The sequence below is a fragment of the Homalodisca vitripennis genome, chromosome 1 (assembly GCF_021130785.1).
Source record: "Homalodisca vitripennis isolate AUS2020 chromosome 1, UT_GWSS_2.1, whole genome shotgun sequence".
NCBI classification, from domain to species: domain Eukaryota; kingdom Metazoa; phylum Arthropoda; class Insecta; order Hemiptera; family Cicadellidae; genus Homalodisca; species Homalodisca vitripennis.
The window spans coordinates 153,705,166-153,837,920 of record NC_060207.1 but is presented as its reverse complement, the minus strand read 5'-3'; the positions used below and the strand labels follow the sequence as shown (position 1 = coordinate 153,837,920).

The following is a 132,755-nucleotide window of genomic DNA, read 5'->3' as shown; positions in this document are numbered from 1 at the left end:
TACGATATATATATATATATATATATATATATACAGGGTGTACATAGAAAACTGATAGTTCATTCAAAAAGTAGATGTTTAGGTGTAGTTTTGATGTACCAAATATTGTTGATTTATCTGTTATAGTTTAGAAAATATTATACCAGTGCAGGACTTTATGTACACCCTGTATATATACACACACACACACACCCACTCTTCATCAGGACAAGGCAAACTTAACTATGGCACTGGAAACATCTTAGGCCGAAAGATAACAAGAGTCAGAAGTAGATGCTTTTTGATTTTGTTGAGATTAATACATATATAGCTTCTTTTTTTTGAGGCAATAAGGTAAACTAAACTGTGGCACCATAAGTGGATTTAAACAGCCGGTAGTAGGCACCTTTTAACTGAAGTATTTTTCCTAGTCCTATGTATGTGTATATTCTTTCTTCATTGGCACAAGACAAACTCTACTATGGTACTGGAAATATCTCAGACTGGAAGTATATAACAAGGTGTATAAGTAAACGCTTAGTAAGTTTCCGAGACATTTTTATTTGTATTTTATTTATCAGGGCAATAGAGTACTTGACAGTGGCATTAGAAATATAATAAATTTTAACCAGAAATGCTCCTACACGTGCAAAATATAATATGAGTTAAGTTAAATTCTGATGAACCATGAACTATTAACCATGAACACTGAAATAATATCTATCTAATATATACATACGTTTTCAAAATTTAAAGGACCCCATCATATAACATCATAAGTGCTTTTTAAAAAATGGTGTATGAAGCTGCAGGTACCAGCTAGTACTAAATTAGTACAATGTAATTTAAGTATTTTTTAATTGTGTATTTTGATTTAAATATGTGACTTTTTATATTATATTAACTGATTGTATTGACAATACTACCTGTTTTGTTAGCTTTGCTAATTTATAAAATGTTATGTTGCAATAAAGAATCAATTGATTAATTCAGTGAGAAGAATTTGGAATGAAGTTTAAGTCTAGGACAAGTCCTAAGAATTGACATAGTTAGTCAATATTTTGTGGATGGGAATCATCCATAATAGCTTTCACCTTGTCTGGTGACATTCTTGTACACCATTAGCACTTGCGGTATGTTCCAAATAAGAGATTTAGTATTGGCAAAATTTACATTTGTCTACATTTTGATGAAGGTTATTTTGACGTAAATTGTCTAATATCTTAATCAAGTTGTTTTACACTCTAAAAATGTAGTCTCTCATAAAAAAATGTCATCAAAATAAGCAATGGTTCCTGGAAGATCTTGAATAAATTGATCTATGAACTTATGAAACTCATTAGGTGCTATCTTTATTCCAAAAGAATATACGAGATAACTCAGTAATATGTCCATTGATGTGTAGAAATAGCTTGAACCTAAGGCACTTTCTTCATCAACCTTAAGATATAAGAATGTTTTATGTACATTGAAAGTGCAGAAGTATCTTCCAAAAAGCATTTTGTGGAATACATTTTGGGCAACTTTGGATTCAGAATGACCTTAATATCAGCAAAAATCCTGACCTGACCATTAGGCTTAGATATGACGGAATTTGGGTGTTTCCCACTAAAATCAATGAATGTTTTCTATGATGCCTTTTCCCTCCCTGTAAGTAAATAAGGCTAGGTCAAAGTGCATAAAGTCTGGCTTATCCTGATATAGCTGTAGAGAAACAACATGACCTTGTACATATCACACCTTGTCTTGGAAATTTTAAGCTTGTGGATCCAGTCTCTTCAAAGTATAGTAATTTGTTTTATCTTGACTATATATCCTCTTCACAATTACGTCTTTGTCAATACTTTTGCAATTCCTATAGGTTTAAACTGGTGATGTGTAAATGAACGTAAACGTACATTAATCTTAAGAATAGATGGTTTAATATTAAGGATGTTGCCGTCATTACATTAATTATGCTCAGTCTGCTACCACTGGCACATTCAAACACACGAGTCGTCCCATTTACAAAATTTAACATGATTCTGTCACCTTTTGAGGTTTTTTTTAAAACGTCAAACTCTGAATTTGAACCAACTTGATTGACTTGCATTTCGTCTAAACAATGTTCATCATTGTAGAATGTAAGCTGTTGATCACTGTTGTCTTGGTCCTCTTCGAGTAAGTGAACTTGGCTTGAGCTGCCATCGATAAACAGACCTGAATGTGTCCTTTCGTGTTACAAATTGACATACAACTTTATTACTTGTTCTACAATAATAAGAAGTATGTGAGCTACCTCCACAATGTAGAAACAATCCATGTAAACCTAATTTTTCGAGGTGCAATTTTCTATCTTTGGTTTTACCCTTCTTACACTTAAGTAGTTTGCGATTTGGTTCTTTCCCCTTGGTACCGGAGACGGGTTAATTTTATTAACAGAATCCTCATTAATATAATTTTGATAAACTTCCCTGTTTTCCATTTTCAAAGCTTGAATAAACAATGTGATCTCTACACATTTTTTAACGTTATGGTCCCCTTTTGAATTATTTTCTCACAGATTTCTGTCTCCAAAATACTTCCAACAACCATAAACATAAAAGTGGATTTACTACAGATAGAGAGAATTTAGAATCCCCAAAATACGACATGAACTCTGATGTTTTTGCCAATGTAAGAACAAGAAAATATATTACAGTTTACTTCAAGTTAAAATAAAAATTACAACTGAATAAAAATTTTTTCCCCAGAATATTTTCTTGGGGCAAAGCTGATTTATTTTTAGAAGATTGATTAAAATATCATAATTTTGTAAGTCAAGATGTGCTGGGACAGTAAGGTTTGAAAGAAGGTCAATGTGTTTAGGTGAGGCAGTTGGTTAACAGCATGACCCATGTATGCTGTGAGTCATTCCTAGTTACACCTTTCATTTTTAAATAATCTTCAAATCTTTGAATATTATTTTCAAGTGTGTCACAGTTCTCATTAAAAGGGAAGAAATTAGAGGGCTGAGCCTTTAGGATTGATGGTACTGACCTGTTTTCATTTGTTATGGTATTTATTGGTAACCTTTACAATAATTTATTCAATGTTGAAATAAAATAAAATATTTCCAACATTTTCACTTGTTGCCACTGTGTTGTACTTAATTAGTTAGTTATAAATTTAATAGGAAAAACAGTACAATTACTTCTTTATACTTGAATGTTTATAAAACTAACAATAAATAATAAAAAAAAACATTCCTTTGGTGCAAATAAAACAGAGTATTTATTAACATATTGAAATTGGAAATACAACATTATCCCTGTAGTAGCCACACAAACTCTAGAATGATAGTAATTGCTGGATGTGGTGTGTCAAAGATCACTTCTGTTTTTACCAACATTTGAATGTTTCATATCAAGAAATGCATAAAAAATGCAATGACTTCAGTCATTTTACTGTGTAAATAATGCTTCAATTTTGGACCAGTTCACTAGGCTCCAGAAAGTTTGATTTTCAATTGAATTATAAAATAATATTAATACTAAGATAATTAAAATTGCTCCATGTGACCCTAAATTAATTTTTAATACTATTTAAACTGATGACATATCAGTGCCTGTGTCTACTGTTCGGTTCACAACTGTATTTGGAAACAGACCAGGCCAATGTTTAATTTTCTAGTTTAAGAGACTTCTCTTCAAGGGGCTCAATATTTGTTTACATTTTGTCTCTTATGTCTACAAATATTATATTTTCAACATAGATATTTTTTTACTACAAACCAAACACAAAGAGTACACACTCCACTCATTAAATACAAAGCACTTACAATAAACTTTTCTATTTTTGGAAAAAAAAGGCAACTGAACTAAATGTTACATACACAAACAAACCAAAATAATTTACTCCTGGATCTAGCTCGAACCGTGGCAAGCACATGCCTATGGGCAACCAAAGTGAGAGGGGAGCCTCTCCACAGTCACATAGTACAGTTTTGTCATACGTAATGACAGTCACTTCTTCAAATGAAGTGCACAATGAAACTGGAGCAGACTATACTCATTTGAGACGTGAGAGGGGTAAGCTTAGTGGGAGGTGGGGGTCATGTTGCAGACTGCCACCTCCCCTCTCCAGGCTTCACACTCACAATATGTGGGAGCAGGAATTCGTCACCTAACCTAGTGCTCTGACAAACATTAAAATACGACATTAGCACTACGTTCTTTCCTTTTTTTATGGCTGTGAGCCCAATTTCTCTCTGTTTTGTGGTGAACCATTTGTTTGTTAAAAATAGTGCGAGAAACTAAATCCATGGTTTTGATACCACTGGTTTAAATTATTCACATTACTCTATGTACTAATAATTAAGCACCTTTTTTGAATATTAAATTTTTGTATTAATGCATCTTCCCATACCTACCAATCACAATAGTTAGCTTCCTTTCATCTTCTAAATTTTAAGGCTCATGGACATGAAAAGAAGAGAGGTTGTGTGCATGAAGAAGAATCAATATTAGTAAATGAATAAGCATTTATTTTCACAACAGTTTATAAAAATATAGAAAATAATGCAAGACAAATCATAACGTACAAAACACACATTTGTGCATAGCAAAATAACGAATAATACAATATAACATTAACGATTAACATACATATTGTGATTAAAGCAGAGTCACAAATATCAAATTGTGAAGTGGAGTAAAACAGTTCTATGTACATAAGTAAAAACAGTGACAAAAAATAGGATCAAAGGAGATAAGCTCTGAATTTGTTTTCATTTTCATAAAGCTATAACATATCAAAAGCGATATGACTTCTGATAATATATATATATAGTAGCCTATACTTAATATACTGACATACATTAAGAAATGATTCACTTAATGCTGTCTTCTTATTTATTAGTACTAAGACATTTGCACTCATAATCAACTTGCTAATCTTGTTGTAGATAAAACATACCTAAATCTTTTTTAGAAACCAAAACCCTAAAAATTTGAAACTAAACTTTACTACTTTAAATAATTTTATTTCCTAATTCCCATAGCCCTAACTATCATATACAACAAAATTACACATATAATTATAATTATAAAAATTCAAATTTCAGTTTTAATAGCATAAAGCCTATGAAAGAAATAGCATAAGACCTCTAGAATGGAAGTTGAAACATAGATGTTCTTCATGGGATCAAGAGCTTAAATTCAGAAGGAATCAGGCATTACCAAATTAACTCTTTAACCTTAACCCCTCATTGTTATTTGTGGTTATATAGAAACACAGACTTACGACCCATTACATGATTTGACGTCCATACAACACTGGTGATACCTACTGTCATGTGGCAAATTCTTGAATTATTTCAACTAAGAAACAAAAAATAACTTTCAGTTTAACATTTAAAAATAACGGCTACATGTGAAAGAATTCCTATAACGACTGAGCGTGAAGGGATATTGTTTTTCATTTTGGATGTTTTATTTTTCTGAATATGAACAATAATCAACTAGCTTTTCTGCTAGCTGACTGCTCAGACATTCATTCACTTCAAATTCAATTTTTCTTTTTGACTCAAATGTTAGAATAAGTGTAAAAGAAAAAGATGTGTTTCTTACTGGAATGAAAAAGATAATCACAACTCCGTTTAGTTTTTAAACCAAAATTTGTTGGAATAATTCATAACATAATGAATCAATGTACAAATTATATATAATCCAAGTTATCCTAGATTTATTTCAAGTTTATGCGCTGTGTAAAATATGTGGTACAAAATTTTTCACTCAAATTTGGTTTAGATACAGTGTGACATAATCAACAATTTCATGGTGTATTAATTTGTTTTATCTGTGTGTGTGTTCATTTATTTATAATAATATTATTACATAGAAAAAGCACACATTTATAGGGAGTGGCGTTCTCATAATGAACTTTTTCTCCTATTGCTAATATTGACTAATAGCTCAGGTGTCTAAAATCTTCCATCATTAGTCCATTTAGAAGACCTTAACACTTCAAAACAGGTTCCACAAAAAGAAATGTAACACCACAGTTCTAGACTAGCCCAAGTTGACTGTAAGTAGACATTACGATCAAAACATGCAAAGGAAAAACATTGCAATATTCAAAATGTCAATATTATAACAAGAACATCAGCAAAGATATTTGAGAGAAATAGTAAGGCTCAGTTTCCCTGCATGCATGTATGTAAAATTATTTCCTGTATGAAGATAAAAATGTTTATTAAATGAATTTCCTGGTAAAGTGTTTAATAATAACACACTACACCAAATTTACAATAAAATAATGATTAGCTCATTGAAAACGTGAATCTGATTATCTAGTTTTGACAGATGGGTTTTCTAACTACTCACATACTTGATGTACTTACAGCACAGACAAAGCCCTAAATTTCAACCATCAATTATTTTGAATTTGGTTACTTCCTTTAAAACTTTACTGCACCAACATCCAGTCATTTGACCATTATTATGGTCTATATTCACTGCTACTATAAGTGGTAATGAAAGGGTTGTATGACAACGCTAATCAGCTGTAATATAAATAGTTAACCCTTACCTTACAGTACTAACATTAATCCAGAGCTGTTAATGCCTTTAAACAGGGCTCCAACAATTTAAATACATTTTTCTTTTAAAGTTTGTTTTAAATGATAAAAGGTTTGTGAAAGTGCTAGTATTTTATCAGACATTTGCTGTTCAGTGATTAAAAAATTGTATCCTTGAATATGGCAAATTCTGTTACCTTAATAAACCAAAATCAAACCATATTTTTAACATATAGTTAACCCATACAATATAATATCTAATAATAATTAGTGCCAAATACAGCAAAAACTCTCTTCTTTTTAATATTTTTCTAAGAAATCATTTTGTTATAGGTGGGAACTGTTCATTAAATTTTTCTATATGAGCAATTTTTGAATAAAAACTTTATTCTTTTCTACAAAAATATTGATATTTTTAAGAATGTAAGAGAAAGATCTATAAATAGTGACAACTGAATCAAAACCACAGATGCATCAAAGACCTTGATATGCATAAAAAACAAGAACTTGATATCTTAGGTATGAGAGAACCACAATGTGTTTGAAACTCAAGTGAACGTGAGTTGCTAGTATCACCAGCAATACAAACAAAATAGCTGGGACTATTAAATGTCCCTACTTTATATAGAAAATGTTATCAGAATCAGGGTACATATCAAAGTTATGAATCTCAAAACACCAATTTGTAGATTTTCCTTAATTAAATAACATTACATATCGTCAATATTATTTCTAAATTCAACTTGAGATAACAAAAAGCCAAATGCAGGAAAGTTTAAAATAATAATTAAACTATCAATAACAAAAAAATTATTTCATTAATAATTGATGAACAAAGATATGGAACAAACTGTCTTTTATGAGTATGTAAGCAAATGTAACAATTATGAATACAGTAGCACACAGCCTGAACAGCCTTTAGATACCAAAAAGCTTTGAAATTCGTAAAATTGTATTTATTCTCTGGTAAACATCTTCTGCAACTTGTTTATTTTAGATCATATTTGTACACTTATTCTAAGATATAAAGATAGGCTTTGTCCAAACAAATGGCACATTTGTAAACAGATTTTATTTTAATTGACTGGATACCAGCTGATTTTTAAGACATAATATCAATAAAAATACTGGCCATTCAAGAGCCAACGTGTCTAATAAAAGTGTTTTCAGAAAATTTTCTTCGATTTATTAAAGATACATTTCAAAAATTGGTCGCAATATAGCGACTGAATCCGTTAAGGCAATAAAGTGAACCGTATATGAAAATCAGTCAGAGCATTAGGATGTATTAATTTAGAAAATGGTAATATGTGTACATAGCATCTTACAGATAAATAAAGTTATTAATACAAAAAGGATAGTCTTAACTAAAAATCTCAAATAAGAATAAACTTCCCCTAATATTTTTAATGTTTCTACTTAGTTTCTACACAAAACTATGCTAGCTACTACATTACTCTTATTTTGACTACAATCAATGGCATTAAATATTAGATTTTATTATCTTCAATATAAAATAACTATTTTAATTTGTCTTTGTACTAAAATTGATCTATCAAGATTTTCTAAAAAATAGTAACAAAAAACAACACATATGCTATAAACTCAGAATAAATATCAACTACAGTTAGCTAAAAGCTAAGTTTTAAATAGTCACTGTTACCAAGTGGTTGTAAAGTCCCTTCAGTTTTAAAAATTTAATGAATTTACATTATCAACCCCCTAGAAATAATATTCTATGAGGTTCTTTGTATTTTGAAATGGTGTACTTTCTCCCTGTAAAATGATAGGGGAGGGGGGAGAAGAACAAGCAAATTAAAAAAACTTCTAGAATATAACTACTTAATTTAAATCTCTTGGTAAGACAAACAACAACAATAAAAACATGAAGTGTTTTATAATTCATAAAATATTATTTAAGAAGAGGAGAGCAACTCAAAATTCTTCCAAACTTTTAATAGAATTACTTTTTAAGAGATAACTTAAAACGAAAGTTAATAAACAATTCCAAAAACCGGGATTTCAACCAGCAGATAATTCTGACCACTCTGCCTACTGGTTAAACTTGAAAGATTAAATTGCCGTAATTTTTTTAAGAATGCTGTTGGTCTTGTCTTATCAAGAAGAAACAAGACCAGGTGGATTATTTCTATTAACATTCAGGGTTGTATTATATAATACAATCTAAAACGTTTTAATTGTTCTTTTGTCTTTACTCCATTGTGCTAGTCTTTATAAATTCATATTATTGGTATTGTACGTCTTTGTCCCATCAATTACATCATGAGATTACTCATTTTATGTTAGGAGAGAGAGTTATCTTTGAATCTATGTAAAACAACTGGGGTTGATGTCATCACCAATCCTTAAATAAAACAATTTCATACATCCATAATTTAAGAGAAAGAAGGGGCTTCAAAACCATTATGTATACTATTCTATTTTAGACATTACAAATGTTTTGTAACCCTAATTGGCCTTGTCATGGAAACATTCCATGACATCTATCCTGGGCTCACATTTTCATCACGGAACTATTCCGTGACCAGTACAGTGCCACCTACATATTTTTAAAACTTGTTTTTCATCACTATGTTATAAACTACTAAGTCAATGAGTAAAGTCAGAAATGTATCTGATATTTGAAAAATATTTGAAGCTGATTGAATAAATATAATATACTTTTATATTATGTAAACACCAGACAAAATATTTTATGGTGTAATGTTTTCTATTGATATTAGATTGAATTGTTGTGACGTGTATTATGAAACCTTAGGTTATATTTGGATGTCTTTGATCAGCCCATTGTTGTAAAAAGTCTGACTTCATTACTTTAAACAGCTGTGCTTTATGTTTAGTATTATTACAACAATTCAGTATTAAAGTGACATTGTGATAGTGAACATCGCTGGACCTTCAAATCAGATAGTTTTTAATGAAAATTATAGATTGTTACATTACATTAGGATAAACAATGTCAGTGATTGTGATTAGGTAGACGAGGGCAAAAATGCAGTCATGAATTGTTTTTGTATTTACAAAGCAAAGAATTAACCATGTCTAAAAATATTTCAATTTATTTACTATCAGAGTCAATTTTATGATAATCCAAAAATATATAACAATTTCTTACATATAACTAGTGGTGCTGAGTGTGAAAATAAGCCAATGGGCAAATTTATTGTTGTATCATATTGGCATAAGAATGGTAACCATGAGTCATTCAAATCTACTTTACTACAATGTAATATAGAAGTGGTAAATAAATAATAATAATAATGGTAATGTACAGACTGTGAGTTACATGAAAACTGGAGGTGCACTGGAGGTTTTACTTTTTACTACGCAGGAGTGCTCATATAAAAAATAATACTTTAAATGTTGCCCAGCTACAGTGGGCAGAATGTAAACAACAATTATTAAATAAATACCTTTACTTGTACAAACACAGATGAGACAATAATGCAAATTTCTATTATTGTAATAATTGCCTCAATTTAATACATGATACATCACGGATAGTAGAAAGTCAAATATTATTAAAATGCAGGTGTAGGAAAAATTACTCTTATGGGCAAAAGTAATCTTTCTATTCTTGCTACATAAATTTTTACCCAAAACACAAACAATTATAACATAACCAAAATAAATAAGATTAACTGTTTGAAGTGCCACCATAAAGTATCAAAAATATGGTACTTTTCTGTACACTTATAAATTATGCTCCAAAACATAACTAACGCATGAAATAAACTATTTAAAGTGTAAATAATTCATTTAAAACTAAATTAATTTTACTTATAAAAAATATAATTAGAATTATGTGTTTAAAAACACTTCATATTTCAGCTCATCATGCGATTTCAGTAAATTCATAGAGTTAGATAAGTCGTGATTTATCCACATAATGGAGGTCTTTTGGATAGACTACGTAAAAGGTATGTTTTTAGATAGAATGATTAAAACGTTTAAGTCTACGAGCTGTGAGGCAATTTGAATTGTATAAGCACAGAAGTTAGTTTTTCTTGAAATGAAGAGAGCAATTTCTCCTACAAAAGAAATCGATCATCAACGGTAGTTTGGTATCGGTTTAAGAGTGCTGATGACCGGGCGGTCTTAAGACATCAGACTGGGACTGAGTTAGAGATACTGCGCTTCAAATCCTGTCTGTGATTGTAGCACATTTTATCAGTACCATTGACCTAGTAGTGTATCGACTCCCCCATATTCTGTTTTATAAGATCCTCGCACAGGCCTGCAACCTATTAGGACAGACAGAATAAAGCTTAAAAGGGGATCAGCCTCTAAACTAAATACAAATCATGTGGCAATTTTCATTCTCTTTTTTTAGTTATCTGGAGGCGACATAACTATCATTTTATGTGTCTGATGGTTAGTTTCAAAAATTTCAGGCTAAGAAATATATGATATAATTTGGTATATTTAATTCTTTTGATAACCTATAATTTCTCGACATCCGTCAAAATTAGCACAGCTAATAATCAATTTCTTACTCAGGAGAAAATGCTCTATCGGCTTCAAGAAAAACCATAATGTGTTTATACAATGTAAGTTGGCTCTCAGCTCCTGGACTGATAGATCTGAGAGCAAAGGACGTCACTCCATATTATTCTAAGCTTGTTGACATATCATAGTTCTTCCTTCCATTTTATAATGCTCTCAAATAGATATCCAACATACCTCAATACAGTTTGTAACAAAATAAAGATGAGCTGTTTTACTTTACTGAAATTAATCTTTAACCAATCTCCGACCATATTCACAGAACCTTAGGTAACAGAGGGCCTATTAGATGTGCTGTAACTTAACATTCAACACTTCATATCCAGACATGTAAAAGAATCAGAACAATAATGGAGAGTGTGGTAGATACGAGGCATGGCTACAAAATTAACCAGACTAGTAATGGCAAAGCTATGAACGAATGCAATAAGGCTGAATATCATACAGCCGGTACAAGAGCAAAGGGCTATTCGAAAGTAAGCTCTAATTACAGTGCATGGAGGAATGAAACAGAAATTCTCCATTTAAGTAGGTAAACAAGATTTAAAAGGAAACAAAACAATAATATAAACAAACTGAATTTAACTGCATCAGATATATATATATATCAAGAACATATATATATATATATATATATATATAAACCTTAAAGTGTGTTACAACACAGGAAGTAAATAGAAGTGATGGAATGAGAATGGAAGTTATATCACTAGCTTTTACTTGAAAAGAGTGATCAAATATTGCAGACCTGTGCTGAGGTGTTTGTTAAAATATATACAATGCACAAAGGTAAGAAACATTTTATTTTATTTATTTACAACTTTTCATATATGAAAAGTTGTATTATTTTAGGATAAAACAAAATAATTATTTTTGTTTTGTGACATAAATGAAGTACTACTTGCTGATGTTATGGTAAAAGCCACTAAAAAACTTTAAAATGTACTGTAAAATTCTTTAAAATCTCAGAACAATTATCCAGAACAAAAAGTATTGGATTTTGAATCCAGAAATCTCTTATAATGGTTGGCCACAAATTGCTGCATGAACAAAAAGGGAAGGGTTACTTTATAGTTTAAAATTGAAGATTTTCCCTCAGTACTCTGATATATCACCTCATTATTTCACATATTTCCTTCAAAGAAAAAAGGGTTAAGTTCAGAAATCTTTGAAGCTGATGAAGGATTAAAGGAGTGTTTCGACAACAAATTATACATTCACAAAAATTCTACTTTAAGGCTCCTGAAAACTCATTTTTAATATAACAAGCGGACTATCAATATAAAGTGGAGTATGAATATGCAGCAAAATAGCTCAGGGTATAAGTTGTATATTAAAAAAAAAAACTCTTAATATGATGGCATCTCTATAACTAGATGTAATGTACTATCTATACTGTACTCACATATTAAATCAATTATTAATTCACTAAACGAACTTTTATTAAAACTTTTTTAGCAGTATTATAAAAATCCCAACAGTAGAATGTTTTTAAAAATTTGAAAAATTTTTGCTCTTTTATTATTAGCCAGAGTGGAATTATATTGTCAACCATAATTTTATATATTCATCTTAAGTTTAACATGTGAAGCGGTTTTTTACAGCCAGTGACTGTAGAGTACTATTGTAGAGAAAGAAATGTAGCTTTAATCTATTATATTACATTTTGCTTCAAAATCTGCTATTTTAATAAACCTGCATAGACAATGATTGCAGTAAAGAAAATACACACTTCTAAATTTATATTCTTTAAATGGTTTTATTGTGAATCTGTTGCTAATCTAAATCATTACGTTGAGCACTGTTGAATAAAAAGTATGAAAACACACTGAATACTGAGTATTAAAAAAAAAAAACAGTTTGGACATAGTTATTCCAACCCAACATTTATAAATACAATGTTATACTTTTGTTAAATGTATGACATGGTTTGGGCGCTGTTTTAAACCCAATTCTAGGGAATCACCTTAGATAGTATTTATCAAAATTAATTTTGTAGCAAACAAAGTTACTAAACTATCTAAAATATAACATGTATGCTATAGAAAATTGTGTTGATAAATAAACATGAATATAAAATGTTAATTAAATAAAACTTAATAATTAACACAACCTAATATTTACATTGACTAGAATAAATATGATTTGAAGTTGCTACACTGATTTATATTTTTTAAATGCTGCTGGTTAACCAGTTGGCCACAACGTAAAAATATGACACAATAAGGTTGCTATCGTAAAGTTATGCTATTACTTAGAATAAAGAAATTTCTCCAAATTGGCTAGATGTCCACATTGCCAGAGAAGTATTGAAATAAAAATCTTAGGATGTTTAACCCTAGAAGTGGCGCGCGCCGTATATACGGCGCATTAGGCCGTCGTCAGACGCCAATGCCGTATATACGGCGCATTAACATGCTTTCATATTACGTAACGTTTGAAGTCGTAAATATTATCCGATCGTGATTAAAACTTATATGGTTTGCACAGAGGAAGAACCAAACTTCTCTAATATCGAGTTTTTAAGTTGTATTGCACTTTTATTTTCCTCTATGTGTTGTGAAATACTGACAGCTGGAATGAAGACAGCTGGTGGCTGGTTGCTATGTTGACGTCGTGTCGTGTCTTTGTGCAGTCACGTAGCGTTTGTTTAACTTGTGTTATTTAGGTTCAGTAGTGATAATATTATATTATTTCAGTGTATTTAGTAACCTTTTTTTCCGTATTAGTGAAAAATTATGTCTTCCACAAACTATAAAAGATCGTTCAAGTGATTTGAGGGAGTTAGTGGGTGAGCCTATGTCAAGTGATTGATGAAGGACAGGATTCTGATTTCGACATTACAAGGGAAGGTAACTTTAGTGATAGCTTATCTGATAGCTCATCAGACGATGATTATGTGCCCAATGCTGATGAAATTGATGAGTGGAACCTTGAAACAACATTTGGAAAATGTGCCGCAAGCTCCATGTAGGCCTAACTCAACTCTAGGCCTAGGCCTGAATCTCCCAAACCTGTTTGACATTTCTGGGCCTAGTTCCAGACCTGATCCCCAAGTTACTGATCCTGTTGACTCTGTATGGGTGTCTGTCTTCCCCCCTGAACCTGTAAAAGAAATACCCTTTTTGGTTAGGGAATCTAATACTGGACCTAGAAATTGTCCTGCAAGAAACTCACCACCAATAATGTACCTGTATCTATTCTTTCACGCAAACAATCTGGAGACTGATATCTCGAGAAACAAATATTTATGCTCAAAATTCTATTGATAAGGCTAGGAATGAAGGCCAAATTGAAAAAGCATAGTAGGGTAAAATAATGGGTACCTGTAACTGTGAGTGAAATAAAAAAATACATTTCTGTAGTGATCAATATGGGGTTATCATTCCGTAACAATATTGTTCATTACTGGGATACCAACTCAAGCCAACATTTACCATTTTTCCAAAAAGTAATGTCTCTCAGACGATTTCAAAATTGATAAATGCAATGCTTCATCTCAATTCTACAGAAAATCCTCAAAAAGGACAACCCGGTCATGGACCCATGGCACAAAGTCAGACCTTACATTGACGAACTTAAACCATAATTTCAAAAAGTACTTTGTACCTTCCCAAAACATTTGTATAGACGAAAGTCTAAATAGGCATGAAAAACAGAATGGTTTATTTACAATATATGCCAAACAAAAGGCACTGCAGATTTGGTTTGAAAAAATTTGAGGTATGTGATAGCAGGACTAGCTACATGATTCATTCTGAATTGTATTGTGGGCATGAATTTTTATCAGACGGCACTGATCCATTGGCACAGAGGGTAGTTATCTACCTTTTAGAACAATCTGATCTACTGGACAAAGGATACCACTTATTTACGGATAACTGGTACACTAAAATTCCCCTAGCAGAAAAACTCTTTGAAAGAAACACATACCTCACAGGAACGATTAGGAAAAATTCTAAAGGACTGTCAAAATCTTTAATCAACAAAAAATTTACAAACCAAAAGAAATTGTTTATTTTAGGAAAAAATGTTTGCCTACTTGTAGGCTTTAGAGAGAAAAAATCTAGTAAGCCAGTCTATTGTTTTGTCTACCGCTGTACATGCAGAGAATTGCAGTTGTGAGGAGTAAAAGAGGTACTGAAGTGGAGAAACCTGTTCTAATTGCCAAATACAATTCCTTTATGGGAGGGTGTTGACGTAAAGGATAAAAGTATCTACCATGCCACCTGCAGTAGACCAACTAGAAGGTATTGGAAGAATATTTTCTCAAACTTCCTTGATATGTCTTTGCATAATGCATATATACTGTACAAAAGTAATAGTGATCAGCCATGTCTCGAAGAGATTTTATAGTCAGCATAATAGAGGAATTGAGTGCAGCTCCTAATGAAACTCAAGGACAGTTACCAATCCCAGGAGCGGGTGGTGATGTAGTCGGTCCAGTGCACGGAACTCACTTTACTCCCCAACAAAAATAATCGGTTGTGTGCTGTGTGTAATGAAAAAACACAAAATAAAGAAAAGGACCAGCTATTTTTGTCCAGGCTGCAACTGCGGGGTCCATCAGAATTGTTACCACCTTCTAGAACACTTCTATAGACCAACAGTAGTTGGTAAGAAGAGGAAGGCAACAACAGCGATTCAGAATAAAACTGTTGGACTACACTTGTAAATATTGTAAATACTGGTAAGTAGTTGTAATAAATATTTTTTTATTTTGTTTCTGAAGTTATTTCTAGACTTTAGAAATTATTAGATGTAGTTTCATGGTCTTGAATACATACAGATTTATTATTTTTTTGCCACTTTCTCTGGACACAAAAAACTGAAATTTGTACAATTTTATGAATTTTCGTAAAAATATGTAAATATATCACGTTTAAGCCATATAAACTATATATTTCTGAAATCAGCATAAAAATTTCGAGTCAAATGGGTATTTTGAAATCTTTGTTTTATAAACTCAAAATTAGGTACAAAACGGAATTTGGAGTAAAAAAATTTTAAAAACCAAAAACTTCACATACTTTTTGAAAAAAAAAAAAAAAAATAATGTTAAATAAAATAAAATTACCAAAAGATGTTTCTCTGTTCTTTTGTGAGAAAAATGATGTATAATATGTTACATTTGGACCATTCGTTGCAGTAAAACCAAGCTTTAGAAAAATACCTTACCGGTTACCCTAAAACACTGTGCCACTACAGTACGTTTGCGCGCCACTTCTAGGGTTAAGATGCATCTATGTTGACTTGCCAAAAGATAGCAATGCAAATTTCAATTTGTCCATATAAAAAAAATTGTATGTCCCTCACTTTGCTAAGAATGAAGCTGTTCTTGAAACTTTATCATAACAAACTATAATTCCATTACTTCCAAGTAAATGTGATAATGATGTGTTTATAAACTCAAGCTATTTATTGAGCTATTGTGTTAGGCTACAAAGTTAACAGAGCAGCTACTATGAAATTTTTCCCAAAACTATCCTGAGATATGTGAAGCTAAAAGATGTGCAACTTAAAGATCTGCTTTTGAATGCAGAAATGTTAACAAACAATATACAATAAATAAATAGATTGATACATTCAATACAACAATCTGACATATGACCTACTTGACATAAACAAAGTTATTAGCCAAAAAGTCATGTTTGTTTTAAATACAAATATCATATGTGAACTTGGAGTATGGTTAATTACTGGTGAAAGAGAGAGAGACAATGTAGTCAAATTGTTAATGTATAACTAAATTTATTTCAAAAATTCCTAAATAATATATGACTTCAAAAAATTAAAACGACTCCCATTTTGCTTTATCAAAAACTTAAATAATATTCATTACAGTTTAGAAAATTGTTTATTGAATTAAAATAACATGAATGCAATCATTTTGTTAAGATTGGCCCCTGCGGTTTTTATATCACACAATTTCACTTACACAATAAAACAAAACCGATAACTATTATAATAACTAAAACACAGTTGAAATCAACAAATCCAATCACTGTTCTACAGCAAGACATTCAGTTTAAAAGATTAAAAACTACAAAGTAAACAAAAACAATTAAAAAATCAATTAATTATGTTTCACAGTTTACAAACGCAGTTCACGCTATTAAAAGTTAAAGACATCTAGTCTTATTAAAGAAAGAGCAAATTTAAAACTTTCTAAAAGCTTCACAATATAATTTAGCATTAGTTCTGAAGCCATTTGATGACATTGCAGGTACGTTGGGGAAAACTTGATATAAATTCCTTACATGCTGACGTCCCCATACTCCCTGTTCCACTTCTCGTAGGTGAGCAGGCTCTGAGGGCTCACACTGCGTCTGATACGCTTCAGCGCCTCCAAGAAATCTTGGAAGGTGATATTTCTCACTCGTAAAGGATCAAGGCTTCGTACTTGCTCAGTATTAAGTTCTGCAATCAAATTCAGTTTTTATGATTGCAACAATAAAAAATTAGTCTTTAGCAAGTTATACAATAAAAGTATTAATTTAAAATTCTGGTCAAGGAGCAAATTGTAATTTTAGTAAATTTGTTACAAGTAACTCATTACTTATTTTATAAATTTACTATTTTACATTAAAATTAAAAAAATGTTACCATGTAAATTGTGACAGGTGAAATTACGACATTTAAATATTCGCGGGGAATTAGCAGACTGTGACGTAAGTAAATCACATGTTATTGGAATTGAGATTTATTTCATTAATAATGGAGAAATATGTTAAACTTTATACGGGAACAAATTCAAATATTTAAAATGAGTTAAACATAACCAAAATTCGTTTTTACAAAAGTACCAAATAAAATTACGCAAAAAAGCCAATTGTGGGATAAAATGACTTGCGTATTGATGACATCAGAAAGCACATGTTGCAAAAATTTAAATAAAAAGCGATAGAAAAATAATAAAAGAAAATAGAAAGACTTAAATTGATCAATTATAGTGAACGTGATAAAATTCGATAATTATGAGAAAAGAATTAAATTATATTCAATCGTGAAGACGCTGATTTGAACGGGAGAGGAGATGAGCATTGTTTGAGCCAATACACAGGGTTTTGGCCAGAGAATCTTTCTTCTGTCTTGAGAGCTGAAGCAGGGAGGACGTGTACTCGTGTAGATCCACCTGGTAGTGATGCAATACGGAATTGTGCAATAGTGCATTAAAAGTTATAACCAGGCGATGGGATATTGATTTAGTGAATAAATTAACAACAAAGCAAAGTGGATACAATTAGTTGTTTGTATCACATCAAAATAAATTGACATCAAAGTAATTTGCTTTGTTTTAATATCATTGACTATCCCATCTGCGAAAAAGTGTGGTAAGTAAAGAAAATAAGCTTTAGCTCAAAGAATATTACATTTCAAAATTTATTAAAATCAAAGTGATTGATGAGAACCCAGTGAACATTTGTGAACTTTATCCTGATATAAATAACCATATTTATCAGAGCCTTCAATACAGTGATATTCAATTTGAACTATCATTTAACCTATTTAAAACCTGAGATAAATATAGACCTAGTGCTAGTGGCATATAACGTGTACTCTCACTAACACTCAGTATACTTCCAACAACACTACAGACAATTTCCACAGCATAAGACACATCGACGTAGGAATTGGAATTTTGATCATTATTTAAACACCGATTTGGAGCGATATGACACAGCCAACATGGGACCACAACACACGTTAAAAAACTGATCGTAAGCAAAATGCTGTCTCTTGTTGATCACAAATTCCAAGACTGACAATACATTACATGTGTAATAACCTAATATTGTACCATAAACAAAATTTTAATAAATAGTTAATTGCTAGAGATTATTTTTACTAAAACGCAAGGTTTCAGAAAAAAATGTATTTACAATTTATTTTTCACCATAAAAAGCCTTTTTTTAATTCTTTTCGAAACTTCAATATTTAATAATAAAAGCCAATTAAAAAAATTCAAAATCATGTGTAATATAACAATAATTACTAAAATGAAACTCAAAATATAAACATAATCTTATGAAGGCAATTTTCAAACATTCTCTACACTGTCTTCATGGACACTCGGAAGTGACTGTCATCACTTTTTTTATTAATGTTATTATCTAAAATAACTTAGAAACATTTTAAATTAATAAAAACGCACAATTATATAACCTAAAAAACGCTCCATTACTCGTTACGACACCGCGATCGCGATCCAACTGAGAAAGTGTTGTATTTTAGTTAGTTGTTTATGTCACCTAACATCATTAACCCTTTCCGGGCCAGGCGGCAATATATTGCCACCATAGATCGCGTCTGAAAAGTGCCAGGCGGCAAAATATTGCCGTCTGTGATATACGCGAAAAGCGCCAGGTGCAATATATAGTATCCTTCATATTCGTCGTTTTCTTAAATAAATACGACGTCAAATGATTAAAGTTTTATGTTTTTTTTTCCCTGGTATATTTGTAGATAATTAATATGAATATCATTTTTATTTTGGAGGTCTATGCATTTTTATTTCGTAATTGTCACGTGACATTACCAGCTGACTCGATCTATTGTTGTTAATTCTTTATGGTTTAGTGTAATCGTACTATTGTATGCTGGATTCTTCTTCATTATTTTATTTTGTGGTTGTAAATATTAGTAGTTTTAGTTGTTACGTGCTCAGCTATAATTGTGTGTAGTAGTTACAATGACTGACAATTTGCGATCTCACGGGAGTGAAATTGTAAGTAGCACATTTGTAAATAGAAAAAGTGTAAATAAATTTCAAATAAAATTGTGTAAATATTTTTTTGGTAAATAGTGTTTTTTAACTGTATTGAAACTGTTTATGGATCCTACAATCATCTGTTTACAGGTACATCCATAACGTGAATATTTATTTTAAGTTTCTTGCAATGTAAGAGTCAGTTGCTTTATAACACTTATAAAATGTTGCGAAGTACAATTATGCGTATTTATACAAAATGTGTCATAACAAATTTATTTATGAGAGAAATAACACAAAATTCTGTATGGTTGTTCCTTTCTAAATGTACAATATAATAAAATAGCTTCCAACAGTAAAATTATTTTTCCTTTTTTAGTTATTTGCAAAAAAATAAAATTCAAAAATAAAAAATTGTTATGTAATCTAATAAAACATTTGTTTAAAATTTAAAATTACTTAAAACTACATCTACATATTTTTTTGTTGATAGTATATATCTATACAAGTAATTTGGTGCAACTTTTAGGTCATTCTCTAATTTTTATGAAAAATTATAAATTTTAATCTAAGAGACTGCAAAATAGCCAATTTTAGCCTGGCACTTTTGATTAGTCACAAGGGGATATGAGATGTGAAAAAACTTTGCAACATCTCATATTTGGTCCTGGCCCTGAAAGGGTTAAATAGTAGAAGTAATAGTTGAAAAGGTTAGTTTAGTTCATGTATTGGCCTTTGGTATGTATATATCAGCCAGTATGGGATAAGTTCTAGAGGTACTACAAATGAAATAGGAATCGTCTCGTCCCGAGACTCCGGCACTCTTCGTGTAGGAACGTCTCATCTCGGAGCGAGACTCAGCACTCAAGAGTGTTTTTACATTGTCTCGTAGAGAGATCGCTGGCACTCAAAGGGTCAATATAAAACCAATTTTAACTGCTATATACATGTGATGTTTTAGTGTGAATTTAACCACAAGAAATTAATGAAACAATGTTTATTTAACACACTTATGAGATGAAATACAAGTGTGTTAGAATATAAAACAAAGTACGTAGACCAGACTATATAAAATTTGTATAACAACAACAAAAATCCATAATAAATTCAAGTGGCCCACCTCGTATCGGTCCTAGGGCTGCATCCTTAGCTAGTCCCGTGAGGTCACTGCCCGAGTAACCATCGGTGAGTGCAGCAAGTGACCGCAACTCACCCATACTCAACGGACTGTCATGGCGGCTCAGAAGTCGTTGCAGCAGCTTAACTCTGGTCTCAGCATCCGGCAATGCCACATAGATTCGCTTTGTAAATCTCCTACAGTGTCAACAGTAAATATTGTGGATCATAAAAGTTCATTTAAACGTGTTACTATACAGTATCAAAGGAGTTATAGAGAAAAATATTCTGGCACGAAAACTAGATCTAAGTTTTTACTGCCAAAAAGTTTCATTTTAATTTTCCTCATAATTAAGAAAGTGTCAATATAAATTTCACTATAATAATAATTAAATATTTTATAATAAAAAATAACGTTTGATGAATTTGAATTGTGATGCCAAATTTTTAAAAAAGAGCAAAAAGTTGACATAGAGTAACCTTCATGCAACAGCCTACTGATTCGAGCAGTTATGATGTCAGAAATAGACACATGTAAAATTTTAATATAATTATATACGTTGTAATAAAATGTAAACATAATTGCTTAATTCACATAAAATAATTTATAAACTTAATGAAAGATATTAAGTTTATATTAAGCTATAAATAACAAATGACAACAATGATAATGAAACTGCTTATGTGACTTAGGTTTCTTCTCTGTTCCGCACCTGGATATACTTTAATCTTTCAATGAACATGTATGAAAATTAGAGGCCATATTGCTATAAATTTTAAGTAATGATTACTAAATACATTTTAAAGCAGACTTTGACTTGTTAAATCACCTAATATAGGAAGGAATAAGTAATTTAAAACTGTAATACGAGGGCTATCCAGAAATTAACAGACGCTTTGAAATACAAAATTAACTAACTGAAATAGGAACATTTTATTATATACATTTAAAAGCTACACTCAGGCTATTTTTTTCAATGTAATCCCCATTCAAATTGACACATTTATCATAATGTGACACAAGTTTTTTGATTCCAGTTTTGTAAGAATCTGCCGCCTGAGATCTTACCACTGATTAACGCCAGCGTAAAGTTCGGCATCACTATCAAAGTGCTGCGTTGCAAGCCAAGTCTTTATCGCTGGAAATAGGTGGTAGTACCTTGGTGCCAGATCTGGGCTATAAGGCCCAGATCTGAACTAGATCTGAGAATCAAACACTTCCCAATCAAAATCATCCAAGACTTGTTGTGTACGATTGGTTGTATGGGGACATGCATTGTCATGGAAAAACAAAATTTTGAGCTCAATTTTCCCCTACGTTTGTTTTGTATTGCTTGCTGTAGCTTCTACAATATTTCACATTACCTCTCTGCATTGATTGTTGATCCTCGTTCAAGGAAACCAACCATAATCACACCCTTAGCATCCCAAAAACAGTTGCCATAATCCTTCTTGCTGACAAAGTTTGGAGACATTTTCTTGGTTTTTTTGGAGAATGTGTGTGCTCCCATTCTATAGGCTGTATTTTTGTTTCACAATTGAAATGCTTTACCCATGTTTTATCACCAGTAACGATACGATTGAGAAGTTCGTTACACTGTTTGTCATATTCATCAAGGAAAGTTAACAATGCAGCAAGTCTTTGTTTTTTGTGATCTTCTGTAAGGATTTTTGGAACCTACCTGGTACAAAATTTGTGGTATCCAAGCTTCCCTGCAAAACAATTTCATGAAGTAAACGTGAAATTTGTGGGAAATGTTCTGAGAGTTCAGTCATTGTGAAACAGCGATTTTCACAAACTTTGTCATTGATTTTCAACAACAAATTTTCAGTCACTAGGTCAGGCCGACCGCTACGACTATCATCATGAACACTGGTGCGGCCATTTTTAAAGTCAATACACCACTGCCTTACTCTGCTTTCACTCATTATTCCATTTCCATAAACTTCACACAGTTGGTGATAGATATCAATTGGTTTATAGCGCCAGCAAAAACCTTATCACTGAACACACTTCACAAGTGGTGGGATTTTCAATGGCAGCACACATTTTAATTAATTACAGTGAGAAAAGAAGAGATACAGACCGTGCGCAACTACAGCTCGATGCGTTCTGAACGCCAGGGTGTTTTGACACCAAGATGGCGGCTGTAGCCCTGCCCACTGCCGCACCATTCAAAAACGTCTGTTACTTTCTGGATAGCTCTCGCATTTAATTAACCCTATTCAGCACAAGGCAGAACATGGAGTAAACAAGACAAACTTCATTGCGAAATGATAATTTCTGAAGAAGTTCAAAATGATGCCACATGATGGCAGTACAAAGCAGAGAGATATAAAGCAGATCACAGTTATTCCTAGTAGCAATTTAGGAATCAACTTCAGGAATGTAATGATTTTTAGATCATTGTCTCAAACACGAAAGTAAACTTAACAAAAAACATTCATAAAAAACAAAACCCTCTCTAACCTCAAAACAGCCTCATCCAGATCATAAGGCCTGTTGGTGGCAGCCATGACTAGCACTCTCTCATCAGGATTGGATGGGAGGCCATCAAATTCTACTAGAAACTCTGTCTTTAGTCTACGAGAAGCTTCGTGTTCACCTTCCCTTCGCTCTGATAAAACAGAGTCCACCTCATCCACAAAGATTATCGAAGGCTGAAAATATTTAATATCAGTACAACAGCTCATTGAATCAATAATCATATGAGAGAACTTTAAAGACAAAGATAAACCACACTTCACAAAGCTACGCAGTGAATTAGCAAAACATCAGCCAATGAGGATGCCGGCCATCTACATACAGTCAGCAGATACAAACAAAATACCTGAAAGAGATTTCAACCTTATTTTTTTATTTTATAATCATACAGCCATGCAATTCCAATTTGAAAAGTAATGTGTACGATATGCACATTTAGTAAAATTGGAAAAGCACAATAACTGAAGATCAAATATGGAATATTCTTAATATCTATATTCAAAAATAGTTTTACCTATTATACACCTGTACTATTTTAGAATAAATAAAAAAATTTGATATGCAAAGAACATGTGTTTCATCAGAATTTTTACTTAACCTGTGTTACATTTCCTTTTAAACTGATTTCAAACTTCACATACACGTGCACATAATGTGAAGATTAGATAAAAAATATCTATTATAAACAGTCACACTATAACAAAACTAATATATACATAAATTTGTGTAAGAGAGAAAACAATCTTACTTTTTGGTAATTATTTTAAAACAAAATTGCAGCATGTACTGTAAATGCATAATGCACATTAGTTACACTAAAATGTCTATGGGACTGTTAAAATAATAGAATTAGATAATAGATTTTAAAATGGTCATCATGATTGGTGGCTTTGTATTTAGTGACTAAAATAGTTGAAGATAACTTATCTTGTATTCAGGATTTCATGCAAAGAATATCATTAGTGACAAAATTTGTATACAATCATAGGAAAGCTAGCAGGATAACAGTTCAATCTTGTGTCCAGGACTTCATGCAAAGAATATCATTTATGATAAAATTGGTGTACAATCCTAGGAACTCTAGCAGGATAACAGTATTATGTACGTCATATTGTAAATTTGTTTCTAATTTATGCGGTAATGAATCGTATTAAACTTTTAAAAATTAAATAGAATTCAAAAGTATCTAAAAAATAATATCAGAAAAATATTGGTTGTTATTCCTTATACCATAAAAAATGAGGAGAATATTTCCTTGTAAATAGACAATTTTAATGTTTCTTGGAGGAAAACTCCACAAGTCAAGAGATTGCTTACTTGCAGCTCCCTGGCGACTGCAAACAACGCACGAACCAGTTTCTCTCCCTCCCCCACATACTTAGAGGTGAGCGAGGCAGCACTGATGCTGAAGAAAGTGGCATTACAGGCTGTAGCAACAGCACGTGCCAGCAGGGTCTTGCCATTCCCAGGTGGGCCGAACAGCAGAAGTCCTCGTGCTGGTGTACGCAAGCCTGTGAACAGCTCAGGTCTCAGCGATGGCAGGATAGCCATCTCTTGCAAAGCCTGCTTGGCAACCTACACATGTACACACTTGTCTATTAAATTTGAATTGCCATGGAAGTCCAAGATTACGATTTGCGTTATTAACCTGGAATGTCCAGCTTTCATAGTCAGAACTATATTAAATACCCCCAAAATTTTTGAAAATTATTGTTTCACTATTACAGAAGTTTCAGAAGATTTTCTCCTAATTTCAAAGGATTTAAATCATGATATTGACAGGGAAAAGCTTGTTTACTACAAATTGTGTGTTAGTTGGGTGTAAACTAGTGACTGAAATCAGAGGTGGCAGATTTTTACAGCGATAGTATTAAAAAACATGTGCTAGGGTATGGGAAGTGCTTAAATTTGGAGATTATGTAGCAAAACAGCTTAAGAATGCACTTTACAAAATAATGTAAATAATAAAAGGAGGTTTTATTTAATTTTAAATTTCAAAATGCATATTCTTTCTAGACTTTCTAGACAGTCCTTATAGAACACAACCCATAGAATGTAAACAGTACATGTTCCCTGATCATGTCAGCTTTTCCACATCTTTCCACATAATAGATTAATATTTCCCTAACTTTAAAACTATAATTTTCTGCTCTGCATTCAAAAATTACTTATTCCAATTAATTATTTCAGACCTTGTTTTGTAATTTGTTGTTGCAATATAATTGAATTATATTTTTTACTACATCAATTGATTTCATTTGGATACTATTTACATTACCTTAGAATTATTTAATAAGAAAGGTATATATATTTTTATTTTCTTAAAAACTTTAATAGTGGCTCCATAAAGAATAAAGCTTCACCTAAAAGATTTATATTCACTAGTCACCCATTTACGTTCAGGAGAAGTTAGAAAAGGACTGGAAATTAAATATTTGAAAAAATTGTTACCTCCTGACCAGCGATGTCCTCCCATTGTACTGGAGAACTGCCTTCCAGCACCTCGTCCAGGACTATCTGGGCCAACTTTGGGTCAACACCTTTGAGAGCTGTAGATTTGCTAGCCGAGGCCCGCAGCTTGGCTGTCATTGGCTTGTGGACTGGTGAACTGCTTGGTCCCATCTACAGACATGAGGGTCATTAAATGCTATCCTTGTCTACTTATGTCAGATGTGATTGTTTTGCAGAAGATATTTGGATGCAAATAAAATGTTTAAAGTACAATAAGCATAATTAATTCTACTATCTTATTTATATTTATACTTTATGGTTGCTATATTAATTTTGTTTAGTAGACTTTTAGAGCTCGTTCCCAGCACACAGGCATATGCCTTTGCTGGGAACATATTTCACTTACAAATATGTACGTGTATAATGCTTACTGTGTGAAATAAAGTTTCTCATTTCTTCTTTCTTTCATTTCTATTTACAACGATGACTTTGCATCTTGGAAGTCGTCATGCAGATCAAGTTTTAACACTCAAAATGGCAATCAACGGATCTTCCATTGTTTTCTATGCGTCTCAACTGGCATCTTCAGATATTCTGTTGATTAGCATCACTCACTCTCATCACTTATTACAGTACTTATGTGGTCAAAAATCCATATAATTTATAATGGATCATTTAAAAACATGATGAATATCTGAATAATGTGATTGTGTGTGTGTGTGTGTCTTTGCTCCTTTATGTTAATTGCGACATCAGTGACAGCTACCGAAAACAGTGTATTAGTCCACGCATTGTAACTAATACTACTTTTATCAGCAGATTTGGTCATTTTCATAATTTCTTTGAAGTAAATGTATTATGTATAGTCATTTATCTTTTTAAATTTTGACCGATATAATTATATTAAAGGGCTAAAAGTATAATACTATGATATTAACTGATGTGTTTAATTTTATATGTTAAAATTTATGTTCCGTGATAAAAAAATTATAATTTTCAAGTCTATTTCCAGTGTATGTACTATACTAGCAATTACCCACGGCTTCGCTCGCAATTTCGTAGGTTTTACGCCTGTATGAGCACTTTTGGTCCGAGTGAATTATATTTCCAATGCCAATGTTGAGTTTGCCTTGTTACCACAATCAAGAAAATACATCAGAGAGAGTTTATTTATGGCCATTTCAATTTACTTCATTCTTAGTATTTTATGTTCCATAGTTGATTTTGCCTTGTTTCCTCATTAACCCATTCACCTACTAATATTTTAACACACAGTTGGGCCAAGGAATTCCATTATTTTTGCCTATTATTTAGGTGTGCAGATATTTAGCTGTAACTTTCTAGTAAATCCTAGTAAATCATTGTTTTGCAAAAAAATATTTTGTAGCAGTGTTTTTCTTGAGCTTACCTACCATGTAAAACTCCCTGCATAAAAAAAAAAAAAAAAAAAAAAAAAAAAAAAAAAAAAAAAAAAAAAAAAAATGTGAATGAAGGTATTACGAGATATAACCTATAACATACCGGTAATAACATAAATTTATTTATAAATAAAATTTTATGTTGCCCACCACCAATATTTTGTTCCCAAAATGAAAACCTGAAATGGAATTATTATTGTGTAGCCTACCTTATTTGTCCTTAGAAGTCACCACACACCAAAAGAGTTTTGTATATTTCATAGTATATTTACACACAATTATATCGTTTTTATATTATATACCCTACCATATTTATATTTATATTCATAAGAATTTATCTACATTGACAAGGCCTACGAAGTCAGTTGCCGATCCGATGTCAGGAGTTGGTCATTCCTCTTCTGAATCGAAAATATCGGAGTTTTCAAACTGTTCCCGTGTCACACGATACCATTCCACATCTGATTGATCACTACCGGTACTGAATTCTTCACTACAATTATTAGAATCGTTCATAAAACGATCTATTTCACTGTCACGTAACCTATTACCAGCCATGTTTACGGACACTAACAACAACAGGTATCATATGGAATAAATCCATCTGTTATTCTTTGCTTACGTCAGTTTAGCCAACTAATGAAAAAAATATTTTTCTAAACAAACAAGTAACCATAGAAACGAAACATAGTTTGATTAGTGCAGCTATCTGTCGAGTTTAAAGTGAACTATTACTGCCGCGGAAGCGCTCCGTCGGAGTATGGCAGGGCCCGCGGCGGAAGCGGCGGAATGGCTCCGTCGAAGTAGGTGAATGGGTTAAGAAAACATAAAGGAACTGTTCAATAAGTATTGAGACTGGTTCAAAAAATCAAAATTTATTGCAGGAATCATTATAATTACTTAATCTTCATAATACATTCCTCCTTCATCGATACACTTAGTTCAGCGTGTCTGCCACTCGTCAAAAGCTTGCTGGAATTCGATTTCCGGAATACTGTTGAGAATTTTGTTGTTGAACCGATGTTCTTTGAGCTCCCTTTTCATTTGTGGAAACAAAAAAATGCCTGGTAAGCTTTAGGGGGGTTGACCAACGTTGCCACCCTGAATTTCTCCAGCAGCTACCACACATAATCGCACCGTGGCACAGCGCATTATCATGGTGAAGTTTCCAATTCTTCACAACGGCTACACGCACATGTGTTACGAGATTTCACAGGTGTGTCAGTACTTGCACATCAAATGCAGCATATACAGTTGTTCCAGTAGGCACGAACTTCTTGTGAAAAAAGCTTACATGTCAAAATGTTTTTTCCTTTGACGTGGGGACCTTTTTTCCTCTACGTGTGGTATTTTGAACTTTGATGTTTTGTTTTTAGGTCGTACTGGAACACCCACGATTAATCACCGGTAATAACGTTGTCAAGAAGATCTTCATCATCCTGGACACAGTCCAAAATTTCCACCTGAACAGTTTTTGTTCTTACTCAGGACTTTCAGCACAAGCTTTGTGCACACTTTCCTCATAGCGAGATCCTCTGTTTCCACGGTGTGGATGGTTCCAACTGAAAAGCCAGTCTCTTCACAAATAATTGCAATGGTTAAACGCCTCTCAGAGTCCAAAACAGTTTTCACTGTGGCCATCTGAGTATCGGTTTGAGCAACATGGTGATCGTCTTTGACGAGCTCCTAGCCTTCCTTGAACATTTTGTGCCACTCAAAAACTCTTGTGCAGCTTGAGGCATTACCCTCATAAGCCTATTAAATGAGTTTAAGGGTCTCGGTCGAGGATTTCCTGATTTTAAAACAAAACTTGACAGCGTAGCATTGCTCGATAGTCCACTCTATGCTGACACGATGTCACCATAAAAAATCACATGTCACAAAAATCTAGCACCTGTCTCAACACATGCAAGTAACTGAATTAAATATTAGTGCGTCTGAGTGGTGGGGGACCCCTTTACTGAGGCCGACCGATCAGACTCCCCTCCACCGCTCTGTTGAGGAAACAACAAACCAGTCCCGATACATATTGAACAAACCCTGTACATACATACACAGATCGGAGAAGCCTACTCAGACAACTAAGTTGGCTTTTATAAAAGTCTTAAAATTTATAGTAAAAGTTAATATTTGCTAAAAATGTACATTTTAAAGTACTTGAAGCAGGACACTAGATGGGATTTTTTGTTACTTTAAAGACCAGTGGGGTGTAGCCCAAACGGATTTTCAAAATAAGAATAGGCCTAAAGAGACCGTAAAAATGTCTATGTAAAATTTCAGTACAATCGGTTGAATGGTTTACACGTGAAAGCAAAACAAACAAAAGCGCTGTCGCATTTATAATATTATTAGGATGATATATTTATTCTACAAAACCATTTAAAATTATATTTTTTTCTAAAATTAGAACAAATTTGAAACATTTTGACTATTTTGGAATTTTATATTTATTTACATAGCTATCTTTTTCAGATATAACACCAACTTCTTTTGTTTTAACAAGAGGGTTTTATAACTTTGACTTACAAGGAAAATTGTTTATATTTTTAGTATTAAGGATTATATTATAAATCAAAATATTATTTAGTTAACTGTGAACAAAATAATACCAAATATATGTAGGTTCACAAAAAATTTAGATTTTTGAACACATTTTGCAAAAACATATCTGCAAACCGCCTATGGCTTACTGGCCAAAAGATTCAGGTATATTTTCATAAGACTACTTTACTGAAACTTGCAGTTACTGAACCACCTGGTTCCTGAAAACTTCTAGAATATAAATTTATTAACTCTGGAACACTCCCTGATTCGAGCTCCTGGCCCCTGGTAGCACCCAACCTCCAGGAGCCTGTAGACGTTAGCAGCGTCAGCCACATAAAGCACTCACTCACAGGTAGCTTAAGGCTGACATTTATGGAGATTCTGCCTTTTGGCAGACCTCCTGTAACTCTCAACCTCTGGTAAGCCTCAGCCTCCAGAAGCTTCCAACCTAAGGGGGTCCCAGCCTATCACAGGTTTCGGCTGCTGGGAACTCCAGGCCTCTGGCAGTTCAAAATTTTATATGTTTTCGGCCTCTGGCAGTTTCCAGCCTCTGACACTATCTGATCTCCGGGAGCTCTCCAACAGATACCAGTCTTAAGAAGACCCATACCACTAACACATTTTAGGGCTGGTGGAGAAAACACCACAGTATATGGAAAAAATAAATAAAAAACTAATAAATGAATATAAAAGTTTAGACACCAACAATTCTTTCAAGAGCGGTCTGTTAGATTTTCTATTGGAAATTAAATAACCATAACGTAAGTGAGTATCTAAATGATAAAGATTTGAAATGAATATTGGACAGTTATATTATATTATAGGCAAATAAAGAAATCATAACCTAAAGGAATCAAAAAGTTCTACTACAAACAATTGCACTACAAAAGGTTACAGCTTACCAAATATATCTAGTTTAAATTTCAATACTCAAATATGTTATTCAAAAAATATTTAAACTAACTCTACTCACAGTAGTTAGTGAAGGAAGTAAATTAAACCAAATGAACATTGCCCATATGACAAACAGAAACAAAGACCATGGCAGTTTTCTTTCAGAAAATTGGTTTTATCTATAGACACCACCAGATGAAGATGCCCAGAGTAGGTCAAACTCTGTGGCAGCTTAAGAAGAATATGTTCCTGACAACATTTTAACTTGTGAAAACAGTCATGGAAAATATTTATCTTTGCATATATAAATAAATAGAAAAACCCTGCCTTTAAAAAGTATATGCCTGTAGGTTTCGTAGAATCTGAAGGCAGTACCAAGTAGGTTTTAAATGAGAAAAATGTAAAACAAGACATACAAAATACATCCTGATTGTCGTTTGTGGTTCCAATTATGTTGCTAGAAATGGAGCAAATGAAGTATTGGAGGTTATACAAAGTATTCTTCACCTTTGTACTGAAAACAAAATGGCTTTAGTAGACTAAACTCAAAGATATGACTTACCGGACTGGTCATGTGTGAATAGAGATAAGAAGAAAACTAATTTCGAACTAAAAATGTAAGTGACTATTATGATAATGTGAAGTTTGTAGAAGCGTGTACAGCTGGGAGACACATGCATAATGTACATTATATGCACTTACATTGAGTTGGAAAGACATGGCAATGAAGATATGGGACAACCTGAGACGTATCACAGGAGAAGCAATGTCACCTCGATCTAGGTCTACCAAAACCAACTAGAAACATGTCGACTCTAAGCCAGTGGAACACTCCATGTCAAAAGAAGAGGGGTTGAATACACAGACTTCACAATAATATAAACAAATACTCTGATAGCAGTACAATATTTTATATAAACATTCAGTGTCAAAAATAAGGTTAATGATTTGGATATATTTTTTTAATGAATTTAAATATAACATAATTTGCCCTAATGAACATTGGCTTGCTCATCTAGAGGTAGATTTCTACTTGCCTAGTGGTTGTAATTTGGCAGTCAATTATTGTAAGAAAAACTTATGACATGGGGGAGTATCTATATGTTAGTGATAGATTTGTTTAAGACTATCTGTATTATGGCAGAGTGTATTAATCTGAAAAGCTTCCTTCTAACTACCTCGCACCCAAATTTTTTGAAATCATTTTATCCCCGGCAGATTTATTAATTGCATAATTTTAATCCTTATTAACTTAAAACACACGCTATACTCAACGCTACAATAAGTCCCTTGGTTTACTTATACTCATAACAGACACAAATCTCTTCAGAAAAGGACTCCCTGTTCTTGCAATCTTTGGAATTTTAACTTACTCTAGAATTTATTCCAGTCACTTTTTGTCGTACCTCTAATGGTTAAGCCACAAAGCGCCTTTAAAGTCAAAACTTTGGTTAAACCCAGAAAATTAAACTAACTATGATCTACTTTTAACTCCCTGACTAACCTAGTCTCTGGACTTAACCTGTCACCGAATTCCGCTTATCCAAATTTGGCCAACATCCCACTTAGCCATAGGCGAGTATTAAGTTTTAATCGTACATGATCAAAGTGATGTGACTGAGTAATTACACATAAATATTCATCATTATGGTTATTTGTAATAATGTTATCAAGACAAATTAGGTTTTTGTTTAAACAATACAGGTTATAAGATCTTAACACTTTCTAAAAAAGAATTATTTTTTTATTTGTATAACCAATGTCCAAATTAATGTCGCCAGTTATATCCAGATTATAATTTTAAAAATTTATTTAACAGATTATTTAGAACATCATTGAACACTTCAATAATTGAATCTGGTGTTCTATAAATTGTGATAACTTAGTTTTATATTTTATTTTTTGTTTAGGAAAACAACTGACGCTACTTCAAACTCCTTATGAAGACTGAAAGTCAATTAATGGTTTTAACGTTTCTTTAGCAACATTTTTATTAAAATCTGTTTTTACGTAAGTTATCTTTTAAGTGAATGTAAGATAAGGACCAATGTAACTGAGAAAAGGTTATAATTATATTCAACAGAATGACTAATTTTCTTCTAGGCCTAAGTTACACTACAGCTTTTTTAGCTACAAAAGCTATTTATTTATTTTTAATCCTTTTGTTAAATCTCATCAGGATAAAACTAGCAGTGAACTGGAATAGAAATTAATATTAACTGTGCTGATATTCAATTTAGAATCCGATGAGCTTTACATACTGCTATTAAATTACGCGGTAAGTTAATAAACTTTAAATTGGACTCATTAATAAATAAATTAGTAGTTCGTAGATTTATTCAAATCGTATTTTACCATATATTTTAGTCTCTTTGCAACAATTGTTTGGCGTTGGAAGTTTTTTAATGTCTTAATGTCAACATAACAACTAATAGCAAAGTATGAATTGATTTTGTAAATTTTGACAGCTTTTAAATTGAAGCTTAAGTAACCTAACCTGAAAATGTTGTAACTAAGGAAAGCCTGCAGAAGCAGGGATAGATCCAGATGATGCGATATTTCAGACAATATATACGTTAATGAAGAGTTAGAACGCAAATTGTTGTAAAACACTACTAGATTAGAGAAGCGTTTTGTTATTATCTATATATATAAAAGAAAGTCGTGTTAGTTACACTATTTATAACTCAAGAACGGCTGAACCGATTTGGCTGAAAATTGGTAGGGAGGTAGCTAAGAACTGGCAGAAGGACATAGGATACTTTTTATCCAGTTCCCGATTCAGGATTCCGCCCCACTGGTCTCTAAAAGTTACAGAAATACCCGTAAGAAATGCATTGCAGCAAACATATGTTATTAAGTGAAAGAGCCTTTTCAAATTTAATCAGCTGTTCTTTGTAAACATATATAATGCGACAAAAGAAATATATGTTTATATAATTTAATTACTATTTTAAATTTCTTTACACTTATAGTTTGAAAGCATAGAGTAAGCTTAAGAGAAACAGCAAATTTTGTTTCAACTGTTTCTGCAATCACTGTTAAACATAGACTTTACTATCCAGGTAATACAATTCAAATTTGACGTAAAAATTCACCTTTAACTGCAATATTTATTAATAATTAATATAAACCATGCTCGTGCTTGATCAGAAGAGCAATGCAGATATCAAAATTACCATCTTACGTTGGCTACAAATATAAAGAATGTTATAAAACCAACCTTTGTTGTTTTTTTTTGACAGAAGTATGGTTCTCAAAACTCCGTGTGTACATATTCTCTCGATCGAGACAACAAAGCAAGCTCAATCATGGCATCGAAGATATAACTAATTTGACCCAGAAGTGATACACGTGCAAAGCCTAAAATAAAAACCATACGCAATTTCGCCTAACATCTGAAGCTCATAATCATTAGACTGTAATAATATGTACCTAAAATATGCCTATTTTCGTTTCAAAATTACATTGAGCGCCATCATTTATTACATTGTATGTGCGCTAATGAATTCCAACTTTTTGACCCCCGTCCACGATGGTCTAATTTAGTTCAATTGTATACAAAAATCATAGAATATTGGAGAAAAATTCCAGTTATTTCACAGGTGCATATTGAGACTGTTTTAAAATTTAAATCTTAAATAGATCATGAGCTTGGAATATCTTTCAGTGACTATCATTTATCTCAGAAGAGTAATAATGACGTTCAAAAGAAATATGCCTCCTATGTCCCAATTTTTCTGTAGGAAATCGTGTGCGAAGCCGTGGGTATCTGGGTATTTGGTTGTAATTGGTATTTTATTGAAAATCAAGAGTTTTCGTTATAAAATACTACGAATTTATTGACGAACTAGCTGTTACCCGCAGCCAATCGCGCATAATTGCTTTTACTAAGTAATATAAGGACTTCGGTTCTAAATATTTGCGTGCGAAGCCGTGGGTAACAGCTAGTCTTCACCATATATAATGTTGTATGTTATTATAGTTTATATTTCTCTTTTAACCTATCCTAACAGATTTTTCATTAACTCCAACTTTTGTTAGTTCAGATCAATTTTTATATAACGTTTTGTTTACGTTTTGATAAAGCTGTAATTCTACTTTGATGCATGTGGAAAAACCCCTAAAAGAAGTAGTTACTTCAAAAAGCTTTTTATAATTTAGATGAATTCTATAATGTTTCATTAGATGATATAATATTTTTTGTGTAATATGTTTATATTATAAAGTACTCTTATATTTTGTTATTCTATTGTTTTTTTAATTGTTAAGTTGATTAAATTTGTTATATTTATTCATTTTAAAATTTGTTAAATTGTTATATTTATATTAAAACACGTTTTATAAACAACAAATTATATTACAATATCAAATGTATACTGAAGTTAAATGTTTATTATTATCTATGTTACTGTGCTAACATTTAAATGGTATATGTTATTTAATGGCAATAAAAATAATGATATGAAATACAATTGAAACTAAATTGAATATTTCCTTCTGTATAAATATTTCCTGGTCAAAAAGGTGTTAGGAGTGTTGTAGAACATTTTATTTTATATTCTTTTCTTGATAAAGTCATCCGTTTTGGAGCTATACTAATCCTTGGAAATGTTTATAAAACAATTCTAAGTAATATTATAAATGCGAAAGATAGTTTGTTTGTCTGTTATGCTTTCATGCATAAACTATTCAACCTATTGTACTTAAATTTTACATGGACATTCTTAGGGTTTTTGGATACAGGCCTTTTCTAATTTTGAAGATACCTCTGGGCTATGCCCTACTGGTAGAGTTGCATTATATCAAATAAGTATGATTAATTGAAAAGCCTGTTAAATGTAATCAACTGTTCTGTATAAACATTGTTTTATGACAGCACAACCATATTTTTAATTCATTTAACCATCCGAGCATCCATCATATTTTGTGAAATGCATACTCGTTTTATGAGTATGAGCAATCACGTTTTTCGTGTTTTTGCCCCGTAAAACTGAATTCTCTTAGCAAGTCAGTTAGAGAGGCGTTCTGTGAAAATATGTTTACAAAATAGTTTTATTTTAAAATCTAGTTATACCTTAAAACACAGTGATAGCCATCTTAGAAGTCCATTTTGACATGGTTTGAATACTCAAAACAGTTCAAGCATGTTTACTCTTTTGTTGATACCCATAATAATAACAATGAAGGGTGGTAGTCTAATGATGTTTACGAGTACAACAGTGTATTAAGTCATAATCTAGCTTCAAATTTAAATACTAAACAACTATACAATGTTAATAATTGACCAATTTATTTCATTTATAAAAACATTGTAATTTTGTGTAATCTGATAATTAATAATAGTCCTGTTATGTTATTAATTAAATTATGGTGCTTGGTGCTACACTTTTCATGTTATTTATGTTTGTTTTGGCTAAACACAGATTTGTGGATTGATATTGCCAAGACATTTTTCATCTCATAAGAAGTCAGAATTATTGAATTCTTAAAGAAAGCTTTAATTATAAGAATGTTTTTTTCATTGAACTTTAATGGATAGCTTGATATTAAGCAACCATCACATTGGTAAAAAACTACAAAACTTTACTACTATTGAAAACTTACAGACAACTGGCGTTTAATGGCTGGAGGTGTATGGGCATGTTTAGTGGGCTGTGGACTAGCAGGACTTGTCTTTGACCCCATCGATCTTGGCAGAGTCTTGCTCTTGGTAAGCACATTAGTTGGCCGCGGACTTCCCACAGTGAATTTGCGCCCCGAAGCTATAACAACTCACATTGTAAGTCCATAAAATACAACAACAAAAGACTGGTTTCAAAATATGGATATTTGTGTATAATTTTTCTTTGCTACATGTAACAATAATTCTACACAGTGGTTCTGTTTTTCAGCGAACACCGAAAATTGATATTATAACTGAAATGAAATGAAATGATTTATTAGCCCAATAGAACATTACAATGTTATAAGGCTCGTCAAGAAATAATAACACTAAATACTAAATAACAATAAAAAAAAAAAAAATACTAACTACAACACAAGTAACATATAGCTAATACTAGGTGGTATGATATTTCACATCTTAATTATTTTCTGGTGAATTCGGACGAAAATCGTCAAAAGTATAAATTTCAGTTTGAAGCATGTATTCTTTAATAGATTATCAGTACCTAAGTAACCTCAAAATTTAGGCTTTGATAGGATACAGGTTTAGGATACAAGGTGTCAGGCTTAGGAAACAAATGTCTTGCTTCAGTCCTGTCACATAATGCCAACTTAAGGAACGCAAGACAAATGGTGTTAATAAACCTGACATTTTACATTAATTTTTGTATTTATGGTTGATTAGATGAATATATTATAAGAACTTTTTAAATTCCAGCCTTCTCTTAAAATACATTATTTTAGTATCCTCTGTGAATACCCACCCATGTGTAGCCTGTTGAGGCAAATAAAATTGCAGACTAAAATGTATTAAAAGTAAGAAGATTGACTGTGGTTAAACTATCAACTTATCAACATGCATTATTTTGTAATGTGAAAATTTCAAACATCATAAGCTAAATACTAAAGCCTATTGCAAATTCAGAGAATGTTTATACAATATTTTCATATAAAAATATGGTGTCTTAATTAGTGAAGTAGATTAGTAAACCAAAGTCATCTTTATAACATGAAATAATTAACTATTATTCTTATCTATTCTTGTAAACTAATAACTTTAAAATCTGTTATACTGGTAGCCTGAAGAAAAAGCAAATAAAAATGAGGGATTGTTGAAGAAACATGAAAAATTGTTCAATTTAGATGAATCTGCAGTTTTCTTAATCCAAAGGAAAATTGGTTTTTGGCAGGTTGAAGGCAAAATATGTGTATACAAAATCTGAGGCTGATGAAAAAGAATGTGTGAGTGTACACGGTGGGGAAATGCTGCTGGATACCTATGCCCAACAATGGTAATTATTAATAACAAAAGAGTACCAGCTGAAGTAACAAACAGCCTTCCAAAGAATTGGGGACTACACATTTCTGACAGTGGGTGGAGCACTTAAGATGTATTTTATTGCTTCATAGCCAATGTATTCCATGAGTGAAAGAACATGTGGTCATCCCATTATTTTGTTTGTTGTTGGTCATATATTACACCTGTTATATGTGTTGAATGAATTTTGTGTAAATAATAGCATCATATTGGTTGTGGTAGCATCATATAGCTATATGATGGTAAAATAGGATGAAGGATTATAGACATTTGCTATCATTATGTATCTTATTTCTAGGCTTACACGGCCAGGGTCATGATAATCATCTAGGTTTTCCAGTTTAAACTGTGTCGAATAATAATTATCAATAAAATATTGAAATATTTATGTCTCGCAGTGGAAAACCATCTTCAGTCAAGAACAGGTTAAACCACAGCCATTGGATTACTACTTTTCATATCTCTTAAAAAACTTATATTAAAACCTTCAAATTAAAAACATACAAGTCTATAATAAACCTGCCAAATTTGTCTTAATTAGAACTAAGTAATCACTCAGATAACCTCATGGATATGTATGCCTCTAAATGTTAACTCCTTTGCTTGACACACATTTGAATAGTAAATGAAAATAGATCAATATATGTGCTTTTATAAAGGGTTCAATAATTGTTAGCTTGAAAATCACTTTGTATGATTATAATTGTAAATTTTCATTTGTTATTCAGAAATAGCAGTGTAGCTGATAAAAATCAACCAAAATTACTATTGTGGGTACCTGACAATACAATTATTTTACTGCAAGTACAACCCCTTGAAGATGGTTGTCGACTATAGGTTGATTGTGGTATTTCCACGGAAGGCTCACACTTCGACTATAGGTCGACCAGATAGTCGCTGGTATTTTTTTTACTTTTTCACAACTAAAAGTAGGCCTAGACCTGGACCATCACCACATAAACCTAATTACAGTATAGGTTGGATTCCATGCAAGGAAAATTATCATATCCAAAAAACACTTCAAATAAACTGTAAAGTGAGTTAAAACATGTCCCTAGTGGTATTCTAGTGTTCTTTTACCTTTATCCATGTAATTTTAGTCTATTGTTTATGTGTGTGAAATAAAGATTACTTTTTACAATTTGATATTTTATTTTTATATTTAACAAATTATTACTTATAAACATAAACAAAATATTTTCAAAGAATGTCTAGGCTCTTTTGAAATGATTAACTTTCCTATGTAAAAACAAAAAACAAAAATTAAAGAAAAAAATATTTAAAACATTTGGTATGCACTAACACAATTGGATGAAGATCATCGATTTTAAATATCAATACTATTGAATACGACATTTGTATTCATAATTAAGCATTTCCATGGTTCTTTGTTTAGACTATTGACGTCATTACCAGCTATTGTTATTTCGTTTATGTAAGAGAAAGCTAGTGAGAATGACAAGAGCAATGGCGATCAATATGCATATATTGGATCAAAATGTTTTTATAAACACTAAGCAGAGTTTTAAATGGTTGCCAGAAAAGGAGTTATCTCCTTTAAATCCGAGGTGTCCAGTTTGTAATGAGGAGATGAAAACCAGGATTAAAGATGGGAATCAGGTAATGTTTCACTGCAAGAAAATCCAGAACAGTTTTTTGTGTCTAAAAACACACTTTTTTAAACATTCAAAGTTTGGCATTGTTAGCATAGTTAAAATCGTGAACTATTTTAGTTGGAAAAAACTAGTTATGACTTTAAAGTAAATGCATGCATTTTAAACAGTATCAGTACAAACAGAAATACAATTTCAGATTAGCCTATTTTGGAAATAAACTCAAAATTAAAATCTTGTGTTTCGTTACTGACTAATGGCGGCAAAAACGTCTTCTTTGTTTAACAAGCAGTCACTTTTATTCTTGAAAATACATAAGATAACTAAATGTTATTGTTTTCTTGTAATTATATTAATTATATATTATATTTTAATTTCTAAATTATATTAATATTTATACATTAACCCTTCCCACACCATAGACGGATATATTAGAATGGTAGACTTTGACCAAAACACCAAATACAGTTATATCCGACATTGTAGATTACGTCTCTTGGAGAGTTTTTTAGTTCACAAAAGGCAGAAAATAAAAACGCTAAGTTAAAAGTTTAATTTTAAGTGAAAACTCACCCAAAAAGTTTAACCTGTTCTTTGCCATGAATAAGTTTTAACTTCATCTTTTCCATTGCGACAACCAATAATCCGATTATGTTGGTGGCCACTTATTATACTGCAGTCAAAAGCTTTAATATAGCACAAAATAGATACAACCTGGGGACAATTGGTGTGATTTTTAATGAACCCTCAAAGGATAACATTAAAAATTTAATTTAAAGTAAAAACTCACCTAAAAAGTTTAGCCTGTCCTTTGCCATGACTAAGTTTTGTTTCATTTTTTCATGTAGTCTCTGAGCTCTTTCCCAAACTTCACCTTTTCCATTACGACAATCAATGGCAATACCTTTCTCCAACTCTGTGATGCCCTTCTTGTAGAGTTCAATAGCCAGTTCCTTGTGACCTAAAATAAATAGATTCTTGCAATTTTTTCAATTAGTCAGCAAAATGATAAACTGTGGATTGTAGAAATTTCTTCATTTTAACATCACTCCTTTTCCTAAAAGCACTTTCATTTGAAAACCTCCTCAACTGAGGCACCACTTATTCATCCCAAATGTTGGCTACAATTATAGAAATAGCCTAATTTTTCCTGACCATATAATTATTCTATAAAATAAACTCATTAGATTTACAAGAACGTTCTACTTCAAAGCAGTAAACATCTCTATCAAACCATTTTAACATTTTATACAACTGTTTATACACTTTTTATAATATAAATGGTAAAAATATTCAAAAAGGATACAAATGAAGAAAAACTGAGACAGAACTGGTGGCTATATATAAATGGGTGTCCATTTTATCGCATATTTGAAAATTAACATATGTCTTCCTCCTTGAGATGAAGATCGAAATTAGTTCAAACTTTAAAAGTTACAAATCAAAATGTCTGGACATAACTGTGAACTTAGGACTATCAAATGCAGATAGACACCAATATATCTGATTAAAACCTCATCCTTACATACTTGGAGATAACATTGTCTGCTGATTGTCTCCATAGGATTTTCTTTTTTTATCTAGAGATGTTTCTACCTAGTCCACAGACTGCTCAGATAGTATTTCGATTGTTTCTGGAGACAAAATACAAATACAAATATTTAACTTACGGAGCTGTTTTGACTTAGTTTTATTAATTTGGTCTTAATATTGTTGAAAACCTCATAAAATGTTTTGAAATATCCGATTTTGAGTCTACCAAATGATCTCTGGAAAATATTTGAATACTGTAGGGCACAAGGAGTTTGAAACTAAAGTAAATATTTAAAGAGGTTTAAAATTGTACAACTCCTTCCAACACTTGAGTGACGGATAATATCAAATCATCAACATTCATGGTTCAACAAATCACTACAACTAATTATATCAAATTATGTTGTATTTCAAATTACAGTATAAAAAGTAAATATGTCATGGTGAATAAAAAATATATGGTGTATAACTTATGTATTTATAAAATATAACAAACAAAAAGTATAAAATGTACTTTCTTTTTACTATTTTTAAGAATAAACGTGTCTGACACAAATAAAACATGTGCATGACCACTGCACTTGCTGCCATTATAAAAATACAGTATTAGTATCAGTAACAGGTAATTCAGTGGTAACATATTACTGGGATACTGTTGTTTTAGTAACAGCTGGACTGAATGATTTGTTCTCACAACAAATTTTTGGTTTTGGGTTGCTCGGTAGCCAGTAGCCGCCCAGGCCATTTTGTGCAAGCAATGAGGCATATATCAGCAATATTACTACACTATGCAATGTTATTACGCGATATTAAGTAGGTTTAGGTTAGGTTATCCTAAATATGTTACTAGTAGTACTAAAATTAAATATAACCTTTACAAGCGCTTATGTGATCTGAGCTTGAATTTGGGTACTATATCGTAGGATATTTTTTCCTTTTTTGCCAGCAGTGTGGGGTTGGCACCACCAAAGCCCGCACTGATGGCCAGAAGCATTTCCAATCAATACTTTCCCAATCTTAGATCATGTCCTAAATCTTACTATGTGATCTGACGTCAGAGAAGTTGGACGATCTGGAACATGATCTGAAGTCTGAATAATACCGATCAGAAATCCCATCAGTGCAGTCTTTAGACTTCTAGCAAATAAGAAAAGCATCCCTCGATATAGTGTCCAAATTCAAGCTCAGATCACGTGAGCGCTTGTTAAGGTTATATTTAACATTTTTTTTATATAATATATACATACCTATAGCCTAATAACTAATAGTATATGAGGAATTCTTAGTGCCCAATAATTTTGTTGTATAGTCAAATTTGAATTAACCCGTTTATAAATTTATTAGTTTATCAGTCTATGTTACATTGTAGTGGGTTAGTTAGACTTTTGTATACTAATATGCTACCACAGTAACAGGTTACAGCAACATAATAACTCAACACGTTATTTTGTAATAGATATTGACAAACAACAGTATTTGCCATTATGTATTATGTAACACTTTTAAGATTGTATTATAGTGAAGCTACCTATAGTTTCATATGTCAAAGAAATATACAGGGTGTGGTAGATAAGTAATGAGACTGGCCGCCGCGCGGCACCCCAGTCGCTCGCAGTGCGGTCTCCACCTGCAGGTCACGTGGTGGGGGATCTGAGCTAACAGTAGAACCGGTTCGCAGTCACGTTGTAACTCTGGCGCAGTGAGGGTCGAGCTTCGCGTATTACGTTGTTTGTGTGCCCGTGACACTTGCGAAAACGCTGAAGATGGATCACTCGATAGAACAGCGGTATGCAATCAAATTTTGCTTTCGCTTGGGCAAAACTGCTTCGGAAACTTTTGCAATGATTACGGAGGCCTACAAAGAGCACGCCCTATCAAGAGCTCAAGTGTTCCAGTGGTTTAATGAATTTAAAAACGGGAGGGAATCCGTTGAAGACATGGAACGATCTGGACACCCTTCAACGAGTCGTGTGGATGAAACGGTGGCCAAAGTAAAAGAACTCATGTACTCCGACCGTCATTTAAGCCTCAAAATGATCGTCGATGAGGTCTCCGTGAATAAATTTACAGTTCACCAAATTGTTACGCAAGATTTGATGATGAGGAAAGTTTGCGCAAAATTGGTTCCCACAGTGCTCCCCGCGAACAAAAGCCTCGTGACCTCCTATTTGACCCGAATTGGAGTTGAAGTTCTGCCACAGCCACCATACAGCCCTGACATGAGTCCTCCTGATTTCTTACAATTTCCGAAAGTAAAAAGATGCCTGAAGGGTCATCGTTTCGACGATATTCCGAACATCCAACGTGCTGTCACGAAGGCACTAACTGGGATAACTCCAACGGACTACAGTGAGGCCTATGAATCTTGGAAAACGCGCTGGCAACGTTGTGTCGACGCTTAAGGCGAGTAATTTGAAGAATATTAACGTTTTGTACAAATCGGATCAATAAATTTGTTTTTATAGACTGAGTCTCATTACTTATCTAACACACCCTGTATGCATTTTAGATTATATAAAATAATACTACCTGCTTTATATTAAGTTTGGGCAGTTACAATTACTTAAAACTCAGTAATAAACAAAAATGTCTGACAGCATTTAAATCGTTATAATGGATGATTTGATATCTGAGTGTTAGACGCTTAATATTATACTGCAGTCTAGGCTTATTCTCCATGTGCATTTTTGTATAACAGTTCATATTAATGGTGACAGTCAAATCAGGTGTCCAATTAGGAAGGTGTCCTATTAGAATAACTCTATTATAAGCCTAACTTTATGTAACAATAAAAATACTGGGCAGAGTACAATAAGCAGAACCGATTTGTATTAACAGACAATATTATTTCGTTGTAACCTTCAATATAAGTCAACCGATACTGATTAATTAATTTAAACAATTAACATTACGCTATCTGTATCAAGTAACCATATTTTTTTTATTCTATAGGCTTAGCATTTTAACTAAAAGTGACAATCTAAATCAAAAAACGGTATCAATTTACAATAACGTGACCATGGAAAGGTATGTTCATTTTTTTTTCCTGAAAATAGTGAAGAAAAAATTCGTCGGCAACGAAAATCAAAGGAGTTACGATTTTTTGAAATCCTCTGAAAACTCCGTTTTTGACAGTACCTCTGGCAATTTTACTGAAATGATGCTGACTAGTACGTTAATCCTGTCAACGATGCCTGCCCGCTGCGCAGTGCTGTGCACTGCTTGCTCTTTTAGAAAAAAAATTAACTCGAGCTTGCAAAAGTCGAATCCCAGATCACGTGATGCCCCTGATCCTTAACCCTCCAAGTGTTGTTCGACAAAATTTTGTCAGTTATTTTCCATCCTTAACGCAATAATGCCCGAAAGGCATCAATATAATACAATAATATACTTTCCCCCCAGTTTATATGCACCTGTAATAATAATACTTGGCTATAAATGCCCAACCCATGAAAAAAGTCCATTTTTCATGGTCACGCTATTGTAAATAAATACCCAATTTTTATACTTTAACAGTTAACATAAACAGTTAACTTTAAAAACTAAACGTAACATTGTCTAAACATAACTGTGTTGAGCATCACACAGACACATCAGAGTGTCGGCCTGTTCGGTCTGAGGGTTATGTACCTTTATTATTTATACTATTTTTTTTGTATTTTTTATCCTATTAGTTTGATCATTATGAATCCCTTATTGTGAGTTTGTATGATTTTGAAGTAATTCCATTTCAAACATAGTACCATTTAAAATTATAGATTTTTGATATTGAATAATATACTAGTTTGATTAGGCCTATTCTACATACATTGAGTAAAATGTTTATACTAAGTGATATAAAAACTGGATATGAGTATAAGCTCAGACTATAATACCTTCATTTTCCTCATCTATTTTTAGTGCTTTAGAAATAAATTCAAAAGCTTTTCTATGATGATCTTTTTGCTTGGCCAGTAAGGGATCTACAGATCCTGCAGAATTTGTATGTCTTGTCTTATGATATGACATCTGGTCAGTATATTCTTCACACAAATGTTCAGCTGGAATTTCAACAATACTTGTAGGTTGCACTTCACTACTAGTTCTGCTATATCTTGTGTGCAAGTTTACAGATCTTAAAATAAACAGCTTAGATGTAGATTTCCATATATAACGGAATATCACATAAAAGAGGTACAAAACAGACCTCAGGATATTGAAAACAAAAATTAAAGGAAAAGAAACAATGTATAAATTTCTTTCATGAACAGATTCTGTAGTAGACGAAGAAGTCACTTTCTCATCAGTAGTCCGAGATTTTTTGTGGCATTTTGAATTGCTTTTGCGGATCATCAGACTTACAACACTTGTCTTTAATCCAAGCCTAGCCTATCACTAGATCCATTATATACTAGGTTAGATTTATTGGTGTATAGTAATGAATCTTTTCAGTTCTCTTTTATTTTTAGGACAGTACAGATTGATTAACACATTAAACTATATTTTCGCGGGGAAACATTCTGAACACAACACATTTGACCCAGTATAACAACACAAGTATATAATATCAAAAATTCCTCTTTTAAAACCATTCCTATTTCCTAGACAATCATAATCACTAATCAGTCATTCCTTCCCTCTTTCCTGTTTCCAATTCCATTCCAAGTTTACACAAGATCTCTGGATCTTGCTTTGAATTTCATTCCTCTATGTTAGACGAGAACAGCTGCAATTGGCAATGCAGCCTGCAAAGTAAATGAAGAAAAAAATGAATGTATATCATTTATACAAAAATACAAAATATACAATCGATATAGGCATTATTGATAGCCATCAGTTTAAATATCAGTACTTGTAATTATCTTTAGTTTTATTCACGTTGGACAGAACAGACTCTGATCTTCAATGCCTTAGAAATAAATTCGAAAGTTTATTATGATGATAGTTTTGCTTAGCCAGTAAGGGATCTACAGATCCTGCAGAATTTGCATGTCTTCTCTTATGAGATGTGAGCCGGGTCAAATTCTCGTGCCCCTTTCGGTTTTCCCGACTCTTTTTTGTTATAGTGTTTTATTTTGTTGTTGGTGTTTGCTCTCGTTGACTCTTCGAGGCTTTGGTGTCGTCTGCGACTGGATCGAGAGAGTAGCGACTTTCACTTCTGTTCAGACCGTTACTAGTGAAGTTTATTTTGTTTTTACCCTTTTATTTAGTTTTGGGTTTTGTTTTGGGTTTTGTTTTGCCCCAAATGTCTGGCTAAACACGGCTGTGTCAACTGACGAGGTTCACGAGCTCCAGCTCCAATGTCCGCCTCTCCCATGATTCTTGGGCCGGGTCCTTACACCGGTGCCATGGCGGGCTACTAAGGTTTTCCTACCTGAGGACATTATTTCTCTGTGATACCCTGCTGTGATATTGTCTCAGTGTGCCTGTTATTTAAGTATTGTTATCCAGTTTGTTATCTAGTTTTAAGTAGTTAAGTTTAGGTTAATTCTATCCTTTCAGGAACCCGCCCTGTGCCACAGGACTCCGGGTGATTTTGGCTTGTCCTGTTTGAAATTTGGCGCTCTAAATTCTATCTAACTTAAATTTATAAAGATTTTTAATTTTATCCATAAGTCTGGGTTGACCACTTATAGTTTTGTTCTCCAGGTGCACCTGAGTAGGCAACCTTTCTGGGTAGTTTTGTCTGCGTTTGTCCCCTTGTTTTTTTTTTTCTTCTTCTCAAATATATATATATATATATATATATATATATATATTATATATATATATTTTCACTATGGCTGGCCATCCACGTTCTTTCTTTGCCTTTCCTTGCTCTCTCTCCGTGAGTCGGGCCCTCGCTCCGCTCCAATGGGAGCACGTTCTTTGTTAAGCTAGCTTGGTACGGGCGAGCGGAAGCGGGGTGTGGCTCAGATGGTAGCAGAGCGTGGTTATGGCTTGCCAAGCGGTTTCCCGGGCTGGGAGCATGTAATGTTGAGTTTTGAGTGTTAGTTATTCCGTGTGTTTTATAGTATTGTATTTGTGCGGGGTTTTACTGGGTTTTTTTTTGCCTCAGGGAAGTAGGAGCTGGGTACTCTTATTGAGCCTCGTCAGTTGGTTGCCTTTTGAGTTGAGACTACTTAAGTTTAGTAAGTTAGATTTTGTTTGTCTTGAAGTTGATATGGCCGTCTCTTTGGTGCCTGAGTATCTCCGGAAGCCGGAGCTGGTTTTTGAGGTCGTGTTCTAGGGGGCAGCAGGCTCGGGAGGACGTAAAGGGGTTGAGAGCTCAGCTCAGGGCCTGTTTGAACTTAGAGAGGACATGGCAGGAATCATTTTGTTTGGAAGATGAATTAGCTAGCTGCAAGACTAGGATAGAAGAATTAGAGGATGACATTGATAGTGGGTCACTGCCTTTAACTGGGTCGGCCAAGGCTCGTTTGGGCTCACCAGATTATTCACTGGTGCGCCAGGGTGCAACTGCTTAATAAGGCTCCTGGACTCACCGCTGATATTGGTGCATGGGCCATTACTACTTCTGAAAAACTACAGTCAGCCCTGGAGAGTCTAGGTGAGGTTAGGTCCGTCAGAGAGAGAGGGGCCTCCTTTCAGGAGCCTCCTACTCTGTCAATTTCGGATTCTCGTATTGCTGAGCTTGGAGGAGCTGCAGGTCCTCAGGGTGTTGCTCCAGGGTGCCGAGATTCGGAATTGGTATCCTCTGCCATTTCTGCTGCAATTGGAGGTTCAAAGTCTTCGGTACATCCTGTGTTCATGGATCATGTAGGTTGTGGGACGGTTGTTGATGGCCATAATGTCTCAGGTCTATTTAGTTCAGCCTTTTGCCAAGTTGTCCCACCCACTCTCACCTATACTTCAGAGCATGCCCAAGGCCGATGGATTGGAGTTAAATCACCTCCTTGCTTTTCTTCAGGAAGCTTTCAAAATTCAGGAGTTTCCTGGGAATGACCGATTTGGTACTTATGGAAATTTTAGCCCCCTTTTGCTTGAGACCACTAAGTGACCGCCTACTTGACTGTCTCAAGCGAAGAGCACCTTTTGATGAGTTTCATGCTCAAGTTATTGAATATTTTATACCTGGTCGTGTCATGGAGCGTTTGCGAGTTGAACGTATTTATCGCCCACAGGCACCGGAGAGACGCTTAGTCAATTTGTCGGCGAGATACGAGGGGTGGCCCAAATACTACGTCTTGACTTAAGCGAAAGGCAACTGGTGGACATTATTCTGGAGGGAATCAACCTGGAGGACCGTTTTCGTTTGGTTTTCTGCACAAGACCCACGTCTTGGGCGGATCTAGACCGTCTCTGCATTGCATCCAGAGGAGTCCAGGATGCGGATTTCCTAAGGGAGAGATTGATGGGACATCTGCCCAGTGAACCTCCTGGAAAGGTTCGGGTTTCAGCAGGGTCAGGGCAGGGGGTGCAACTCCCGCGTGGGCAACCCCCAACTTGTTTTGGTTGTAACCAGAGGGGTCACTTGAGGCGGGATTGTCCTCGGGCACGTGGGAGTTTTGGTTCCTCCTGACTAGTTAATCTTCCGGGACCTGGAACTGGACTCCTTGTTAACTCCGTCACTTCGGCAAGAAAAACCTAATATTGTTAGTAATAATATAGTTGCCGGACTAAAATATGTCTGGTAGCGTGATGTCTGCTAGGGTGAAGAACAGGGGTAATAAAGTCAAATCTTGTAAGGTATCCACCAATAAGGAGACCATTGCTTCCTTGGCTGCATTGGGTGTGAGTGCGGGTTGCTCGGTTTTGCCCACGTGTAGATGTCCTTGTCGGAGATGTGAACCGGAAGGCCCTTGTGGATTCTGGTTCAGCACGCAGCCTGATATCCTTGCGTTTTTTCCAGGAGTTGTCAGCCTCTGGTCTCATCCGACAGGTTGAACCTAGTTCTTTAATTTGCTGGACGGCGTCTCGCTCTCCTTTGCCCATCACTCATGAGGTCCAGTTTAAAATCAAAAACCACCATTTTTCTTGGGTGTGTGGCGGTTTTTTGGTGGCAGGGGAGTTGTGTTTTCCTTTTATCTTGGGGGCTGATTTTATTCGGAGGACTGGCATGATTTTGGACTTGGGCAATGGCCGGTGTTTCTTTCGCTTTTCTCGGCGGGTGTCAATACCTTTTTCGGATGAATATTCTCATGGGGCTGCCGCAGTCCGAAGCGGAGGGAGATAGGGTTTCCATTCCTGATCCGTTGGGGCATCTAACCGTGGAGCAGGCTGAAGCTATAAAGGGGCATTTTTTGCCGCTTCCCAGAAGTACTCACACCAAAACTGGGTGTTACGAAGCTTCTTGAGTACGAGATTCGCCTCACTGATACCCGCCCCGTTCGTTCTCACCCCTACAAACTTGCTCCACCTAAAATGGAAACGCTGAGGAAGCATCATTAATGAACTTCTTAAGAATGGAGTTATCGAACCTTCTTGCTCAGGTTATGCCAGTCCCGCTTTCCTGGTCCCTAAGCCAAATGGTAAGTCCAGAATGGTCCTGGACTATAGAAAGCTTAATTCCCAGATTGAGATTGACTCGGTACCTCTCCCCGATCTACATTCGGCATTTGATTGGTTCGGTAAGGCCAAATTTTTCTCCATATTTGACCTTAACCAGGCTTACCACCAGATACCTTTGAAGCCTGAATCTCGTCCTCTCACTGCGTTCTGTGTTCCCTGGAATTTATATCAGTTTACCCGTGTTCCAATGGGCTTAGCTGTGGGGAGCTCAAACTCTTACCCGACTATTAGACTCTATTTTCCATGACGTCAAGTTTAAATTTGTATTTAACTATTTGGATGATCTTCTTGTATACAGTGAGAGCTTTGAAGAACATTTGACCCATCTGGAGGAAGTTTTATTTAGGTTGCGTGGTGCTGGCCTTACCGTCAACCCGGAAAAGGTGAGTTTCGCCCAAAGTGAGATTTCTTTTCTGGGGTCACCTTATTTCCACCCGGGGCGTCTGCATAGATCCAGCTCGGACCCAGGCGATCAGGGATTTTCCTCCTCCCAAAGATGCAAAGGGAGTTGCACGTTTCGTGGGAATGATAAATTTTTTTACAGGCGTTTCATACCCAATATTGCAGAGTTGGCCGCTCCTCTTAATCTGCTTCGCAAGAAGGGTGCTAAGTTTGAATGGGGGTGAAACACAGCAGACGTCCTTTCAATTGTTGAAAGAAGCTGTTATGCAGCCTCCTGTGTTGGCTATGCCGGATTTTGGTCGAAAATTCGTCTTACAAACTGATGCGTCCTCCTTGGCTATTGCGGCGGTGTTGTCTCAGGAGGTGGATGGCGTCAGGCAGCCAATTGCTTATGCTTCACGCACATTGACACCCTGTGAAAAAAAGAGTTCATCTGTTTATTGAGCTGGAGTGTTTGGCTGTTGTGTTCGGAATAAATTAAATTTCGAAGGTTTTTAGAACATAAAGAGTTTCTCCTTGAAACCGACAACCAGGCACTATCTTGGCTCCTCGCTCATTCCTCGTCAGCTTGGGAAAAATTGGTCGTTGGGTCGTTCAAATATCTTCCCTTAAATTTTACTGTGCAACATGTGCGTGGCACGCAAAATAATCATTGCCGATACGCTTTTCTAGGATGTTACCATACTCCCGGCGACCAACTTCAGGATTTGGAGCCGGTATGTAGGGCTGTGCTGCTTGACTGTCCTCTGGCCTTTTCGGATATCCTCCCTCATCAACTAAATGATCCCGAGCTGGCCAATATTATCTGTGAGCTTTAAGGGAGAGGTGCCCACCCACCGTACTTTCTGTCCCAAGGTACCCTTTGCTGTCGAGCTAGGCAGCGGGGAAAAGCCCAAATTAGTGCTGCCAAGTCTTCTTGTACCGATGGTTTTTCATTATTTCCATACTTCTCCCCGTGGGCGGTCATTTAGGTATACATAAAACCATCGCGAAGATTAGGGACCTCTTCATTTGGAAGGGCATGGATCGGGACATTGCGGCTCGAGTATGGTCATGTCAACTGTCCTCGTTAAGCAAGCCCGCCCAGAACGCTAAGCTGGGTCTGTTGTCATCTGAAGTGGCGGAGAGAGACCTCTGGAGAAGCTTTTCATCGACTACGTTGGGGCTTTCCCTCGTAGCAAGTCAGGTAATAAGTTCCTGCTTGTCTGTGTAGATGCTTTCTCCAAGTTCGTCTGGTTGTTTCCGTTACGAAGCGCCACAGCTCAGCTCACGACTAAGGTGCTCCGTACCAATCTTTTCCAACATTTCGGAATTCCCGCCACTATAGTATCCGATAATGGAACTCAGTTTTTGTCCAATGAATTCAAGAGAATGTGCTTTGGGCACGGTATCCGCCATGTGACGACTTCGCCTTACTACCCACAGCCCTCCCACGCAGAGCGTTTTAACCGTAATCTGCGATCAGCCCTCATCGCTTTCCATGCTAAAAATCACGAGACGTGGGACCAAGAACTCCCTTGGATTCAATTTGCTTTTAACACAGCTGTTCATGAAAGTCACAAGGCGGTGCCCTTCGAGTTGTTGTTTGGGTTTCCACCCAACAACCCTTTGGCTAATATTTGGAGGATTGGGGACCTTCTGCCACCGCCTGGTACTCCTGATGTTGCTAGCACTTGGGCAGCTGCCCGGCGAAATCTTTTCAGGGCTAGGGAATTGCTGAGAGGAAGTATAACAAGGGCGTGTGTCTAACCCTTTCCGGAGAGGGGAACTTGTATATTGTAGAGCTCATCCGACCAGTTCGGCCGGTGGACAAAAGGGCTGCAAAGTTGTCTTATCGGTGGACAGGCCCCCACCGTATCTTTAGGTTTCTGACTCCGGTGACGGCTCTGTTGGGAGATCCCCAAACCGGCAAGGTTTATCGAAAGGCACATATTTCTCATCTAAAGCCTTGCCGGGGTATTCCTTAACTGGGAAGAGCTTCTTGAGTTTCCTTGTTGAAGAGGGGAGTCTCCCTTTTGGGGGGGGGGGGTGTCTGAGCCGGGTCAAATTCTCGTGCCCCTTTCGGTTTTTTCCCGACTCTTTTTTGTTATAGTGTTTTATTTTGTTGTTGGTGTTTGCTCTCGTTGACTCTTCGAGGCTTTGGTGTCGTCTGCGACTGGATCGAGAGAGTAGCGACTTTTCACTTCTGTTCAGACCGTTACTAGTGAAGTTTTATTTTGTTTTTACCCTTTTATTTAGTTTTGGGTTTTGTTTTGGTTTTTGTTTTGCCCCAAAATGTCTGGCTAAACACGGCTGTGTCAACTGACGAGGTTTCACGAGCTCCAGCTCCAATGTCCGCCTCTCCCATGATTCTTGGGCCGGGTCCTTACACCGGTGCCATGGCGGGCTACTAAGGTTTTCCTACCTGAGGACATTATTTCTCTGTGATACCCTGCTGTGATATTGTCTCAGTGTGCCTGTTATTTAAAGTATTGTTATCCAGTTTGTTATCTAGTTTTAAGTAGTTAAGTTTAGGTTAATTCTATCCTTTCAGGAACCCGCCCTGTGCCACAGGACTCCGGGTGATTTTGGCTTGTCCTGTTTGAAATTTGGCGCTCTAAATTCTATCTAACTTAAATTTATAAAGATTTTTAATTTTATCCATAAGTCTGGGTTGACCACTTATAGTTTTGTTCTCCAGGTGCACCTGAGTAGGCAACCCTTCTGGGTAGTTTTGTCTGCGTTTGTCCCCTTGTTTTTTTTTTCTTCTTCTCAAATATATATATATATATATTTTCACTATGGCTGGCCATCCACGTTCTTTCTTTGCCTTTCCTTGCTCTCTCTCCGTGAGTCGGGCCCCGCTCCGCTCCAATGGGAGCACGTTCTTTGTTAAGCTAGCTTGGTACGGGCGAGCGGAAGCGGGGTGTGGCTCAGATGAAATCTGGTCAGTATATTTTTCACACAAATGTTCAGATGGAATTTCAACGATGTATACACATACATCGATACTGTTACAACTATATGGATCTCTAGCTATTGCACCTACATATTGTAAAAACATGTATACCATTAAAATTTTACTTTCCGTGTAAATATAAATATATTATGTTCCTTAAATGAAGGCCATCGGTTTAATCGGTACTTGTATTTGTAATCTTATGTACACTAGAAAATTTGTTCATCAATACCGTTAATACAACATGGATCTTTGACTTATAAATTGTAAATAAATAAGGTAAAAACATATGATCCATAATCTTGTCTATGCGAAGAGGTCCTTATCTGTCGTGTCCGCCGAGGTAGCCATAGGTGATGTTTGTGGGCTTACGTTTGATTTTATTTTTGACGGTAGGAAATGTAACTTAACTGCCTTATACGTAACACATGACAGTGACACTGATCTATTTATTTATTAACGAACTGGAACGGTATTATAGTAGTACAAAAAATAATAGAACATATCTATTTTTTAGGCAAAATACATTTTAACTTACTTGATACTGATATGTATACAAAGCATTACCTTGCCATTTTGACAAAAACTGGTTTTGTGAGTTGTATAAATATTCCCACACGGGTTACAGATGACAGGGACAGTGGCTCGTGTATTTATTGACCATATACCTATTCGTTAATCACGATAACTTCTATAAAATTCGGACAGCTGTCTCACATACAGGCATTACTCATCTCCACAGCACTGCGTTGGTGACACAGTTCAGTGTGTCAGGAGGGAGGGTGCGAAAGACAGATAATGGTTATATAGATCCAAGTATTTTTCAGAATATGTTAAGAAATGAAAGTTTGAATTCGGTCATTTTATAAAATGAAATTGAAACTAGTGCTAAGTGTTTCTAAAATATAGTTGACGAAATTATGCGCAAGGCAAATAAACCAAGTATAAGTAGTTCTCGCCTCACTAAATTAAAACCTTGGATCACTCCTACGTTTGCTAACCAGTCTTCAGTCTGGTAATATCGATGAGCAAGGTATATCGAATCCTAACGTGTAGATATACAAGTATCGATATGAATCGAGCATACAAACAATCACAAACATACCACGACAGTATCGTTGCAGTAACCACGATGACAACGGGTTTTGTTGTAGAGTGAGTGAGAGATGGTCGAGGGGTTATAATTATATGAGTACAGTATTGGGAACTATTTGGCTGTTGTATGCATATAGTAGATCTTGGGATAAACAAGATCAATATATTTTAAAGCGGTTTAAATGTTAATGTGAAAAACTATCTGATCTTAAAATGCCCAAATCAAGAAAAGTCCTTGATATCTCTATACCAGTTCCTTGGGGTGTGATTGCAGGTTAGTAAATTAATTACTTGATAGCTATATGTTATGTCACAGTGACATTGCACATGTCAAGATGCCTAGTAGTAGAACATTTTTAATTTCCTATATGTCAGAATGGATAGTTAACCTCTAAAATGCTATCACATTGTGTATTGGTTATTGTTTACAGATTTACAGTTTATTTGATTTTAGCAGTGTGAAACTGCCACAGATTTCAATAATAAACAAAACTAATCCTCTGACATGAATCCTGGTTCATGAACTACTCCTGAACTACCACTAACCTAGTTCCTGAACTACCACTAACCTAGTACCTGAACCAGTTCAATTAATAAAACTAAATTAATTTTATTATTTGAAAAAAAAGAACAAATACAAAAAAATTTAGAATTTACTTAACAGGCATTTTAAAACCGGTGTTCATGAACAAAGTGGATAATTGTCACATAAACGGCCGGAGCGGCAAAATACGAGTTTCGTGTTATTAACTTATTAGGATCGTCCTACAGAACAAAACAATATGGTTTGACGGGGTGGAAATAAGAAATAACGATGTTCTAGAACATAAAAAATGGAACAACTGTTCAAGCGCGGAGCAATATTTCCATTTTCTACATCGACATCGGGCATCACGTGACCTTTTGTGACCATGATGCAATATGCTAATGACACAACTTTCTGTATCACATTGAAATCACAACACAATTTCAAAATGAAGCCAATCGTTGAGTTGAGCACATGCATTGAGATAAAATCAATTTGATAATTAACAGTTCAAAATTGAATGTCATCAAATGAAATTTTGCCTTGTACCTGTGGTGATGGTAGGTGACATTCTTTGGTACTTTGGGATTATACCGACCACATCAGTATAAAGAACACAAAAATATAAATTTATAGAAACAAACACAATAGAACGAAAAAACAACTCTTTAATTACAAACTTACAAGCATTTTCAGGTATTGTGATCGGTATTGTTGTCGCTGTTATCTTATCTTTCTCGAGAATCCCGATTACGGCAGGCCGGGCAGCATCAAATGATTATTTAAGTGTTTTGCATGGTACATAATTGCCTTTCCATTACAATTCAATTTATATTTATGATCAGCCCCTCTAGAATTTGATATTTTACTGATAGGTACTATCTCTAGGGATGTTTTTCTTTCGTTGACTTTTCTTTCCTTCGGTGCTGCCCCGCGCTGATGGCCGGAGGCACTCGCATTTTGGTTGGCGGAGTGTGATCAAGAATAAAAACAAGTTTTTAGTATTTTTCAATAAAGAGTTTAGTTTTTGTTTGGTAATGTTGTTTTTGTTGAATTTTTGTGTTTGGAGAAATGTAGGGGTAAAACACGGAAGTACAACAAAGCGACGCACCAGCTGAACTTGGCGAGACTCTGCAATCACGTTATCTACTAGACCGCTCGACTTTGACCTCTGTCTGAGGATGGGGAGGGGTTTGCGATAAGACAATTCCTGTTTTATATTGACGAAATATTGTTCTACGCTAATCTAGTAATCAGTAGAAGCTAAATGTAAAATAACGGTTCATGTCTGGGTGTGGTCGGTATAATCCCAAAGTACCAAAAGATTTATTATTACTGCCGTCATCTAAAATCGATTTGTTAACAGTGGCACTAGTGTACGGATCATCATCGGAGTACTATATTAGTAGCGTAAGAAAAGAGTTTGATATATATGAAAAAGGAGCTCTGTTAAAGTCGGAAATATGTAGGCCTATATATATGAAGATGAAGTACAAGGGGCCACAAAACCTCCAACCTGATAAGACTGGAGGATGTGAAATAAAACTTCTAGACAGAGAGAAGTATTTATTTATTTCAACGGCAATCACCAATTTTATACAAAAGTAACAAAAAATAATTATGGACAAGATGTACTAAAGTTTTCTTAGGAGCTAATAAGACAGAGAGTAAATAGTAACATACAACAAGGAGGCATGACCAGCAAACAACACAGGTAACAACTGTACAAGACTGGAAATTGTAAGGCTAGTAAACAATGTATAGCAATAGGACATAGAACATAGAGCCTAATGAGAGCTATTTAAATAAGAAATAACAACAATTAATTAAATACTATAAAGGAAAAACAGTAAATAAACTATATAAAAAGGACTAACATCAGTAAAGAATCTAAGATAACAGTAGGATAAACTAGAGTGGGATTGAGTTAACAGTGTATAGGGCTGCAGTTTTTATAATAACTAAGAAATATATATATATGTATACACATATATATATACTAATAACAATAGAAATATCAGGTAACAATAACAAGAATAGAGATTAGGTAAACCGTGAATAGAGCAACTATTTCAATTGATATAACTAACAGAAAGACTATAAATACCATGACAAATAAATATACAATAAACAACAACGGAAAGAACTTAAAACAGAAACTGAAGAGGAGGCACTGGCACTATAATGAGGGGAGGCGACGGCCCCAGCATTAGGTAACGTCACACAGAGCAATCACCTTCCTTCCCTCTGACCTCTGTCTGAGGATGGGGAGGGTTTGCGATAAGACAATTCCTGTTTTATATTGACGAAATATTGTTCTACTCTAATCTAGTAATCAGTAGAAGCAAAATGTCAAATAACGATTCATGTCTGGGTGTGGTCGGTATAATCCCAAAGTACCATCAATTGTCTTCCTGATGGTATCAAACAACTCAATGATAAAAAAATTAAAAGCTTGTCTGAAACACCACAAGGTGTCAAAGGCGTTTTACTCTATTGAAAAGATGATTTCTTGATAGACCGCTAAGATGGAAATTTTTGAAAACCATAAGCAACAGATTCTTACCTAACCGGGATCACTTCTGGCTGGTTTATACCTTCCAGTTGAACCTACCACTGGGCACAACAAAAAACTGATGTATCACTTAAATCTGGGCAACCCTATGGATGTCCAGGAGCGGCACATCACCAGCCGCATATGTTGAGATTCTTGGGTGCAAGAGTAATTCAATAGGTCCACCTATTGTGGGAGATGACTGTTGGAGTTTGGTGAGGTTCGTTCCCTAACTATCAGAGGTTCTTGTTAGCTTCAAGAAGGGTGTGCCACCCCCTGCCTGCTTTGACTGGAGAGGCTGGTTCAGAGCTGGCCTTCCCCTCTTCCGGGAGGACATGACTTTGAGATTAGTGAGCTAATAATTCCTCATGGATCTCGATAGGAGGCGACCCCTACCCCCTAACCTTACCCATCCTGAATATCCTGTCACTCCAGAAGCAGCTAAGGTTCTTACAGGACTAAGTGCAATTTATAAGCTTCTTGTCCTAAAGAAAAAAATCAACAGTAAATACCCCTGGTTCTGATTTATAACAAGTACTATATTGTTTTTATTTCGTCAAAACATCATGTAAATTATGTATTTCCTTAATTTACATTTTTAATACATGCAATATAATTATTAATTGTCTCTACGCAATAAAAATTATTGTTATTATTAACAGTCTGAAGAAACATGATCATTGATAAATTAATTTCCTACAATTTTAACTGATTAAGTAATCTACACTGAAACACATGGATAATATTATAAACTAAATGACCGTATTAGGGTTGAAAGAGGGGTAGTTGAGTAATAGAAGCCCTGATTATCTACAAGGCAGTTAGGCACTAGTACATGGGACAGGTTTTGATGTTGTACTGACTCAAATAAGCTATTAGGTGCAGATAGCACTGAAAACATAGATAACAATAAACACAGTATAAATGTAGGTATGTTGAGTTTAGCTCCAGTTCACACCTTCCTGATAGTGCAACATCTGTAATCTAACGCTGTCACAGACTCCTGGAATCGGTAGTTATGTTTATTTGAAGAGATCTAAAAAGGCTCAAAATGAACTCTACATAGTTTTAATGTCAGATATACCTACAGATATACAGTACAACATATAGTGTAATCTAGCTGAAGAGGTATTCTCATTGTTCCATCAGGTAAACAATTGAGTGCATTGTGTTCTAAGAGGAAGGTGAAATGGAGCTAAATTTAAAATTCACATAAATCAACCCTTCCCACCATAGCTATGTTAAGTGTAGGAAACTCGGTTACTCCACCTTGCTTTGAGATCAAGTTTAAAACACAGCAGTGCACTGTTTATTTAATTGAAAAATTAACTGATGATCTGGACATGAACACCATGAACTAAAAGTTAATTTTATTGTAAGGTAGAATTTTTTACTTGTTATTGTAACAATTTCATCCTTCTAGGCAAGACCTTTGGAGAGAAGAAAGACACTCCTGTATTGTGTGTCCATGGTCGAAACGATAATCTGGAAACATTCTCTCAACTTCTTCCTCTACTATCTGACAGCCACTATTATGTTTGCATCGATCTTCCAGGCCATGGAAAGTCAACTCATGCTGATAAGGGGTATATCCTGGATCTTATTTGGTACACCATGACAGTGAAAAGAATAGTAGACTATTTCAATTGGAGTAAATTATACTACATGGGCCATAGTCTAGGAGGGCAAATCGGTTTTCTATTGTCAGCTCTTTATCCTGAACTGGTTATGAAGCTAGTAGTGATTGATTCGTTCATTTACACCCATGTACCTACAGCAGAATTTGCAAGAGCTGTAAGAGATAACTTGTTTGAATCCACTTTGAAACTGGAGAAGAGATCTGGTTTGGATGAAGCACCAACATATTCATTCAATGAGTTTTTACAAAAGATGATTCAAACAAGGATGACAGAAGTAAGTCAGAACCAGATTAGAACGATGGCAGAACGTAACTTAATAAGGATAGGACCAGATCAATTTAAGTTTGGTAATGACCAGAGAAACAAAGTTGTAAAAATTCACTTTACTTCTGAACAGTTGGAGAGTGTAGCAAAAGTGATACGCTGCCCTACATTAGAGATCCTTGGAAAGAATTCAGCTGTTACCCAGCCTCTGAAAAACAAATCACCCTTGCGGAAGAATATTAATGTGCGTGTGCATGTTATAGATGGTGACCATGACATCCATATAGCTCGAGCTGAACTAGTCGCAAGACTCATAGTTCCTTTCTTGTCTGATAAAGTGATGAGTAAACTATAGTTATATATTGTGTCTATAACTTATTCAATTTTAATTTGCAAATGTGCAATAAATCACAATCTAGATACTTGACAAATGATCATTAATTTGGGAAATGGTGTGTGGGTTGTACTTTGAATGCATAAAGTTTATAGTCTTAGTTAATATTTTAGATTAAAATGTAGAAAATAATAATAATAATGATGAAATTTTGTAATTTTATAATGTAATAATTTTAAAAACATATATTTGCATAAATATGCCTGTTAAACAACATTGTGTATATATCATTTTATAAAATCATAGAAAACTATTTCTTGAAACATAATATTTAGTTGAAGTTTCAGCTTGATCCTAAGATTAAGCAAAGATGTGTGATATACAGAATATACTATAATTACCATTATAGTATTATTATGTGTTACAAAGAAAACCTTAATGGTGCTGGTTTCAATGTTATTCACCTAAAAAGCAGGTTTTTCATCTAATTTAAGGATGACCACTAAACAGTGAGTTCTCATGTCATACATTTAAAAATGTTATTTTTGCATGTGTGGAACCTTATGTTTTCACATACGTTTGCAAAAGTTATTATTTACAGTGTTGTAAACAGCCTTAATTTTATGATTTCTTCAAATATAAATGCAAAATATGCTTAAAAAGTAACAGGAATTTTCGTTAAAAACAAAAAATAGATTTGTTTGTTTATGAGGTGTTTTTTAAAAGTAAGAACTGTTTGGAAATAAAAAAGGTAATTATTTTTCAAAAATAATTTGTTCACTTGGAAGACCATACTTTACTCAACTTTTCACATAATTCCCATTAATATTAAGGCACTTATCATATTGTAGGACCAGCTTTTGTACTCCATTGTCAAAGAAGGTTGTCTGATTAGGCAATGCACCACACTCACGTACTGCATTGTATCATGATCTTTTATTGATTTCTGATAATTTAAATGTTTCAACACAATTTCATAAAGGACATTTCCTGAGAGCAGGAAACTCTTCAGATTAGGATGAAATCGTGAATAGTCTGTTCTCTTTCATTTTACAGTCCATTTTTAAATCAAGTCATCGATAATGACTAAAAGTAACCCACTTTGTTTTTCATCTTGAATGTTTATGTGACCATTTTCAAAGTCATCATAAACATCATTGAAATGGTGATGAATGTTAGCTGCTTTAAAGCCTTTAGTAGGAAGAAAACATATTATAGCACGCAGTTATAGAATCCAGTCGACGGGATACTCAATAGGTGGCGGCATTTTTAAATCACGCAAATAGATGTAGACTCGATCGGATGATTCTGTAATGGCGTCTGTGGATTCCCAACAAATGTAGCTACACTGCATTCATGTGATAAACGGCAACCGCAGCACTGCTGTGGTGTAAATTAAAAACCATACTTACCTTTAAAACACACCTCGTACATTAATGGTATCACGTAAATAGTACCCATTAGCTATACATACATTTGTGCCAGAGCTTCTTGCAATCCTCAGAACACTTTTCAATCTCATTCTTTGGGATAGCTTTTAGCTCTTTCAGCAATACACTTTTAATGTCATATATGCTTGTAAAACGACAGCCCTTTTACAAGGTTCTCTTTGTTTTTGGAAATAAAAAAAGTCACATGGAGCCATGTCTGGTGAAAAAAATTTTTCTACCATACGTTTCATAACCATACATAATATAAATTCATAACCATTTCTTCCACTTTTTTTCATGGGTTATTGATCTGCTGGGACGTCTGGAGCATTCGTCTTTGTAGACAGATCCGCAAGTTTCACAAAATCCCTCTACATAGTTTTTTTATTAGTTTTACTGAACTTAATTATCCATTTAAAAAAACTAATTAATTATATTTATTAGGGTAGTTACACAGGAGAATAGTTTCTCAAATCACTTTAAAAATTATTTATTAATTTGCAATTCAGAAATTTCAAATTAAATTGGACATAAAAGAACAATCCTTGTACGTATTAGATATTTATATTTAATTCACAAAACCTTACACAACCACTTTTGCTGTAAAAGTTTCCTCAATAAAAGGTTTTCTTCTTTTAAATAAAATTAAAGTTAACTGCTTGTTTCAAAAATAAAATGGAACTAAAAATTTAACTTAAAAAAATCAAATAAAATACCGTACTATTACAAATTTAATTTAAAATAAAATGTACTTTTCTCTATTATAAACTTTTTACTGTTGATACAGACTCATTGCTTAAACTGTAATTTAACTATGTTTCATCCAAATATATTTACTAAAAACTTTATATCTTTTGATGTATGAAAATTATTCTGACTGTTGTATACTATAAATGGTTATTACAAGTAACTTTTAAATTATATTACAAATGAAGACTTTACTTTGAGTATTATTTGCAACGACATGTACTCTCTTGAAAACTTGCATTAATTATTAGTAAATTCAAATCTTTCTATTTCCTTTTTGTATGAAATTAATTCAACAATCCTTGGAAAAGAAGCTAACGTTAGTTGACAACAAATCTATCATATGAAAATCGTAATTCAACTATAAAAGAGCTACTTAAACAAAATCCTGTGCAGACTTTTAGAGTAATAAGTAAATAAAAAAACCACCAACAATTAAACCGCAAAAAGAAACTCAAAAAGACGCCAAGATGTTTTTATAACAACCCCTTCCTCACAAAGCAGCTAACACTGATGCCTTTGATTGGCCTCTGACTATCCAATCACAAAGCCAGAGAGACTCGCTAATCCTACATCCGCGGAACCTTTCTTGAGAAATTACATGATTTATTTTACCTATATTTTGACATCAGTAATTCTAAAATATTTTGGCATATATTTTCTCCCATCAAGATTTAGCAAATAAATTGTAAATTGCCTATGTAGCGAATGCAATGCAGATGGCCTTCATGGTTATCTTTGAAACGTTTATGCATGCTGATTCAATTTGAATACAGGAACGTGATTATTAAAAATTTATGGCACCAAACCAAGCTTAGTTTGAATGATGAAAAAGTTTTGATAAGGTGGAATGCTGTTAAAAACTGTAGAGTCCAGTTGGTTTTAATATGTAAAAATGAGAAGCAGTACCACACATACAAACGCGCCTGCAGCGATTTTTGGTGTTCTCTATTTATAGGCTTAGAATGAAAGTGCACACAGTATTATGTCTAGCTTTGTTATGTATGAAAGTATAGAAAATAACGTAAATTTAGTAGTTAAAATGTAGCAAAATGTCTGTGCATGCATAGAAACATCACTACAGTTGACAACACAGTCTGGCTTCTAGCAGTAGTCACAACTTTTCCACTGCCGTAAGACTCAGGAAAGATATTTTATAATCAGACATTATGATTACCATGCTGTAGTAATGTATACAAATAACTCATAAAAAGTGTTAGATAGATAACTTTGTTTTAATTTAATTCTTATAATGTAGTTTGAATAATCCAGTACCTCGGATATCTGCATTTCAAATAATCATACTCATAGTGTCTGGTACAAGAAATTATTTATATTTTGTTTAATGGGGGTGGAATTGATTCAACAGAGAAAATAATTAAGATGTGATGTTCTGTAGGATTCATTTACTTATTCTGCTACTGAATTTTAAAGCGACTATGCCATGTGTTAGAGATGGAGCTGTAAATAAGGTTAGTTAAATAACATAATTGGTGGACCAAAATAGTTATAACCTAGATTTTAGGAATAATAATTACTTCAATTATAGCATTTATACAAGAAAAAGTTTAAAAAAGGGAAAATAATTCACCAAGAACCTACGGCAAATACAGAAGTTCCAACACTGTAATGCAACAAAATTTTTAAAATGTTGTACAATGCACAAGAGTATAGATGTGCGGGGTGAAAAAAATACCTTTACGGCCGAAAAGTGTTGACAAAGAAGATAAGCAAGATACATTGGTCATTTGGAAGAATACAAGAAGAGAACTGTATTTGTGCACTTTAAAAACTAAGAATATTTGTTATATGAAAATAACTTTTACTATTAATTTTGTACTGGGCAATTACTTTAAATTTGTCATTATTAGTTTTAAATTTTGTGTGAAGTAGTCAATTGAAATAAATCTTATCAGTAATGTTATATGAGTCATTATTTGAAAATTACTCATTATAAAAACGTAGTAAATTTATTTTTACTATAGACTTTTGTAGTGTACATATTGAAAGTTATAAATCTTTTTGTAAATAAAAGTATTGCAAACAAATACATTAAAAATGTTAAAAATTAAATATATAAGCTTTTTTATATTACTGAAACCCTCAAGTGCCAATGTAAATAAAGAGCAGCCATTTCACACCAACATTGTTCTGAGTCATTGCCATGCACTCAGTAAAGGACTGATTGGTTACAGACAATATAATGTGTTTAATATAACTATCTCTATCGTTAACCAACTTCTCAGGATTATTACTAAAAAAATATATCAAATAATATTCTTAAAATATTTTAAAATGATTTTTGCTGTTGATATTCACTATTTACAATAGCTGTTCATACTTGTACATACAGTCTTATCCAAAAAAATAAGAAGAACATTATACATACAAATAAAGAAAACAGTTATGTAGTCATACTATTTTTAGTTTATTTGTGGAAAACTCAACATCCTGGAAAAATAAATGTTATGGAGATGTTCAGAAGCAAACATTTGATTTATAGAAGGTAGATATAAATATCGCTTATCAGATATAGATATAAAGCCAGTTAATATCGCTTATCAGTTGATGTTCACTTAACTTTAGGCATGTTCAACTGTTGAAATTGATAAAGTAGTATAGAGAAGAACTATCAATTTTAATTAATTTAGTAGAAATGTGCCAATTGCAGTTACTCTCATGACGGATATTTTTGCATTTTTTCTAAAACCGGGCTAGGGAATTGAAAACCAACAAAATCTGAAAATTTATAAATTGTATTGACTTATGCAGTATAATGTGAACTTGTAAAACGATTACTGTCATTTGAATTAGCAAATTCACACTAAACTTGGTATAGAGACAATATTTTGCACATAGCTTGATGAATTCCTTAACCAATATCAAACAATAAAAAGTTTATGGAGTGGCATCCTGTCACTTTTTTTAAGATTTTACTTGACTACCCATTAAAGACCCTAAATAACACGTCTCTAAATAAATATGTTAAATCATTTCAAACAACTCTTTCACATGTTTTAATACCTCTAAAGTTATATGATGGCAGCTATTCCAAGTTTGGAAAAGGAATGGTTATATCTCAGTTATTGTAAAGCAAAACAGAAAGGATTTTTAAAGCTGTCACTCATTTATGAGAATGTCTGTATTTCAATTGAAATTAATATTTCGTAAGTTTTGAAATAGCAATTTGAGATATACATTTTATGAAAAATATATGATTACATGAAATCATTATAAGTGAATATCTTTGAAACATAATTTCTAATTAATTGTAGCTAAACCAAATCCACTAAAAAAAAAAAAAAAAAAAAAAAAAAAATATTTTTGTCACATAGGTTTTCAACATACCAATCCATTTTTGAGATATTCTGTAGAGTGATAGTCTTTGCTAATGTTCAGACAAATCCCTTGGATGGATACACTGTAATCGAACTTGATCTTGCGTATATAGAAATAAAGCTTCATGCAAAATTTAAAGTCTATGTTTTCAAGGTATCCTGTAGAGGACAGTCATACAGAAGAAGAATTTTACCAGCTCACCAAGTGTTAAACAAATATGGAAAACTCCAAGTTTATATATCGCACAATTTCCTGTGGAAAGTTAGGCTTCGATAATGCTCAGCCAAATCCCATGGAGGGACATGAGCCACCATCAAACTTGATGTTTCCTACGTAAAAATGAAGTTTCATGCAAAATTTAAAGTCTCTACCTCAATTAGTTTTCGAGGTATCATGTGAACAGATAGACAGACTAAAGTGAAATTGTTCAATTCCCCCAATGCTCACTTGAATGTAAACAACTTGAAATGTTTGTCACTGTCAAAGTCATAGAATCTGGCTTTGTAAGGGTAGATGTTTATCAGATGTAAATATAATATTATTATTGTATGGTCATGCTGCCTAAGTAATAGCATCTTTTCATCATTGTTTAACTTACATCTGTTTGAAAAACTGAGTTATTGACTATTATAATCAGTTGTTTATGTGTAGGAAAAACTGTTGGAGAAGAGAGTCCTATTCCAATTCTTTGTGTTCATGGAGGGAGTGATAACCTTGAGACATTTGCCCAGCTCTTGCCCCAGCTGCCAGCCAATCAGTATTACGTATGCATCGATCTTCCAGGTCATGGAAAGTCATCGCACGCAGACAAAGGATATATACTGGACCTGGTCTGGTATACTTTGGCAGTGAAGAGGGTTATTGAGTATTTTAGATGGCCTAAACTGTACTATTTGGGTCACAGTTTTGGAGGGCAGATTGGGTTTTTGCTCTCTGCTTTCTATCCAGAGTTGGTGTTGAAATTGGTCGTAATAGACACTCTGATGGATTACCATATTAGTGAAAATATAACAGCAAGAACAACTAGGCAGTATTTATTTGACACACTTTTAAAACTGGAGAAAAGATCTAATTTAGATGAAGCTCCAACTTACTCGTTTAAAGAGTTTGTTCAGAAAATGAAGGAAGCAAGGTTAACAGAAGTTGGTGATAGCCAGATCAAAGCAATGGCAGAGAGAAACCTCATGAAAATAGGTCCTGATCAGTACAAATTCAGCAATGACCAAAGAAACAAACTGTTTGGACCTATTTTCTTTACTTGTAAACAATTAGAAAGCATAGCTAGGGAAATTAGCTGTCCAACCTTATTTATTCTGGGAAAAGATTCAACGAATACCAAGCCTCTGGAAAAATTAAACCATACACCAATGAAAAAAATTAGGAATGCAATTTTCCATGTAATTGAAGGTGACCACGATATCCATTTAGCTCGGCCTGAAGCAGTTGCTCGTCTTATTGTTCCTTTTCTGTCAGGAGAGATTATAAGCAAACTGTAATTAACATGTAAGCTTGTGTTAAGAAGTTATTATAACTGATTTGTAAGTTTTAATTTAAGTTTCTTACTTATTGATGAAAGCTCATTCGCATTTATTTAACCCTCCATCGGGCGCTAAACGGAGTTTTCCTCCGTGTATTTTTTATTATTAAAAATAGTACTAATTTTCTGATGTTGGCAGTCGTGTCCCGCAGTGTACTTCACGAGCATCTTTCGGGGAAGCGAAACAATAGCCTCCCGCTTTTCTTTGTCAAAATCTGTCAGTATGAGGTCTACTTCCGGGCGAGACTGGACGATTCCTCCGTGAGCGCCCGATGTCGTGTTTGTAGTCCTTGGACGAAATCTCCGTGAGCGCCTTATAGTGTTTAGTTTTTATGGAGTAATAATCCGTGTGCGCCTAAATGTCTGACCTGTGATGGTTTCTTTTTAAGTTTTACAATATATTTTATTTGAATTTTGTGAAATGGAGAATGAAGACGAGAGACTTGTCAGTACAGTACCCGTGTGCTAGGGAACATTTCAGTACTATTTATGAAGTGAACATTGTCGTTATAAGAACCAGAAGGAAAATGTTTTGAAACTTTGTGTAGTGTTAAAAAATTTTTAGTAAAGAATAAATTTTGATTTTAGAATAATAATTGACATTACAATTGTATAATATCTCAAAAATTGAAGTAAGTTGTTTTTGTAAGAAGTTAAAAACTAAGTTAATTTCCATATATTATTACAGAAGGTTAAACATTTTTACAATTAATTGCATTATTCCTTAAAATAAATCATGTTGTTACTATACAATAACATTTTTTTAAATTTCGAAATTCTTAGCTATTTGGAAAATTCATTACATAAGAGAGTAATTTTTATTTAAATTCTAAAAATGAATATATTACATTGTAATTAAATCAGTATGAATATTTAAACAAATAAAAACATTTTAAACGACTATAATATCCATTATTCACTAACCTGGAGGAAACCTCCGTGAGCGCCTGATGGTGTTTCTAATTTTAAGCGCCCGATGGAGGGTTAATAATATATATATATATATATATATGGAATAATGTTTTTCCAGTTTCCACTTTGTTAGCAGCTATACACTATTTTTTTTTTATCCAAACAATGTTATCTTTGTTATCTTTACGATTATAACAAAACTTGATAAATGGGCCCAAAGCTATTATATCAAAATAAATTATTTTTAAAGTGCCGACCATCTAATTTTTGTTTTATAAAATATCTAATAAACCACTGTTTTCATCAAAAGTTTAAAATAACTTTTACTTTCCAAACCTTTTTCTTATTTGTCAAAATTGGTTAAGAAATATCTATTTTATGAAAGGTTTCATATTACATATTCAAACTAAATGGCCCATAATTTGACAGTATTTAAACAGCTGTTATTTAAATCAGCTGTTACTGTAATTAAAATGCAAAATGTAACACTGAAACTGACTATTGAGCCTTTAACATTTATTAAATGTAAACATAACCAAATTAACACGTTTGAAAGATTAGTTTGCAATCGGTAGTGTTATGGAAAATAACTATATATTAGATATAGTTTTTTTTATAACCAGTTAACACATTGCCAGACGGCCTGAGGGGAACATTTTGGACAACTACTTTAAAATTAATTCACTCCAACAAGTATTCCCTTCAGCTTGTAACTAATACAGTATTAGTTATTTCTTTTATGCAATTTATTAAACATTAAACAAAATTTAAATAGGAATTTCTTCCGACTTGATAAACCTTTTAAAATCCGGTTTGCGGCATTGTTTTCAGTTTAACTAGGACTTTAAAATGATGTAAATCTTAACAAAGGCTGTCATTAACCCTAGAACACTACCGTGCGTAAGTTTTACGTATATGCGTCATGTTTATAGTCACACCTACTCTCCCCCCCCCCCCAACCTTGCGGTTTAAGCTTTGAGCAGTGCTTCTACTGATCAATGGTCGTTCGTCCTCCGAAGTGTAAGGGTGTGTGTAGTTCTTATTCTTATCTCAATATTGATTTTTATTTAGGCTGTGCGTCAATTTTACGTAGCGATAGTGTTGCTTGATAAAAAATACGTATATTTTACGTATAAGTGTGTATAGTAAAATAAGTAACTAAACCTATTATAGGTTGTTTTTTGGTAAATAAAAGTCTTGGAGATAGTAGACACTTTGTAGGCTTTTTGGAAAGAATGAGTTTCTATGGCATTGTAGATATGAAGATAAGGTTAAGAAAACACCATGTATCACACATGCACGCATTACACACCCGCACACACACATCATCACCTTAAGTAAGCACTTAGGCAAGAAAATACACAAACACACTACACAGGCATGAAAATAAACCTTTACATAACCTAAAAAACTAAAATAAACATGCTACGTCAAATTTACGAATCGGTAGTAACAAAGGTATATCAAAATACGGTAGTGTTCTAGGGTTAAAGATTTTATTCTTACCCCCAACGGGCCTTCCCCTAAAGATGACATCCAATTGTACACAGAAAAGTAGTTAACTATTATCAATAACGGTATGCAAATTCGGTTGTGATATCTCTTGTCCTTTAAAAGTTATAACATTGTCCTACAGACTTAATCATCACTCTGTATATGTTGAAATCTTAATTATTTTAATCTGAACAAAAGATCAATTGTATTTATTATGTGTTCACATTTTGTTTGTAAATTATAATTATCTACTTTAAATCTTTCTTTTAGCTTTCAATCATATGTTATTAAATTTCTGTTTATTTACATTAGTTTGTTAGTTTAAGTTGTTTATCTGTAGTCGTAAACTACTTCCGGTAAAACTTAATAATAAATTACCTCAACATGTTAAGAATTTGAACTTACAAGCTTTTAAAAATGTAATTAAGAACTTTCTTCTACTGACTACACCCTACACATTAGAGGATTTTTTAAACATGTTAAACAGCTGTAATTTAGCATAATTTTCTGTATTTTGATATAGTCTATTGATTCTACTATCTTTCTACTATACATTCTACTACTTTAACGGCAATGAACAATTTGATTTGTAATATTATCTTTTGTGATAACGCAAATATCAAAATATTAAAGGAACTTTAATCAAACAAGTGTACCTCATATTTTTATATGTACCTAATATATGATATGTATGTGATATATCAGACTAAGAATGAAGGGTCACCTTTATGATTAAAAAAAAATGAAACAAAGCCCTTATTATATTAACTTATGGAAAAGTATACAAAAATTATCATTCATTGGTATAGCCTCTTTTGGATTAAACTGACAATCCGCAAACCCCACATTAAGCCTCACTTTATATTGGTGCTCCATAGATCATGGTTTATCCCACCGCAGAAATGGCTCTGTGTTTACCTTCCCTTAGCCCACCAACATTCCACATCATCTTTGCCAATTTTCCTGCAATATCTTTGCTTGGAGATGAAAGCTGCTCGTATTATCCAGCTATACTTTGAAGTGCTTCACCTTCACTTTCATTTGCTCCACAACTCCATCTATCTCAAAAGTTACATCTCTTATGAATCGCTTTCTCATCACCACAACTGCTTCAGTTTTTTCTGGTGCTAACTCAAGATCCCGAGAAGTCAACCACTGCCTAGCACTCATCTATAGTCAGTTTACATTTGGCATTAAGTCTTCTTCACTGTTGGTTGCAGTACAGTGCCAAGCTGTCAGCATCATCTAAAATGTCTCTTGCCCACTTTTGATGACTATGAATCATTTTGTAAGGTATGCCTGTATTATCCGTCCTAAGTACATTGAAATACCAAACTCCCACAGTCACTTTAAAATACTGCTTCATGACACTGTTAAATACATTTCTTACGTCTAACAGAATCAATGCAACTATTCTTTGAGCTTACTTGGGCCCATTAACTGCACTCTGTCAGATGTCAATGACTATATTGATACCCTCTTGCAAGGAGTAAACTGCAGGCCCTGTCCTGGCAGAGTTAAGAACGAACATTACTACTTATGTCTGGCACAATAAAAACACTACTACTTGTCAATCGTTAAAAGTTTATTATTAACGATGGATGATTTGAAAGGATAATAGGATTTCGGACATTAACCACTACATGTGTTTGACCTAGTTGTCTTCATATTGGCAGAGTACAATCACTCTTGAGTCTGACTGTTTTGTTCTGTCAGAATTGTGTGTGGCTTTCCTGTTCTGGCAGAATACAAACTCCACTCCACAAGTATGGATTTGTACTTCTAAGTAATGGCAAACACGAAGTGGTGGTGTATTGTAGACACAAACTTGCTCTGTACTTGCTCTATTTTATTTCTATAGAAGTTGTTCAGGCTGTTAGTTGCGATGGGCATTTTTTATCTTTAAGTCTACTCTTGTATACATACTATCTGCTTGAAAATTAAGCTACTGGATATCCCTTCTGCCCTTAACTTCATCCACAAAATAAGGTTCAATTGTCTCAACTACGACAAAGCTCTTTTCCCCTCACGTGTACTGATAAAAGGTTCTTGAAACTTAGGTATGGCATCACATTAGTGGAACAAGGCTGCATCTTCCAGAGTTCTTCTGTGCATATTCTGCTATACCAAAGTTATTATCATAGTCATTGTCAGAAGGACCAGAACTTGTTATTTACTTTCTTATAGAAGTGTTGCAATCCTTATTATAAATCAACATTTCCTTTTAAATATTGATCCAAATACAAATGTATAAGCATGTCAGTAGAAACATAAATAAATCAACGTGCTGTTGCATGTATGTTGCACCTCATTAAGTCTTGTACTTTTTTTTAACTGTAATAAACACAGTTCATGGTTAGAATCTGTGTTGGTACATTGCGTGTAGTTATTAATTATTTCATTTTACAAAGATTACAGTAGCTGGTCTGCTCCATTCAACAAAAGTACACTGGAAAGTTTAAATCATACACATTGGGCATTATATATTTTTTACTGGAATAAACCCTTTTAGATATTACTATTTTTGCCTCTGTAGTTAGTATATTGTGGTATTTTTATGGAAAAAGAGTGATCGGATTGCTTTCATGTAAATTAGTCTTTGTATGGTTGATAAATAGTACCAAATCAAGTGACAACAAAAGTAAAAGAAAAAGCTATTAAATCAAAGGAACTGCAGTAGATGAGTGTTTGTTCCTTCCTACAACAACGAATATTTGCCTTATCCTGCATCCAACTAGTTAATGTTTCCATTAGTGTGCATATTAGTTAGTTACTATTACATATGAATATTTATGTAGGATAAAAATAAGATTGTGAAGTAATTACTGTTATGCTTGTTGTTAGGTTGTCATGTCATATAGGTTAGGTCTAAGTATTGTAATTCAGTGCATTGTCTATCTATACCTATATATATTAAAGCGAAATACCACTTACTCACTCATCAGGAAATCATAGGCTTTTGACTTAGTCTATTTCAAATTTCACATCAGCAAGCTGGCGGGTTTTGGTATCATATACAAGGCATTGCAGTAGATAACATATCTCACAACCAGATTTCAGTTCAAAAAAATTTAATTTTCTTAATCCAAAATTAGAGCACTCAAAGCTTCTTTAAAATTAGTCATCACAATACATATCACAACATATTATAGTAAAGTATGAAATACAATCTATATATACAAAAGAAAGTTGTGTTAGTTACACTATTTATAACTCAAGAACAGTTGGACCGATTTTGATGATTTTTGTGTGTTTGGAATTGTCTTCGTCGGGAATAGGATAATTAAGTATTAAAATATCATAAAAGTTCACATGATTCCACCCCACTGGTCTCTAAAAGTTATGGAAATACCCGTAAGAAATGCATTGCAGCAAACATATGTTATGTGAAAGAGCCTGTTCAAATTTAATCAGCTGTTCTTTGTAAACATATATAATGCGACAAAAGAAATATATGTTTATATAATTTAATTACCATTTTAAATTTCCTTACATTTATAGTTTGAAAGTATAGAGTAAGCTTAAGAGAAACAGCAAATTTTGTTTAAACTGTTTCTGCAATCACTGTTAAGCATAGATTTTACTATCCAGATAATAAAATTCATATTTTAATTTTTTACAATTCAAAGCAATTATCTCTGCATCTCCAAGTCAGATATGTACATTATTTGCTATCATCATTTCGACATGCTTTCCATCGAACCCATCTAACCTGTGGCACAAATACAAGGATAATATGGCAGAAGATATTTTACATCAAATTCGTGTCAGTTCAAGAAATGCCGATCTTGAAATGAATGAGGAGATACATAATCGGGCCTTGCTCTTGATCGAAGACGTGTTATCTCATGTGCGTTAGTTTATTAGTCAGGTTAAGAATGCCAGTGCCAAATCGTGAAATGAATGACGCATTTAATCGAGAATTGGAACGGGAATATGATCACCAGGAATTAGATTTAGTAGTTCAAACGAATGTACCCCTGATGAATCCCCAACAAAAGGAAGTTTATGATACATTAATGAAGGCAATTGATGATGGAAACGGTGGTTTATATTTCCTGGATGCTCCTGGTGGAACTGGTAAGACATTCCTCATGTCAGTAGTTTTAGCCACTGTTCGTGCAAGATCCAACATTGCGGTAGCAGTTGCTTCTTCTGGAATAGCAGCCACATTGCTAGAAGGATGTCGTACGGCACATTCTGGATTAAAATTGCCGTTAAATCTTCAATCTATTGAAGAACGAACATGCAATATTACAAAGCGCCCCGCTATGGCCAAAGTTTTATCAGAATCGAAGATCATCATCTGGGACGAATGCACAATGGCGCATAAACGTGCATTGGAAGCACTTAACCGAACATTGCAAGATCTACGTAATGACTCGAGATGTTTTGGAGGCGCAATGATTTTGCTGTCTGGCAATTTCTGCCAAACATTGCCAGTAATGCCCAGATTGACTGCTGCCGACGAAATAAACGCTTGCCTCAAATCATCGAATCTATAGCGCTATGTTAAGAAACTTCAGCTGACAACAAACATGAGAGTTACATTGCTGAACAATACATCTGCTGAAGATTTCTCTGAGCAATTGCTGACTATCGGTAATGGTCGAGTACCTGTCGACGAATCAAACGGATTGATTTCATTTCCTCCGAATTTCTGTAACTTTGTCTCTTCGAAAGACGAACTCATCAACAAAGTATTCCCAAACATCATTACTAACCTCAAAAATAATGAATGGTTGAGTGAGCGAGCAATTTTGGCAGCTAAGAATAAAGATGTAGATAACTTAAACTACATAATTCAGAATGAGATCATTGGTACACTGTATTCTTTCAAATCTATTGACTGTGTAACAAATGAAGATGATGCCACCAACTATTCAATTGAATTTTTAAACTTCTTGGATGTACCTGGCTTACCACCACACAATTTACAACTAAAGATTAGTTCCATAGTAAAAATGCTTCGAAACTTAAACCAATCAAAACTGTGCAATGGAACACGTTTGGTGGTAAGTAAATTGATGAACAATTTGATTTACGCCACAATACTCAAAGGAAAATTCAAAGGTGAGGAAGTTCTCATGATGATTGTACATAAGTCACAATGCCAATCGTTGAAAGTTTGTGGTCTTAATCTCGAACATCCATGTTTTTCCCATGGCCAATTATATGTGGCATGTTCACAGGTCGGAAGACCTTCCGCGTTATTTGTTTTCGCACCTAATAAAAAAACAAAAAATGTAGTTTATCACAAGGTGCTACAATAAATAGCAAATAAAGAATCATTGAATAATTATATTTTTTTTTATTTACAATTATCCTAATTTAAAAAGTAAAAAATGTGATCATGTGATATTGCCTTTAAGGCAGAACAAAGTTCGCTAGGTCAGCTAGTATACAATATAAGACAGTTTTGTACATGACTGGATACCTAATCATTATAATATACCTCTGAGTTCAGAAATTCATACACTGAGTAAAAAGCTTTAGAGGTGAGCCATGTGGAAAGTTTTGTTTTAAAAGTTTGTTAATCTAACACTCTCCATGTTTCAGAGAGTTTGTTAAAGAACTTGATTTGTAAATATTTATGAGTCTTACTGCATTTAGTTAATCTAGATGTAGGCAGAACTAAGTTATTGGTATGTCTTGTGTAATAATTTTGTATGTCATTAAAGCTTGTAAAATCATCACAATTCTCTCATATATAGATTAAGGTTTTGAAAATAAAAATGCATGGAAGAGTCATTATTATTATTAATAAAATATGATTTACAACTATCCCTGTAACTCAAACAATTCAGGATTCTTATAGCCCTCTCTACGACAGTAACACTTTTTTTGTCCCTACACTATTATCCCATAATATATTTGCATACAAAAAATGAGAATGTTAAAAGCTAAAGTATGCAATTTTAATTAAGTTAATACTAATACAGCTCTTAAGTCTGCGTAATAGAAAACAAACTCTAGACAACTTTAAAATTAAATTATTTGTTTGTTTATACCATGTAAACTTATGATCTAAAGCAATACCTAAAAGCTTTACTTGCTTCGAAATAGTCTTTCATTTAAGTATTTCTTAGAGAGAATAGTATGCTTTCAGTTTTATTTTCATGAATTAAAAAAAACTTAGACTCAACTACAAAGAAGCTGCATTGATTGTCCTCTTGATGTTACCAAGAACAACGTCTATACAATTGCTCTTTACTATTATAGAGGTATTGTATGCATACAATACAGTATTACTACACACATTGATTGGTAAGTCACTGACATACAGAACAAATAAGAGGGGGCTAAGGACAGAGCCCTGTGGTACCCCAGCAAGAAATTCTTTTAAAGATGAATATTGCTAATTTTGAAGAATTGTAAGTTGTGTAAATTGAAGAAGTGATTGCATATTCCATAATATTGTAATTTATTCAATAAAATGTCATGAGTGATACTGTCGAAAGCCATGCTGAGGTACAATAGAGTAAATTCCATGTGCTCATGATCCTCAAAACTTGTAAGATCTGAGACACAACATTGTCCATCGCTTGAACTGTTCATTACCTGGTCTAAATCCAAATTGGCTATTCTTTATTATTTTATTTACATCTAGAAAATCCAAGTCTAATATTTTAGAAAAAACAGAAACAATTATTATTGTTCTATAATTATCTACACAGGATCTAGCTACCTTTTTTAAATAAGGGAATATTTTTTTTAAGATTTTAACAATTTGAAATTATGAGGATGATAAACTAAGATTAATAATAACAAATAAATGATATAATTATAAGAGGAGCAATGAATTTCACTATTTTATTATATAAGACAAAAATATCTTCTCATTTAGATGGGTTTAAATCTTTTCTATGTTACATGCTTGTTTTTCATTTTCTTGTTTGAAAACGAAACTGACAGGGGAATTTTTAGTACCTGTAAGGACTATGCTGTGACATTCTATTTTGATCTGATATTTCTTTATCAATATTAATGTAATGGTCAATAAACTGATCTGCAATTATCAATGGCCGATTATTATCAGCCTTGAAACGATTATCTGCTTCCACTTTTTTAACCTTCCGGGAAGCTAAACACTTATTATTGGCCTTATAAATAAATTCATCATTACATTTTATTTGAGCTTCTTTGATCTGTTCTCTGTACATTTTCCTTTCAATCATATGACAATTTTGTTAAGCTAAATTATCCTTATAAACTGCTATTTTTAATATATCCCTCAAATATTACCAATATTTCTTATTTTATGGAGAGACTCCACAAACCATTTGGTAATACAAGTTTTCTTTTTATTTTCCAAATTAATACTTTTAAATCATTGGAGCAAACAAGTGTTTACTTTTACTTTCCTAAAAGAGATCTGTTTCACTTGAGGGGCTACAGATGGGATTCTGTATTTATATCTGTATATTGAAATATTTAACTGAAACATCTCGTGGCCTGAAATATGCTAACTCCACATTTCATTTGTTACTTTACCTAAATTCGTAACAATATCGTCAACAGAACATTTTGTTTTCTTGAAATATTATTTACATGATATAAATTAAAAGATTTTAGTGAGTTAACAAGCATAGTTATTTTAACATCATTAACCTTTAAAAAATCTGTTTTAAAATCCGCTTCTACAACCATCCCTCTTAGATTTCCTATTACAAATAAAATGCAGCAAACATTCAAGATAAGTAAAACAAATGTTACTATTACTATCTGGTTTTCTATATAAAGAAATAAATGATACTTTAAAATTATTTTAAAACTGTATATACAAACAGCTTCAAGAAGTCTGGGAAAGGTCAAATGTGAGACATCCATTGCTTCAAAGTTAATATGATCTTTAATTAAAATAGAGGCCCCACCATAGGGCTCATCTCTACAATTGAAAACAACTGAACACATATAAATTTACTTCGTCCTTAAGGAATCAGTGTTTGTTAATTAAAACAACATCACAATTAGATTCATCCAAAACAATCGTTAATTTGTTTACTTGGGGACTCAGCATTGAGATGTAGCACATTCATGCACTTATCTTTACCAAACTTCTCATAACCAAGGCCTAGGTCGCTTCCATAAAAATTACCACTGTGTGAATAAAGGCTTGTCTCTATTGTGGTGCAGTTGCATCTGATGGCAGACAATTTTTTTAAAGGCCCACTTTACCTTTTCCCCATCTATGAGCGGCCCAGAGCTTGAAGTGAAGACTGCACAGGTACCATTGCAGCATTGGAGTCGGTGATCTGGATGTTAAGTGTGCCTTGGGCCTTGGGTCATAGACAGTTCCATCTTCATGGTCTTCTTCATTGCCTCATAGATCTGTCTTGCAAGTCAGTGCTTGCCACTTAATTTGAGTGCATGTCATGACGAATATGTAAATGCCTATCTGCATTACTGTCTTAACCAGAGAAACATTTGTAAACTCTTGACCAATAACTAATTTTTTATGAAATTTTCTAATTTCATTGTTAACACACAACGAAGATTTTAAGCCATGCCTAATGGGTAAGTCTAGAACCATTATATTTGTCCAGTGCTCTCCCAATCACACTGACTGCATTTTGAGCTTCATTTTTAGAAACATCATTAGACTCATATAATATGGTAAGCACATCATGACTCAGTTTTTCACTATCAATGTTGTCAAAATTCAAAATCTGCTCACCTGAACCTCCCGTCCTAACAAAACCAACAGCATCTAATAACTCGGAGTGCCAATAACAAAATTTTAAATCACGACCATGACTATCAGGACATAGAAGCAAGTTTTGTTTACTTTTGTTACTTTCTCTTATATAAATGGTGGTGAGATTGTAGAAGTATGTTTTAAGTATCAGATATGATAATACAATCAGAATTCAGAATTGTTTGGAGCACTTCGAAGTAGTTTTTTTTAAGTGAAATCTAAATTTACTGCTCAATAAATAGTTATAATTCAATATAAATTATTAATTTTAAATATAATGAGCTTTTACATTTATACATCTTTTCAAGTAGATTCAAACAAACAAACTGCTTTTCTGTCTCATACAAAAAATTTTGGTTAAAAAAACTTCACTTTTTGAAATAACTTAAGTACGTACTTTAACTTCTAAGTCATTTGTATTGTGACTGAAAGAAAGAACTGTCATTATTAATGTTACAGCCACGAAGACATTGCATACCATCACCGTTAACAAATGTATGTATGTACCAATGTAATAATGCATCTTCAGTTTAATATTTATTGTTGACGCTTACACTTAAAATTTACCTTTATTCCAACACCGCCCGAATGCCTTTAACAACCGTATAAAGTGTACTCTTGACCTTGGTTACCATATTTTCCAATGTGTTGGGTGTGGAAAGAGTCACTAAACCATTTGACGTTGATACATGATCCTCATTTTCATCTTGTAAAACTAAACCACTAACAGCTAAAAATCGTACAACAAGAACTATTCTTGAGAGTATACTTTGCCAGTAGTTTACCTCTTCTTCATACATTGTAAACATAATTTCATCAACCTGCATTAATTGTTTTTGTGTAGTAATTAATTTTTTATGTAAGAATATTAGGCCCATGATCGTGAGAACGTTCATGATGTTTGTACCTATGCTTCCAATCATTAAAACCAGTATACAAATGTGTATGCATTATTTAGTTGAAATAAGAAGCATTGAATACAATAACATACTTTCCCAGTTGTCTATGGGTATAATGACCAATCTCTTAAAATACACTTCCATTAGGAAGAATGCTCTTAAATATATTTTGAGAGAATGGTTTTTACCATTGTAAGTTCACAGAGATTAAAAATATCCACCATTATTTTTTGTTCTGGACAATTTTTAATAGCATTCTTAAGTACTGAGTTGAACTTGATATTTTAAGTGACAGGATCATCTATAGAAAAGAATTAGGTTAGCTCAGCCTGTGATTGTAAACTTGTTGCAAATAACTGCTGCAGAACTTCAGGATTATCATTCAGTTTAACATTAACACGAGACAGATCAGTTAATTTCGATGGTCATTGACAAAGCGAATGGTCTTATTGAGTCATCATGGAATTCACAGGTAGGAGTTGAATGAGTGAAAGAATGTTCCTACTTTAAGCACTTTTTAAGTACAAGTCAATCACTCTGCATTAGTAGTGAGTATTCAGCACTACTTACCTTTTTACTAATGGTAACATACTCAAAAACAGGTCAAAATTACAGAAGATAATGAGATGAATAGGTGAGGTTATTTGATCAATGAATGGACTTAATAATAAATACGCACAAAACATGACAGGCAGAGCAAAAATGATATACTGTACTGGCAGAGTGTGACCAAAGCCACCAACTGCCCGACACCCGGACACAGTCTCCCTCTACTCAATCTGCCATCCTCAGATTTTCGGATCTCAGTTCTAGAAATTCTATAATAATTTTCAGTCGATTAGGACTTCATTTATATACGTACATTTCCTTTTTTTACATTTTACTGTATGTCTCAGCATCTTATCCTTCATGAGAAAGTGTAATTTGGAATTTACAGGCACATTATTCTAAAAAGTTACCAGAAGTTAATGAGTATGATGGCATTGGTTCGTATTGTACAACGTGGTATATATTCGTAAAAGCTTGGTTAGTTTAGAGTGACATGGTGTTGTGGTGAAGAAAAGTCTGTCCAAAGTGAATATCTGATCTCTGTTCTGAAGAGCTAAAGAACGGGTTCTGAAGAAGCCGTGTGTTGCTTTCCACTGTGTAACTCAGCATTAACATTTTTAATCACTGTTTGAGTTCCTGTATTTTTCCCCTTGAGGGTTATTTTCCATTTTCAACTAAATAACTTTCTTAAAATCTTAGTTCAGAGATAACATTGTTTCAGGGATACAATGGAGAAATTACCTGTCGAGATGGTGGAAGAGATTTACCACTATCTCACAGTCCATGATCTGATCTCCTGCTCTACTGTCAGCCGGGAATGAAAATGTATCTTTGAAGACAACATGCTGTGGAAGTCACACTTCTGCCAGGACCTAGAAGAATACTTGAGGATCTCGCCTTATACTGTGGAATAGTCCATCCCAAGCCAGAGTCCAGCAGCCCCAGTCCTGTTTGCCAGTGGCAAATGGCTTACATGCGGCAAAACCACTTCTGTAACAATTGATGCACAATAAAGTACAATTTACAAGTAGTATATGATCATGCTTATGACGGATCCACCTTTCATACAGAGAGTCCCTATTTTACAGTTGATTTTTCAATGAATACTATCTGGTTAAAGTTTCTTTGCAAAGAATTGAACTTTTGGATTTGAGTACAGATCCAGTAATGAAAGTTGGCAAAGCACCACACATCTTTCCATATTTCTGAGTGTCGGTATTGCTTAGGACAAGGTGATTCTTAGCAATCAAACTCAAGTGCAGGTGTTCAAGATGGATACTGAGTCAGAGAGTCATTTGGAACAAACAATTTTTTCTATTTTGGCAAGTTTCAGAAATCATGTGACGGTACATGGAATTAGTTACAAAAGCGTTTTAGTATCAATCTCACTTGGATCGTTTTTATATTGATGCAGTAAGGAACAATTCTATTAGGTTCTTCTCTACCTTTCACAGGAAATTCTCTTCTTCATGTATGGGATCTGGAGACTGGATTGAAAATAAGAGAAGAAGTGAGCCTTATGGGAATTGTTTCAAGAATCTACATGGTGGAAGTCTCTAACCATAGTCAAGACCTTATTATGTGTGGGCCCTGTGCTTCATGAATAAAAAGAACTTAATGAGGATTATTTTAATTGCATCTATAATTCAGGTTGACTTGCTTTTTATCCATTTATGAAAGCCATTACTTATAAAACAATTCTTGTATTAAAAAAAAAACTATTTCATGTGTTGCAATAAGCGAAAGCTTACCATCCACTATTATAATAAATGTCAACAGATTTTCTATATTTCACTCTGTGTGTGTGTGTGTGTGTGTGTGTGTGTGTGTGTGTGTGTAAATATAAATTGTTTCATATATTATGTGTATATTTATCTCTGGTATTCTCGACAACGGATTCCTGCTAATGGATGAAGATGATGTTTTACACATCTTCAACACATAGAATTTTTTCCTGGAAAACTTATTCTATTGACAAAATTATGTTGTTTGAGACTGTGTGAAAATTTTGTAAGAATGCAATTCGAAGAACTAGTAACTGAAACTTTTACATGGGAGATAGGCAGCACAAGAATGAAGAAAACACATCTGTTATTTCCCAAGTCTGAGTACATAATAAAACCAAACGGGGCTAGCATGAGAATTTTGTTAATGGGGGGAGGGGACTCTTTGGAAAATGCATACTTACCTATAGGAGCTTCTGGTAACATAATATTGCTTTTGTTGCAATATATTTATAATTTCTATGTCATAAAAAATCACATTCCAAAACTTAAATACCTTTGTTTATATTTTAATATGTTCTATTTTTCCTATCTAAATTATAAATATGTTTGGTTCAAAATACAAAATCAATATGTCCTCACAAAAAAAATTAATTATGAACTCTTAATTAATTAGACTTTCCATGTGTACAAGAATCAATGCAATTCCTTCAAATGCTATAGAAAGCAAAGTAGTTTTGTAAATCTACATTGGACCAGAAGATAACATATTAAATAATTTTGGGATTATATATTCATATGACCTTCTAACATGTCCAATTTTGGTTTAGAGACAAAATGATTAACTATATAGCTCTCAGCTTACATATTCTATACAGACTTATGTTTGACTCCACTCCTTATGTAAAAATAATTTAAGTACTTTTAATGTAAAAAGATGTTTAAGAGGCAGTATTTTTATTTCTTGAAATAAAGGAAAAGAGTGCTCAGTCCTACTCTTATTTGCAATCAACCTAATAAATTTCTTCTTAAAAATAATAAAACCATTTAGTAACTAACGTTAGATCACTATTACTTGGTCGGTTACATGGGTATTTCTCTTAGCCAAGCTAAGTGTTCATCTTGATTTTCCCTGTTACTAGAATGTAATCTAGAAAACATACTACTCCTGGAATACCCATTAATAACTGTTCAATAATTCTTTGGAATATTCCTGACATAGAGGAAATCCCATACGGTACTCGATTGTACACGATAAACCTTTTATGGGTGTTAACCGTACATAGCTTATTTGATTTATCATCTAAGCTAATTTTAATATAAGCTTCAGGCAGATCAATTTTAGAATAAATTAACACCTTTCTGTAAAGAGTTCAATGAATCCTTGATCCTAGGTATAATAAGATAGTTGACTTTCAACTTCTAAGTCAAGATTTAATGAAACCTGAATGGGATTCGCTACTGAAAAGGGTGATTTTTTATGTGAGGAAATTGATTACATCATTTTTCTTTAGAGTATAGTGTAACAATTACAAAAATATTAAGTTAGCCTAAGAGTTTTAATTTTAGCGGGAATTTCAAATATAATAGTGTTTTTTTATAAATTGCAGAGGGGTTTAAAAATTAATATTCCACAAAAAATATCAATATATTTTTTCGTTTGGTATTATTTTAAAGGTAATAACATACATTTCATATTTAGGTAGAATTGATGAAATAACTTTATTAGTTTTTAATCTATTCAAACTTTAGCTTAATTATTTTATACAATAAATGTATCCGCTTCTTTAATACTTGTTGTACACCAAAACTACATACATATCTAAATCTACCTAAATATTTACATACATATGTACAGAATAAGTAGTAAAAAATTTGGTTAATTTAGTTAAAGAGGTTTTGGATTGATATAGATTTTTGTCGTGAAAAACATGAAAATCCAAACTTACGGTAAAAAGCGTTTAAATGCGAACATGATCTGCCACCTGGAATAAAACAAAATAATTTAGTAAATAAATCTATTTGTTATTTTATTAACGATGCCTGTTTGCAGTATAGCGTATATGTTGTGCATGTCACATTGTAATCTAAATAGTGCATAAAATAAAATATATACCTATACAGTATAAGGCATCTGCTTTCAAGTTGCAAGTCATATTGAAGTGCAGTATTATGCTTAATTTTCTCCACTATACCCTTAATTAGTTATTTGGTAAAAAGATAAACAATAATCTCACAAGCAGCAGCACAGAATAGTTTATTCCATATTTTTGTATTAAACCTCAGCATTAGCTATTCTGGTTTCTAAGTACACTGTTTATTTATTAGTAAAGTACCCTACTTATTGTGTCTATGCATGATTGGCCCTCCTCGGGATTTGAACCTGTGATTTCTCAATTAGAGAACCGAGACTATATTCATTAGTCTACGGAGGCAGTGGCGCACCCAGAAATCTTCTCTGTGGGGTGTGGGAATACCGAGGAGTCAAGAGCATGGAAACCCCCGATATTAATAGGAGCCTGTCTCTATTTTTCGAACAGTGAGCAAAACTTTCGAAAAACCATTTTTGACAAGAATGCTTTGTTTTCTTACCAAACACAACCAGCTCTCTGAAGATCAATTTGGGTTCAGAACAGGAAACCGACGGTAGACGCAGTGGTGAGTCTGATCGAAATGGTTGTGAAGGGGTTAGAGTGTCGAAATCCCACAATAAGTGTGTTTCTCGACTTATCCAAAGCAACCGTATTGACCATTAATACACTGCTTGACAAACTGGAATCCCACGGCATACGAGGTGTGCCCATATTGTGGATTAGATTATTTCAAAGCCACAAGACACAATGTCCCAATTGCAAATCACCTTTCAAGTACAATGGATTTAAGCTATGGAGTTCCCCAAGGCTCCATCCTCAGTATAATTCTTTTTCTGGCATATGTCAATATGACAATGAGTCGTTACTTCTCTACGGGAATCTCGTGCAGTATGTCGATGATACGACTCTCTGTTTCAAAGAAAAATCAAGGGAAGTTTTGGAACAACAAGCTTTTGTTGACTTTAACAAATGTGTGCATCACTTTCACAGCATCAACCTCACAATAAATTTCGCAGAATCCAATTTTATGAATTCCACACTTGGATCAATGGATTTTGAGTATGGACCTGCATGCTAGAAGAGTCCACACAACAGTCGGGGCCACCAAATAAGGCGGGTGGGTGGATTTGCGCTGCTGCCACGTATGGGACCGGTGAAGCGGAGGAAGGTCGAGAATCGGTCGCTCTCAGGCACAAATTGGCAACGCTGTGTGCACATTGTTGCCTAGTCCAAGAATCGCGCCGACGCTGCAGCTTTCACGTGCCAGTGCCAGTCGTATTGTATTGTCTGACTAATTAGTGAGTGTAGTTACATACTGAAAATGGAGGAAGCTGGTAGTTCACGAGAAAATTAAAAAACACCTGTGAAAAGGAGACGATTAGAGGGTATTAAAAAAGTGATTTAAATAGTCAAACTAAATGTGTTGTAGTTAACGTTCTGAATTTTTTGAAAGGTTTAGCTGATCCTGGTGTTCTTGGAACAATTAACTTCAAGAAAAGTCAAGAACTATCAAACGTGTGTGGATTAAGTCTCCGTTCGGTTCAACGATATGTCCAGGAACAAAAATTGTCACCAACATGTGATTTCTCGTCCCCAAGAAAACAATATTCACGAGAGAAACAACTGACTGTTTTGAGTGACTTTGATTGTGATCTGGTTCGAAGAACAATTTTGGAGTTTTATGACCAAGGTGAGTTTCCAATAACAACTGAAAAAGTGAGAATAAAACTTTAGGAAAAAATTGAATACAAGGGAAGTGTACGATCAACTAGGAGGCTATTGCACACTGTTGGGTTTAAGTTTAAGAAAGCAAACGATGGTCGTAAATTTTTGATGGAAAGACGGGACATTGTGGTTGCACGTGCACAATTTTTAAGGAAAATGAAATCTGTACGGGATGAAAACGTTGATCGTGTGTATCTAGACGAAACATGGGTAAACAAACCAAAGTCACACAAAACATTTTATTTGGCAACATTCTGACAAAAGTGGTGGTTTGAAAGTGCCAACAGGGAAAGGTGGTAGATTAATAGTGTGTCATGCAGGAAATTCAAAAGGATTTATTCCGCAGCGCAAATGGGGTTTTAGATCTAAAACAACCGGTACAGACTATCATGCTGAAATGAATCATACATCATTTAAGAGGTGGTTTTGTGAAGATCTACCAAGTTTGGAAGAACCTAAAGTCATCGTTATGGACAATGCACCCTACCACTCTGCACAAATTGACAAAGTTCCCTCATCTAACTGGAAGAAAAAAAATATACAAGACTGGTTAAATAGAAAAAATATTGACTTTATTGACAAGGAAACTAAAGCGGAATTAATTGTAAAAGTGATAACTTTTAGACAACACAAAAAATACAAGCTTGGCGAACTAGCGTTGTCATGGGGCCATGAAGTGGTGAGATTGCCTCCTTACTGCCAGTACAACCCGATTGAACTTATCTGGGCAGAAGTCAAGCGAGAAGTTGCTACAAGAAATAGTACTTTCAAATTAGCAGACGTTGAATAACTCACTTCAGAAGCTGTAGATAACGTCGCCGCTGTCGATTGGGAAAATTGCGTGATACACAGTGAGAATTTGCAGTCTGACGATTGGGCTAAAGAAATTGTTAGAGATGACATAATGGAACCATTATTTTATTATAAACCTTAGAGACGACTCATCAGACAGTGAAAACAGCGACAGTGACTGTGACATTGACAAAGCTTAAAAGCAAGTAACTCGGAACCACCAAGTGATCAAATCAACCACGGACTGACATATAATTTCACTGTGATTATGTAACCGTATGTACTAACAATGTCACTTGTTTAATAATAATTACTTTAAAATGTTTCTTTATTATTTCTATTACTACACGTGTTTAAAATGTTTATATTTAAAATAATTTTGCTAAGGAAGGCAAAACAGATTGTTTTAAGCATGGTTAATTTTACTAAACTTAAAATATTTATTTAATTTTCGCTATAGTTACAATACATAGTACTATAGTTGAGTAATGATAACAATAATAGAAAGTAAAGTATTGCTATTAAAAAAAAGTTGAGTAGAAAATATGTGTATACGCACGCATCGCTCTGCGTGTTTGATTTCAATAATTTAGGTTTGCACGCATTTCCCAGCGAAGTTAGTAGACTGAGAAAAATTTGTTTGGAACAAAAAATAAAGTTCATACCTTTGTCTAAAACTTTGCCACAGGAAAAATGTTCCTAACCAAAAAATAAAAACTTCCTCGCTTACTGAAATGTTTAATACACCATGTTAATGAATTAAAATTGGTTTGTAGGTATTTAGTATTTCAAAATTACATTTTTGTATTTACATACAAAATTTATATACCGTTATCATCATCGGTCTCTCCTGAATCCAATAATACGATTTTCATCTTTGTTACTTGTAAGATGTCATCAGAATCTCAGGAGAAAGCAAACAACATCAAGCACTAAAATGGATACAATTCAGGGATTATTCTATTTCACGATGTTTGCACAATCTGGCAACGGCGCAATTTCACCCACCCGCCTAATTTGGTGGCACAGACTGTAGACTAGAATCAAACAACAGTGAACTTTTACTGAATTGTCTCTTGTTCAGCACACTCACTTAACGTAGTTGGTTCTGCTGCTGCTGAGTGATGCACTGAAGTTGTAGTGTTTTATGGGTTTGTCCAAGCCCTGTTCAATTTTTTCAAACTTATAGGTGGGGAATTTTAAAGACATGTTTAGAGAAAAGTAAAACTGGCATTTTGGAAAGGTTTGATAAAGTCAGCAAATATTTACAAAGTGTTAGCATAAATATCGTAGCAGGCACAAAGCAACTCCAAATCTTGGAGTGCTACTTAAAAGGAATGAGTTTTATAAGTACGAAGAAGCAGCCAAAAAGTTGTTGCAAGTTGAATTTGAATCTCCTAAGTACAAAAGAGTCGGAAGAAAAAAAACGTTTGCAGGTGAGGTTCATGGTGCTGAAGCTAATCTTAATGAATGGTCCGTTTTCAAAACTCAAGCGTACATAACAATCTTTGACTCATTAATGTATAACCTGTCAGGATGAAAAGCTGTGTATAAACATGTGGCCAACATATTGAAATACTTTCCATTTTCTTACAAAATGAAATACAGAAGGGGGACATATCACAGGCTGCAAACAAACTCTGTGAACTGTACCCTAATTATGTTGATAGTAGCATGTAAAATAAGCGCCATAAGTTTAAAATGTATTGAAGAGGGAGATTTCAAAGGAATATTTGACATATGATTGCATTACAACAAATTATCTGAAAACTACATTTCCCAATCTTGAATCATTTTCCACCAGGATTTTCCTTACAGTACGACATCATGAACTGTACCGTAGAAGGAGGGGTTTTTGTGGTTGTTTTGACTTGTGTCAAGAACGTGAAAGATCAACTCTTCTACAAGAAAAAGTAAATTCTCTAATGTTGTGTTGTGAAAAAGACTTAAGTCATCATTTATAACTAATTCTCCAACTGTCTAAAATGTACCGTATATACTGTACATGTATTATAAGCTTATACCAAGTTTTAAATTAGAAGAAATACACAACAAAGAACATTTTAATTATAAATGAGAATCATAACGACCTATATAAAACGTAATAGACAACTAGTGACTTGTTACGGTTCCAACTGTAGTGCCAGACTTCTATTTACATGTCATTACAATTTTGAATCAAAAACACAATAGAAAAAATAATTTTCTCATACTTCCATCATTCCTTAATACAAATTTCCAAAGATTAAGTTTTACAAATATCTAATCGAAAAATACAATGTGATAATCTATCCAGAAATTGATTAAGCAAGTTTCCTCACTTAAAAGCATGAAAGGAGACATTTTCAAAGTTCTTGTAAATATATACCTAAAACAGACGGTGACTTTTAGTTGATCTTATAGAGGACTTAAATTTAGTGTGAGTTGCTTAGTTTACAAAGGAAAGTGATCGATAGTGTCGTGTCAGTTACCACTAAATCTTGAGGTTCTTTGTTTATTCAAATGTCCGTTTCAAACAATTCTTTTATTCATAACCATATGAAAAAAATCTTCATTATATAAGTACGTAAGAACCATCGGTTGAACTTTTAGACAGATTTTGATCCGGTAATATTCTATGTGACATATGAGTTCACGGGACTACTTAAAAGCTTATGTATCAACTCAAACTAACATGGAAAAAGCACACACTGTATATAAGTTATTGTTTTATTTTTATTTTTGTGTAATTGAAAGTAAAAATACTTGTTTTAAGTACTAGTAACAGAAGGACGGAATGGAAATTTGAATAATCTCAATTTAATAAGCGGCCTGGCTATCGCGAAACTTGTGTCAATCCTTTTCTTTGTAATTTACACATTTTTGCTACAGTTAAAATACGTAACCAATATGCAAGACCTTAAAAGCCTGGTTTTCATTATCAGTTAAATTAGTGTCAGTAAACACACTACACTTCATTATATACAATCGATTATTAGTTAAATGTAATTTAATAAAATAATACAAATTAGAATAGTCCTTATACATTAGTTTTAAACAAGCGCAATCATATATAATCTTGTGGGGACATGGATGAAGACAGAAAGTGAATGAAATAAAGGACATCCAAATAATTTATTAAAATAGTACTATTTAATTATATAGACAAGGGCAATATAATCAACAAACAAGTTCTACTATCAAAATTCAACCATCTATGAGCTCAAGTTCAAGGAGCGCCTGTCTTTGTTTACTAGTAACATGTGTTTATTCTCTTGTTCCCTCTCGGAGCTCAAGATAAAAGTTTAAAGTTCAAATGTTCAGAATAAAAATAATCAAGTAAAATATGATTAAAGAATTAAACGACCAAATTCAGCCTACAGAGTTATGCTAATTAAAGTGACGTTCATGCAAAATTATTTCAACTTCGATGAGCTCCGTCATTTCTGGTTGTGATTTCGTAGCGGGATGGGGTTCAGGTAAGTTTATTTTCAATTGGCGATTTTATCAAGATCATTGTTCAAAATAAATATGAAGTTCACTTATTGTCATAATATCAGTCCAGACACACTTCACTTGTAATGGTTGAATAATCATTTTTTTACTATAATTCATTGTGCATAACCCAGAATCATTTACAATGACTACCTATTCTTTTATTTTACTTTCAACTAGGATAAAAGGATAAGAGGTCTAAAACATGAAATAGTCATGACCTCTGGTCAACTGCATTTCAGTCCTAGCATACAAATTGGTGAAAAAATTACAAACAAATCCTTAAACATCATATTGTATATACAAATAATGGGGAAACTTTAATAAGCGGCCTACACTCGTTTTTCGATTGCTATTATCGAACAATTCGACATTTTATCCACCTTCGATGTATGTAAAAATCGTACACAGAGTTATAATAAATTACCGTAACAAAAATAATCTCGTACATTACAAACAAATTTTACAATAACATTACAAAACCACCTATGGCCTAAACTTAGATAGGCTATCAAAGAAACATTACAGGTAGCTATAAGTAAAAGGCCGGGGCGGCAAATCACGAATTTGACGTTATCAACGTATTCTGCTCACCCTCCTGAACAAAAAATATACATAGTACTAGGGGGTGCAAATGACAAATAACATGATTTTAGGGGGTATATTCATAGTGGTTAAGTTTCTAATGTTTTAATGTTCAGTTTGTGTGCTGTGTCGGGATAATCTGTTTACTTGAATATTATCTGCGGCCAGGACTGATAGCAGCCTGATAACGTATCTGTTATCTGAGTTCTCCGGGGCATGAGTCAGTGCTTCACAAGATATCGTGTTCAGTAGATTGGATTGAGTGAGTGCGTTACAATCATGAATCAACCATCCACTAGTTCGACCAACCCTAGTGAATTGTGTGTGTCGGAGTGTTTAGTAGGGCACGTAAAGAGTTTACGTTTCAACCGAAACGAAATTATGTCCTTTTTAATTGAACATGGAATTTTTAATAATGAGTGTATTTGCTCGTTGTGCGGTCGCGTGTTGGTTTTAAACCGGGATACTTTGTTGTTTCGTTGCGATAGGAAAATTAGAAAAAGTAGTAAAAAAAGAAGTTTTAAATGTTGCAATTTTTAAAAATCCACTTTTTTGTTGCTGCTGCTCAGCTATATCCGCCAACACACTAATGGTAAGTGTTCTCTGTTAATATCCATCTATACAGGGTGAGTCAGAAATATGGTAAAATATTTTAAGTCGTGATTGTAGAGCTAAAGATAAGAAAAAAATGTTATATAAAGGTAGGTCCGGAAACGCTCCATTAATGAGTAATGGCTGGCAAAAGATTTTGCTTTGTTTTCAGTTCACCTGATGAAAATAAGTGATTTTGAAATGTTTTGTTCTTACTTTTTAACTCAAATAAGGTGGATTTACAAGGCAATTCACCTGAAAAATCAAATAAAACCACTCTAGAGGTTGTAGTTTGAACAGTTTTTGAGAAAAAGTATGTTATTTGCCAAAAATCTAATAACAAAAAATACAAAATACCGTCTTAAATGTTTGATGTCCAATAACATTGTTAAATAACCAACAAACAAATGGTTTTTTTCTAATACAGATTGTAGAGAATGTAATTCTGAAAACAACTATAATAAGCAAAGTTAACTAAATGTGAAAAAAAGTTATGAAATTGACTCCTCATGTATTACACTACACAGCAAAATTCTGCTGTCTTATAATAATGAGTATCTTCGGTGCTGCCCCACGCTGATGGCCGAAGGCACTCGTCTCATTTCGATAACAAGTAATTAATTTGTTGCTCGAAATTAAGAAAAACATTGTTCATTTTGATCCAAATTCTGCTCATTTCAGTATTATTTTTCATTTTGTTTGCAAAGATGACGACCCATCCGATGACGTCATCACGAGGTTGAATCATGGTCACAAAAGGTCACGTGACGCTCGACGTCAATGTACAACATGGAAATATTACTCCGCGCGTGAACGGTTGCTCCGTTTTTTATGTTCTAGAACTTCGTTATTTCTCATTTCCACCCCATCAAAGCTTATATTTTTTTGTTCTATAGGACGATTCCAATAAGTTAATAACGCAAAACTCGTATTTTGCCGCTCCGGCCGTTTATATGATAATTACCACATAAAAATACAATATTTATAACTTGTCCAGCTTGATATCAATAAGTAACCGCTTTTGCGAAATGGAGGAAAGAATTCTCACCATGTGTTACCAGGAACCAAACCCACATGTTGAAGCTTCTTAAACAAATCTCGTCACTTATGAGAAGTATCTTGCACATTTTCCTCATATTCAGTTTCCACATATTAGTTGCTTTTTGTTGTTTATTGTTTATATTAAAATAAAAGTATTATAAGTAAGAAGTTGATATCATACGATAAGTTAAATAAATTGTAATATCGAATTATTCAGATAAAAACGATTGAACCATTCGACAATAGCGAAGTTATAGAACATTTAAAATGGAACTAATTTTCTCCTGTGGAGTAATATTTAATTTTTCTGCCCCTTTACATTGTCTTGTTAGGACTGTGATTCAACTTTGTATTAATCGCTGCTGACATCAGCTACTTTACCATCATTAGATATGTAAAACAACAATAATGGTGAATTTGATCCAATTAAGACATTTTGTTAACCCTCCAAGCATCCATCACCAATATTTTTGATGACTCCCGACTTTCACTAAACGTCATTGTCAATTGATGATAAACATTCAAGTCTTAAAATTCATTTTGCCGACACTAATACTGATCAAATCGCATTATAACCTATACCGTTCGAAAGCCCACGAGTTTCTCATTATGTTTAGTGGTCTTTCGATTTCTTCTAAAAAAACTTACAATTCATAAGTGAGAGATCCGGGCTTGACTCCTGGCGGAGCAAGTACTTTTTGTGATTCAATGTTTATTGAAATTAAGGCTATTGCCATTTATACAATTTAATGTAAAAAAACTTACAGCAATATATATATATATATTCCTGTGTTCTTAGCAAAATTCACTACAAGTAAGCTATTCTCAATGTTGTATTGGTACTATATTTAGTACAGTATTAAAAGTAAGAACATTGTTATAACAATGCGTCATGTAACTACTGCAAGAAGGATAACATTTCAAATGTGCACTTATTCATAACAATAAAAAAAAGAATTAATATAAACAGTTAAACATTATGCATTTCTGTCTTCAGGTCAAATTTCCTACAATTTGGCTATTCTGAATTTAGAATATGTGTAATATTTCCAATATATGTGCATACTTTATTGCAAGTTTTGTTTTTAATTTTATTTTTGTATTAACATTTTTTAATTTTCTAAACTAAGAACTTGTTTTTTCTAACTTCATAGTAACACAGTCTAAAAGACAGTTCTTTGCAAAAAAAACAGTGGTATATAAAACTTTATATTTAAGTTACTATTTAGATTTATTATAAATTGTACAAGGATAGTCTGCAAAACCTCACAATACGGGTATGCATTTTACAAAATATGATGGATGCATGGAGGATTAATTTAGACCTAACAATAAAGTTCATATCAACCTGACATAAGTGCCTCCAGCCATCAGTGTGGACTGCAGCATCACCTTCAGTGCTGATATGCGCTGATGGTGACATTTAAGAAAAACATCCTTCAAAGTTGTACATATCACTAAAATATCAAATTGTAGATGGTCTATTCTACAATAGGTCTATTCACAATGTTTCCTGCTATTACTGCTAGCTAAGAAACACAACTTGACAAAACAAAGAAATATTGTAAATACATAACCATAACTTCCTACTGTCTTGCAAGAAAATTAGTACCACTTTTAATGTTTTAAAATTCATTATACGTAATTTTCACTTAAGATCTTTTCATTCCATATTGTTTTGTTCACAACGATTTCATTAGTGTAATAACGTGAATATCATTTCCAATGTAAATAAAAAAATAAATTTGAAAATAATGGTTATAAGTTGTGTTCAACTTTCTACATAGAAACAAATAGTGTAAAAACCAAATATAAGTTTTGTAAATGAGCAAAACTAACATAACCATAACTTTCTGATTTTGTAACTCCAGATCGAATAAAAATAGCTATTCTCTATTTAAAAATAACACATAATTACACAACAAATTCATACTCTCACTTTGAAAAAACTTTGTGCCCATCGGGCACACAACGCACTGTACAAAAGCCTGGTGTGTACCCAATCAGGTATTCAATGGCAGTTGTGAAAGATCGCTTGTATCCGAAGGGGTACACGTCGTCATAGTCAAAGTCAAAGTCAAAATCTCTTTATTTACAATTTCATTGAGAAGTGTAATGGCGTCAAAAGTTACAATGGTTATGGATAAAGTAAAGGTACAATACATCATTCGTTTCGGTGTAGAAATTCTTCCAAGGTGTAGAAAGGTCTGGTCACCATCCATCTGTTCAGTGATGTCTTCAAATTCTTCCCCTTCTGAGCCTTTTTTTTTTTTTTTTTTTTTTTTTTTTTTTTTTTTTTTTTTTTTTTTTTTTTTTTTTTTTTTCCCTTGGGGCGGCCTACTGCCATGCACTTAAGCCTCAAGGGCCTTTTGCGCACCCCGAAAACACCATGAGGACTACCAGTCTACAACTTCAGCAGTTCAACAAACCGCCGAAAACAACCTATCAAGTCCTCCTGGGAAAACTCGCCACCCCTGTTCAAGCTACCAAAGATGGCATACCGCTCTCTTGCTATTGCTGGGCAATCAAAGAGCAGGTGCTCAGCAGTCTCCTCCTGCTCATTACACCTTCCACAGAGCGGATCCTCCTGAAGGATACCAACTCTGTGTAGATGCTTCTTCAGGTGACCATGCCCCGTAATGAGACCAATGACCTTGGAAGACATTGATCTGTTTAATGAGAGAAGGTCCGAGGCCACCTTGGAGGAAGGTGACTGTAATACCATTCTACTCACTCTCAAACCCGGATGCAACCTCCACCTTCTCCCATGCTCCGCGCGAATCCATTTCGAGACAACCCTAGAGGATTCACACCTTGGAACACCGCAGAATGGTTGAGGGCCCGTCATAATTGTTGCTGAACCCTGGTTGGCCAGGGCAGCAGCTCTTTCGTTCCCAGAAATCCCCTCATGACCAGGAACCCAACAAACGGTTACATTGTTGATTCTGGCAAGGGAGGAAACGGTCTGATAGCAATCCCAAACCAGTTTGGATTTGATTGCGCAAGAATCCAGCGCCATCAGCGCTGCCTGACTGTCCGTGAAAATGTTAATCGTCTTGCCCCTATATCGCAGACGAAGATTCTCACGAGCACATTCCATAATGGCTGCGACCTCCGCTTGAAAGACTGTCGGATACGGACCCATAGGAACCACCAGCTCCCTACATGGTCTCACTCCCAGAATTCCAGCGCCTGTGCCGCTTTTTGTTTTAGAGCCGTCTGTGTACCATTCGAGCTCCGCTGGTGGAAGAGATTGCTTCCCCTCTGACCAATCATCCCTTGAGGGCAAAATAATCCTAAAGGGTTTGTCAAAGGAAAACTTTTGTGGCATCTGATCAGAGATCATATGCAAAACATCCTCCTGTATCAGAGTGCTAATTCTGCAGTGCCCACCGCTGCAGCCCGACCAGAATCCCGTCTGCTGAAGACAGTAGGCACTCTTCCTGGCCATAGCTCGAATGACAATGTCCAGGGGGGCGAGATTAAGACAACAGTCCAGAGCCGCGCCTGGCGCACTAGGAAAGGCCCCTGTGATAGCGAGGCAGGCCATCCTTTGGATACCTGCCAGACGTGCTACCACCGTTTTGGCTTCCATTTTTGGCCACCATACGACAGCTCCGTACATTAGTGCAGGTCTGACCACGGAAACATAAAGCCAGTACAAGAGCCTCGGCTTCAGTCCCCAGGGCCCACCTATCACACGTCTGCATTGCATTAGAGACCACTTACCCCTGGCAATGACCCTTTCTAGATGAGGTCCCCAGTTTAGAACCCTATCTAGGATCACGCCCAGGTACTTGACCTCAGGCTTCAGCTCAACGGGTGAGCCTTTAAATAGAAAAGGACCAATGCCCTCCATCTGTGTTCTTCTAGATAACTAAAAAAATCCAGATAACTGAAAAAATCATGAAAAAATGTGTCATGAATGTGTTAAAAAGGAATAAATTAATCCCCTAATATTTTTACTGCTCACGTAATCCACAATCAAACACATAAATAACTTTCAAAATTATTTGACGTTATTAGAGTTAATTGATGCCATTGTTATCCATGAGCATTGAAGGCCACACTATGGGACAGTTGTTGATGCTGTACTAAGCTGTTATAAACAGAACACTCAGGTTAGCTCTTGGGAGCAGATAGCACTAAAAATCATAGGTAACAAGAAGCTCAGTACACAAGGATAATCACAATTGACATTTAAATTTCAGTTGTTAAAAAACATCTTTTATTTGGATCCCCTAAAACCATATATATTTTTGTTCAGGAGGACGAGCAAAATATGTTAAAAACACTGAAATTTTAATTGGCTACTTGGATTAACCTTACTGTTACCTAATAAATAACTTGACTAATAATGCAATGCTACTCCCGGAAACCATTAGTCCCGAAAGTGCTGACTAAATTCATTTGTATTGCTACATGTTTTTAGGAGTTTTGCAAGCATAGCTTAAGTTGAAAATAAATATGTACAAAGTTTAACATATATATATCTTTTTAAGTAAAAGCTACAGAGTAATAAAATAATAAATACAATTACTAAGCCTACCATTGCATGTTGAAAAGCTATAACAATTTTTTTTTAAGAAAAGCAATTTTGTAAATTTTCTTAATTTAGCACAGCACAGCTCTTCAATAAAAACAATAAGAAAAAATGTAATAAAAATAAAGACAAATTTATGACAGATAACAACTTGCTGTGGAAAAAATCAGACACAAACAATGTGTTGTTTAAACCCACTGAAAAACCCTAAAATTTTGTCAAAGTGTAACAGTTAATATATTTTTGACCTGTATTATTATTTTAAAAAGCTAAAAATCTTATATAAAACACCAAAGGAAAGTCAAAACTATTTAGTTATCAAAAACAAAATAACTTGTTAAAGAAAGAGTAACTCCCATAAGCAACGGCGATTTTAGCTAACAATATATATGGCTAAAATCATCTGCTGTTTTCTTGTTTATTGTTGTCTATTATTTATTTTTTTAAGTGAAGCCTATCACTTGTAGGGTAGAAGAATTTAATTTTTCTCTATCTTTCTATTTGCAGGATATCTTGAAAACGAACTGATCTGTAGATTTGAAATTGTGTAAGTTGCAAAGCTTAATGTATATATGAGGAACACTTAGTTCCTTGATGGTGCATGTCACACTATGGGATTTGGTTGAGCATTAGCAAATATTTTTACATTGGTCTTATTTTAGTCATGATAGTAATGGGAAAATAGAAAATTTAAATTTGTCAAAAAACTCTATACACCCATAAGAGATTCAAACATGTGACATATTAACCCTAACTATCCCAACACATACAACATAATATAGTGACTGAGTGTATAGACTTTTATTAGTTAAATACTGCTATAAAATCCAATATAATGAGAAAAAAACTAAATATATCATGGCAATATGTGTTGAGAAAGATTTGATAATGTAGCCTTTAAATATTGCATGATACTTAATTTCTACAAGAATGATTTTATGATATGTTATTTTTATGCCAATTTTGTTTTTTATATGATTCAAGAATTTTTTTGTTGCCTTTCTGTCTTCAAGAATAAAATGAGCTATAGATATACAATTTTGCATGCAACCTATTGTGATGTCTATTATGTTATGTGGTATGACGTACTTCTACTTTGTTACTATATTAAACATTGTACCGTTTTTATAGCACATATATTTTAAATTTATATGGAGCAAATACTTTATAAATTAAACAACTTTTCGGAAATACTTGCTTTATTCCAAAATTTAAGTTCACCCAAAAGTTTACAAAGTTTACAAACTTTTGATTCAATTTTCTTCAAATGTCACTCAATCGAACAAATCTAATTAAGAGTCTGATTAAAAGATATTAAAATTAAAATTAAACTAAAAATGTATACTTCTCCAAAAATGGTTTAAATTAACAAAACAAAATAAAAAGTTCTCTTCTCAAAATTAATATAACACAAAACTTGATATTTACTTTATGACCAAAATTTAATTCACAATACTTCAAAAAATTGAATTAAATTTTCAGACTCTGAAAGATGGGAAACTTTAGAAATTTTAATTACAATATTATAAAATAAAAGATATTATCTATACGCTGGTACGGGACTTACTACTTTGAAGATTACGGAGGCAGATCAGAAAATTAAAACGCACTAAAAATTTTAAATACTTGAAAAGTGAATTTACCCGCGATAAATAATTACTCTAAATCCCAACTATTGGGTTAGAGAAAGAAAACTTCAGCTTCGACCGGTACACCTTCTCGTCGTGGCTTCAAGACTGGACTGAACACTTCTGACCCTCTCCAGGCTTGCCGGGTCGGAACGTAGACCGATCAGCTGATTACCGGTTCAACTAAACAAACAATGTCCACGTACCGCGTCTAGTTAACAGGAGCCTACTTCCTACCGCGATTCAGCATAAAGAATTAGAACTATGGTACATATTTTCCCTAGCCCGAAGCTGCAATCACGGTAGGAACCTAAACCTTTAAACACTCATCCCGGACTAAGTACAATAATATCCCTCCACATGCACACTTTTAAATAACAATTCTTTTGTACTTATCACTACGTGGAGGCTGTGATGTGTAGTCCGAGGGGTGATGTGGTAGGAGTGTCCGACGTCCAGTGTGGCTCCCCAGGTAGCCATCGCAGAGGGATGTGGTAGGTGAGGAGTCGAGGCAGGTAGCTTCTCCAATGATTGTGCGGCCGGTGCAGTGCGGCGGCCTCGTTGATCTCGTGGTTGGTTGGCTCTGGTTCGCTAATAGCACTGCTACCTGCTCCTCCAATCTAATAACAATTTCAGCCAGCGAGGCATTGAGCTCTTGGAGGACATTCCTTTTTACAAAATATTCCCTCCGTATAATTGTATGGCTGTCAGTCTTTCACGGTGTTCTTATTGTACGCCTGCGCCAGTGTCACGAATGTAAACCATTACCAGATGTTGTTAATTACAATACAATCAATTTACAGGGATTACAATGGCACAATAATCAATTGTTTACACACAATAAACCTCATATAGTGATAAAAAAAAACAATATTACCCTGTCCTTCTACATTTGAAGGAACAGGGAAGAAATATCACTATCAATACAACTCATTGTACACCAAAAAATATTACCCTGTCCTTCTCTATTGGAAGGAACAGGGGACAACAACACCACAACATTACCAAAATTACCCTGTCCTTCTACATTTGAAGGAACAGGGAAGAAATATATCTCATGATATATCACAATACCTCTGTGTATTAATTTCATACACCATTAATGCCATTCATTGTCCCTGAAAATTACATGGTTTACAACAACACTCCTATCACACACTTACACTGGCATTTTATATTATAACTTCTCATCTTAGCCATACAATTGCTGAAATAAAAACGTAGTCACATCACCCTTTTATATTCCAATATTTATTTGTATTATTATAATAAACTACTGGACTCTCATACTTAACTTGTTTTGTGTTTTGGGCCAAATTAATACATAATTAAATAATCAATTCTTGAAGTTAATTTAGAAATAAATTATATTGTCATTTTATTGTTTTTAGACCCATCTTCAATTCCTTTTCAACAATATAATTGTCCTGAAAATAAAACATACTGACCTTTGCGCGGGGGAGTTAAAGTTTATTGAGTTCTAAAATTTCACATTTTGTATTTAAATTTTAATTTAGAAATATGCATCTTATTATTTGTTAATACTTTATGCACCTTAAAAAAAAGAAAACAAGCTATCTTTATTTTAAAACAAAAAACACATTTTACCAGGATCAATATTTCCTTGTTATTTCCGATAAGCATTTCACATGAAAATATTCAATCATATTGCCCAGTCCTATCTTTACTGCTGTGTCATAAACTCTTTCACTTATCGGGCCCACTTAGTTTTCACTTATCAGAGTCACTTCGCTTTCACTTATCGGGTTCACTTGTAATTAAACTTTACGATACGGACTCTTCTAAACAAATACTTTTACAAGGGGCCGAGTTATTCCAGCTTGATTACATCCGGACCTTTTTACAATTTACACAGGACGCTCTCAACAATATTCCTATCTCCTGCCCTCATTGTTCTTGAACCTTTCATACCCATAATTATTTTTATTTTTAATGTCAGTGGGACGTGACCGGGGAGATTCCACTCTCGCACTGCCTTCTTGGAATTCTCCCCTATTTACAAGTTTTTTGAGACCGCAGATTTTTCAAATCTAGGTATCTGTGCTCTCTGAATATTTTTAAAACAATCCCTAGCGATATGTCCCGGTTTGTTACAGATAAAACATTTTAATATTGCTTTCTTTACCGTCATGGGATTATTTACATACGAGGTTGCAGTTGAATTTACATTACTCTTCTGAACAAAGTCCGATTTGCAAACTCTACGTTCCTCACATACCTTCACTTCTTCATAAGCTACGTTCTGCTCATATATACATAAGTTGTCAAGGTCGGCAAAATCTTTCGGATTTGTACAAAATACCAGTCTGGCCCTTACTTGAGATGAGATACCTAATTTTATCAATTCCGTCAGTTCGGTCTCAGAATAATCACACAATAGCAATTTTGCATTTTGCTTAACGTTTAAAATATAACTGCTCAGTTTTTTCACCAGGTTTTTGTGATCTAGTTACTAAGTCCCTCTTCAAGGCTTCTCTATGACCAAATGGAACAAAATAATCTAATAGTCCTTTGTGTACTTCACTAAAATTACTAGCATTTACCTTAAATTGAAGCATTTTATTGTAAAGTGGACCAGTGGCATAACCTACACTCATATTTATGATCTCACTATCACTTAAGCTAGTTTCACCCTTAATTTTTAACATTATTTCGATATAATTCAACAATTCTGAAACATTTAGTCCGTCTGTGGGTTTAAACATTTTTAAAAATCGCTCTAGGGGATTTGGTAATTTTGCAAAATTCCCTTCTACATGTTTCTCCTGGGGAAGACTCAAACCTAAAATATCCTCATTTCTCGTTTGAGATACGGGCTTGCTCATCTCTTCGAATTCTTCCTCTTCCAGGCTTGTATTTAAAAGACTGGTTTCAAAATTAACTATTTCCTCCTCGCTTACGCCAAGTTTTCCTAATTTTGCCTTAATTTCAATCAAACCATCCTTAAGTTTTGAAATTAAGGTTTCAGACGCTCCTTCCCACTTATACAACTCACATAATACATCAACTCTCACAGTGAGATGTTTGTGCCTACACACTAGTCTCAAATACTCGCCTGTCGATTTTTCCTCGGACAAGTTTCCTATCTTGACAGATAATGCCTCCAAATCAACTTTTATTTCCTTTAATGCAGTGCTAGGTTCTATACGCCCCTTCAGATTACCAGCGTTGGCCCTGATATTTAATTTCAAAAGGGACCTCAACATTTTTCTAAGATTCTGGACGGTGTCGCTTTCAGAAGCATTTCCGCCCCTAAAATTTATTTCAAATATTAATTCCTTTTTGAGCAACAGATCCACATGCGCTAGCTCCATTTTTATTTTAAAATAATTTTCTTAAAATAAATAAAATATTCCAAACTCACAATATTATTTTAAGTCTTAAGTCTTACTCACTACACAAAATTATGCAGGTTTATACACACTTTTCAAGTTTATACAAGTCTTACACAAGTCTTATACAAGTTACACACACTTTCATGAATTATACAAGTTTATAACAGTTTACAAGTTCTTTCCTGTAAATAACCTGTTGTACAAGTTTATGCTCAAAAAGAAATAGCAGAGTGGCGCAAATTATGTACCGTTTTTATAGCACATATATTTTAAATTTATATGGAGCAAATACTTTATAAATTAAACAACTTTTCGGAAATACTTGCTTTATTCCGAAATTTAAGTTCACCCAAAAGTTTACAAAGTTTACAAACTTTTGATTCAATTTTCTTCAAATGTCACTCAATCGAACAAATCTAATTAAGAGTCTGATTAAAAGATATTAAAATTAAAATTAAACTAAAAATGTATACTTCTCCAAAAATGGTTTAAATTAACAAAACAAAATAAAAAGTTCTCTTCTCAAAATACTCAAAATTAATATAACACAAAACTTGATATTTACTTTATGACCAAAATTTAATTCACAATACTTCAAAAAATTGAATTAAATTTTCAGACTCTAAAAGATGGGAAACTTTAGAAATTTTAATTACAATATTATAAAATAAAAGATATTAACTATACGCTGGTACGGGACTTACTACTTTGAAGATTACGGAGGCAGATCAGAAAATTAAAACGCACTAAAAATTTTAAATACTTGAAAAGTGAATTTACCCGCGATAAATAATTACTCTAAATCCCAACTATTGGGTTAGAGAAAGAAAACTTCAGCTTCGACCGGTACACCTTCTCGTCGTGGCTTCAAGACTGGACTGAACACTTCTGACCCTCTCCAGGCTTGCCGGGTCGGAACGTAGACCGATCAGCTGATTACCGGTTCAACTAAACAAACAATGTCCACGCACCGCGTCTAGTTAACAGGAGCCTACTTCCTACCGCGATTCAGCATAAAGAATTAGAACTATGGTACAACATATTGCCAAATATTATCATTTACAGATGTTATGTTGTTTGTTGTAAATGTCAACCTAACTTCTTGTAGCATGATTTTAGTTTCAGTTAGTGGTTTTGACCATTGATAAACTTAGTCTTGTCTAAGGAAGTTCTCCAGCATTATTATTTTGTATTTGATGTTTGAGGGTAAATACTATACATGACAAACTTGCAATGGGTTCAGCACTCTTAGGTATGTTGGCTGACATTTATTTTATTTAAGATCATAAATATGGCTTAAAAAATTAATATATTAAACAACTTGTCAAACACTAACAGGCAGGTTTATCGTGTACTGGATAAGACTGTAGTATATAATATAAAATGCATTGACAGTTCCAAAAATGACATAGGATACATTTTTAAAGATACAAGAAAAACCGTCCCCATGTAAATGATTGAATTTGAACAAAGATCTACTTTCTTCCTGAATTTTGTTCTACATTGAAAGAAGATAAGAAAAATTTATTGAACTCTCTGAATCGTGATCTTATAATAATTTGGGTTTTTGCTTATGGAGAAAGTTTTAAAAATATGTGCTTTTATTTGACTGTTTTGCTTAAAACGATAAAATCTCAAATCATTAAAAATGTAGAAAAAAACGTTCTATTTCCTAATCTCAGATCTACTAAATTCCTTTCTGATCATAATAGCCATAAACAAAATTTTATGTAACAATGGTAAACTTACATAAAAATTAACTGTGTATTAACAAACGGATGCATATTTGAAAGTAGGCCCATTAGTAATTTTTTTAGCCATGGTTAAATTGTTAAAGGTTCTAATAGTACATTCCTTCATTAAAAATATCAGTTGTATTAAAACATGTTACAAGTACTTTATTTGTCCAATATTGAAAGATTTTATCTATTAATTTCGGTTTTGTCTGTACAGGAATATGCGGATTAGTAGTAGGACATCCTTTCGATACAGTCAAGGTTTGGAAGCAGACATTACCTGAAAACTCAAGTGCTACTAGAGTGATGTTAACTCTCTTAAAACATGAAGGTGTAAGTATATTCATGGATGGCTGACGTTTATCAGTGTTAACTCTACACCTTTGTTCTTCGGGATGTCAGTAGCTTATGCCAACTTCAAATTAAAAGCTAGTAGTATTAGTCACATTTTACTCATTCTGATCTAAAGTTCTAAGGGAATTTAAAGAGAATATTATAAAGGGTGCATTATGAAAGTAATGAGCATGATTTTATTGAGACCCAACAATCCATTGCAGCGTGTTCGGACTGATCGGATAATATGGTGGGGGTTATGCCCCTCCCAACGTGACAGGTCTTAGTTCGTTCCGAGCAGTGGGAGTGGTAGGATGTGTTTTTACACGAAGTCTATTTTGATTGTATCACGGTGCGATGATGCGCTTGCTTGAGCAGTGGTACGATCTCAATGCGGAAAGTGGCACAAGGCCTTCAAGGAGGGCCGGGAGGAAGTGATAGACAAACCTTGTTCTGGACACCCAACAACAGCCTGAACCAATGGAAACATCCAGCGTGTTCACAGTTTTGAGTTCAGACTGTCGGTTAAGTATCCAGGTAATTGCTGATACCCTGAACTTGTCATTATTTGCGATACATGTGATAGTAACGAAGGATTTGCAAATGAGAATGATCTGTGCGAAGCTTGTACCGAAGGTGTTAAAGGAGGTGCAGAAAGAAGTTCGAGTTTTGGGCAGTAAAGAATTGTTGGAATTGATTAGAAATGATCCAGGCTTTTTCAACTGTACTCTAACCGGGGCTGAAACCTCGATGTTCAAGTACGATCCACAATCCAAAAGGCAGAGCTCCCGAGTGGCACACACAATCTTCTCCCAAACCGAAAAAAGCGTGCATGAGCAAGTCTCATATCAAAACTATGCTGATTGTCTTCTTTGAAATCCGAGGAATCGTCCATTTTGAGTTTGTGTACCCCAAAGACAAGCTGTCAACGCAGCCTTTAACCTGGAGGTGCTCAAGAGAATGAAACGCTGGATCGTGTGTGTCCGGCCTGACATAAAGACATCTTCAAGCTTCACCATGACAATGCCCCCAGCCACGCGGCCTTTGTCGTTACCAACTACCTGACTCAGAACAAAACCGTCGTGGTGGCCCAGCCTCCTTACAGCACTGAGTGATTTTTTTTTTGTTCGGCGCCGACTGAAGAGAGAGCTGAAGAGAAAGCACTTGCAGTCGGTGGATAACATCCAAGCAGGAGTTGCAAGGTTCCTGAGAGACATTCCAGTTGAGGAGTACCAGGGTGCTTTCCAGGCATGCAAAATCGTCTCCGCAAGTGTAATGATGCTGGAAAAGACTATTTTGAAGAATTTACCATTTTTAGCAATCGGATGAATAAATCTGTTTGTTCCGGAAAATGCTCATTACTTACAAAATGCACCCTGTATCTGGTGTAAAATGTGTTAATTTATACAGATTACTTTACATTAAGCAAAGAGAATCGATTTAGTGGTATTACAATGAAAACTCAATTCACAGTGCTGGTTCGTTGAGTATAATTCAGTACTGCTTAGATCACCATTTGTTTTATTAATTTATGTGTTTTATTTGCTCTTTAGTAATCAATATATTAAAACAGCTCTTTTTTATAGTGTCTCTTAAAAGAGAAATATTGCATTTTAAAAATCAAAATTAGTTGTTTTACCTGATTAGATGATTTAAATAATACCAAAAAGTCCGTTTGAATTTTGTTACAAAATCATAAATTTAGATTCTTTTTCAAGATTAAAAAAATAATCTTATGTTTATTTTATAGTATCAGATTCACACAGAAAATGATTATAGCATTATGGAATAAATCAATATAACATAATATAGAAGAAAGAAAATTATTTAATGAATTGACCATATACACATCTGCCAGTAGTACTCACTCTAGTAGAATGAGTAAATTTATAATGTGCAAAAGGGAATTTTGATAGGGATAATAGTTCAACAGAATTGATAATAATACATTCTAATAAAAAGAGTAACAATGCTGGAATATTTTAGGATGGCTTATTACAGTTTTATTTAGTCTGCTATTAAATATCACCTATATCAGATTAGTTAGTTTGTGTAAAATATGTTTTTATTCTGTTGTTTAGTAATTTTTAATTGTATTTTTCCAAGAAGTTATTGTAATTATTATTGTGTACGTTTTCAACAGGTTAGAGGATTTTATAAGGGAATGATGTTCCCTTTGTTGACGGCGGGAGCTCTTAATTCTTTGTACTTTGGTGTTTACGGCAACATGATGCGTGAACTGCATTTGTTACGTGGAGTCACTCCAGCCACATGCTGGGATGACGCACCATACCGCAATTGGCACTGGGATGTCTTCTTCTCTGGCTGTACCGGTGGCCTGGCCTCTGTCTTTGTATCCTGTCCTGTTGAACTCGTCAAGACTCAGTTACAGACACAGACAAGTTAGTGTAGTTCCATTTTCACATTCAGCTATCCATTTTAACTTCCAAGGTATCTTATATCAAACCATGCTGGACTAGCAAAAACAACCATGGGTAGAACAACTTACTTTTTATGTACTTTCAACCATACAAATATTTTGAAATTACATGAAGATTTTAGAAAATTATCTAATAACAAAATAGTCATTTGTAAGGGAGCTTATATTTTCCCCCTAAAACTGAATACCATTAATACATTTTAAAATATAAATTAGTTTTATATTGTTTTTTTTTTTTAACTCAGAACACCTTTCTAGGAAATAGAAATGAACTTTTTAGTTACTGTTACAACTTTGTCCACATCCTAAAATGGGATTTTTTTTTGGGGGGGGGGGGCGAGGGGGGCGGCTCAAAATTGTTAAATGTAAAGACCCAATCAGTGACCTCATTTGTAAGATCTTGAAAAAAGAAGAACAGTGGAAACTAGAGTTTTCTATCTCAACCCAGTACAAAATGGCAGCTCATTAAAATTAATTAAATTAAAAACAAGGATGAATCCTGCTCAACCTTCAATGGACAAAGATAGATAAATGAAACTCAGGACACCCCACTAGGAAGCGAACAAGGTTTCCATCAATAAAAAAGGGCCCAACAAACTGATCCCTCACAATGCCAAGCTAAACGTTTAATTTTTCAAGGTGCTGGGTATGTTGCTCTCTCATCCAATGAAGGTTAATGTCAGCCCAATAACAAGCATTGTGTCTGTTAACATTACCGTTTAACATGAAAGTCGCTTCATCTGAGAAAGCAATGTTTTTTAATCTAATCGTATTATTATCAATGGTTTGCATTATTATTTCACAAAATTCTACTCAATGATCAAAACTGTTCTCATTTAGCTCAGAACAAAACAAATTTTGTATGCTTTATAACCACTGTCATGAGTTTGTAAAGTTTACCTAATATTTCAGAACATTTCTTGTTGAGGTATGAGGATTTTCTACAACAGACTGTAAAACGTCAAGTGACAATGCTTAGCTTGTAGCCGATTTTGGTCGTCCAGGTTTAGGGCGGTCTTTAACGCTGTCTGTTTCCTGGAAATATTGGATTGTTTTTGGAACTCCTGATTTAGATACAGGGTTTTGACAAGGATAAATGTCGTTAAATAAATTTCTTACTTCATCATAAGATCTCATAGAGTCTTTGTAGCCTCGCATCATTAGGATAATATTACGCTCTTGTTCACTTCACTTCATTTCAATAAGGTACCACAAACCAGAAACTGGGACATGATACTAGACTTCCTTGAAACTGATAAGATAAGAGAGGCTTGCTCTGCAACAGATAATAACTGTATGACAGGTTTGAGTTTGTAAAGAAAGTGGTTGTCTATTGAAGTTCAAATTCAAATTCTAAGTATTTATTGCACATTGACATTTTAATAATTACATAAGAAATACAATAAGGTGCATGGTCAAGTTTTTTAAAAGTATAACTAAAATACAAGCGTTGCAGTATGTACTGCATGAATTGTCTATATAGTATTATGTCTATAAAGAATAATAAATCATCCTTATTTTACATAGACTGAAGCGATAATATGGTGTAATAATGAATAATTGCATGGGTTGGGATTTTAAAATTGATTAGTTATATTATTTGAAAAATCTTTCTGCATTTCATTTACACTGTAATAAGCCTTTTCTATGAGGAAGTTTTTAATACTATTTTGCTATATCCGTACATAGAATTTTAATTTTCACTACAATTAACCTAGCCAATCAACATTTTTTTTATGTCAAAATGTTTGGGAGTGTGAAATATAGGCGTTAATACCAAGGTATACAATACACTGGTAAGTGGAAACAATGGTTCCATTCCTATTATATGAGAACAACATGCTAAAGCAGCAGCTGCATGATGCCAGTCAAGGAAAATCAAGCAATGAATTTCAACTAGAAGACAAACTTCAACTGATAAATTTAGATGACCTTCAAGTGAAAAATCAAGGTCTTCTCTATAAAATTTCATTCTTACAGAGCAATCTCAAGAATGAACTTATATTGGAGAGTGAACTTATAAAGGAGGCTGAGAGTGACAGGGAAAATTATTCTGAACAAATGGAAGACTTAACTTCTCAAAATAGTTTTTTAATCCTATAAGTGGGGTCATTTGTGGTCTCAGTGGCAGGTCGTTTTCGAGTAAATTGCTGTGATCGTTAAACTTATTTTTAGAAAATATTGTCTAAGTGATAACCTAGCAACATTATATATTTTTGTTTTCCTTATGAACTATAGAATAAGAGTAAATATATTTGGCTCCTTACCTTTATTTTCAGAGGAATATCATTGTAGATGTGTAAAATTGTTCTTTTAGAAAAAATAATTTTTGAGGTCTACTGTCCGTCACTTTGAAACTACTGGAGCTACAAAATAATGTCAAATACACAGAATATTCACAATTTTATTCTAAACAAATTACTTCCTATACTTTTTGTTCTATTTACAAGAACAAAAAAGTTAGATGGGAAAAACTAAATCTATATACAAACTGGCTTTTTTACTCCGAGTCAATAGAAGGGGCTTGCCTTTTCCTCCCAGTAGTGTAGGGTCTATAATAGTGGCTTAGTTTGTCATAGCACAGTGGATGAATGCCACAGTTGCAGCCTGGGCACCAGTATACACTTTCCTTTCTTTTTACTGTAGGGTCTTTTGCGCAAATTATGCAAACCCTTTCTTTTTTCCTTCTAAATGAACAATTGAGGAGGTAGATGTAAAAAGGACTGATGGTCGAAAATCATGAACTGAGAAATAGGCTTGCAAAGATTTGAACCAACTACCTTTTATGTGATAGGTTTACGAGTTTTATGTGTGAGATAAAAAATGTTGCTTATTTCGTAATTTAAAAGATTGCTGAGAAAATCAGTGTTTTCTCTTATCAAAAATAGTATAAATATGTAGAAATTAAAAGTGATGCATACGCCCTTTCTCTAATGATGATGTTCAGCCATTTTATTTATACGCCCTTTTTCAATCTATAAGCCCTTTTTCCATCTATAATCCCTTTTTTCATCTCTCATACCTGTCTCCCAAAACCTTTATAATAATAAGTAGGGGGGGGGGGTAGAATAATCATTGATTTAAACTTCAATAATACAATTAGTTTTATTACAAGTAATAAGGAAAAACACTTTAGTTAAAACTCAAATTATTTAAATAAAAGGAATGTGTGTTTAAACTTTTTTCAATCATTTATAAATTAAACTGTTAATTTATTTGTGCTTCTTCAGAGATACACGCAACTTCACATTCATGAGAACCTTCAAATAAACTCTCATACCAACATCAGCTGGATTTAAAAATCTAAACAAACTTCTGACATCAGCTACTTTTGCAGGATTCATCATTACCTTATCTGCTGGTGGAAGATCATCAAACATGTTTGGTAACACATCTTGTTTTTTAAAATATGTAAAGGGCTGAAAAGGTCCTAAGTAGGAGTTCCCAGCTAGCACACCACCTGAGGAAGGATACTTCAGCCTGCAGTACGATTGTATCTTGAACGAATTTTGTTTGGAAAGAATCTTTTTCTTCATGATTGTTGTGAATCCCTCCGACCACTTTTTTACAATGGGCGCACCATATTTTACGATGAAGGGGCTAGGATTTACTCTTGCATTTGAAAGAATATATATGTATACTTTGTAAGGGTGTGGATCTTTTCTTCTGCTTTAATTTTTCTCCCGCAAACCCCAAAATTTCTGTCGCACTGGCCAAAACTATGACCTCTTACGGGAAACAAATGAGATACAGGTACTCCAAGATCCATAGCCAACCAGCTACAAAATGTTGACATTAACTTGTTTTTATTTTGGCCACCTGTACTGTCTGAGAGAAAAACTACTTCTTTAAATTCAAGATTATCTTCTAATTTTTGTTTAATAAAATCATACACGAAAGAACAAACTGTGTCAGGATTTTTCTTTGATTCAGTTTCAAGGTAGTAATACAAAGCACTGCTATCGTCGGTGTGACAATGCACATTAAAGAGATACACCCACATTAATCTTTTATAGAACTGGGCAGTTTCATTTGTCTTCGGCAAAGGCAAATTTTGAGCATAATCAAATTCTAAAAGCAAAATTTTGCTATCATCACAACTGCATTGCTTAAGAAGATCATCTTTTAAATTTGTAAATGATTTGTACTTCCTTTGATGAATATTATAGCTAGTTTTGCATTCGTCATATGGATTAGTCTTCAGTTTTACTATACACTGAGAGCAAAAGTCACATACATCTGTACGTGGTATAGTAAAACCATAGTTTAACTTGTGCAGGAAAAACTTATGGTATATAGTATAATGTAGATATTTAAAATTTTCTCCAATCTTTTCCTTGTAAAAACACTTAAAAAGTTCATACAACTTTTTAGGGCTAAGGTTTGGATTTTCTAAATACCGCTTCTTTGACTTATCTCTACTGTAATGAGATTCACGACTAGGTATCGTCTGTAGGTGGGTTTTTACCAAGTCCCATACATTTTCAGTTACCTTGCGTGGTCTATTACTATGAGACCCCCTTTTTTTCAGTGAATGTTTCTCCCTTAAGTACTTTTTCTTGGATTACACGAAGTCGTTTTTCAGATATCTGATACATGTCTAGTAAAAATTGTCTACATACAGTTTTAGAAATTCCATGAACTTTAACACAATATTTCCACAACTTATCTCTTTTTCTTGTGGCACCTACCAATTGAGTGATAGGTGTCTGAACCTTGAGTGTTCCAGAAAGAAGGGTGTCTTGTTGTACCTTTGAGGCAGAACCATAAAAAGAATCAAATAGGGTTTCTTGCTCATTTAAGCTGATATTTTTCCAACAATCTTGTTTACAGCACTTCAATATGACAGCAAAAGTCTTTCTAGGCTTAGTATTCTTACCATCAGTTGAAGCAAATTGTTCACCAGAGTCTTTAAGTTTTTTATTGTTTTCTCTATCTTCTATGGATTGAAGTTTTTTTCCTTTTTCTTGATTTCACAGAAAGGACACTTACATTTACACTGGCACCACTTAAATCACTCATTTTCAGCACAACTAACCAAACTTATCACTTAAAGACAATATTTGAGAATCATATGAGCTAATCCCGCTTTTGCGTAGTCAGCTGTGATCTCAACATCATCTGATTTAAAAAATTGTCAAAAATCAAAACATAGAGATACAAGAATAAAACTCAGCAGACTGACTATTGAAAACATGGAGAAGCTAAAACTGCCATCTCCCGATAAAGGGCGTATACCGGCATACGCCTGTTTTACATCTACCTCCTCAATTGCATGTGTTTTACTAGGGCCTACTTGGTGTGGACCTGCAATCAAAGTGTCAGGAATGGTTTCTTTTCTTACTAATACTTGAACCACTGAATCTACAAAAATCATCTCTTGCTATAGGCTTGTCTGAGTTTTGGAAATACAGTATGTAGGCATTGAACATCGCGATGTCAAGCATATTGAAAAATATCTTTTTCCAATACTTCTTGCTTTGTCTTGCACAAGAAAGGTGATAGATACTCTTGTCACTGCTGTCTACACCACCCATTTTTAAGTTGTATTTATTTATAACAACTGGTTTTACTGCTTGCAGTCCACTTTTGATGGTAATTAATTTATTTTCAGCGTGACAGCCGGTTGTTAATAAATATACAGGTTTCCTAGATTTTGTTTGTTTGTATTTTACAAGCAAAATTTCACCTTGCCTATAGTAAATACTTTCTTGCTCCCCCAACTGAGCAGCAATGATATTCTTACACAATTCTTTAGAATTTTTATTTATTGTTACAGTCAAAAGTGTTTTCTTACTTAGTAATTCACGGGCCAGTGGGAGTTTAGTGTAGTAATTGTCTGTGAAAACATGATGACCTCTATTTAGAAGGGTACAAGAAGTTAACGGGTCAATCAAAACTTTTTGTGTGAATGAGCCTGGATGTTGTGTTAAAAAGTCTTTTCCAGTTTACAATGCCACATTCAAAACATAATTTGTGTTGCTATCACACATCTCAAATGTTTCTATCCTATACCGGGCATGTTTTTATTCAGCATGTACATTATAGATACACAACGATTTTTCATAGCTATGAGGGACTCGTCTATTGCAAGGTTTTGCCCAGGTACAAAATGCTCTTTTAGTTTTAAATTGAAATAATCATAAAATGTCCTAATTTTATTCCATGGATTAAAATTTGGATCACTACGTTGTACATTTTGAGAGCGGCTTACATGAATCATACAGCTAATAAGTTGAAATTTTCTCAGAGTTATGTTCTCGGGAAAAAATGGATGGTATCTATTACTTTTGGTACTCCAGTAATCAACTATATTTTTTTTGCCTTACTAGTCCCATATTTAGTATCAATGCTATAAAGGTTTTTATTTCACTTACTATGAGGTGAACCCATTCTTTCAGCCTAGAAAATCATCTAAGCTCACCAGAAAAAGTTAGTTTTGTTTGTTATCTGATTCCATAGGTAGTTGGTAAAGAAAAGGTAAAAGTATTCTATAGGAGTTTCTGGCAGGACAGTCTTTGATTCCAGGGTTTCTTACGCTGAACTCAGCTTCAATATTTCTGTCTGGCTCTGGTGAAAGTACTAGTATCCAAGTACGAGGTTGTGGAAGTCTATGTACAAGGGGGGTTTCAGAGTCAGATGCACTTGAATCTTCATCACTAAGTTGGTTTTCATCTTCACTGCTTGACGAAAAATCTCGCAACGAAACATTATCCGGTATTTCATCAGCGGGCACATCGCTTTCCTCGTCAGAATTAAGAGTTTCCTCTTGCAATAATTCAAGTATATTACTAGAACCAACATTTTCCATGACGAACAAATAACCTAAACATTTACCGGTAACACAAACAATGCGATAAACAATAATATACTGACAATAACAGTACGCAAAGTTGCCAAACAAAACAGTGACAAGACAAGTAGACAGCTGTTATGTCGTCTGCCGCCAGGTGAAAAGAACACTGATGGATTTATTTAAGCCAGCAAACATTAGTAACATGAATACACACTATACTATTATGATATGTATAGGAAATTTCATGGAGAATACAATAGTTCAAACTAGGCCTAAAAATAATGGACGGTTGCGGAGCAACAGCCTTAAATGTGAAGCGATGGCTGTGACGGCACTTGCCACTTCGCAGCAGCGTGAATCATACGTCTCAGACGGCGCTTGCCACTTATAGGATTAAGAAATAAAATTCAGGAACTCTTCTTAGGCTGAGCTAACTAAGAAAAACAAGGAGTTTGGTAAGCTAAAAATAAATCTCAGAACATAAAATGAAGAAATAAAATATATAATCTCCATTTCTCAAACTTCACAGCTCAAGTACATGAAACTTGATCTTCAACTCATAAAATATGAGACCATTATTAAAACTTTCACAAAAACCTTTTTAGACAGTTTCAGATCACGTTTAACTCCAGGTTGCCTTACCCAATTCAATTTAATATCCACTAAAACAAACTGGGACTGCAACCAAAGAGTGGAAAAATTGAACACTTTAACTACAGCCCCTACAAGCCCAAACCACTCTTTAAAGACATCAGGTTTTAGTCAAACCTGCAATAAAATTTTGTATTGTGTCTCTCTTCAAGTGGCCAAAACAGCTGTAAAACATGACTTTCAACAAAATTCAATGTTAGTCAACCCCATACAAAAAATGAATGAGCAAGTCATCACCATTACATGTAAAATTAAGTTTAGAGGAAGAACCTATGAAGATTTCTTTTTGAAACACAGGAATTTAGAAAGAACTTATGACCAAAATGTCTATTACTGTCATAAACTCATCCTCTCTTTCATACAACTTTAGTTATCAGATAACCGTACACACTAAAAGTGTGTCCCAGGATTTTCAAAAGAAATGTACCCCGATATTTTCAACCAGCCAATATCCTCAGTCAACTCAGATTTTTAGAAACACGCTCCATACAGATAGAAAAATTATGGTTGCCTGTAAAGTCGGTTTTACGGGTGAAGATTTTACGTGACAACGTCTTTTTCTCGGTAGAATATTTATTGATATGAATATTATTAAATTGCACAATAGGAACAAGGAATTGAATGAAAATAAGAATTGCACAAATTTTAACTATAGAAATATATTTTGTTTACTAAAACATTGTACATAATTTGAAATTAATTAAAATTTGTTATTGTAAATGGTAAAGTTGAATAAAACATTTACTAAAATTGGAATTTGAAATTCTTGCTAAACACAGTTAAATTCTAACTCCGCGCGTGGTGATTGGTCGGTTTAGTTCGTTTGTTTGGTCGCACTGTTATGACAGGTTAGAGGTTATAATTTGTTATTTTAAATGTTTGACTAGCAATACGCGCTGTTTCTTCTCAATCGACTGAATTACGATTGATTGCAGAGTGATTTAAACTAATAATTTACTTAACACTATCAACATTTGTCAATAGTATGACATAACCTATAAACTCAGTTTCTCAACTTTTGTGTCAATCTAACAATTAATCAATCAATCATAGTTTACGATAATGAAATATCAGTGTACAATTATTTACCTTTATTGTTGTAGTTGTTGTAAATGACGAATCTAAGCACTCCACATTTTCACGAATAAACATAGTTATCTGCTTTATCCCGTGCGGCTGACCCACAGTTATCTGCTTTATCCCGTGCGGCGGACCCACTGGACGGGCATCGTAACGTTACCGGGCGTTACACTTTTTCATGAGTGACTCCGAGCCGCAACCTAATTTAAGACGTTGTCACGTCAAAAATATAACTTTTAAAACTCATCCTAACTTAAACAATAGGTATCAACCAATACCAGTTGTACAACAATATTGATAGACTCAGAAAAAAAATTGAAATATTGACTCACCATTGACAATTTGCAAATCCAGATATATTAGTACTCTACAGAGTATGGTTTAAATCATAAAACAATAAAAGATGCACAATTATCCAACTATAGACTGCTATCCTCATGTGGAAGGGAATATCACATCAAAGGGGAGTGGCTATCTGTAAGAATAACCAGCTTAATAATGAAGTTCAAATTCTCAACTTGGAGCATTTAAGTAAGGAGCTCATTTATGAAGTCTCTGCAGTGAAACTGTATATTGATACAAAGAAAACCACCTGTACATTCTTGGTGCCTACCGCCCTCTCAAGTGCGTTACTCGATTCAATTTTATCTGATCTCTTGGAGAGAATCCCACAGATGAACAGCGGGATATGCATTGTTGGTAACCTTACCATTAACAGTCTTGACGATTCCAAGCGAAGAGTACAGACTGTCTTGAATGAGCTACTAATGTCATATAGGATCATATAACTGAATATTCCTTCAACCAGAATTACAAGCACATCCACCGTTAACTTACATAGTATGCTCTATCCTTGAATCTAGTTAAATAAAGATCAAAGAAACTCTGAGAGGTCTTTCTGACCACATGGCACAGCTTACAAGACTGGAATAAGTTAATCAAACAAGAACATTTTCATCCTGATGGAGATCATCTAAAGTTTACCATAAAGCTACCTTCCAAAATTATTGACATGGCTGGAAATTTAAACATGGGTTATAACTAATGGACTTTGAGTACTTGTAAACAGTATGGTCACACCAAACTTATTGCAATACACACTTATATCTATAGGTCGTACAGGTAGCCTAGTCATAACTGTACTTCATTTACATAACCAAGAGAGAACCCAGCAATATCCGTACTTTGTGATCAATTTTATTCATCCTACTACAGGTGACATACTATTTATAAAGGTTAGTCATCCACTGCACCCCAATCAACACCCTTACATCAATATTTACAAACTGTGTTGACAACATGATGAAATGATGAAAACTCGTTTTCAACTCTTAATGAACTCAAACATTGCAACACTTCTCAATCAGGGTTGTTACGCTCAGTGAAAACTGGGAATTCTCAGGAAATTTTGCCAACTCTGGAAAATTTACAAAAAAAAAAATCAGAGAATTAAACAACTTCTGAAATGTCTTATTCTTTGTTATTACTCAATTTATTTTCTTCCTTTTTTGAAAATGTCAAGTTTAAATGTTGAAGGATCTTTTTAACTACAATCCAATCTGTGGAGATCTGTCACTTATTTAATTATGGCTTGATCTGTAATACAAAAATTACTAATCATCATCAGATCACTCAATCGTATTTTTGGTATGGAGGGAACTGTTTTATCATCCTTATTTTTATACATTGGAATAACCTTGGAAATTTTAAAATTTTATAAAACAAGAACAAGTCAGTAGTTCAGCTATTATAACCTATAACCGCTAGTTCAGCCTTTAATATTTCTATTAGAAAATCCATATTAATCTTCATTAATTTATTTGACATATGTCCAAACATCTTACACAAATCAATTTCTAATAGAATTTATTATTCTGACTACTCCATCTGTTAGCATAATAACTCATAAGTATTATTGTGCACACATTATTATTATTATAAATGAATTCTGTTCTAGTTAACAGCAATGTTCACAAAGAAAGTATTTTAATAATTCATTAGTGGGTAATCATGAAACTATGTCTAAATTTTTGCCTCTGATTTAATAATTTTCCAAAAGGGTTTGTATTTATTCTAAGAGTATTTAATATAATTTTTATGAGCTATTAGTTTTTCTTGCTTTATTAAGGTTTTATATTCTTTTTTTGCTTGTTTGTTTAACTATTGAAAGCAGACATAATTTCTGTATCTTCGTTTTTCTTAAAATTTTCATAACAAAATAAAATAAAATTTTTAAAAATTTAGTTTTGGTACAAACCATTTAATATTTACTTTCCTAAAATTAATGACTTTAACCCTCTCCTGCATGCAAGACTTGAATGTCTCAGCGTCACTGTGAAACGTACGACTCAGATCAATTTGCACTGCTCTACCATCTTATACTGTCAAGTGCTGCGTTCTAGCAGCAATATTCTTTATTATTACAATTGTTTCGCTATAAGGAGACTTTCTTTTGCTATACCTTTTTGTAATAATGTTTTTGTTGTAAATTTTGATTAGTTAAGTGGAAAACATGGCTGGATCAAGTCATGTGCTTCACGACAGTGAAATTGATTTTGAAATGTGTTGTTATAGTGACGATCCTATTGATAAATATTGTTAACACATTTTTCTGAGTGAACAGATTGATGTTGGGGTGATGGTTGTGGTGGTGAGTCTGGTATAGATGACCTTGAGATTGCTTCTGCCCAACCAACAGATCAGGCACGGCGCACTGCCATACTCTGCCTGCGGCCGTCTGTCTGCCCCCTCACTGGTATTTTATAATTTATTTGTTTGAATATTTACATTATTAAATTGAATATTAAATAATAGCAAAAGCTGCGTAATTGGTAGGCATCGCGAGTCATGCTTTCCAAGTCAGTGTAGCGAATTAATAGCGTTCAGTAGCGCCGTGAGCACCTGGAACCATTATGAGCGGGAGAGGGTTAAAACAGTTTTCTTGAAGGGATGTCCTCAATGTAGAAATAAAATAATTCACTTTCCTTTATTTTAGAAAAATAAGTATAATCCAGTCAATTTCTAAAAGTGATAGTCTTAAATATATTAATGGTGTTAACGAGTCCTGACTTTCATAATTGCGTTTTGTACTTTTTCACAAGTCTTTTTAAAGTTATATTCATAAAAACCAGCCAAAAACCAGTGTGATCAGATATATGTGGCTCAACTATTCTACATCTGCATTTTTATTTATTTTTAACTGTTATAATAGTTTCCAAGCAGGCTTTTTCTCTTGTAGTTTTTCAAAATTTAAATAATACAAATTGTGAGACCTCATTATCTTCAAGAAAGTTTCAGATTCAACACATTTCTTAACACGTTCACTGCCTCCTAATTTTGACAACTTTCTTATACTGCCACCCGTTTTAATGATTTTTAAATAAATATTTTTTTTAACCAATTATACGATTACCATGGAACTTACATTTTTTTTACAGCTGAGTTCTTCCACTTTGTATACAAATGCTCATACATAAATATTTTAAAACAGAAAGTCTTGTTTTAAAACTTAAAAAAATAATGTTTTTTTTTGTAAAAAATAAAAAGTTGACCAAAAACCATCACCATGTACTAGTCTATAACATAAATATATTTCTCATTATTATTTGCTGTATTCAGTATTTTCATTATGGTCACTATAGCTACAAATATTTACAATTGAAATCCACTTATGTTTAAAATTTTTTGTAGGGAGTCTAAACTACTTGTTCCAGGACCACCATCAAAGTCTTCATCAGAAGCTGAAAATAAACAATAAACTGTAAAATTCTGTAATAAATTAATCATTTATAAAACACAAGAATCATAGTTTTCATTACTATTATGCTGGTATTTGTTTTTTGAGCTAGTAAAATCAGGATCATTATCTGTGTCATCTTGGAATAAATCATCACTTTCACTGTCACTTGAAAATCTAATTAACTCTTCTATTACTTTATTGTCTTCAATACAGTTACGATTCATTGTATTTATTCACAAAACAATTGGTGTAAACTAAAGTGACAGCAAGCAAAACCATAACAAGCAGAACAATAGCAAAACGGTCACCCAACCGCAGCGACGAGTTCGTAAACAAGCCTCTTTTCCGATATTCCAAATGACCGCAAACAATATTTCTTTGATCATAATCCATATAGTAAGAAATAAAAACATGGTAATGCTAATGATTATCAATTCCGAAGTAAAAATTAATTTTAGTAATTAAGAATGCAGAATCTTCAAAATTACTTAGATTTAATTAATACTTAATATCATTTTTAACATAAATAATGCTACCACCCTGTGTATAAGGAAGGTCCCTATAAAAATAACTTGGAAGCGTATGACCTTCGGGTACATATATAAGAGATTCATCTGTGGCCGGCTAATGTCCATTATAAGTAATTACATCAATTAAAATTAATCACTTAAAACCACATATTTAAAATATCAAGCTTATTACTAATTGCTTTCAATTGGGTAGCATATTTTTTTTAATAACTGCTATTTTTAAATTTTTAACGCCATAAGCGTGTTAGTTCACTAGCATAGAAATCCCTTTAACGGCCAAAATGAGTTATCCCACAAATATTCTTTTGATTCTGATACAAAACCGATGGAATATTTTGACTTTTTTCAATGATAAAATAATCAAATAATATATTGTATGTGATACAAATTAGAATGCAAACAAAAAAAGAATCAGAAAAATTATTTCACCCAACTCAGTCTGAAACAATGCAAGATCACACCAAGCTTTCTTTGCTCTAAGCATAAATAAGAGTTTCATTCCTATGATATCTATTAAAGAATACTTCAGTACAAATTGGGAATCTCGTATAAAGTTCTTTAATAATGTATTTTCCTAAAACGAATTTCTAAATATTTTTTGAAAAATGCACTGCAACCATGAGCATGGTGGTGTCAAACCTAAAGGCTATATCATCCAGCATCCTATTGACATTATGAGAAAAATGTGTACATTTTTTTACAATTCCAGTAGTTCTGTGGCTGTGGACGAGGACACTATCTCATTCAAAGGTACAATAAGTTTTAGACAATACACAAAAACAAATTGTAATAAAAGTATCTGATTGTTCAAGCAGCTCCATATATTATTTCATCCCTTATTTTGGAAAGCAACAAATAACTCGACTCTTCTAAACACTGTGAGTTTGTAGTTTTGAAAAATGCTTTAACAAAAACCGCACTTCATCCAAAAGAGATCAAAGGGGACTGCCAAGGTGTTGGGGTTTGTTTCCAAGTAGGTTTGAGGAAAGAAACCATATACTCCTGCAAGACATGTACCGAGAATCTGGCATTACACCTGGATGCTTGTTTTGAGGTGTACCATACTATGGAAGACTACTCATAAAAACAAAAATAAATAGGCTAAAGCTAACTTTTTACTGTTTTTCAACATTTATATTTTTATACTTTTTCACATAATTCTTTTCATTTATGTTTTTGTAAAAAAATATGTTTTATCAAAAACACGTTAATTGATTCCATATATACTGATTCTTAAAATGTAAAAAAAAACACGATTAATCAGTTTTTTATACAAACTGTATCACCATTTATACAAATAAAAAATGGCTTTACTTTTTTTAACTAAAATATTCTGTAATTTGGCGCTAGGGCAAAATATTTATAAAAGAATTTGGTTTTCAAGAGTTAAATGTTCAAGATGTATTTTGGTAAGCTTTATATGGCTCTGCTAAAACAAATCCTTTTTATTGGAAAATTTGTAAGAGAACAAATAAATCTCATTTTGACCTATTGAATACGATCTAGAAATAAATTTGTCATTATTATTCTGATATACTCCTTAAGTAACAAAGAATTCTTGTCTTAGTAATCAGTGGTGCTCTAAGTTTGTATTTTATGGTTGTATTATACAAATTTTTAAATGCCGTTATCCACTTTCATGGACAATAACACATTCTTCAAACAATATCCTCCTTACCTTAAGCCCTAAAAACTGCAGTTGCAGATATTTCTTAACCATGAACACATTTTAAATGCATTTCTTTTAATCAGAATTTTGTTTACATAAATCTAAAATGTGACAATTACGATCCAGGTGAACCCAACCTTGTGACCAAGAGATTCCATCAGTATCATGGGCCGTGGGATTGTCTGATGGAACAGTACAGATACAGTGGAATCAGGGGCTGCTACAGAGGATTCGTTCCAATGCTGTGGAGGTAAGTTGCATTGAAGTATTCAACATGTTGTATATTTGTTTATTTATTCTTTGGGCTTAGGTATTTATAAATACTAGAAATAATAATAAATAAATAAAAAAGAAAATATTTCTTTTTGAAAAATTAGCAAGCTATATTAATGAAGAATTTAGAAACAAGTTATATAAAATACATTTATACTTTTGATATAAGTACTATTCTAATTTAATTAGTTATTTATATGTAATTAACAATTTACATTTTTGTTTGTGCACATTCCATTGCATTGTTGCATGTAATATAAAGATACATGATTTATTTTTAGCATATCTGTATTTTGGGAAGTGTTTATTGCATAAATTTGTAAAAGGGCTTCTTGTTTATTTTTAATAATACCTGTACCTGTCTTGTAGCATAAATATACCTGTACCGATAATACTTCTGAAATGATATTCCATGTATATATTTTATTTTATGATCATATTATATATTAGTATTTGGCTTGAACAATAGTATATATATAAGTTGTGTTATATTAATACTGTTTTTGTACGGGTCTTACTGCATTATGTACGGTGTGCAAAGTAGCTATATATATTTGGTTTAAGTTATTTCTAATCAATGATATGTATATTTTATTTATTATTGTAATGTTTGTGTATATATATACTTTTTGAGAGCGGATGGGCTGAGCATGGTGTACAATGGGCAGGATGCACAATGGGCGATTTTATGGATGAAACAATTCTAGAGCTGTGAATGCATGTGTTTATGATTATGTTGATGGTTTTGATATTGTTCTGAGAAAATGCAGACGTAAATGATGATTGATTGACTATTCTTAGGTATTATCTCACAAAGTCAACATAGTTTGATTAAAAGTAAAAGAAAACAATCATCTTTCATTAAAAACACTTATATTGACTTTGATATTGCTGGTCATCTTGTCTCTAAAAGAAATTGGATATCGATTTTAGAGATCGAAGATGTAAATCTATCTGGATCTAAGTTTATTGAAAATTTGCAGGATATTCTATCACAATCCTCAATTAACAAAAACTTAATTTCTTCTAAGGATGTCAAACTAAAGCCGTGGGTTACTGCTGGACTAATTAAATCAATTCGAGTTAGAATTGACTTTAGGGGCGGTTCTGCTCCGGGGGAAGATGGAATCCCGGCCACTCTTATCAAAAGATTTTAATTTATTAAAGCTTCCACTTCTACACATTATAAACAATAGTATGTCACAGGTAATTTTCCCAGCATCTTTTAAAATGGGTAAAGTAATTCCAATCTATAAGGGAGGCCCAAAAAAATCAATGTGATAGCTACAGACCAATAACTTTAACGAGCGGTTTATATAAATTATTGGAGAAGTGTGTTAGAATTTAACTTGAAAAATACTTAAACATCAATAATATTCTCGTACTTAAACATCAATAATATTCTCGTACAAAATCAATCCGGCTTCAGAAAAGATAAGAATTCGAATGACGATTTATATTTGCTAACTAAAAGTGTTCATGACACGATTAGCCTTAATAAACAACCATTATTGATTTTTATAGATTTAGCTAAAGCTTTTGATACAGTTGATAGAAAATTATTGCACATACAAAAATTAAAATATATTTGAATACAAGGGAACTCTTGGAGTTGGTTCAAAAGTTATCTGTACGATCGATATCAAGTTTTTTTCTGTTTTAGGCCATGCAAGCATTCCTCAGAAAATTGAGTATGGGGTTTCGCGAGGCTGTATTCTTGCTCCCTTGCTTTTATTAGTAAGTTTTATTAGTAATTTAGGAAGATTGACTTTGTGTAAAGGGCAGATATTTCTTTATGCGGGTGACACCGCTTTGTGGTTTGCGGGTGAAAGCTGGGAGGAAGTGACGGATGTGGCTGAGCGCGGTCTGCTCACTGTCAAGCGCTGGTTTGATCAATGTCGACTCACAGTTAATATAACCAAAACTAAATGTATGTCAATCTCTATACAAGCTGACGGTGATCCTTTTGTTTTTAAATTAGGGTTACATACATGTGGTGGCCAGAATGGATGCGTTTTGTGTGAATATATTAATAGGGTGAGTGAGTGTAAATACTTGGGTGTAGTTTTTAATAATCATTTGAAGTGGTGTAATCATGTAGCTTACATGCGGAATAAACCTTGTAAATTTATTTTTTTATTTCGTAATCTGCGTAATATACTACAATAGATCTTTTGAAAACTGTATATTATGCTTATGTACAATCAATTCTTCAGTATTGTAATTTAGCATGGGGTGGCTGTTTTCAAAATAACCTTGCTCCCTTAGAAGTCGTTCAACAAACTGTTATAAAAGTAGTGAAATCGTACTTATCCAACCAATTTATTATTTAAAGTTTTTAACGTCTCGCAATTATATATCTGAACATTAATTTTGTACATTTTTCAACATTGAGATTCAGTTTTCACTCACAGTAACCACAGCCATTTTACGCATTCACTTCATAACAGAATTATTATTCCTAGATTCATTAAAACTTTTAATTCAACATCATCTCACTATTTTTCTCATATAACTTTCTCAAAATTACCAAACTTTATAAAGAACCCAAGACTTTGCACTATTGTTATGTACACAAAATTAGTCAATAAATGGTTTGTAGATGTTGGGTGAGGTGGGGTCTGTCAATATTTTTCCTCGATCTACACCTGGTATGCCTGGATCATTGGATCAGTAGCAGAGTATCAATTGAGTGGCCGGCAAGGTCTTCAGGCTTAACACCCTTAGACTTTTTTTCCCGGGGTCACTTGAAATGAGTAGTTATTAACATACATCCCACTGGTGTCCAAGACTTGAAAAACAGGATCACTGCTGAGTGCAGACGCTTAACCAGAGAAACTTGTAGAAAGGTTAGACAAGAATTTTAGAATAGATTATTTTTTTACCTGAATAACAATGGCTACCAATTTGGTATAAAAAATTACATTATTGGCTGCTGATATCAAACGGCTGGACCGATTCTTTTTTTTTTACCAAAATACAACATATTTATGAGCTTCAATTTAAGGTGTCACAAGGTACTAGTTGCCATTTCAAAATTTTGGCTTTGGGTACGGGGGTGAGCACCCCATTTTGAAAATAATTTTTTTATTCCCCCAATTAGTACTATTCACTCCTGTTTACAGAATGTTGATACTTGGGCTATAAGTCTTTTAATACGAGTTTAAAGTTTTAAAATGAACACCTTGTATACGAGATGTGTTCAGAAAGTATCGCGAATTTTGAATTTTCGTGGGTTACGTATATTCGAATTTCGATTTTTTTGTGGCATTATGTTGGTACGTATGTCTCTCACTTATGTTGACAATTTCGACCATTTTGAATATTCAGTTAATTGTTGACAGCTGCTTTGCTTGCACGTGTTTTGATTCGTCTTTGATTTTTACCTATTCAAAAAAATGGAACAAAGAACCTGTATCAAATTTTGTGAGAAAAACAAAATTAAGTGCGCGGATGCATTCCGAATGTTGACTGTGGCATACGGAGAAGCTACTTTGGACAAAAGCAACGTTTATCGGTGATACAAAATGTTTTCAGAAGGCCGAGAAGATGTGAATGACGAAGAGCGTGCCGGACGCCCGAGCACTTCAACAACAGACGAAAAAATTGATGAAGTGAAGAAAATGGTATTGGCTAATCGTCGAATCACTGTTAGAGAAATTGCCGAGGACCTAGGCATATCGATTGGCTCGTGCCATTAGATTTTAATCGATAATTTGGGCATTTTTGAGGCGGGTTGCCGCAAAATTCGTACCAAAATTTCTCAATTTCGATCAAAAACAGCATCGCATGAACATTGCTAATGAGATGTTGGAATCTGTCCGCGACGACCCGAATTTGCTCCAGAGGGTCATAACTGGTGACGAATTTGTGGGTTTATGGTTATGACGTGGAAACCAAAGCTCAATCATCTCAATGGAAGCTGCCGCACGAACCAAGACCGAAAAAAGCACGCCAAGTTCGGTCGAATGTGAAAGTTTTGCTTACAGTTTTCTTCGATTGTAAGGGCGTGGTGCATCATGAGTTCTTGCCACAAGGTAGAACGGTGAATAAGGAATATTACCTGCAATTTATGCGCAATTTGCGCGAAACAATCCGCCAGAAACGCCCGGATTTGTGGAAAAACAAAAATTGGCTGTTGCACCACGATAACGCTCCTGCTCACACATCGCTGCTTGTACGCGATTTCTCGGCCAAAAACAACACACTAATGATACCGCAGCCACCGTATTCCCCAGATCTGGCCCCTGTGACTTTTTCTTGTTCCCGAAACTGAAGAGACCCATGAAAGGACGACGCTACGCCACGATTGACGAGATAGAGACGGTATCGAAGGAGGAGCTGAATAAGATAAAAAAAATGATTTTTTGAAGTGCTTCGAAGATTGGAAAAAACGTTTGCACAAGTGTATAATATCCCAGGGGTATTACTTTGAAAGGGACAAAATAGATATTCACAAATAAATAAATAATTTTTGAAAATACAAAAAATTCGCAATACTTTTTTTTGAACACACCTCGTATACAATTTGTAAAAAAATATATACATATATTTTTTTACACATCTAAATTTCATGCAATTTGGACATTTTGGACTTCTGAAATTTCTTATGTTTTATTATAATGTGGATGTTTTGTATTGTATATATTTTTTTCAGGTGTCTAATAATAAATACAATTATATGATGATGAAAGGGACGTATCGGCTATTAAAGTGCATGATGATATTTCTTTATCAGATTTGTTGGATGATATTTCTTTATCAGGTAGTCTGGATGTTTATAAACCGGTGGATTGTGAAAATTGATTGTGGCAGTGAAAACAATTCATCATTATCTGATATTCCTCTTGCCCAAAGAATTTATCAAACACCAATATGGATACGTGTAACGCGTAAAAAATGTATACATACTTTACATTTTTATCAAAAAACTTTTGTGTTGCAAATACGTGTCTAATTTTTTTGTTCACTACAAACTGTGTATATTTTGTACATTTACAGTATCTTACTATCTCAAGTCACATGAAAGTTACATGGAGTGAAACAAAACAAAAAATTTACAGATATTTCAATTTATGTACAAATAAAAAAACAATTCTCTTGTAATTGCATATTTGTATTATTTTATATTTTCTCTGGTTTCTAAAAAAATGATATATAACACTTATTACTTAGCATTTAGCATATTTTTTTTAAATATCCGTAAAACATACTGCGCAAAAACAAAAACCAGTCTATCATTCTGGGAGTTTCAGTCGGAGGGTTAAGTGCTAAGCATTTGTCAGTATTTTTGCAAGCGTTTAGAAAAATGTTATTGTATACTGTAAATAGTATGTATATCATTATTCTCAGGAAAGATCATAGAATAACAGAATCATACTTAGAGGACTTAGTTTTACATGATAAATATTGCTGAATGTAAATCATGAAAATAAAAATTATTTTTTCACCTTGAGCTTACATATTATTTCACTAAAGTTCTGAAAATAAACTTCAAGGTATACAAATTATAGATAATTTAATAATGAACACAAAAATATATACATCTTATGGGTTTACATCTTGATAGAATTCGCTCAAAGTAAATGATAAACTTAAACACGTAAAAAATCTGTAATATCTGTCAAATTATGTACTACATTGTAACAAGAAGTCTTTTTTCACTTTCTGTCTCAAAATGTGTTTAGTTCACAAAATATCACAATGAAAATCAACAACAATATAAAATATTTAGTTAAAAAAATATATTATGTACATAAATTTACAGTGTAGTGTGATAAAAAGTGTATTTTTAGTTAGAATGAACTTCTTCCTAAATACACTTCCTTTTTCTGTTGCCTTCCGATAGTGGTCTCCAAAATTTGTTCTAGGTTTACTTAGTTCACTCATTTTACAATAAAACACAATATAAAACAATAATAGTCTACTTCAACGACAAAGGTATGATACAAATAAAGACGAAACGACAATAAACTGAACAACTGATCAGTATGACTTGGAAAAAACCTACACTTAGAAACAGCTGTTGTATAGTGGCAGTCTTTGAGCAAAGACATACTCTGTAGGGTATAACGAGTTCTTTGTCTCTTCTTGTTGAATACTGTATAAAATACTTTGTGATATTCCGACATTTATTGCCGCTTGTGTGTTTTAAAGAGGTTGTGTACCTGACGTCATGCTCCGCGATGTCAGCTCTGGGAAGGGGTACACTGCGACATTAGCACCTGGAGGGTTAAGTAAAAAGTAACAAAATATCTTGTTAATCGCGTTATGACTAATGCTACCATTTTTGTAAGGTTATAAAAAAATAAATAACATCCATATTAAAAGATTTTTGGTTACTGTCTAATTTCCAATTGGTGTTTAACTCATACAATTAAGGTCATTTTACTAATGATCATTAGGTTACTCACATATATAATTCTGCTATTGATTACTGAAAACTAAACTTTACCTTTAAAAGTACCAATGTACTGTTAATACTTAAAATACTTGTTTACATTTCATATGGTAAAATAAACATATGAATAAGATTAATGATTATTCGGACTTTCATAGAAACTTAAATTCATTGCATACTTTTCAGCTGGTTAAAGTTGTATAAAAGTTGATAAGATGTCCGAATTTGCTCAAGGATTTGTTGGAAAAGATATTAGAGGACTTGTTTCCAAAGTTGAATAAGAAATTCACAGATTAATGCCTAAAAATAATCAATGTCTCATGTACTTAATTGTTATTGAAGCTTTTTAAGAACTCAACTTGGTAAGTCTATCTCCTACAAATAATGTATCTTTTTGTAGAAATAAATGATTGCACCAATAGCAGTTTTACTGTAAACATTAACAATTATGAAACTCAAAGTATTACAATGTGTTTTGTAAAGATATTTGTATTTATTGCTGAAACGATTCCTAAGCATGTGTTTATTTTTATTAATGTGCATGTCTTCTGCCTAACTTAACAATTAACTGTAGCTTATGTGGTGAAGGGAGGTGCCTGCCAGTGGAATACATATGTTGGTTTATGAACATTTCCAATACACCCATGGCCAAGAACGGTTCAGCGTCACAAACAAGCCAGACGTTTTTGTGTACTTGATGGGAGGAGCCTTGGCAGGTAATTGTTTCAGTGTTGTTACTTTATAGCTTAATCATTCATCTAGTAGTACCTGATATTTACATAGAATTTGACAGTGTATTAAGAAAAATACAATTCTTGTGTTCTACATTGGAAGCTCAATATAGAAATACACACTGAAATATAACTTAATTATTCTATGCAAATTTTGTTTTAATCTCCTTTAACCCTCTCCTGGCCAAATTACTTCAACAGACTTCTGGCACTACCGGGCAGAATTGATTGGCCTGCTTTCCTGTGAGAGAACACTTTCATGTTTTTATTATTTTAACAACTCTGTTCGGACAAAACTGCTACATACTGTACATTGTTGTAAATATTATTAAATTCTCTATAATATGGAGGTATTAGAAACATTAATAAGACTAGGAAGAAAGCTAACTTGAAACTCATTTATACCAAAAATATGTGTTTGTACTGTTATATTAAAATACAGTACAAGACTTGTAAAAATAACTGTACAAACAGCGTAACAATATGATAGTAAAACAGTAGTTGCAGATAGTTATAAATAGTTCTAATAATTTTATAAAGTAGCAACAGACATTGGAAGGAATTGCAATGGAAAACAACTAAATCACTGTCAATGAAGAGATTGATGAAACGTTTCATAATATATTATTTCTAGGTAGGATCAATAGGCATAAAAACATTATTTAATGAATGACTACAGTACTGTCAATATATATTTCCATTAGTAGTTCCAAAAATAGCTGCATGATGGCAGCAAAGTAGAGAGTAGTGACCAAACAGTTGATGGTGTTTGGACTTGAGTGCCAGGCTCCCTGTTGAGAGGGTGATTGAAGGCAAATGTGCGAGAGAGGGTTAAATGTATGTAATACTCAATTAAACATACTACTGTATTGTAAGTTATTTTGGTTTGTAATTTTATATACAGTGAATGTTTTAACAATTTGATGAGACAGCATAAAACTTGTATATTGCGAAAATCCAACGTACTAACTATAACTCAGTCATACAAAAAATTAGTAAACATCTAAGTAATGAATTTACCACGCCTCCAACCAAATTGTAATACAGTTTTTCGAAATCTGTATGGATCATAATAAAATATAAGTACATATCAACAAGAAAACAGTAATATATTCTTCTACTCACCTCTTCTTAACAACCCTTCAGAGTTGTTGGATCTGATATGGACAGTTGATATTGTGTACCATTCAAATTGGCAGTTTGGAGTGTGGAAATGCTGCTGTACAACTGTAGAGTTATTAAATTATTTACCATCACAGTAACAAAAGTCTAATGACAAAAAAGTTTAAATTTGAAGTGAAAAGTATCCTGACAGAATTGGCACTATACTCATATGATCAATTCTTCATTATAGATGTGAAGTGTTAGTTATCAGCGGTAATGAGTTTTTTTTATTACTATTATTAGTTTTAATTTTAAATATTCCTGACACCATATGTACTACTTTTGTACTTTCTAAATAAAGGTTTAAAAAAAGTGTAATAAGACAAACAAAACTTGAGGAAATTTCCTGCAGTGGAATTTATAAATAATTTGATACAGTTTGTTGAAGACAATTCAAAGAAGGAGAAATTAGACGTTTCCCAAATCATACTTGTGTTTTACTTTTGATTTCTGTAAAACAAACAGTTTAAAATCATTTGTAAAATAGAGGTTAAGCTCTTAGATATTACTTATGTAATCATTCTCGTTTTATTTTAATACCACTTTCTAGAGAATACTGGTTACATTTTAACCTCAACATAGCAAACCTAATTTTTTTAAATTTCCTGAAGTAACACCATTTTGTTGGCTGTGAGCTTTGTTATATTAAGACTTCTCTGTACTTAGTTTCCTATTACATTAAAATCAAAACTAACACTGTTATGTGTTTTTGTCTGAGAGGGAAATTAATTATAAAAATTATAGAAATGTGTGCAGCATAGCACACATGCATTTTTGTGTCTAACTGTGATACAAGATTTAGTTTTTAAGATTTCCTTGTATTATACTATTACAGTGCCATTGTGTAGAAAGTTGTGTATAGATATGGATTGCTTTGTAATATGCATGATTGGATGATTTTTTAAAATTAACTAATATCACAAGTTAATTTTGGGCTAACTAGGTCAGTTCACTACATAATTTCCAACAAAGAATTGGAATCTTAAGTTCAAATGGAATTGCATCATCTTCCCATTCTTATTTTAGTGAATGAAATATTACTGAAACTATAATTTTGTTACACATGCCTAATACTTGTGTAGTACTAATTCTTAATGGAACTGTCCAGGTGAGATTGATTGATACTGTGGATATTGTAGAGATATTATAGGTGTATGAAATATTATTGAAACTATAATTTTATTACACATTTGTAATAGTTTTGTATTAATTCATGTGTGGTGTGATCCTATCAAGATTAACAATGTTCATAATATGACAATTAATAAAGCTGTCCAGATGAGCTTGTGAGTGATATTGTGGATGTTGTAGGGACGTAGGTGCCTCTGGGGTGTACATGTCCGCGTACGCTCATGCTGGTCAGCTCTTGCCAGATAAACATGTCTGGTGCATCATGATTGCTGGTGCTGCTGCAGGTATTTACGCCCCATATTTGCCCCCTGCCTTGTGCAACTATTTGATTAATTTGTTTTTTTCTGTTTGTTTTTGTTCTTGAGATCTTTTCCTAAAATATAATTTTGTTCAATTTCTTTCACTAACACACTGGTATTACCAACATTTAGTTTTTGTTTTAAACTTTCATCCTAAATTTTCTCCCTATTTAATTAGTTATATGTTTGTATCATATTGTACCTTTCTCAGATCCCATTGTTGTTGTAATCAGAATATTTTTCTGTGATTTCCTTCCCACTCTCATACTTTCCTACCAATTGCTTTATTTCCTTTTTAACCTGAGGATTTCCAAATCCTTATTTTGATAATTTATTATCAAGTGTGATGTGTTTAGATTCTGTGGTTCTTTCCAAGCTGTATAATTTAGTCTAATTACAATCTGTCACTTCATCCTGGCAACTAAAAGCAGAATTTCTTTTACTATTTCACAAAAAACATCGAAAATAAATTAATAAATCCTTTGAAAACTATGTTCTTAGCAACACATTTTCTCTAGTGGACTGGTTTTGTTGTTGTTCCACTCTGGTCTATACTTGTTGCAGCTACATTGACATTGGGGTAGTGCTTATGATATTTAACCCTTTCAGTATCAATGCCTGGTTTTACCAGATTTTGAAAAAGTATAAGTGCAGATTTCCACTTTATCTATGTTGAAAATGAGTTAAAAGTGCTGAAGTCCAGTTATACTGAACCCCAAAATACGAGAAGTGTTCAAAAAGTAATAGAAATTTTTAAGTGTCCCGGGTTTGGAGAGTCTGTTTTATTATGTTGGTACTCATGCTCCTGAAGTACAGTATAATAAAATTTCCAATTGTAATCATTGTTTACTTTTTCAGTGGCAGCTGCTAATGTTAGGCATGTTTCATGAACTCAACAATTTTTGTTAGTTAAAAATAATTGTTTAAAGAATTTGTATCAAATTTTGTGTAAAAAATGAAATAAAGTGTAACAAAGTGTGGGAAATGTTAACAAAGGCTTATGTTGAGTTTGCTACGAGTAAAAAAAGGGATTACGAGTTGTATAAACGTTTCAAAAATAGCCGTGAAGACATTGAAGATGACAAACGTTCCGGAAGCCCGAGCACATCAACCGATGAAAACATGAAAAAATGGAAGAAACAGATATAAACAATTGTGGTATTACTTATGCCACAAAATTTTGAACAAAAACAGCGCAAATGGAAGTTACTCAGGAGTCACTAAATCAATTCAACAACAATCAGAATTACTGCAACATATTATAACAAGTGACAGAACTGGGTGTACAGATATGACATCGAATGTAAGGCTCAACAAGTTCAGTCAAACATGGTTATGTTCCCTGTGTTCCTCTATTTTAATGGCATAGTGCATCATGAATTTTTGCCACAAGGTCAAATGGTTAATAAGGAGTACTACCTGCAAGTTCAACACACCATTTGCATAAAAAACTGAAAAAAACGCCCTGATTTGTGGCAAAACAATATGGCTTTTGCACAATATGACAATGCACCTGCTCACACTTCATTGATTATTCGTGAAATTTTGGCTAAAAACAGTATTTTAATGATGCCCCAGCTTCCATATTCTCAGATATGGCTCTGTGAGACTTTTTATTATTTCAAAAAAATAAGTGGAATCTTAAAGGAGCATTGTTTTAGAAGCATAGATGAAATTAAAAGTACATCGCTGAAAGAGCTAAAGCCTATCTCAAAGATAGACTTTAAGAAGTGTTTCGAGGATTGGGAGAAGCACTGGCACAAGTACATATCTAATGGAAACTATTTTGAAGGTGGCAACATTAATGTAGACAAATTTTTTTTAATTGAAAATTCTCGTTACTTTTTGAGCATACCTCTTATAAAATTTATACAATACATAATACATTTTTGTAAATTCATACAATACATAATACATTTTTGTTCTATATCTCAGTTTCACCAAAACACAGCCCATTTGTTTGTCATTTAAAACAGTGAAAAGATTAAATTAGTATAAAAATTCAGTTTTCCATGCAATGACATTGTTTCTTTATCAGTTGTTTAGTACGATTAAGTTGTAAATCCCAAATTGTTTTTTTGTCAGAATATTTTTTAATTTGTACTTTTTGTTATTATTAGGAATTTCTCAGGATTACCTTAGAGTATAAACACAATAAGGTAGGTTGTTGAAGATTACATTGATAATGGTAAAATGAGGGAAATTTCCATTGTAATAATGGTCTAAGTGGCATTATCCTTAGCACATTGTTTGATATAATGTAAATATACTTCAGGCATTTCTATTTGTTCTTGTGTAATTTTAAGTATTTTGTTTGGAAAATTGAACAAAATTTGTTTTTTAAAAGTTATTGTTGATAAAATAAATGTTGTATGTATGACTGATTCATAAAAGATATGTACTTAAAGCAGATTAAATGTGATGTAACATGGAGAATTTTAAGTGAAAATATTTTTCCGTACATAAATAGATAAAATTTTAAACATTGGTTTAAAACAAGATTTTGAAGTTCTTTTTAATTTAAATTTTTGAGGAAGGGTAACAAAATAAAAAGTTTATTCATAAGTTATAAAATAAAAATACAAGAATGTTTGATAATTTACTAAAAATAAGCTTGCATTTTGTGATAATGTAATAAATAGCTGGAAATTGAGTATGTCAAGAAAAAATGGCAAGCGCACAAAGAGTTAGTGATTTATTTATTATATATATATATATATATATATATATTTGCTTTTCACATGGTGAGGCCGATGTAGATGTGTATGAGGTGTTATTGTGCTACTCTACAATAATTATTGGCCTTGGTACAAAGGGTAAATTTAAAATATGGCATAATATACTTTTCTCTTTAAAATTCAATTATAAATATAACTGTTCTTCGGTCCACTTTACTAATTGGTGTATGACATTTTAAATTTGTTTCAGGAGTCATATCATGGTCAGTTGTGGTGCCATTAGATGTAGTCAAAACCCGTATCCAAGCCGATAGCAAATCTGATCCAAAATATAAGAACATGCTGGACTGCATCATCAAGAGTTACAAACATGATGGCATCACAGTCTTCTTCCGTGGTTACGGGGTTGTAGCGTTACGTGCCCTACCAGTCAATGCTGTTACTTTTGTTGGTTACGAATTTCTTATATCTTTTTGTAGTTGATATATTAAAAAAATATATTCTTGTTACATATTTTACACAATGTACAATTTTTTTTAAACCTTTACACATAGTGAGTGGCCTTCTTATATGAGGAATATTGTTACCTGCCATGTTGAACTTTCTCTTGAACTTGCCTAACAGAACTGGTTTTTATGCAATCATGCAAACTATAAACATACACATTTGACATGGTTATAGCAAAGCACAATAGAAAGCACCACCAAATGATAAGTAAACAAAGCAAGTAATAGCCTCATTTTTAGCCTTTAGAAGGCAGAGTGAACGTCTTTGGCAAACCAACAAAACCAATTATACGAGGTCTGTCCAAAAAGTATCCGACCACCGACCAGTAGGTGGCCGCGGCGTAACCGACCGGCTCGAACCGGTTATTGGAGGGGAGGGGCGAGCCTACCCTTCCCATATTAGGCA

At 33.5% G+C, this 132,755-nt stretch overlaps 3 protein-coding genes across 7 annotated transcripts; 2 read left to right on the top strand and 1 right to left on the bottom strand.

The window, feature by feature from the left end:
* Positions 1-16,878: 16,878 nt before the first annotated feature.
* LOC124374204 (spastin) lies at positions 16,879-45,417 on the bottom strand. Its single transcript, XM_046832467.1, has 8 exons — positions 44,669-45,417; positions 40,051-40,221; positions 36,270-36,427; positions 25,807-25,977; positions 24,673-24,930; positions 23,341-23,531; positions 20,875-21,068; positions 16,879-17,464 (listed from the first exon to the last, which is right to left on the bottom strand). The coding sequence occupies exons 1-8, from the start codon at positions 45,123-45,125 to the stop codon at positions 17,301-17,303; spliced, it is 1,764 nt and encodes a 587-aa protein (XP_046688423.1). The 5' UTR covers positions 45,126-45,417; the 3' UTR covers positions 16,879-17,300.
* An 8,026-nt stretch (positions 45,418-53,443) lies between these two features.
* LOC124374186 (serine hydrolase-like protein) lies at positions 53,444-79,674 on the top strand. 3 transcript variants are annotated; one of them, XM_046832450.1, is made up of 3 exons: positions 53,458-53,992; positions 65,204-66,055; positions 79,363-79,674. In XM_046832450.1, exons 1-2 carry the CDS (start codon positions 53,932-53,934, stop codon positions 66,046-66,048), a joined length of 906 nt encoding a protein of 301 aa, XP_046688406.1. In that variant the 5' UTR covers positions 53,458-53,931; the 3' UTR covers positions 66,049-66,055; positions 79,363-79,674. The 3 variants fall into 3 exon arrangements, with proteins under 3 accessions (XP_046688412.1, XP_046688406.1, XP_046688402.1); XM_046832456.1 differs by lacking the exons at positions 65,204-66,055; positions 79,363-79,674 and adding an exon at positions 58,222-63,137 and having other exon boundaries at positions 53,444-53,992; XM_046832446.1 differs by lacking the exon at positions 79,363-79,674 and having other exon boundaries at positions 53,461-53,992; positions 65,204-66,102.
* Positions 79,675-88,189: 8,515 nt separating this feature from the next.
* On the top strand, positions 88,190-132,361 carry LOC124374162 (solute carrier family 25 member 45). Of its 3 annotated transcripts, XM_046832426.1 has the most exons (7): positions 88,190-88,433; positions 102,147-102,262; positions 104,406-104,664; positions 119,294-119,417; positions 125,597-125,683; positions 129,047-129,150; positions 132,094-132,361. In XM_046832426.1, the coding sequence occupies exons 1-7, from the start codon at positions 88,385-88,387 to the stop codon at positions 132,324-132,326; spliced, it is 972 nt and encodes a 323-aa protein (XP_046688382.1). In that variant the 5' UTR covers positions 88,190-88,384; the 3' UTR covers positions 132,327-132,361. The 3 variants fall into 3 exon arrangements, with proteins under 3 accessions (XP_046688382.1, XP_046688394.1, XP_046688389.1); XM_046832438.1 differs by lacking the exon at positions 125,597-125,683 and having other exon boundaries at positions 88,191-88,433; XM_046832433.1 differs by lacking the exons at positions 125,597-125,683; positions 129,047-129,150 and adding an exon at positions 126,429-126,556 and having other exon boundaries at positions 88,191-88,433.
* The last annotated feature ends 394 nt before the right edge of the window (positions 132,362-132,755 follow it).

What these genes read in the sequence shown, in the direction of transcription:
- LOC124374186 (XM_046832450.1), top strand. Translation starts at nt 53,932, where the DNA reads ATGCCCAAATCAAGAAAAGTCCTTGATATCTCTATACCAGTTCCTTGG. An exon ending in TCCTTGGGGTGTGATTGCAG is followed by an intron (nt 53,993 to 65,203) that starts GTTAGTAAATTA and finishes GTTTATGTGTAG; the next exon opens with GAAAAACTGTTGGAGAAGAG.
- LOC124374162 (XM_046832426.1), top strand. Translation starts at nt 88,385, where the DNA reads ATGAGCTCCGTCATTTCTGGTTGTGATTTCGTAGCGGGATGGGGTTCA. An exon ending in CTCTCTTAAAACATGAAGGT is followed by an intron (nt 102,263 to 104,405) that starts GTAAGTATATTC and finishes CGTTTTCAACAG; the next exon opens with GTTAGAGGATTTTATAAGGG. An exon ending in CCTGGAGGGTTAAGTAAAAA is followed by an intron (nt 125,684 to 129,046) that starts GTAACAAAATAT and finishes TGGATGTTGTAG; the next exon opens with GGACGTAGGTGCCTCTGGGG.
- LOC124374204 (XM_046832467.1), bottom strand. Translation starts at nt 45,125, where the DNA reads ATGATCCGCAAAAGCAATTCAAAATGCCACAAAAAATCTCGGACTACT. An exon ending in CTGGATGAGGCTGTTTTGAG is followed by an intron (nt 21,069 to 23,340) that starts GTTAGAGAGGGT and finishes TTGACACTGTAG; the next exon opens with GAGATTTACAAAGCGAATCT. An exon ending in AGCCCTAGGACCGATACGAG is followed by an intron (nt 17,465 to 20,874) that starts GTGGGCCACTTG and finishes ATTTGATTGCAG; the next exon opens with AACTTAATACTGAGCAAGTA.